The 104,158-nt window shown below is 46.7% G+C and overlaps 10 protein-coding genes, 3 long non-coding RNA genes and 1 pseudogene across 18 annotated transcripts; 5 read left to right on the plus strand and 9 right to left on the minus strand.

Moving 5' to 3' along the window:
• Window positions 1-5,002: 5,002 nt before the first annotated feature.
• Window positions 5,003-14,160, plus strand: LOC100829964. 2 transcript variants are annotated; one of them, XM_010241424.3, is made up of 9 exons: window positions 5,003-10,008; window positions 10,291-10,486; window positions 10,588-10,732; window positions 11,127-11,199; window positions 11,817-11,904; window positions 12,013-12,286; window positions 12,362-12,404; window positions 12,499-12,602; window positions 13,212-14,160. In XM_010241424.3, the coding sequence occupies exons 1-9, from the start codon at window positions 5,265-5,267 to the stop codon at window positions 13,620-13,622; spliced, it is 6,078 nt and encodes a 2,025-aa protein (XP_010239726.1). In that variant the 5' UTR covers window positions 5,003-5,264; the 3' UTR covers window positions 13,623-14,160. The 2 variants fall into 2 exon arrangements, with proteins under 2 accessions (XP_010239726.1, XP_003560335.2); XM_003560287.4 differs by having other exon boundaries at window positions 5,004-10,008; window positions 10,585-10,732.
• Window positions 14,161-14,465: 305 nt separating this feature from the next.
• On the minus strand, window positions 14,466-17,077 carry LOC100830265 (protein TIC 21, chloroplastic). The gene is made up of 4 exons (XM_003560288.4): window positions 16,757-17,077; window positions 15,638-15,895; window positions 15,164-15,367; window positions 14,466-14,809 (listed from the first exon to the last, which is right to left on the minus strand). Exons 1-4 carry the CDS (start codon window positions 17,009-17,011, stop codon window positions 14,702-14,704), a joined length of 825 nt encoding a protein of 274 aa, XP_003560336.1. The 5' UTR covers window positions 17,012-17,077; the 3' UTR covers window positions 14,466-14,701.
• Window positions 17,078-17,630: 553 nt separating this feature from the next.
• LOC100825696 (UPF0047 protein YjbQ) lies at window positions 17,631-22,431 on the plus strand. 4 transcript variants are annotated; one of them, XR_001405284.2, is made up of 9 exons: window positions 17,633-17,993; window positions 18,114-18,174; window positions 18,982-19,076; window positions 19,162-19,195; window positions 19,550-19,604; window positions 19,696-19,738; window positions 20,247-20,463; window positions 21,106-21,413; window positions 22,058-22,431. XR_001405284.2 is itself a non-coding variant. In XM_014897020.2 (7 exons), exons 1-7 carry the CDS (start codon window positions 17,751-17,753, stop codon window positions 20,316-20,318), a joined length of 603 nt encoding a protein of 200 aa, XP_014752506.1. In that variant the 5' UTR covers window positions 17,633-17,750; the 3' UTR covers window positions 20,319-20,628. The 4 variants fall into 4 exon arrangements, 2 of the variants coding, with proteins under 2 accessions (XP_024316010.1, XP_014752506.1); XR_002964115.1 differs by lacking the exon at window positions 22,058-22,431 and adding an exon at window positions 21,607-21,985; XM_014897020.2 differs by lacking the exons at window positions 21,106-21,413; window positions 22,058-22,431 and having other exon boundaries at window positions 20,247-20,628.
• A 23-nt stretch (window positions 22,432-22,454) lies between these two features.
• On the minus strand, window positions 22,455-26,207 carry LOC100830573 (probable LRR receptor-like serine/threonine-protein kinase At4g37250). The gene is made up of 2 exons (XM_010231407.3): window positions 23,825-26,207; window positions 22,455-23,335 (listed from the first exon to the last, which is right to left on the minus strand). The coding sequence occupies exons 1-2, from the start codon at window positions 25,767-25,769 to the stop codon at window positions 22,614-22,616; spliced, it is 2,667 nt and encodes an 888-aa protein (XP_010229709.2). The 5' UTR covers window positions 25,770-26,207; the 3' UTR covers window positions 22,455-22,613.
• A 592-nt stretch (window positions 26,208-26,799) lies between these two features.
• On the plus strand, window positions 26,800-27,547 carry LOC112271169. The gene is made up of 2 exons (XR_002964118.1): window positions 26,800-26,964; window positions 27,048-27,547. It is a non-coding gene; the product is annotated as an uncharacterized LOC112271169 (long non-coding RNA).
• Window positions 27,548-32,399: 4,852 nt separating this feature from the next.
• LOC112271170 lies at window positions 32,400-33,171 on the minus strand. Its single transcript, XR_002964119.1, has 2 exons — window positions 33,029-33,171; window positions 32,400-32,820 (listed from the first exon to the last, which is right to left on the minus strand). It is a non-coding gene; the product is annotated as an uncharacterized LOC112271170 (long non-coding RNA).
• A 2,691-nt stretch (window positions 33,172-35,862) lies between these two features.
• On the minus strand, window positions 35,863-39,547 carry LOC100827043 (bystin). Its single transcript, XM_003563239.4, has 10 exons — window positions 39,095-39,547; window positions 38,893-39,019; window positions 38,663-38,714; window positions 38,255-38,582; window positions 37,922-38,001; window positions 37,793-37,840; window positions 36,939-37,085; window positions 36,572-36,644; window positions 36,414-36,486; window positions 35,863-36,290 (listed from the first exon to the last, which is right to left on the minus strand). Exons 1-10 carry the CDS (start codon window positions 39,452-39,454, stop codon window positions 36,211-36,213), a joined length of 1,368 nt encoding a protein of 455 aa, XP_003563287.1. The 5' UTR covers window positions 39,455-39,547; the 3' UTR covers window positions 35,863-36,210.
• An 8,151-nt stretch (window positions 39,548-47,698) lies between these two features.
• LOC100827352 lies at window positions 47,699-53,083 on the minus strand (annotated as a pseudogene).
• Window positions 53,084-58,621: 5,538 nt separating this feature from the next.
• LOC100827651 (U1 small nuclear ribonucleoprotein C) lies at window positions 58,622-62,290 on the minus strand. Its single transcript, XM_003563241.4, has 7 exons — window positions 62,119-62,290; window positions 61,913-62,017; window positions 59,987-60,113; window positions 59,840-59,911; window positions 59,718-59,766; window positions 59,246-59,633; window positions 58,622-59,151 (listed from the first exon to the last, which is right to left on the minus strand). The coding sequence occupies exons 1-7, from the start codon at window positions 62,156-62,158 to the stop codon at window positions 59,111-59,113; spliced, it is 822 nt and encodes a 273-aa protein (XP_003563289.1). The 5' UTR covers window positions 62,159-62,290; the 3' UTR covers window positions 58,622-59,110.
• A 2,269-nt stretch (window positions 62,291-64,559) lies between these two features.
• LOC100831190 lies at window positions 64,560-70,394 on the minus strand. Its single transcript, XM_024457870.1, has 5 exons — window positions 70,124-70,394; window positions 68,392-68,442; window positions 67,397-67,478; window positions 65,442-67,309; window positions 64,560-64,895 (listed from the first exon to the last, which is right to left on the minus strand). Exons 1-4 carry the CDS (start codon window positions 70,126-70,128, stop codon window positions 65,783-65,785), a joined length of 1,665 nt encoding a protein of 554 aa, XP_024313638.1. The 5' UTR covers window positions 70,129-70,394; the 3' UTR covers window positions 64,560-64,895; window positions 65,442-65,782.
• A 3,962-nt stretch (window positions 70,395-74,356) lies between these two features.
• Window positions 74,357-75,525, plus strand: LOC112269713. The gene is made up of 2 exons (XR_002961620.1): window positions 74,357-74,483; window positions 74,751-75,525. It is a non-coding gene; the product is annotated as an uncharacterized LOC112269713 (long non-coding RNA).
• Window positions 75,526-75,928: 403 nt separating this feature from the next.
• Window positions 75,929-82,630, minus strand: LOC100827964 (probable E3 ubiquitin ligase SUD1). The gene is made up of 9 exons (XM_003563242.4): window positions 82,352-82,630; window positions 81,089-81,769; window positions 78,915-79,682; window positions 78,594-78,805; window positions 78,131-78,502; window positions 77,652-77,809; window positions 77,369-77,532; window positions 77,101-77,247; window positions 75,929-76,798 (listed from the first exon to the last, which is right to left on the minus strand). The coding sequence occupies exons 1-9, from the start codon at window positions 82,628-82,630 to the stop codon at window positions 76,283-76,285; spliced, it is 3,297 nt and encodes a 1,098-aa protein (XP_003563290.1). The 3' UTR covers window positions 75,929-76,282.
• A 498-nt stretch (window positions 82,631-83,128) lies between these two features.
• LOC100831490 (floral homeotic protein APETALA 2) lies at window positions 83,129-89,529 on the minus strand. Of its 2 annotated transcripts, XM_024457932.1 has the most exons (14): window positions 89,400-89,529; window positions 88,415-89,207; window positions 87,641-87,843; window positions 87,486-87,570; window positions 87,299-87,348; window positions 86,365-86,593; window positions 85,166-85,836; window positions 84,980-85,005; window positions 84,833-84,863; window positions 84,589-84,676; window positions 84,317-84,462; window positions 84,141-84,185; window positions 83,842-84,028; window positions 83,129-83,747 (listed from the first exon to the last, which is right to left on the minus strand). In XM_024457932.1, the coding sequence occupies exons 7-14, from the start codon at window positions 85,531-85,533 to the stop codon at window positions 83,502-83,504; spliced, it is 1,137 nt and encodes a 378-aa protein (XP_024313700.1). In that variant the 5' UTR covers window positions 85,534-85,836; window positions 86,365-86,593; window positions 87,299-87,348; window positions 87,486-87,570; window positions 87,641-87,843; window positions 88,415-89,207; window positions 89,400-89,529; the 3' UTR covers window positions 83,129-83,501. The 2 variants fall into 2 exon arrangements, with proteins under 2 accessions (XP_024313700.1, XP_003560338.1); XM_003560290.4 differs by lacking the exon at window positions 87,299-87,348.
• Window positions 89,530-89,648: 119 nt separating this feature from the next.
• Window positions 89,649-92,647, plus strand: LOC100831791 (methyltransferase-like protein 22). Its single transcript, XM_010241470.3, has 10 exons — window positions 89,649-89,845; window positions 90,012-90,092; window positions 90,207-90,278; window positions 90,358-90,437; window positions 90,533-90,635; window positions 90,787-90,837; window positions 91,373-91,526; window positions 91,850-91,994; window positions 92,077-92,182; window positions 92,281-92,647. The coding sequence occupies exons 1-10, from the start codon at window positions 89,710-89,712 to the stop codon at window positions 92,424-92,426; spliced, it is 1,074 nt and encodes a 357-aa protein (XP_010239772.1). The 5' UTR covers window positions 89,649-89,709; the 3' UTR covers window positions 92,427-92,647.
• Window positions 92,648-104,158: the final 11,511 nt, after the last annotated feature.

Below are 104,158 nucleotides of genomic sequence, written 5' to 3' on the forward strand. Positions count from 1 at the left end.
TCGGGGAATAAGTGCGGTGCGTTTATTCATGCAGAGCTGCCAAATGAGGAAGTACAACCAAGTTTACTAAAACAAACAATTGATAGTGAATTTCGGGGAATAAGTGTGTGAAGTTTTTCAGCTTCAGGCCGACTATTTTAAACTCGACCTGAATCTCGGGGAATAAGTGTTTGAAGTTTTTCAGCTTCAGGCCGACTATTCTACACTCGACCCGAATCTCGGGGAATAAGTGTTTTAAATTTTTTCAGCTTCAGGCCGACTATAAGTTCTATGGCTAAGCTTCAGGCCGACTAATTCTTACTTGCCCTAAACCTCGGGGACTAAGAGTATAGATACTATACTTGAGTTGGGAGTTACAGGTTTTTCTTAAGGAAATTTGCATACCTCGATGGCTCGGTCCGCTTCAAACAGAGTCATCCAGGCTTGGTACATCCGGGCCGCCACTGACTCTGGAGTCGCTGCCGGTGACTGCCCCACCAAAGGGTTTTGCCGTGCCGCCTGCACGGTGCTGGAGGTCACTTCGTAGTGATCTGCTTGGTTCCAGTCCATGACGGACTGGCCAAGCGACCCCCAGCTATTCCCGCTGCTCGTCCGGAGCGGGATTTCTTGTCGCCGGCCTGACCGACACGGGGCAGCCGGCCCTGGAACATTCGGCCCCGCTACGGCAGCAGGGCCTTTAGCCTTTACGGCACGGGCAGCAGTAGCCTGGGCGGTCTTCTCCGGCTGCTTGGGAGATGACGACGGAGTTGGAATCTAGGTAGGAGTTGGAGTCGGCTCTGGTTGCGTTGGAGATGGTGGCGGAGTTGGAATCCGGGTAGGAGTTGGAGTTGGTTCCGGGCCTTGGGGGTCCTGGGGACCCGTTGCCGGTTTTTGCGGCGTCCCGGAGGCCGGTGCCTCCGAGGTGGTTTCCGCTGCGACCGAGGAAAGTGTTGGCTCGGCAACAGCTTCACTTGTCGAGACCCTGGCCGTAGGAGTCTCGGATTGGCCGACGACGGGGGCGTCGGCACTTGGATCAACATCCCGGGCCGGGGATGTCGGATCCGCGACGGTCTCAGTCCCGCCCACAGCCAGGTCAGAGGCCTCGGTGCGGGAAGGTTGAGATGCTGGAATCTCGGACGCAATGAATGACCGAGACTGGGTTGCATCCAAAGCTTCCCTGCAGAAGAAAAAGTTTAGCTACTTACTTGACAACAAAAGAAGAAGGCTGACGTAAGCAGTCGAGGTGAGCTAGGCCTTACCTGACGACCAGGGGTTTAGGCTTGGGGCCACGAGCTGCTGCCCTCTTCCGCTTTACGTTCTGCAGAAGCTCCGTCTCGGCAGTGCGCTTCTTCCTAACGGCGTGTTTCTGCCGAATCGGCGCCTCCGCCGCAAGCTCGCCCGAGTCGGCTGCATCTGGGAAAGAATGAACAAAATCACCTCACTGATAGATGTTGAGAAATCACGGAAGAATGTCGGAGATTCTTACACTCGGTGCAGCGAGGAGCGGTATACGGGATTTGCATGAAGTCCTCCGAGTCGGGGTCCTCATCGTCAGCCGTCTTGCGCGGAGGCGCAAAGCGCTTGTCGGGGGAGTCCCCGTCCTCTTGACGTTGAAGGGTAAAACTCTACGCAAGGGAATCAGATTGAACCGGGACAAGAATGCGTTAGGCAGGTGCCGATATACATATATGACTGATACAAACATGAAGCAACAGAAAGATGAAACTTACCTTGGGAGCACGACGATTCCGGGCGTATGCCGGCATACCCCATGACCATTCTTCCGACATGCTGGTCTTGGCGATCGCCTTAACCCGGCGCCGAACCTCCGCATGGGAGAGCTCGATGGTCGAGATCCTGTCCGGATCAAACTGGCCGCCATAGTGGCACATCTTGTGAACCCGGCGCTGGAGCGGGCACAGGCACCGGTATATGAAGGTGGCCAGGAGGTCGTCGGTCGACATCCCATTCTTCTTGAGCTCGAGGATCCGGGCGTGGATCTCGTCAGCCTGCAGGAGGGAGTCTTTCAAGTCAACAAACCAATTCCTTTTCTCCTCCGGGGGGCCGATATCGAATCCTGGAAGATTAATAAAGTCGGTGGTGGCGTTCTTGACATAGAAATAGGTCTTGTGCCATTTTTTGCATGACTCAAGACCTTGGATTTTAGGGAACACGAAATTACGGCGAGGAACGATGGTGGCAGCCCCGCACTGCGTCATCATCTTTGGTGCGCCGAGATTCTCCTTGTCCGGGATAACCTGTGGCCGGAACATAAAGTATCGGGACCACAGGGCGATGGATGGCCAGAGGCCGAGATAGCCCTCGCAGCATGTGGCGAATGCCGAGAGAGTAAGAATAGCATTCGCCGGGAGATGGTGAGATTGGAGACCAAAGAAATCAAGACAGGAACGGAAGAAGTCGCTAGCCGGAAGAGCGAAACCGCGTTCAAAATGAGAGAGGAAGACGACGTGTTCACCTTCCTCAGGAGCGGGAACGACCTCGTCGCTGGGAAGCCGGGACTGAACCCCCTTCGGGATTCATCGGGAGTTGTGAAGCCACTTGAGATCCGCCGAGGTGACCTCGGAGCCAGCCCACACGGCTTGCTCGAAGCTGGTCTTCTCCTCCGCCTGAGTAGCAGAGCTAGCGGCCGGAGCGCGAGAAGAGGACGCCATTGTTGGGGAAACAGATCTAGGGTTCGGAGCTTCAGAAGAGGAAGCGCTTGCGCGAGGCCCGGGCTAGCAAGCGGAGGCGGTGGAGAACCGGAGGCTTGGGAACAGGCTAGCGGCGGCAAGCTCAGAGGCGAGTTACCGCAGTGGCGGAGTTGCTCGGAGCAGCGGCGGCGGAGTGCGTGTGGAGCAGAGGGGCTAAGTGCGCGAGGAGAACGAAGAGGCGGGGAGAGCGAGGAGTGCGAAGGGTTTTTTTGCCCACGCCCTCCTCCTCCCCTTATACCGAGGCGCAGTTATGGGATACACGTTTCCCGTGATATATGCTTAGTGGCTAACGGGAGGATCGCGCATGATTCGGGCAGTTATGTGCATCAAGGCGTGCGTTCGGTTGCTGTGCGGCGGGCAGCCGAGAATCCCGCAATATCCGACGGATAATTGTTCGTGCGGGAACCGAGGTTATCTTTAAAAGCTATATCGGCGTTACTGTCCGACGCGACGGCATGTTCGCCTCAAAAGGCGCAATGGCAGTAATTGAAGCCTTATCCTCCCTTTGGCAGCTGTTATATTGGCAAATGGGAGCTTTCGCTTATCAGTCATAAAGAGAGAAGGATCTCGGCTAAAAGCTGAGCAAATATCTCAACCTGGAGTCCCGGACTAAATTTGTCTCGGCTAGCTGAACCGGGAATTACCCCGCATCTTTCTCGGCTAAACCCAAATAGACTGTTGATGGTCTGTTGTGGGAAGCTGTCGCAACCCGACATCTTTTTAGGCCGGACCGCACCAGCTTCGGGGACTAGTGTCGGGGGGATGACCCCGGGTAGGGTCACGTCGACACAACTCTAGCCGAGTTAACAGAGACAGTTCTAACCGAGATAACGGAGGTTAGGCCGGCTTAGATAAACATGCCGGCATCTCCGAGTGTGACTAACGCTAAGTCGGCTAAACCGGCATGCCCAGTGTATGCCGGCACGACTGTTATATTTCGTAAAGCTTTCAGGATCAAGATGACTACGGGAACCCCGGTAGGAGCCGGGATCCCTCAACGGTCTTATCCTGACCAAGCGGTGCGGAGTAAAGCGAAGCCATCATCACCCCGGAAAAGCGGTCAGCGCCTGCACCACGGTGTCAGGTGACCACGCGCTGGAAGCACCGAAAGGAGATTCCCTGACGAGGCCGGCAGAGGATAGCTGTACCTGCTGCCGGCAGACAGTAAAAGTAAAGTTGTCTTGTCCCCCATAGTACTACCCAGGAGCAACGTCGCGTGCCTGGCGGGGCCCGTAGATAGCAACGTCGGACTCGACCCACATGGCAGTGTACCATGTGGCGCCTATAAATAGACCTCTACCCCCGCGATAAGAGGGGGCTTAGCAGTTCTAGGGTTTTCTTTCCCTTCTTCTTCTTTTTCCCCAAGAATACAGCTCAAGGAGCGCCATTCTAGAGCTGCTCTATCTCGGCTAATACAGCAAGGCAGGAGTAGGAGTCTTACCTCGGCAAGAGGGCTCCGAACCTGGGTAGATCTGGGTGTTCTTGCATGTTTTGTGCGTGTTCTTCTTCACGTCCTCCCTCCTCCGGATCCACCATCGTCCATCGGCCCCAAGTTAAGCCATCTTATGGCATCTGCCATGACACCACCACGACACCCCCCCCCCCCCCACAACACCCGCTTCACCCTCTCGTCCTTCTTGCCACGCTAGGTTCGCCAACTTGTTCGATGGCGGCTCCATGTTGCTCCTACGTCTTCAACTCCGGCCGGTCTTCACCGACGGCGCCCCTCCACCTACAAAGGCGGCTCGTCTTCAACCACGGGAAGGCAACAGTCGGCCCATCAACAAACACCGGAGTCGAGGCAAGTTGCCAAAATAGATGGCTGGATTCCTAATACGACACACGAAGGGCGAAACATGGATCTGGATCACGGATATGAGGTTCTACTGAGAGAGGAGGATTACGGATGCAGCCCGCCTCTCCACACACCACCATAACACCAGGTGGACTCCATCGCCATGCGGTCCACTACATCCCATGGGAAGTCATCGTTTCACGCCGTTTTTCTACACCCGGATGCCTACTGCTAACCGGTTCGCGCCCGTTCATCCCACATCCTCGCGGGCCATGATTCGACGCGGTTCCCGCCGCACACAAAGGTAAGTAAACATAGACCAATTAGACAAAAGAAAACAAAAGAAATATGGTTTCTCTAATCTCTACAGAGAGAGAGGGGGAAAGAATTGTGTTTTCTGTTTAATCTTTTTTCTTTGAGAGAGGAGTGTTTTCTGTTTACTCTTGTCCTGCCGTGCCGTGCCGGCCGAGCCTACTTTCACAGGGCCGCACCGAGAAGGGAAAAGAGAAAGAAGTCCTTCACCACGATCAGATCCAATCTCATCAAAGCAGATTGTGCGCCGCGCAGCGCACAAGCCCAACAGGGCCGGCCACGGCCATCATCAATTCATACAGCTGCCCTTTTGCCGGCCGTGGGCAAAGCAAAACAAGCAAGCAAAGCAATCCCCGATTCCAAATTTCCAGCCCCAATTCCAATTCCAATTCCCCCAATCCCCAACATCGCGCAAACCCTAGAACTCCACCCGCCGCCGCCGCAGTTCTGCAAATTCGCGTGGGTGCATGGATCCGCCCCCGCCCTACGACCACCACCACCATCGCCGCCACGGCGGTGGTGGCCACCACTACGTCGACCAGCAGCACCACCACTTCGCGGGGGGAAGCAGCATCAGCGGCGGCGCGACCGTGCGGTCCAGGCACGAGTACGGCTCCTACGAGCCCCTCCCGCCGGCGCCGTACGGCCATCTCCACCACCACCACCACCACCACCATAACCCTCCACGGCATCAGCAGCACCAGCAGCAGTTGCCCCCGCCTCCTCCGCTCCCGCCGCCGCCGTCGCAGCAGCCGCACCGCTACGACGGGCCCAGCTACGCGCCGCCGCTCCCCGCGCCTCCTCCCGAGCCCTACTCCACGCCTCCTCCCCCGCCGCCGCCGCCGCAGTACTCCACGCCTCCTCCTCCGCCGCCAACGTACCACAGCCCCGCTCCCCACCACCACTACCACCACGCCCACCAGCGGCACGGCGACGAGGAGATCCGCCGCGCTGCGGGTCACCACCACCACCACAACCCACAGCACCAGCATCACCACCATCACCAGCAGCAGCAGCTCCAGTGGGAGGAGGCTGAGGACGACAGGCGCAGATATGCCCCCACCCACCAGCTCCGGATGTCGCCGCCCGGCCCGCGGAAGAGGCAGCGGTGCGCCTTACATGATGGGGGCGGTGGTGACGTCGAGAGCACCTCAAGCTCTGGCCCGCCCCCTTCCCGGTATCTCAGGCAGCAGCCCCATCCCAACTATGCACCACAGGTTGACAGTTTTGTAGATAGGTCCCCCGCGCATCTGGGTTACAGCCACGAGAGCTACTCGACCCACAGCGACGGCAGGAAGGTACAGATGCCTTTGCAGACGACACTATCTGGCTCTCCACGTGCCACAATTGTGGCGCACCCGAGGCGCACCCCGCAGAAGGTCGCCCCTAGGAGACTTTCTGTGTGGCAGCGGATAGAGGAGAGCCCTGCTGCTTCTACGCGGCAGCTGCCAAAGGACACACATATTTCGCCACGCAAGTCAAACAATACTGGGTCTGCTTCGAAGGAATTGGCCAGCGTGATTTCTGTGGACTGTAAGGCGAAGAGTGCTGGTAGCAACGATGGTAATAGCAGTAAAGGAGTGAAGAAGGATGCTGGAAAGAAGATTGGGAAGGTGTTGGCCTCTGTTCTTGTGAAGCCTTCACCAGAGTCCAAGGAAAAAAGAGAGGCTGTTAAAAAGATCTCTGAGAAGCATGATAATGTTCAGAAGAGTGTGGCAGGTTCGACTAGCAAAGATTTGGGCCTGGCTGCTCAGCCTGTGACTGGCGTGAAGAAAGTGAAGAAGATAGTTATCAAAAAGATCGTTAGGAAGATTGGAGGCAAAGATCAACAAATTAGTAGCTCAATCGTCTCAGGAAATAGGAATAGTATTGATAATGCAAACACTTGCGAGAAAGAAGAGGGTGAGATCATAATGTCATCGGCTGAAAAGGATATTGTCTCTGTTCACAATTCGGTTAGCACCAGTGATACAGATGGAGCTGGCAATGGTGCGGCTGTCCAAACGGATGAAAATAATAATGTGACAAATCCACGTAAAAGGAAAATTGCTTCAACTATCGAGTCCGTTGCAGTTTCTAATCCAGCAGGTGTTAGTGTGAGTGAGCATCCTGGAAATGAAGACGACAGAAGGTCCATGGGACCAGCTGATTATAATGCTGCTTCGGCTGGTAATACACGTAGGACTGAACATCCTGGGAAAGATGATAGGAGCTCCATGGATTCGGCTGCTAGGAATTCAGCCTTTTTGTTTAAGAATGATAATTATCAGGAGGAGGAGGAGGAGGGTGAAATCTTGTCTCTTTCTGGTGAAATGAATGTTGCAGTTGCTAGTAATCCCGTGGGAACATCTGATCAGTGTAAAGATTCTAGCATGGGAGAGAGCAAAGTCTGTAAGGGTGTGAGTGAGAAAAACAATACATGCATGGATGGTGTTATAGTAAATCATGACACGCCAGAAGTTTGTGGAAGCAAGGATACCAGGAGGGAAGGCAACGGCATCTTGATTGGAACAAATAAAGAGGATGTTCTCCGTGTAAGCAATTTCATTGCAGGACCTAGTACAACAGAGGTTACTAACTGTGAGAGAGAGGGTGCTCAGAAAAATGAGGATATGATTCTGACTGGATCAGTTGGAAAGAGTGTTCCTTGTTTAGATGAGACTCTGGGAACTCCTGGGGCAATAGAAGTCGATGCGAGTCAGGATGCTCGTGAGGAAGAAGGTAACATGCTGACTCATCCATGTCAAAAGGGTTTTGTGTATGTTAACTCTAGGGGAACTCTTCATACTACTGAATTCAGCGCCAGTGAGAATATCCAGGATAAAGAAGGTAGAATGCCCATGGTATCAAGTGAAGGTAATGTTTCTGTGACACATCATGTGAAGGTTTCTTATACAAGGGAACTTAGTTTGAATAAGGATACAAGGAAGAAAGAGAGTCAATTCCCCATTGACTCGTGTCAAACTAGCACTTTAGAAATAATGCACCACTTGGAAGCTCCTAGTACAACAGAAGCTATTATGAGCAAGATTGTTGGGGAGGAAGTGGGTATGAGCCCCACAGGGTCAAATGATAGACATCCTGGCACTAGTAACTCTACGAGTACTCTAGAATTCAATTTAGCTGACAGAACCAAGGATAGCCACATGGAAGATCTCGATGACGAAACTGCTTTAAATGAAACAGATGCTCCCCGGCAAGTTGAGGGTAGAGATTTCTTTAATCTGCCATCTTCCAGAAATATTGGAAGCACAAATGTGCCATCATTGAATGACGATCCTATGGAGGATTCAACCAGTGATATTATTTTGAATAATGGTGTAGAAAGGGGCGCTACAACTCAGGTTGCAGAACTGATAAATCTTCATAGAGGCCATCTGTCTCCTGAGATTGATTTTGTCTTGGCACATTCCTGCGAATCTTCATCTGTCTCTGGTAACAGCGAGCAGTCCGTTCCTACAGCTTTGACACTTGGCAGTAATTTCTATTTCAGTACCACAGAAAGTGAGGGACAGCCTGAGGAAAACCATGAGCTGTTGAATGGTCAACAAGGATTAGATGTTGCCACAGTGACAGAATTTGACAGTCTTGTAACACGAAAAGTTGTAGCTGATGACGACTTAATGGGTGCAGGCGTTCAAAACTGGCTGACTTTACCACCGACAGTAAACAACATTGCAATAGCTGGGAAACTTCTGGCTAATGATGCTACTGTTACAAAGGATAGGATAGGTTTAGATCAGAGCGTGGATGACGCCACCCTCGTTAGTCAGGATCATGATATTACACAAGATATGTACCATTGTGGAAGTATGGATGCTTTCTCTAGTCAGGTTAACAGCATTAGGCTATCTGGCAGCGATATGCCTCAGTCAGACCCATTGACACCCAAAGTGATCAGTGAGGATGTTGATAATGATGATGGGATAGTACTCTCGGGTTTGCACTCTGTTAGTTCAATAAATGTTTTAGATCAATCTGGTCATACAATGGTGGATGTCCCTACTGTTAATCCTATTGACACTGCTCTCGGAGCTTTAGAATCTACTGATGTGATGGATGCAGAACTAGTTTCTCCTCAGGTATCTGTTGAGCCAGATCATACCTATGACAGTAATACTGAGGGTCCTGTCGTTGACTCAAGCACAAATCAGGATTCATTATCTTCTTGGATTGGATCCATTGTTTCAGAAGCTAAAAAGGACCATCAACCATGCAAATCTACTCTACCTTCTATTAGTTTTCCTGACAAGATACTTGCATCAGAGGAGGATAGCAGGAGAGCAGTATTGGACTCAGTTGCAAAATCTGTTGTAAAATCTCCTCAGACAAATGTTACAAGCTCTTTGCCTCCCAAGGTAGTACCTAAACAGGTGAATATACCCAGCTTATCCCGAGAGCCTCCTCGCTCAAGTCAAAATGCAAGGCACAAGACATGGCATCGTGGTGACATGGCATCTTCTGCGTCTTCGCATGGTTCACAGCCTTCAGGATTACCCCCTAAACAACCACCGAGGAGGAATGGAAAAATTCAAAACTCTTACATACGCAAGGGTAACGCCCTTATTAGGAATCCAGCAACGGGAAGTGTTCCTGCTTCCTCTTCTAATCCAGATACTCAGAATAAGTTGAATAAGCCTGTGATGAGGAGAAGCATGAACTTTGTCAGGAAAGTTGATTCAAATGATTCCATGGCACGTTCTAACTTTTCAGTTGAAAGACCAAAGACTCCTCCTTTACCACTTCACGCCAAATTCATCAATCCTACCATGAACCTTCCAGAGCAGTCACCTCAAACTTTGCACAAGCAGCACAGTCCTGAAACCGAAAAAGAAGAGTCTGTTGGTAAGTTATACTCAGGTGTTGATTTCCCAAGCATCAAAAGTGCACAAAAATCTGAACCCTCAGATACTAGTAAAGTGGTTTATGTTAGACCCAAATCAAATCAACTGGTTGCTGCTCAAAGGCAGGACGCTGATGACTCGATTAACAGTGCCATGGATAAGGTTCTATCACTGCAGCCACACACAAGCTCTGATTTCTATTTGAAGAATAGGAAAAATCAGATTATTTTGAGTTCCTCTTCCCTTGATGGTCAAAGCACAAAAGAAATAACAACTGCTAAGAACTCAAATTCAGGTGAGAACAAAGGTGTACATATTGCATCCTCCAACAATAGTATCACTGTGTTCAAGGACATACCACGTAAAGGTAATCTATTGTTTTTAATCTAAATATTTCCATTTCGTTACCAGCACAACATAGTATAATGTCCTCATATTTTGTTCTTTGAATTACAACAACCTGAACCTTGTCAACCAAAATCAAAGAGTGAGGCATGAGCAGTTGAGCACTATTCATAAGCTCCTTAACTGGCACCCTTACATTTTGCTTATTGATTTTATTTTATGTAGCCTGCATCTTACACTACAGCCTCATACTTCGTGATGCTAATTCCTTGAACTATCATTGCGCAAACTTTCCTAAATGCAGCTCTTCAGACAACAAATAATATGGGGAGTTTCTCTCATGTGTGGACACTCAACGGGCAACAACCGCAGAGGAAAGTGTCCGTGGCAACTGGTTATATGAAGGCATCCCGACGTATACTTCCATGGAAAAGAAAAATATACTACAAGAATTTTAGAAGCAGTCACCCTCAGAATGTGAGCTCCTTGCGGCTAGTCAGGTAATATTTAGTAGACTGGGCTGGTTGTTTTTTCTTTTCCTATTGAACCATTTCATTTGGTTTGTTTATACCAAGTTTTTGTCCTTATTGTTTAACAGAAGATTATTGCAAGCAAAGAAGAGAGATATGGTTTATACCGTCTCAACTGATGGATTCACTATACGGAAATCTCCCGTATTAAGTGTTGGTGGATCAAGTTTGAAATGGTCACGATCCCTTGAGAAGCGTTCTCAAAAGGTTAATGAGGTAGCTTCATCGATATTCTTCTTTCCTAATTTTTTATACTAAGTGATCAATGCAGCGTCAATTCGGTTGTATTCATTATAATGGTGATGGGAAGTCCACGAGAGGTATTTGAGAGATGCTTTCTTTTATGTTACTGGTGCAGCTCTTATTGTCTCTTAGAAGTTTCTGACTAAGTTTGTTGGCTATCCTCTAAAAAAATGCTGATTCTTGCCTATATTGTGCTGACTATACTTGACATGACTGCCATGACAGTCATGAGAGCAGCTATGCAACCAACTTCTGAAAAATGCGATTTCACTATCTAAATCTGAAGACCACATTATTGTGTCCTGTGCATGCATGGTGCATTTCATTTACATGACCAATCAAAACAATGTTGCCACCTGGATTGCAGGAAGCTACACGTGCAGTTTCTGACGTTCAAAGAATGAGGAGAGAAAAGTGGAAGCAGCTTACTGAAAGAAGTGGTAATTTGTTGACTTGTAAATATTTATACCCATATTTATATGGTTCAGTGCTTTTTTGCTGCTACCGGAGAATTTCTGTACTGCTAAAATATATTCCTCTGAGATACATAAGTTTGGCTGCTTCTTAATTGGTTTATAGTATAATAACTACCATGCTCCGCCATATTACAAGACTGCCCTCTCAGTTACTGTTTTAGTATAATAACTTTCACGCTCCGCCATATTACTCATAATCCCGTGTTCTCCACCCACTTTGTCTATTTTACCATCTACCATTTGTCTAGCGAACTTCTATCTGCTTTCGATAGCTTTTCTGTACAGGATTATAAAATAAGTTTGTTGCATCACAGTTAGAAACCACAAACTGAGCCTTGTCGAATGAACATTTTTGCTGCGCTTGTGCTTATTTAGTTAAAGTATGACTTGGTAGTGATTCCATTTCAAAGTGCAGTGCAAAGATTATAAGAACCTCGTTAATTATTACATTCATCAGTGCTTACAGTTGGTGTATTACATTTATCAGTGTGTCCAGTTGGTGTACCTTACGCTTAACATATTACCTTGAATTCACTTGGTTAGTATTTTTTTTTTCTCTTCATGCTTGTCAAAATTTGCAGATCAATATTCTGTATCTGTCGACGGCAATAAATTAATGAACAACAATCAAGCATCTTCAGATTTGAGGAGGTCTTCAACTTGCAACGAGTATGTATTGATTATGCTGTTGCTTTCATTGTGCCATCTTATCAGCAGTTATTTGCATTCTTGATCTTTGAACTTGACTCATTCTCTGCATGTCTTATTTTGGAACAGATATGTGCGTGTTAGCAAAGGTAACCAACTGGTTAGGAACCCAAAGAAAGTGATCCGCATGCTAGCAAATGAGAAAGTTCGATGGAGTTTGCACACTGTTAGATCACGACGCCTGCCAAAGAAACCACAGTACTGTCAATTCTTCACTCGGTTTGGCGAGTGTAAGAAACCTGAAGGCCAGTGTCGTTATATTCATGACCGTGCTAAAGTTACTATTTGCACCAAATTTCTTAAAGGTCTGTGTTCTGATACTAGCTGCAAACTGACTCACCAGGTAAGACATTCTCTCTTGATTCTTCTGCTTATCCTGCATTTGACATTTCTTTCATTGTAAGAGTCTGTTCTGCAGGTCCTTCCAGAACGAATGCAAGATTGTTCATATTTTCTGAGAGGTTATTCATTTCATTCTCAGTGCATCATGTCTTACTCTCTTGTTTGCTGCAAGCTTCTTCTCGATTACATATATGTTTGGCATCTCACTGGCAGGTCTCTGCACCAACACAGCTTGTCCCTATAGGCATGTGAAAGTGAATTCTAATGCTCCTGCTTGTGAAGACTTCTTAAAGGGATATTGTGCAGATGGTGATGAGGTACTTGATGATATTACTATAGCTCTATCGATCCTATCAAGTTTTGCCTTAAAAACACTTTAACCTTGACTTATAAAGTAAGTCAGATACATGCTTGTTCTGTTTTTTGTTATTACTATAGCTAGATGGAATTCTGTAACTTGGTCAGCATTAACATGTCAAAAAAGGTCAGAAGTGAAATTATACAAAATGTCCCTGTCATGCATATAAAACTATAATAAGTTAAGTAGGATGTTAACATGTTTTTTCTCTCGTCTATTGATCAACTACTTTTTAATGCAAAATTCATGGTAGATATAATTCACTGCATGGGACCAGTAGCATATTTGCTGGAATCTGTGACATGTATATTTGTATTTGTGTCAACGTGGACTGTCCAGTTTTTTCTTAAGTGATGAACTGTCTATATAGGTATGTCTTCTACTCTTCTTTTTGGTTGAAACTTGTTTCTGCCAGATAAGCTTGCTCTGCACTTAGTTAATAAGCATGTTTTCATATTGCAATGGTTTACAGCTTATGAACTTTTTGGGGCTTCCACAAACTTTTTTATGTTCTGAACCAAGATCACTAATCTTTTCATGGTCTTGAATTAATCTCTGTTACGAACAGTGTCGTAGAAAGCACACCTATGTATGCCCGGTCTTTGAGGCGACAGGAGAGTGCGCACAACAATCTAGTTGCAAACTTCATCATCCAAAGAAGCTAATCAAATCCAAGAGAAGCAGACCAGACACCCCCCAAAACAGTAGTTGGGGACGATATTTTGACACCAACATTGGACATGACCGTGAGACAAGGAAAGCTTCGTCAGACCAAGACCACGTGCAGAAACTGCAGCATGTTTTCTCTGGTGGGGACTTTGTTGACTTCATCAGACTTGACTCTGACGGTGTGGCAGAGGATGGTGCATCAGACGGTGTGCAGCTGATGGAACTGGACTCGGAGGATCTCAATGCGCAGGCTGATAGTATTGATGCGCTAATCAAGCCTCTTCGGATCATGAGAACAGCAAGAGTGTGACACCTGATGGAATTGGGCTGGGGGAATTTCGACCTGTCGGTTGTGCAGATTGATACCCTTGACACACAAACTAAGCCGCTTTTGATCATGAGGACTAGAGTTTGACAGCTGATGTGATTGGACTAGGGATATTCCAAGTTTTGGACGTGCAGATTAATATTCTTCACAAGCAAATCAAGCCCCTTCGGATCACAAGAGGAGTCTGGCAAGTTTTTTGATTACCTCAGATATTGCTGTTAATACAAGCTGAGAGCTCACTGCACCTCTGTTTCAAGTCTATACATTACGTCAGGAAGCTCATGAGCTGACATATAGACAGGGAAAACAACATGTCCAGTTCATCTTTTCTGTCTTTTGTTACAGCCCATCACATTTTCGTTCGTCTTGTACTTAGACAGGTTTTATGGTTTTGCGCAGAGAGTGAGAGCAACTTGCTGCATTACCCATGTAATGTAACTTCACCTAGAGTCGAATGTAAAAAACAATTATATTACCTGTCCAGGGAGAAATCAAAATTATCTTGAGCTACTCGTTTATCTGTTTCTTGTAGTGGCACCGTATATATTCTAAGGGGGCGTTTGGCATAGCTAAGCTCTACTTTCCAGTTTCAGATCCATCTTCTCAACTGGACACACTTCACTGAGAATGCGGAGCTAGATGTTGGTTCTGGATTCCGAGATTGTGAGGATTTTATATAAAATGTAAGCATTCAGAAGAAGACGTCAAGGTCTATGGTTTTAGCACTGGTGGAGTATATTGTTGGTCAATCAGATTGTTATTTTTCACAGGTTTTCCTCCTGCAGACCTGCTACTTCACATCGGTGGACTTACTCTCAACGAACAGAGGTTGAAGCATCTGAGATATGCAACGAATTTATTCTTCAAATATACAAGAGAGTCGCACATACGAAAATTAAGGCGACAGGACGGTTTGATGCTTATCAACAGCTGAAAATATCCATGCACAGAAAGGAAAAAAAATAGGAACTATTGCGCTTTCAGAGTACAGTGCAAACCAAAAACTAACGAATTCCAGCACTGACGAATACACTTCATTTGGACAAACTATAGCCTGTAGCTCACACCGGTCGAGGGGTAGCTTCCGCTTGAGGGACTGTTACAGACCGCAGTAGTTCCAGCGAGCTCGATAGCCCAAGGAAATGCGAGAGGATGGTGTTGGCTGAAGCCTGTCCATGACGAGAGACAATGTCAGTTGAACAATTAATCTGACTAAAACATACCATGCGTTGGTTCAAAAATATTTGAATACATTTCTAGGATGGGAAGCAGAGAGTGGCAAGTGGAAAATGTCATCCTATGATTGCACAATCTAAAGGGTGAATTTTCAATTATGCCGAAGTCCTGACCTAGGATGTTCTACTATTTGGTGAAGATTGAACATTTCGTTACGAACCCTGTAGAGTAATGTTCGCATTACGAAGTCAAACAAACCACTTTGTAAGTTGGGAGGAAAATGCACACCACTGGAAGCTAATTCTTACTGACAATGATCAAAATGAAGGAAAGAAACAATGCCATACCTGAACAAGAAAAACATCTAAAGCGAGGACAGGACTCTGGCCAGGGGATATTCCCTGGTAGTAGGGCACCGAGGAGGTTGTGAGAGCTTTTGCTACCAAGGCACCAACAGTTGCCTGCATCCCAAGAAGTGCAGCACCCATTCCAATAACATTAACCACAACACTGTTTCTCAGATTTTTCACCACATCGGCACGTGGAGGAGCCTGGAGAAGGAACACTCAATTTAGTTTTGGCTAAAATGCATATATAAACACAACCAAATATTACTATGTCAGTTTCAAACAAATCAAGTAGCAGGCTACCATGTGGCGCATATACCATAATAATGCGATACCGTCAAATCAGTGAGGTTCAAGATGACGAGTTGATTGTAGACAGGTAAGGAAGGTGATACCAGTGAGTGCATAGGAGCGACGATTCTTCAACAAAGAAAGCAATTGTGCAGTGGAAGATTTTTTCAGCAACAGGAGTACCTTTGCAGGTTCGGTCGATGTTCTCCTAAGTCTTTCAGAAAGACGGATATAGCTAAACGACCGAAATACGGAGACAAAGGCTGCAATGATACCAACTGCAGTTGCATAGAATGTAAATGGAGCTGTTGCATTCCCAGTAGCCACTGCAGAGAACGACAGAATTCCAGCCGAAACAGTTGTGCACACCAACTGAGACCAGAATCCCAGGGTACCCAAACTGCCAAAATAACGTCCTGTTTTCTCTAGTCTTTTGCTAACCTGCAAAACAAGGAAAACAAAACAGAGGAAAGCTAATGCGTGAGTCAAGTAAATAGCACGTACAGAAAGAAAGTGTGACATTATCGGAATCTTTCCTAAAGTTTTCAATCTAAAAATAAGCAAGTGTGACAATGGAGTGATGGACCATGAAAACCATGGGGCAAAACAGCACGAAAACACTGGATTTACGGTTTTAACCTTTAGCCACAGACTACACTAAGACTGGAATGTCAAAAAGAGCACATAACACAAGGATTGGAAAAGTTACAGCAAAAACTTCAGAAACATAAATAAATAAAGGACCAACCAGGCACTAGCACCGCCAGAGTCCCAGAAACCCAGTGACATTTTTCTAAACGAACAGGAAACCAGTAGGGATCATGTTAAAGTCACCGTCTCGCGGCAATAGTAAGTGAGATTTTGATAGAAACAATTATGAGTGTGCATCCAAGTGGAAAATGAAGTGTGGTTCTTCTTAGTTAGGTCTAAATATAATGGTGATTCAAACCGGAGAATAACTAGATGCAAAACACGTGTGAAGAAACAAATACATCCCCCAAAACACCCTGAATGACTACAGGTATGGCTCCATTCCTTCATACCAGCCTGCTCTGCCCTGCAGAATGGATTTGCTACAGCATAACAAGAATTGCGCAATTTAGTCTGCACATTCTCGATAGAGCACAGCTTCCCAATCATCCTTGCAGCAATCGGCAAAACGGACACGCACATAAGAGGTTCTTCCAAGGAGCTAAATTCCCCCAATCAGGCAACAGAAATCGTACTAGCACGACGGTATCACTAAATGCAGTGGGGCTCGACAGATCAGCGGAAGGGTTGAGTGAGGGAGGGAGAGGATACCTGAGCGAGCTTTGCGCGGTCGGCCTCCTCCTCGGCGGACGGCGGCGCGGGCTCGGCGGGACCGGGCGCCGCGGCCGCGGCGGCGAGGCGCGACGGCGTGCCTCGTCGGGCCGCGGCGGAGTAGGGGGCCGCGCGGCAGGGAGCGGAGACGCACGGCGCGAGAGCTACTACGGAGGAGGACAGAGACCGCCGCGTTAGCGTCGGGAGAGGCGGCCGCGGTGGCGCCGCCGCCGGCGAGAGCAGGAGCGCCTGCATTTTTTGCGCGTGGGTTTTGGAAAGGGTCACGGGTTTCTCGCCGCTTCTTCGCTTTGGGAACAAGGCATCCCCATTCGTCTCTTCTTCAGTTCAAGTTCAAAAGTAAACTTGTGTTGTGTTCGATGTAATCACATAGAATTCAGTACTCCTTCGTTTCATAATTTTTGTCCCAAATTTGCACAAAAATAGATGTATCTATTCATAAAAAGTATCTAGATACATTTTGACTTTTAATTTTGACAGGTTTTTAAACAGTTTTCTAAGAAAACACCACAGGTAAAAGAAACTTCCTCCGATCCATATTAAGTGTCTCAGACTAAGTACAAGTCTGTACTAATTTAGTACAAAATTTGAAACAATTATTGTCGATCGGAGAAAATATGTTTAGCTTGTATTTGCGGTGGTTTGGTTTTACTTCTTTGCTGCGGTAATTTTCAAATACACGAAAATTTAAGTGATATATGTCCCAAATTAAGCGGCTCTTATGTTTTTAATATGATAGTACTAAAGTTTATCTAAAACACCATTTGTTTACAGAAACCATTCTGACACAAAAAGCAGTAAAAAATCATAGAAATCAATTTGCAGATTGCAATTCTTTCCTTAAAAAGAACAGTAGAAGAAATTCAGACCCACACAAAAGGTGAGAACAAGGAAGCAACCGCCGCGGCACCACACGCTCTCCTCTCGCGCCACCGCCGCCGCTTCCCGAATCATCCACCGTCGCCCAAGTCCGATCATGCAAGCGGCAGCAACCTCGTCGGCGCTGGCGCTGTCGCCGGCGCCGCCCATCTCCCTCTCCCTCTCCCTCTCCGCCGCCGCCCCCACGCGGCCCCGCCGCACCGCCGCGCGCGCCGGCGCCGTCCGGTGCGACCTCGCCGCGCCCTCGGCTCCCGCCTCCTCCCCGGCCGCCGCCCGCTGGGCCCAGAGGACGGTCGTCATCCCGCCGCAGCGCCGGGGCTGCCATCTCATCACCCACAAGGTGCGCCTCGGCCTCCCCTCTCGTTCGTATTGGCATGCCCCTGGGCCCTGGCCCTGTGTGTGTTCAGCGTGGACGATGATGGCGCTATCGTCTTGTTGTTTATTACTTGGATACCTGCAGATTATGCACGAGATAAGAAGCGACCTCTCCGAGTTCAAGTGCGGGCTGGCGCATCTCTTCTGTACGTGATGCAGTTTGTGTTTCTGTACCTTGTTCTTCTGTCAGTCCTGCTGATCGAGTATCTAGGCACCTAGCAGTAGCAAGAGCATGCCGATTCGATTTGACAGATGATTAGTACTATTGATATTATGGAGTTACATGGTTGTTTAGTGGAGGATTTGGTGAGAATCAATTGCACACTTGCACTGTTAAATTTGTCGGCAAGACAGCGGAGGTCTGTGGCACTGCTCGATATTCAAAGTTGGTCGCTCAATGTTTTTCATTGGAAGTTATGTGCTGCAAGCATGTTGTCATGTAATTTAGTTTACTGAGCACATTTGAAAGGTTTTCTTAAGGATGAGAAATTATCTCGGTTCCATAATAAAGGTGTAGGAGGTTACTAGTGGCCCTCAGGACACATGTTATTGACACACCAATGATATTTCCAGTGCAACTGACTTTGCAATGGTATGAAGTGACTCGCCCCTTCTTGCCTGCTGCATATAAAAAATGTTGACTAGGTACTTAGGAGCTGTGGAAGATTTCAAGCGATTTATAAACTTTAGCATGTAAATAAATTGAGCGTGTGAAATAATGAGATGTTGAGTTTGTCAGCGACTTGTAATTACCCATTCAGTCAATCAGTTATCTAGGAGGCAAAAATATGTTGTGTTATTAGAGGAAGAGCAGAACTTAACATTCCAGATGGTGGAGTGTATCAATTAATGTCATTTGTTTAATTTACTTAAAGTATGGAGTATCTGATGTTTGTTGTTGTGGGACAGTTTTTCGTTTTTGTTATAAACAGTAAAATGGTTATGCTCTGCAGTGCATCACACAAGCGCTTCACTGACCATTAATGAGAACTATGACCCGGATGTCCAGACTGACACCGAAACATTCCTTAATCGAATTGTTCCAGAGGTAAATGGTGTGTTATTACGTTTTTGTTTCTGTTCAGGGATATCTTATTAGAATAGTCTTCTAATCTATGTTTCATTATAATCAGGGTACATCTGCTCCATGGAGACACACCATAGAAGGTTAGGATTTGAAGCCTCGAATGGCTGCTCTTTGGTGTTCCTTGAGTGTTCTTATTTAAATTATAGCATTATGTATAATGATGTACCTTTTATAGTGGTCCATTAGTTCTCTATGGACTCTAAAAAGTTTAGTTCTCTATGGACTAGGGTCTAATCTTCGCATTCTATTTTGTATTCTCATAATTGTCGTACAAACTTAGGAAACTAATTACATGACTACGTAAGCTGTTCTTGGCTTCCAGGTGGTTTATTCTATGAGATGTGGTTTTTCTTGTCTTCATTTCTGTTTTTGATAGGCAGAAACCATAATTTACGTGATTAGATCACACACTAAAACTCAGATTGTGATTGCAGGACCTGATGACATGCCAGCACATATTAAATCATCAATGTTTGGTTGTGCCTTGACGTATGCCCCCCACCCTCCCAATAATCCATAGCGTCTGCAATAAATGAGTGACTGTCTAAAAAGATGAGTGACACTTTACTTTTTGCTTTAGGATTCCTATCACTAACGGGCGTTTCAACATGGGAACTTGGCAGGTGCTGGAAAATATTTTATTACATGCTTGCTAATACTATAGTATAATATTCTTAGCTGCATCTGCTCTCGGTATTTAAAGTTCTATTTTCTTGATAGACTTGATTGAAAATCCAATATAATTTCTGGTTCAGATGAATAGATATGCTGTATTTTTTTTGTAGGAACTGGTATATTCAGTGTATAAAGAGATCTAGTATCCACCTGTATCAGATCTGAGTTTAAACTTGACTTTTAAGTGCAATGACATACTCTCAATATTAGCAGCGACTAAATGTGACTCAGGCATGCGTGTCCTAAGTTCTATTGCCGCATCTGACACCTGAACCCATTCATACTCCGGTATCCACGTCCATGTGCATGTCGGAGTGACATTTGCTATGATTTTATTTTGCCGAATCGGGTACCTGAATCCAATTCTGGTTCCAACACCTGCATCTCGTGTCATACTCTTGAGTGACACCACGTAATTCGATAACTAATCTTGGTCATCCTGTTTTCTGTTTCCAGGGTATATGGCTCTGTGAACATCGTGATTATCCTACACCTCGCACGATTGTGATTACGCTCAATGGGATGTGAATGGTCAATGCTAGGAGCTGCAAATGCATTGTGATGATTTTGATGTCCACTAAATTGAAGCTTTTGCTCCAATTATGATATGAACTTCCGTGGTGAATCTTATTTGTAATCTTCTATATGTAGCCCTGTACAAGGGAGATAGATCGTATCCTTTACTAGCTTATTCCTACATTTGGTTAGTGTGATTATCTTAAACATTTTAGCTGTGGCAGTTTGGTTCCCAGAAATATTTCATAATCGTTATGTTTACAAGTGAAAATGTCATGACATTGACTCTGCTGTTTTGACCAGTATGCACAAAATTTCTTGAGTTTAGTAGTTAAGTGAGTAAATAAGGAAAACATGGGAGCGAAAAAATCGTGTTTGGTTGCATAAAACCTGCAGTCGTAAATGTGCAAGATTGAGTAACCCTATTGTTGGATGCCCTTAAGATTTCCATTTCTTCATGCAATGGGTAGGGGCAGTGTTGCAGGTTCACAGGTGGTGGTTTCTAGAATGTAGCAGCCACAGTTGGCGGCTCCCCTGTCAATTTTATCATACCAAGTTTTGCATGTCCTGGTGGTTCTCAAGTTAATAGTGCCTGATTACATCCACTATGGTTGTGTGCCTGGTTAGTTCTTCCTCAGTACTTCTATTAGACCATTTTTTTTCTTCCTCATGCTATGGAATCGTATTTTATAGGATTCTTCTGGCCTTGTTTTCTGATCACTCAATTTCATCCTTGCAGTTATTTTCTCAGACTATTTATGATCTACACCTTTCAGTGAATATCCTTGACAGGAAAAAGTTTGCTGTTGTATTTAAAGGAGAGTACTTTGATCAATTACTAGAAACAAGCTCACGCCTGATGATTTCCAACAAAACTGAGTACTGGCCAACTGACAAGGAGACGTCACGTTTGACCACCAGCTGGTGTAACAAGAACTTTTGTTCTTTGCTATCAGGACCCCTGTGGCCGGCCTGTGCAGCTGAACTGTCAGTTAGCTTGTGATGACAACAGGAAGATATGTTTGCTGAGCTGTGGCGAATATCTGCATCATGGGAGTATGTCACTCGTTATTATTAGCCAGGGTTGCACTCCACTCCACTCTGACTGTAAGTTTTCTCAAATCTTGCTGCATAGCTCTGCTTTTACAGCCAGATTTCTTCACCTTGAGGGCCTAGCCTTACAACATAGTGTTGGGAATGGGATGTGTTAAAGCTGATAACATTGATAAACATAGCAGGTACCCTTAAAGCACTGCATTAACTCTTGTAGACTAATTCATGATTAAAATTGATTGTGCAGCAGAGATAATTGCTTTGGCAGAAGCCTGTCTTGTCCAGCCATCTTGATCTGTTCTAGTTGTCGAACCACTGTTGGATTGGACCTACCTGTGAAGTAGCTGTACAGCCAGCACGGGAATCTATTCCTTTGTTTCGACCCGTTCCGGCGTACCAAAATATGTTAGGAATTCTTGGGGAAAAAAAAGAAAATGTTGTGAGGCTGGACATGTTGCTTTGAACATTCCATTCGGCACACCAGGCACCAAGTAGTGTAGGCGAAGCACATATGCATGCACGTACTAGCATTAATTAACAAATTACTCCCTCCAGTTCTAGAGGAACATGACGTTTTCAAAACTTTGACTGTCCACCTATTAAATATTTGCGTTGGATACTTGAAATCTACGTATAGATTTGTATCGAAAAGTATTTTGTTGACGTTATAATTTTGTTGATCCTATGAATATATTCAGCCGAGATTACATTCCGAAGAATCAATTTCCAAGATGAGAGCTGAGAATGCTGGATCATTATATCTCATCTTCTTCTGGTCCTCTTGGCCACTTGGATTAATTAGGCTACTCTGCATCTGCATCGAGGTGAAGTACAGAAAAAACCCTGCGACCCAGAAAACACGGCTGCGTGTTTATATGCTCCAGACACCGAACTCTGCATCACCCAACAGAGTGAGTTTCCTACTTTAAAAAGTTTTTACTAAACCAAGGCACATAGTTTCTTCTTTCTGCCTGCTTCCTATTATGGTAAATTCCGGGAGGCATTGTACCATTGAACAGTTATTGTTCTTGTAGTAAAAGACTAGAACGGAAAATGGAATTGCGATTCGTAACAGTGGGGAATGACAATACAACCAGAGCAGTAAACAGCAAGTTTGCAAAAAAGGGTTAATCACAGGATCGTCAAAATTAGTGACACGAAATCTACAAACAGTAAGGTCGCCATCAGTAAGACTGAATCTTTTTTACTACCCTACCATCATCCATGGTTCCCTGTCAAGTTATTGCCAAGCCATCAGTAAGGAGTCTCGGCGGTGGAGGTGGAGGCTGCCGGCATCCTGTCGAGAAGCACGGCAGCGTCCCTCATGGAGGGCCTCTTGCCAGGCGCCATGGCACAGCAGGCGAAGGCGAGCCTGAAGCAGCCAAGCAGGGTGTCCTCGTTGCCGTCTGCCTCGCCACGGAGCGTGGGGTCAGCCATCCGCAGCACGCGACCGCGCTGCTCATCAGCAGTGGCGGAGGCGACAGAGCCGGCGTGCCATTGGCACAGCTCCACCTCCGAGTAGACCCTCCCGGAGAGCAGCTCCAGGAGCACCATGCCGAAGGAGTAGACGTCCCACTTGGCATTGGGCCGCAGGTTCTTGAGGCACTCTGGTGCCTGGTATGGCGGCGGGGCTGTCGACGAGGAGGAGGTGCACGGGCTCGCCCCGGCACCCCCAGGCATCTGGGACAGGTCCGGCAGGCTGCTCGTTGAATGCATGGACCGCTTGCTCCCGAACAGTCGCGCTGATGCTCCCACGCCGCTCCGATACATGCCCTCGCCGGACACTAGACGGTCCAGCCCCAGGTCCCCGATCCATGGCTCCATGTCAGCGCCAAGTAGGATGTTGCTTGGCTTGACATTCCCGTGCACGCCCTTCTTCTCGTGGATATATGCCAGCCCTCGCGCCACGCCCCGTGCGATCCGCAGCCGCGCCTCCAGGCTCAAGTGCATCGGTGATGACGATGCGCCGAACCGCCCTGAAAACCACCAATGTCGATAGAACACAGTGAGCAATCAACAACACCTGCAGCCTTTTCAATCTAAGAGAGAAAATCAAGAAGCTATTTATAAAGATTTCCATATTAATCAAGACAGAATGTACTCCTTGCTATGTACTAGCCTAGTACATTTCCTTCAGGTTTTGCTTGATTCGCAAGTGAGGAGTAGTCCTGGTACTAGTACTAGTACTGTACCAGAGTTGGTAAAAGAAATCAGTGCTAAAAGTTGCAAATGATTTGTGCCATTAGTGTCAAATGATAGGGAATTATGACCATGAGCAGTGCAAATATCACTGGCATTAGTACGGTACAGTACAGTACTAATTGCTGACCGACGCCATTGCAGCCTGAAATTTTAGCAGAATGGATCATGCTTGACCAAAGGTGCCATCTATGCAAGCAATCCAATGCAGTTATTGCAAGATAATGCAGGTAAGCAACAATGGATTCTAACAGGTGGGAGCTTACTGGTGAATGCGATGTTGGCGAGGCTGCCGTTGGCGGCGTAGTCATGTATGAGGAGCTTCTCGTCGGCGCCCCAGTAGAACCCCCGGAGCCGGAGGACGTTGGGGTGCCGGAACCGGGCGACGGCACGCACCTGCGCGTCGAAGTCCTTGAGCTTCTCGGCGCCACCGCTCTCGCCGATGCGCCTAACAGCCAGCGCCGTGCCGTCGGCGAGCACGGCCTTGTACACGATGCTCGACCCGGTGGCACCGAGGATGTAGGCCGACGCCTTGAGTAGCGTCTCCATCTCCAGCTCGCCGCCGCCCCCGTCCACAGTCACCAGCGTCGCCGGAGCCGGCGCCTGCGCCGCCTGCTGCTGCTGTTCGTTGTGCTTCTTGCTGTGGTGCTGCGGCGTGGTCCAGCCGATGAAGCTGCCGGGGTGTCTCCTCTTGATGTCCTCGTCGCCATCGGAGCCCGCGTCCGAAGACGACGCCGTGCAGTAGGAGCTTTCCGAGCCGTCGCTCTTCCTGCGGCCAATGCAGCACCCCGTGGACGTGGACGCCCTGTCTTCTCTAACTCCGGCGACGTCCATATCCACCGTCTTCACTGAGCCGTCTCCTCCTCGGGCGCTCTTTTGCTGCTGCGGCGGCGGCGCCATGCCACGCTCCCGCCGCCTCTTCCTGACATGGTAAACATACAAGAAGAGCGCGAAGAGAATCCCGACGCCGGCAAGGTCACCGGCAACAATGGCGACAATCGCCGCGGGCCGCAGCTTCCCCTGCCCACCACCACCCGGGCCCTGCCCCTCAGCGGCATCCCCCGGCGGCACACCTCGCCCCGAACTCTTGGGAATGGCCGCGAACGCCGGCGGCGAGTCGGTCCCATTAGGCGGCTTGGACAGCGAGGAGGGGATGGAGCAGGAGCGGTCCAGCGGCGGGCCACAGAGCCTGGGATTCCCCTCGTACGCCGCCGCCGGCTGCGCGCCGAACACCCCCGCCGCCGGGACCGCGCCCGTGAAGTTGTTCCCCGACAGATCCACCGTCGCGTTCGCGGGCAATACAGCCGCGAGCATCACCGGGAGATCTCCGGTAAGCCTGTTGGAGGAGACGTTCATCGTCCTCAGCTTGACCCCGCCGAAATCCGACGGTAGGGAGCCCTCGAAGTAGTTGTCGCTCAGATCGAGGACTTCTAGCGCGTCCCCGAGCCCGCCGCCCGGGAGCCCGCCGGCGAGGTAGTTGTTGGCGAGGGCCAGCGCGGCGAGGGATGGGAGGCGGAGGAGTTCTGCGGGAAGGGTGCCGGAGAGCGCGTTGTCGGAGACGTTGAGCTCCTGGAGGAGGCTGGTGTTGGGGTAGGAGGACGAAGGGACAGGGAGGGAGCCGGAGAGGTCGTTGCCGGCGAGCGAGAGGACCCGGAGCTCGGAGGCGTTGAGGAGGAGGGCTGACGGGAGGGTCCCGTTGAAGGCGTTGTTGGAGAGGTCGAGGTGGCGGAGGTGGGGGATGCGGGCGAGGTCGGCCGGGATGGTGCCCGAGAGCTGCGCGTTGGGGAGGACTAGGCCTATGACCCGGGACACCGTCGTGGCTGCCGCCAGAGACGCCGCGTCGATGGCGGCGGCGGTGGAGTTGGAGTTGGAAGTGGCGTTGACGGGCGGCGGTGGGGAGGTGGCGTTGGGGGAAGCGGGGAAGCCGTTGCACATGACGCCGTTCCAGGCGCAGGCGGAGGAGGAGTACTGGCCGGAGCCGGAGTCGGAGGGGGAGAGGGACCAGGCGGAGAGGACGCCGAGCGGGTCGGCGGTGACGGCGCGCTTGAAGGAGAGCAGCAGCGCGGCGTCTGAGTTTGCGCCGTCGTCGTCCAGCCCGCGCGCGCCGGGGACCGTCGCGAGCGCGAGGAGGAGCAACAACGCCGCCACCCCAGTGCCGCCGCCGACACCACCTTCTCCGCCGCCGCCGCCGCGCCTCCTCCTCCACTCCATCTGCGCTTGGCCGCCGCGGCGCGAATTTGAAACTAATCAATCCCACAGCGGCACCGACAAGGACGCCATGGATGGGATGTGAGCCGAGTCGGGATGTACAGCCCGGAAGCCGAAGCCTGGGAGGCAGCTGCCAGGACTGGCTGGTGGCGGGTTGACCGGAGCTGACCGGACCTTGTCCGGAGATCGGCGCTAGGCGCTAGCTAGTGGAGTACTAGCAGTAGAGAAATGGAAGGGGGTCGGGACGAGGAGGAAGAGGATGAGGAAGCAGCGGCAGGGTGGGCTGGCAATGGCAGGGCATGTGGGGGAAGGAAGGAGGAGTAAGGAAGGGCGTTCCACGCGGATTTTTATCAATTCATTGGGGTAAAAAAATTCGAAATTTTTGGGTGGGGAGATTCGAGAAGAAAGGAAGAGTGAGAGCAGTGCAGTGCAGCGGTCGTTTTCGGATACCTGTCTCTCGACTCTACTGTACGCGGTCGACCGGCTGGCTGGCCCCGCGGCTTGTTGTACGAAAAAGTATTACTACGAGCCACCGGCCGAGCGTTAAGTAAAGTGTGGACGATCGCGATTCACGGATTGATGGCCAGGGCCTCGTAAAGCGTGACGTTGAGCTCGCAGCTCACGAAGACAGAGACAGAGAGTACGAGTATGTCCGTTTTTCGTGTGTACGCAAATTTGAAACATCGGCATATATATCTTTACAATTCAATTGGTTGCTTTCCAAATGGTAGAAGAGGAATCTCAGAAAACGTGACGTGCCCGTTGGTATAGGCCACGGTCTTTTCGGCTTTTAAGAGCGGCTTCTTCTAAAAGCTTCGTGGAAAAACCGCATCACAAATTTAGTTAGACTTTTAAAATAGTTTAGACCAAACTAGTTTAATAGCCTAATCAAATTTAGGTGGCAGCTTCTCCAGGAAGTTAGGGGAGGGCAGTTTTGAAGCCAGCCCAAAAGGCCGAAAAGAACTTGTCACGTGCTACTGCTTAAATTTCGGCCTATTATAAACTAATTTTTTTTTTGTGCCGTCGGTTTTCATCCGTTGCAAAGCTGTTAGTGAAGCGTGAAATGACCATACTAACCCTAGCTAGCTCGTTCCACACAAAAAAAGGCCTTCTGGACAGTGTTCTCCTTGCAGCTTAACATCGATCGATCATCGGAAACTGCCGGCCTTGGTGGTTGGTCATAATTCCGAGGGATCTTGTGAGTAAATAGATATATATTCATCCATGCAATTATCAATGACATTTTTCATCGTCCCACAAGGATATATCAAATTCGTGCAGAGATTAATTCCCTGCCGGCCCACTCATCAGAACGACGATGCTACAGGAGGAACAACAACAACACGCTGTCAGTTGTCACATTGCTGTGCACAAGCTAGCTAGTAGTGCACGTACTCTCGCATGCACGACCGAATATATGTGAAAGGGGATCGATCAGCATGCAGCTAGCTATAGCTAGAGACACGTACTGCAGATAGAAAGAGCACGTACGGGAATCCTGATCGATTTTATTCGATGCAACTTTGGCCCTTGTTGGTGCATGTCCCATCCCATGAGCAGTGTACTATACGTGATCGATGTTGTGAACACGTATGTACGTACAGATGGATCGATGGTGTAAAGTGGCCCAGCTGCTAAAGGTAGCTATACGTAGGGATGCATGCAGTAGTAACATGGCGTGCACTCTTGTTGGGTGTACGAGTACATGCATATGTCGAGTCGGTGCATATATATTTTTCGTTTCAATACATGCTCTAGCTCATGCACGCAGGTTTCTGTAATGTTTGTTCCGGCTAAAGTTTATTACGGAGTAATTGCTTACTGGTATCATCCAACGTCATGGAACGGGACGGCGCAGCTAGCAGCTGCAGCGCACCTACGTGTACGTTATTATTAGGCCGATCGGACGATAACCCATTAATGCATGCATGATACGGATAATAGAGCACATCGACCATCCACGTACGGCAAGTGCAGAGGCCCCACTCATCAAAAGTGTCTAAGGAACACGTTGTCACATCACTGTGCAAAGTAGGGTAATTAATGTTCCCTCCGTTTTATAATTCTTATCGAAATATTACACGTATCTTTTAAGATACAAAAATTTGAGATAAGAATTATGAAACGGGGACAGTACCTACAGTGCGAAAGGCGTGACCGCATGATAGATAAGATCGAGAAGAGAAAGCAAGCGCGGCCAGAGATGAGATAGAAAGAGAATCGTCCATCCGTACGCACGAATCCTGATGCATGCATATGCAAAGATTTTTGCTGTCTTTGGTGAACTGAGTAGGGTGCATGTAACATGCATGCATGCATGCTCGGTGCGCGACATGTGTCATGTGTGTATACTACTGTATGTACACGACATGTATCATCAAGTTAATTTGTTCCAGCTATAGTAGGGAGGAATTTAAGTCTGTTTAGGGTTAAGAGAAAGAGGAATGCAAGAATAATGATCATCAATTTAATTAAGTTTATTGCGAATAATCATTTTTGGACCAGCCACTTGCCATGCATGATGGATTGATGATGAACTCGATCCATATGCATGCAGGAGTAATTAAGACATACACATATTTAAGTCGGGGCTTGATCGATCATGTTGCCATTGGGCTGTCTGCTATTGGACTGTCAACATCAACATCATAAGACAAAGATGCTATTTATCGATATTTAATTTAATTTTCCATGCATGGTACATGCAAGGAAAATATAGAAATTATATCAACGTCTAGTTTGGCTCCTTCAACTCTAATACTAGCGAGACACTTGGTCCCTCAAAACTGTAAATACCGTACAATAGTTTTCATCCCTACCCAAAGTTTTCCCTGGCTCTAGAGTCGAGGGACGAAAGACGGAAAGAGAAATTCAGAATAGTCGAGAGAAACGAAAAATACAGTCTCGATGCTGATGACATTAAGCTCTTGCGTATTTTTCTTATTCTTGGTGGGACTATATATGGTTAATGGAATTTTCTGAATGAAAACAGGCTTAATCCGCCAAAAAGCACATGGATGACAAAGAGGTGTTGGCATGTCGAGCTCGATATCCCTACCTTTATTAAAATCGGTTGGTTTTCCTCCATCGATCATGGCCGGTGGCTGCTGGCCGCTTTGTTTTCGGCAGTTAGTTGCATCTGATCTTTTCTAACAAATCTCACGTGTCATCACGCATGACGCGACAGTGATAGGGGTGACGCTGGCACTAGCTGGGGTTAAGCATCGTCTGACAGTTAAAAAAGTTAGTTTAAGATTGAAAATGGAGCATCGTCTGGGATTTCTATACAAGAGTATTACTGTATCGAGTCCTGTCCTTTCTTTGACTTTTGTGAGAGCAGTGTTCTGACGGAGTTAGATATAGGCTTACTGGGGAACATCTGGGCATCTGTCTAGGCTAATTAATTAAGTGGTTTATGTATACTGTGGCTAGCCAGTGGATGTTTGCTCCTGGCAATATTTTTAAATTGATGTGAAGAGTTTTATGCACCTGAAAGCTCAAAACTGATGGGAAAAAAAGCAGACCCAATTATACTTCAACAGAACAGATGGTAGCAGCCGTCTTGGCGACGAGATTGTGCGTAAGTACTTGCTACTCCCTCCAAAAACACATACCGTCTCTGTCCCGAAATAATTGACGTGGACTATTTTGGAACGGAGGGAGTATTACTTACTGGAGCACTTTTACACAACAATATCCTATACGTATCAAATCATGGGTATCTTCCCCTTTTTAACTGATTCTACTGCAGTTTCACTGGCTAGCTGGTGGTGGTCATTTAAGGACAATTAATTAGTTTTACTTATTTTCAAAGGGTTCAATTCGTTTCGACAAGGGGTAAGTACGTGTTTTTCACTCCACCCCAGCTAGCTTATAAATCATGCATGGATCTGACGCAGTACGTACGTAACATTAACTCACTTAAATTAGTAACTCTGAAACCTGCCCTAACAGGCAGCATACATGTAGGCACGTACACTGTGATGTGGACCCCAGCGGTCGACAATTGTTCAGAGATCTGAACAACACACCACACCATGCATTAAAGAAAAAAGAACCTGCCTTCACACCCAACAATATTAGACATATAGTCACTCTATTAATATAAAGTAATACTTCCTCCATCCCGAAATTACTAATGTGGATTTGTATAGTCATATAGATTTTTATGCGAATCCACGTCGTTTATTTTGGACGGAGTGAGTAGCAACGAAATAAATCCAAAAATTCTTGCTTATGTTTATCATTTTGATCCCGTTAGTCTAATTTTAGTCGAAGTTTTGATCAAACCTAAGAAACCTTGTACATATTCCATATGTAGCTGGTGGTCGGTGGATCGACAGATGTAGATCTCGAAGCAAGTTTTTAATTAACGTATGTATGACGAAACGATTACGTAAGTACGTACGACGGGTAACGTTCACATGAGCTAGCAAGCTGTTTTTCACAGTACTCTGACACCACTCACGAAACCTAATTAATTAAGCTGTGTGTGGCTGGCTGGCCATGTCGTTGTTTGATTAATTAATTTTACCTTTTTTGCCTCCGAGCCCATGTACGTATACGTGCGTGGACGTGGTCGGCCTCACATGCATGCATGCCCTTCTTCTGCACATCCGTACGGAAAACCACAATGCATGCATGCAAGACAAGGGAATCGACAAAAAAAGGGCGCCACGTAATTAGGCCGTTTGCGTTTTGCTTTGGCCATACCTTAAGGTATCCATTGAAAACCTTTGGGCGGAAACTTGCAAACTTTACTTCTGAACCGTTGGATCCTTAAGGATGTGGTCCAGATGAGAGGTGGAGTCTACCCCATCACTTAAACGCGAATTTGCAGAAACCCCCTCCCACGCCCAGCCTATTTCTCCACCAGGTAACGCTTCGCCCTCTTCTGTGTTCCCAAACGCAATCCCTAGCCCGATGGCGATTGAATCGGAGAAGGCGCTGGCGGCGGTGACAGCGGTCCCATGCGCTGGCGTCGGAGGTGCTAACCCCAGGCGCGGGAGGTGGGCGGAGCTGCGTCTCCATGCTGCTCGCTGGCCTTGCAGAGATGTTTGCTTTATCTGATTCAGGGAGGGCAAAGGAGAAATCCAGAGGTTCAGCAGGTCACAGCAAGGAAGGATGCTTCATAGTTTACCAACGCATGCACCTCCATTGCCACTTCACAGCTCATTGGCCTAAAGTTCTTCCGACAGAGGCTCCCCTCACAGTGAATTTTTCTCCAACATAGGTTGTAACAGTAGCAAGTTTCACTTTGATTCTCTTCTGGCTGAACCAAGTCTCAAACAAACTGCCAGAGACGGCCAAAATAACATGAGGAATGATTCTATTGTAAAAAATCACGCATTGGAGCAGCGGGGCCTGCTTCTGCTTCTCTTTCTCTTGATGAATCCAAATCTCATACGCTAGCGAGTGCCAGCCGCGCAGCACTGGACGGGGGAGCACGGAGGGGCAGAGCGCGCGGGGCGGCGGACGACCGGACGGGCGAGCGTCGGTAATCATGGCCGGCGGAGGAGCTCTATACGGGGCCACGGCAGGAGAAAAAGGCTGGGCATGGGAGGGGGTTTCTGCAAATTCGCGTTTAAGTGATGGGGTAGACTCCCACCTCTCATCTGGACCACACCTTTAAGATCCAACGGTTCAGAAGAAAGTTTGCAAGTTTTCACCTAACAATGGTTTTCACTGGATAAAAACTTTATCATGATCTAAGTGTGTATGTATAATAATAATACCTCTCTCAACAATCTGGGATACTAAGGTGAAAAAGATGGACAGAATTAATCTTGGATACTGCAAGGTACTAAAAAAGATAGAGAAAAACTAGTTATTATCGCTAATTAATAGAATGCCATGGCATTGGCAATCCTGTATTTCTTTTCTCTCTCTCGATTTCTATTCATGCATTTCTATAGTTGTACAACGAATCAGAAAAGACATTTTACCCGGCCGGCCCCGACAGACAATATTGCAGACTGGTCCAAGACGTTCGTACTATATGGTAAACACGGCTATTAACAAACTACCCGACGACGACGTTTACTAGCTACTCCTGGCAGTAAAATTAGAATCTTTGGTTAATTATTTGCCATTGGCGCCATTCGATGGGTCTCGTGAATCTCCTGGATCTAGCTACGCCTTTTTACTTGGACGCATAGACGCCACCAGCTGCTGACCATCTTAATTAAGCTTGGTCGGATCCGATGGAGATCGAGACCCAAATATAGAAATGCATGAAGAGCAAAGTAAGTCACATGCACGGCCACTATAGCAAGTTAGGGACATCCGTTAGTTGTACACCCGTGAGTCACAGGGCCGGCTCCTGCAGCATCGACTTCACCGGCCAGATGATTCCTGTAAATCAACAAAGAAGTCGGCCCCCGTACGTTCTGCTCCCGTGGTCCAGAGTCCAGACCTAGCTAAGTCCCCAAAATTGCTTGCCACAAATGTGAAAAGTTGACGAAAGCACGGCCGGAATCAAATGAAATGGAAAGGAATGTGAATTATACGATACTCTGGCCCTCCGATCGATCCATAATAAGTGTCGCTGACTTTGCATATCAGTAAGCGACACTTATTATGGATCGGAGCGAGTACCTAAGATAGATGATCGATAATTAATAGAACAATGACTTCAAAAAAAAATATGTTTTTCCCGTCCATACCAATTTATGTATGAGATATCGTGTACTCCCCATCCCGAATTAACTACGTGAATTCATATAAGTGAATTCATATAAATTCTTATAATAATCCACGTCAGTTATTTCTAAGCCGAGCGAGAGTATATGTTTGGCATCAAGGATTTGTCGGTGCGTACGTGGACTCACCTGCTGCCTGCCATGCATGCAATGCCATGGACCATTTGTGGTTTTGTATCAGAGGTAGTAGTTGCTCTAGTCTGTAGATGTGTAGTGGCCTCCAGCTTGCAGCTACCAAAACAACGGCACGTGTAAGTGTAACTGCACAGGCTGCAGCCATGGCGACCAACATTTACTTCCACGTACAAGTCCCTCCTTTGGATTCCAGCAGGATCACAGTCAAATTTTGTTCCCTGGCAATTGAAGCTACTCGTATTTAAAACCTCCAGATTAACTATCAGATGCTTAATCACCAAGTGTACTACTGAACTTCTTTGACTAGGGAGACGAGGCAAAGCTTTTTGACTCCGTTTATAAAGGAAGAGAACATAATTAAAGAAATGCTACTACAAACATAGTACTGTAGCACGTAGTGCTGAAGAACATAACATGGGCGCGTACCTTTTTCTTCCCCCACCGGCATCTGATCCGAGCCACCTTTTCTTAGGAAACAAATGCCCGGATCCAAATGGAATAGACAAAAATGCAGCAAAGCAGCGACGCCTTTTGCTCCTCCAACCTCCTGCTTCTAGCTTTAATTAGTTAGTACTCGTCAGCATCATGCATGTGTGTGTGCTGGGAAGCTGCATTGGTTAAGGTCAACTGACACTATCAAAATGAACACCCCCAACCAATTAACTAGTTCGGTGCCTTAATTTCTCTTGATAGAGACACAAGTGGATGTTAGACGGATAGATACTCTCCAACTTGCATCAAATCTGGACCAGCAGTAGTAGTACTGCAGTTGTCAAGCCAGTTTGGTTTACATTACTGTACACATGATGATGCTAAGAGTTTGTTAGGACTCAACTTTCTTTTTGAAACAAAACCTAGGAACTGTTGAGGGACTGCAATCCAGCACATGTGTTTAATTAATGAGTTAGCAGCTGTTATTCCTGTAACAGCAGTGCACTGTTCTGATGTTTCAAATTCATTCAGGGAATGTTTTGCTAGTAGCTGTCCATGGCACTGCAAATCAGCAAGAAAAAAATTGGATCAGTTAATTCACTAGCTTTCTAAGAAAAAAGCTGACTGATTAATTAACGGGAGTGATTTGCCAGGAAATTTCATCAGGGGTGCAAGCTGTGCGCAGTGCAGTGCAGAAAGACTTGAGTTGTGATCTTATGTTTTCTGTTTAAAGGGAGGCAGTGCGGCTCCAGTTTGGCATGGTACTTGCAGGTTGAAAGAGATGGAAGCAGCAAGGCAAGAGAAAAGAGGTAGCTAGTTCAAGTGTAACTCCAAAAAGGCTAGTGGGTAATCAGATCAGCATACTATTTCCATTTTGTTACATAGAACCATAGAAGGAAAAGGCACCTGCAGGTGCATGACCGGCCTGGCCATGTTCAGACATCCAGATTAGACAGATTTTGTCATATGTAAATAACCCAACTCTATCATAAATCTAGCTAGCCTGAACTGGTATTCCCTATAAGCCAGCAATTTTGCTAGTAATATAAAACATGGTTAGGAAAAATGAATATATAAACTAGACAGGCATAGTCTTCCTTTTCGCCTACGGCGAGGATACTGTAATAACTTTGTAATAATTGAGGCTGTGTGCATCTTCGACAGGTGGTCAAAGAGACCTCTCTTCCATTATCTTAAGACAAAATGGCATCAGCTCATCATTAATCAATCTACGTTGCAATAATTAAACACACAGCGCCAATGATGGCACTAAGATTACCTACCTGCTCCAAAGATTAGGCCTACTGACTACTGTCTTCTGCACCAGTTAAGTTCCCCTAGACAGAGGACATGCAGTGCTGTAAAGTGTTGATGCCAAAGCTAGTTTGACATTTTGGCACCACCATGGCTGGCTGCAGATGCAGAGTCTTCATACCATCCTGTCCTGCGAGACTGGCAGTGTGAGCAGAGCACGCGTGCAGCTGCAATCACAGATTCAGAAAAGCAGCACCTTAATAAGAAAACCTGCAGAAAAAAGGAGTTCTTTTTTTTGGAGCACCTTTGGAGAAGAAATTAAAGCTGTCATGTGTGTGATGATTGAAAGGCCAGTTAATTATTACTACCTCCGTCCCATATTAAATGTTTCAGATTTGTTCAAATATGGATCTATCTATACTTAAAAAACGTCTAGATGAATGTAATATTTTGACACTTAATATGGGACGGAAGGAGTACAAGTTTCACACTGATTTCAAGAAGTTCTGTTGAGGGATCCTTTTTTCCCCTTGCCTGCAGGTTTTTGCAAAAGTGTACGTACTATGGCATCCATGGACTACTAACTACTTTGTGTCTCTCACTATCTGTCCAACCAAGTGGTAATTTTTTTCCAGCAGGTCAACTTTATGAGTGGAGCTGAGCAAGTACCAAACACCGGCAAGAAATGGTGCCGAAATGCAGTGTAATAGTTTGATGAATGCACATGAACTGATATCCTATTACTACGCTTTGGATCACCGACACGCAAGCCTACAGTGTAATGTTCTTAAGAGGAGCAGAGCACTAGATGACTGACAGGAAAGTTAGCATCACAGAAAGTGAAGAGTAATAAAGACAACTACTACGCTGCTAACCCCGTAGTTCAGTCCAAGAATAATTCTAGAGATCCTACACTGCCCCAGTCCAAGGGAGGGGGAATGCAGGGGCAATCCCAATAAATGGATGGGTATACAACAATGGAAAGGGTGCAGGGGATTCAATTATATACACAGGGAGATACTACATACTACAAATTTACACAGCGCACGATGATATACGCTACAAGATCAGAAATGGCAGCTCTACAATTTTACTTGGCGAGGATGGTGGCGCCACAAGCGGCCCCTGCGTGCTTGCCCTCCGCGAACACGAGGCCCCCTCTCACGAAAGTCGACAGAACCTTGCCAGAGAGCTGCTTCCCTAGATACGCCGAGATGTTCTGCGGAAATATTCAAAATCAGTTTGGTTTCAGTTCAAATTTGTAAATTGCTGGAAGTGTGAAGATGGGTCTCTTAATTATTTTGAGTTAGGGAGCGAACCCGATGCTTGTGGTATACAGCATGGCTGTCGTCGAGTTCGAACTCCGCCTCAGGTTTCCACACCACAATGTCAGCATGGTATCCAGGCAGCACAGATAAAACAGTGCTATTTGATTCCATATGATTTTAATCCAACCATGTAATCAACGTTACTTTTGGATGCACATATGCTATCCAGTATCAAGTGAGAGGTGAGCAAACATGAATACTGAGTATTTCTTTGAAAAAATTAACACAGGAGAACTCCAGGCTCTCTGTGAAACATAATGGCGATCATAAGGTTTAAGACAGTAGTACAGCAACACTTTTTCCCAAGCACTACTTTTTGCACCCTTTTTCGGTAACTTGGTTCAGCTAATTCAGCATACACTACTGTCATCAAGACGATGCCACGTTCTAAATATATTTACAAAATTCACTTTTTGTACATTTGCACATTTCAATCTTATATTTTATGCTTTAATGAAACTTTAATTAAACTTCCATAGTGGTCGATCTTACAAACCAGTGTATTTATCTCTGCCTTTCTGAACCCAAAAAAGAGTACACGTTACATAGAAAAAAAACATCCTACTCTGTATTGGCCAAAACTCAATGCCGCCATTAATCCTCCTCCATGGGTACTTCAGGAACATCCCATCTGTCTTCTTCAATTGGCTTTGTGATCACAGAAACAGGCGAGCGTAAGAACAAAGTTAAGGACGCAACAGTGTTGTATCGCAGTAGAAAAATTTGATTGCATCAACATACGAAGCAAAATATGCTTGCAGAAAAAAAAGAATAAAAGGCATGCACTGTAAGGATATAAATCGACATGTCGGTCGCCTTTTCACCCCTGTTGGCACCGCTCCGAAGTTCCCTACGGATTTCTGGAGTAACCTGGAGACAGTGACAATCATATCTCAGTTGAATCAGCATCATTCCAAAATTCATGCAGGCATGGGGACGATGGGATGAGATGTACCAAATAGTGTTTCTGGTGATCCAACAAGCGTGCAAGTTTCTCCTTGTCTTTTTTCTCCAACTCATTCTTGTATCTGTCATAAAATATTTAGCAATACATGAATGAAGTGGTGAAAACCTTAGCAAGGATCAAATCTCAGAGCTATAAATCGCAAAGAAGCTGGTCAGTGGTAAAACTCTGTAACTTCAGAGTTTCCACAAGAACATTTTTCAGGTCGAATACTATGTCCCGGTAATAGAAAAGGTTTACCAAGAAGAAAATCAGGTAAAAAAAACCTGTTATACTAGATGTACAGTAGTTGTTTTACTGCATTAAGAGTGATGCCTTTTGGATTAAACAAAATATGCCTTCAAGCTTTATCACTAACCTTTCCACAAAGGCAAGCAAGGACTGATGCCATATAACAGGCATGTTCCTCTCGTCATCAAGAAACCGCATGAAATGGGCAAAAACTGCATCAAGCACACGGTACGGCAAAGCATACTTCTTATCTAGAAATAGTTTGATGAAGTAACTGCAAGAGAGATATTAGGTTACAACATGTTCAAGCTAATAAGAAGCTAATAAACGAACACACGCACAACCCACAACTATATACAAAAGGAATATACAGACTCGACCCTGATGTTCTATAAAACCCCAGAGCTGTAACATGCAATGCAGTCGGCAGCTAACGATCACGCAAACTACGGTCATAGGAAGGAAAAACAGTCTATGATGTTCCATGACAAAACTTGGCTACATAACTGAAATTTTTGAAATACCACAACAATGACCCTTTCGGTCATGAGATACTGAAGCCATAATGCTCATCATGATAGCTATGTTGATGATTCAACAGCATCACGAGCAAGGAATTCATAAACTATGGACAAAAAAAGACGGAAGTCCTATTGGCATGGCTTCTATTTGGAAAAATGTTAACACCAACAGATGCAAACCCATTGGCAAAAAATGTTGTATAAATTTGCAGACAGACAAGGCAAAAGGAGAGGTGAAGGAATAGTACTTATGTTTTTTGCATTGTGTAACATCTAAACCGCTATAGCTTACACTACAGCAACAATTCAATATATACCAAAAATGTTGACTAGCAAAAAAATTTCACTGTACAAAAAAACATAATGCTTAGACACAGAAGTACAATGTTCATTTGTAAAAAAGTGGGGAAGTTCTTATACTCTGTCCAAACAAAGAAGACTTTAAGGTGTCACACTTTACCTAGTGGTTCCACAGTACTCCATATCTGCTAGTTTCATTAACGCAGCGCTGCATCAAAATGTCAAATAGGGATAAGATACCAACTCCAAAATCATCTTAGAGATGAATCTTGCACTATATTCAGCTAACCTCGCATGGAGTGGTGGAATTGTGACTTTCTGGATAATACTACCAGTGATTACTGCTTCACGCAGAGTGCAATTCCCTTCCTGCAGTCAGAACATTAGAGCCTATAAAATGAATAGAAGGAAGCAATATGCACTTCGTGCAGATGCAAGCCCATAAATAGCACTAAAAATATGGCTTATGGTTGGATGATCAAGAGTATAGCTCCCTAAAAAGCATATTATTGGGAGCCAGATCTACTCTCCAGATGCAATCATGTACAGTGCAAAATAAAATGCAAGATACTGATGAATTTTCCATCCATTCTACGACCGTATCTACTCTAATGAGAGTTACCTGACAGAGTGGCAGCAAAATTCCCTTGAAAAAGGCAGCAGGCTTGTAGAGGGATTTTTTTATAGACTGATAAAGTGCAAAATGAAGCCTCTTGTTCTGCTTTATGTCATTGCGAATACGGGGGAGCAGGATAGCATCATAGAAGCGCACGGCATTTTTCGCATTCATGTTTGAAGAGAAGAGCCGTGTTGCTTGGTATACTGCGTTAGGAGACCAATGCTCTAGCTCAGTTAGCTGCAGCACCTCTGCCCAGCATACCAACGATGGGATGCGCTTGAATGATTGGGGAATTTTCCCACTAGTATATCGGCTCAAGAGCTTGCCAACCCTGCATAAGAAAAATTAGCATCGCACATAATTAATGCAGAGCGGGTTCTACGTGGATAGAGTATGGAGCCAAGCACATACTCTTTATAGATCTCAACAACACTCTCGTCCAACTTGACAGGAGGCCGCCCTTCTGCACAAACACAAACTCAGGTATTCCATCTCTTTTTTCATATTGACCAATGCAATTTAACTCACATCCAAAACGCGTTTAAACTGAATGCGGAATAGCTCGTCATTGCCGCAATGGTCAATTGACTCCTGTGCCAAGTATCAGAGAAGAACCAGCTGGTTTAGGAATGGATGCCCACCTGCTGAGACCGTGGCGTCCTTCTCTCGTATCTTCTGAAGAATGATATCACCAAGTGTTCGCTTGGACGAGGTGTCCTTGGACATGAATGCCGCGAGCGCCTTCTCGTCCTCCTCATCGATCTCCGCCTAGCAACACAACGGAATCAGAAAATTCGCATCAGCCGGACACCCAAAAAGAAAAGCCCCAAGGCACGCACGCACCACGCCGCCGTCGTACTCGCTCTGCGCGTCGAAGCCGCCGAACTCGTCGACGTCCTCATCATCATCATCATCGCCAGCTTCGACGGGGACGGCGAAGGAGGATGACGCGCCAGCCGGGGAGGTGGCGGCAGCGGGCTCGGCGAGGCCCTCCTCCTGCTGCTGCTTGAGCGCCTCGCGGAGGATCTTGGCGCTGATGGAGGAGGGCACGGAGGCCTCCTCCTCCGCCTGGTGCCACTTGGCGGCGCCCGAGCGGCGTCGCTTCCCGGCGTCTGCCACCGCGTCCGCGTCCGCGCCGAGCGGCAGGCGGCCGCTCTTCGGCTGCTTCTCGGAGGCGGCGGACTTGCGCTTCTTCCCGGCCATGGCTCGAGCCTTCTGCCTTCGGGGTGTAGGAGGCGAGGCGAGGCAAGGGGGAGGAGGGAGACGACGGGCGGCTACGAGAGTAAAACCCTAGCCCCCGTGGCGTTTATTTTTTATTTTTTTAAATAAGGGTTTTGTTTTGTTTCTTTTCTGGTCCGTCTGGCGTCTGCTGTTCACCAATCGACTCTGGTTCAGATCCTGTTTGTTTGGATTTCAGCTTTTAACTTTTGATGTTTTTCTAAAAAGCACTTTTTCCGTTTACACGTGAAGCTGACAAACACGTCGGGAGGTGCTTCCCTTCAGAAGCTGCAGGAAACACCTCCAGCTTCATGTGTAAACGGAAGAAGTGCTTTTTAAAAGACTAAAAGCAGCAGAATCTGAAACAGAAGCCCAAACAAATACGGCCTCGGTAGTTCCACCACTTCGCCGGCTCGTCTTTTGGGCTTGAGCTGCCATTGCTGGGCCATGCGATATTGTGAGCTGAACAGTCTTCTCCTGGCTTCCGACTTTCGAGGCCCATTTAATGAGATTTGGGCCAAATGGACGAAACTACACAGCGGCGTGGCCCACTTAAACACAACGAGCGGCGGCTTCCGTATGTCCGTGTGAACGCCCTGCGTGCGCCAGCTCCTGCTTGCTTCGCGTGCTCCCTCGCCTGCGACGTCCCTACCACAGCCAAAACAAGAAGCAACTAGGCTAGACACGGCCCAAACAGAGGCTTCTCTTCCAACCGACTGCTGAGCCCAAACAGCAACTTCTCTTTTCAATTTCTTCCAATGCGGCTGTTGGGGTCAAGCAATCATTTTTTTTCCTCTCAAAAAAAAATCCCGTTTCTTTTTTATGCGGTGCACTTGTGAATTCCTTCGATGAAAATGAGCATCATTGGTTAGTTTTTCTTCTTTTGCTGCAATTGCTTCTCAAAGACAACAATAGTATGTAAGCTTTCGTTTCTGGATCCCATCTTACCAATTTATTCTTACCTACTTGTCAGATTAACTGAGCCTACTTGTCAGGTTAACCGTGCATACGATTTATCAACACCAACTTGCCAAGTTATCCACACCCCCTTGTTGGATTAACTGTGCCTATTTGCCAGGTTATCTACACCTATTTACCGGCTTCTCTCCAATTACTTGCTACGTTATCCACACCTACTTACCCGGTTAATTGTGCCTACTTGACAGGTTAACCGTGCATAATTGCCGGTTATCCACACACATATTTGCCAAGTTACTTGTTTCTAGAGTACTTGCTAAGTTAATTGTGTCTAATTGTCCATTTATCATGCCCACTTGCCGGGTTATACGTACCTAATTGCCAGATTATCCACACCTACTTGCCGGATTAATTGTGACTACTTGCCACGTTAATTGTGCATATCGCCGGTTTATCCACACATACTTGCCAAGTTATTTGTTTCTACTTCCCAAGTTAATTGTGCCTAATTGCCAATTTATGGAGCCTACTTGTCAGGTTATACGGATCTATTTACCAGATTATCCACACGTACTTGCCGGGTTAACTGTGCCTACTTACCAGGTTAATTGTTCATAATTGCCGGTTTATCCACACATACTTGCCAAGTTACTTGTTTCTACTTGCCAAGTTAATTGTGCCTAGTTGCCAATTTATCGAGCCTACTTGCCAGGTTATACGCACCTACTTGCCAGATTATCCACACCTACTTGCCGAGTTAACTGTGCATACTTGCCAAGTTAATTTTGCTTAATTGTCAGTTTATCCACACCAACTTGTTAGGCAGGGGCGAAGCCAGAAAAAATACATCATTGGGGCCACTCTTTAAAATTTACCGGTGGCATTGCATATTATTATTATGAGCGTTTCTCTATTTTCAAGAAGGATTAGCAAGAAGTCATCGGTGTCATTTGACATCAGTGCTTACGTGCTAGCTTTGCCCCTGTTGTTAGATATCCACAACTAATTGTCAGGTTATCACACCAATTTTTAGGTTAACTGTGCCTATATACTTGCCAAATTAATTGTGCATAATTGCGATTTATGCACACATGCTTGCCAGGTTAGTACCATGTACTTGCCAAGTTAATTGTGCCCGATTGCCAATTTATCTATGCTTACTTACCAGTTTTTTCACACCTACTTGTCAGGTTAATTATGTATAATAGCTGGTTTATCCATTTATAATTGACAGGTTAACTATTGCATACTCGTCAGATTAAATTTCTATCAATCTTATGAATACACTCATTTCCATCTATTTTATTCAGTACAAAACAACTAGGTAGCCATCTCCCACCTCCCTCTCCTCCCTGAAGTTGCAATGGCAATGTCTCTCACTCTCGCTCACTCGTAGGTGGATACACGAAGAGGAAAACACAAGAGATTTGCGCAGCGTGCAACCGTCCGCTGCTTTTCCATTTCATTCCTTTTATTCTTCAGTACATGTCGTAACAGAAACACAACGACTAGCCCACTTCGTCCCACTATTGTCGCGCCATCCCACGATCGAAACTCAGTGAGCTCCAACTAACAAACGTAAAGGAGATAACTACGAGCCATAACGTTACATAGTATGGCTGAAATAGTCCACGGGCGGACAAGTTATTAGCTGAAGAAAACGCTATCTGCTAACAGAAAAACTGCAGTACCGGATAAATAGCTGAACGAGATTAACACTACATTTCACCCCCTTAAGCTCGTTACCCGGCATTGATGCTGACCTCCTGAACGCCCAGCTTCTAACACATCTCGATGAACTTGACTCACCCGAGAGCTTTGGTCAGAATATCAGCAACTTGGCCATCGGTGCCAACATGATCGATGTCCATTCTTCCATCCTCAATGCATTCTCTGATGTAGTGGAACTTAGTATCAATGTGCTTACTTCTTCCATGCTGCACCAGATTCTTGCAAAGAGCAATGGCAGATTTGTTGTCCACACAAAGTTTGAAGTTTGGCTGACTTTCACCAGTGATTTCTTCCATCAACCGAGCCAGCCAAACACCCTAACACGCCGCAGCCGCTGCTGCCACATACTCAGCCTCGTAGGAAGACAATGCTACAATCTTCTGCTTCTGCGATGACCAAGAAATGATGCTGCTCCCCAAGAAAAATGCAATGCCGGAGGTGCTCTTCCGGTCATCAACATCACCGGCAAGGTCGCTATCACTGTAACCTGACAAAATGTCAGTACCTCCCGGCTTGTAACAACACCCATATCTCAGCGTACCTTTGATATATCTGAGAATTTGTTTGGTCGCTGCCCAGTGTTGCACTGTTGGTGATTCCATGAAGCGACTGGCTATCCCCACAGCATAGGAGATGTCGGGTCTTGTGTTCACCAGGTATCTGAGGCTACCAATTACACTTCTGTACCTTGTAGCATCGAACGGCGCACTGTTGTCATTCTTGCTTAGATGCAGCCGATTCTCCATGGGAGTGTGGCTAGCATTGCAACTCCCCATACCTGTTGTCTCAAGAATTTTTGCTGCATATGAAGCTTGGGACAGAGTTATTTCTCCTCCCTTTTGCTGCACCTCAATGCCAAGATAGTAACTTAACAGCCCGAGATCAGTCATTCTGAACATCTGCTGCATCTGATCCTTGAACATAGCAATGTCCTGGCTGCTAACACCTGTGATGACCAAATCATCAACATATACTCCTATCAACAGAGCTGAATCCCCTTCTCCTCTCCTGTAAACAGCGTGCTCAAGCACACATCTGGTGAAGCCAAGAAAAGTGAGAGAGCTGTCGAGCTTTGAGTACCATGCTCGTGGTGCTTGCTGCAAGCCGTACAATGCCTTTCGGAGCTTCAGAAAGTTGTTGACAGATGCTTCATCACTGAACCCCGGTGGCTGTTGTACAAAGACGTCTTCAGTTAATTCCCCATTCAAGAAAGCTGACTTCACATCCATGTGATGGATTGACCAGCCTTTGTGCGCTGCAATGGCAAGTAGCAGGCGCACCGATTCCATCTTGGCAACAGGGGAAAAAACCTCTTCAAAATCAATGCCTTGGCGCTGAGCGTAGCCCTTGGCAACGAGACGTGCTTTGTGTTTTATGGTCTGCCCATTTGGATCCTTCTTCACTTTGAATACCCATTTGAGCCCAATGGCCTTGTAACCAGCATGAAGATCTGCAGCCACCCATGTGTTGTTCTCTTAAATCGAGCGCATCTCTTCTTCCATAGCCGCATGCCAGGAAGAATTGTGCAGAGCCTCGGTTACACTTTCGGGTTCTTCAGAAGCCAGCATGCAAACATCTTCACCATCTGCATCTGGATCTTTATCAAGCTGAGCAAACACATCATCGAGGCGCTTGTAGCGCAGCGGAGTGACATCGGTGTCCACTGCCTCTCTGTCAATTTCTGACGGCAGAGTTGCCCACTTGCCCGGCCGCTGAGTTGCTGCAGCAGGAGACGCTGGAACTGCAGAAGTGTCTTTTGTCGGATTTGCTACAGTGTCCGTCTGAGGGTCAGCTTCAGCACTTGAGACGGGCGCCGTTGCCGGATCAGCTACAGGCGTTGCAGCGACCGGCGTAGTCGACGTCGTGGGTGTCGTGGACGTAGTGGCGGTGGAGTATACCACTGTGAACGAGCTTGGCGGCGTTGGAGCGGCGCCGGACACCGTCCAGTCCCATGGCCGTGCCTCCTCAAAGATGACGTCGCGAGACACCATCAGCTTCTTGCCCACAGGGTCATATACCCTGTACGCTTTGGCACCAGCTTCGTAGCCCACGAACACCCCTGCAATGGAGCGATCTAACAGCTTGTTGATCCCGGGCCCTAGCTTCTTCACATGTGCACGGCAACCGAAAGTACGAAAATGACTAACATTCGGCTTCTTACCATGCCACATCTCATACGGAGTTGCACCAGCGAGGCTCCTGGACGGCGCACGGTTCAAGATGTATACAGCCGTCTTCACCTCCTCCGCCCAGAATGTGCCCGGCATCGACATTGACTTGAGCAGGCACCTGGCCATCTTGATGACGGTCTGGTTCCTTCCCTCCACGACTCTGTTCTGCTGTGGAGTGTATGGAGCGGTGGTGTTGTGCTTGATGCCGTGTTCCTTGCAGAAATCAACGAACTCGCCGGAGTTGAACTCCCCTCCATGGTCAGACCGGAACGCCAGCAGCTTGCAGCTGCGCTCCGCTTCTGCCATGGCTTTCACCTTCTTGAAGTAGCGAAGGGCCTCGTCTTTGGTGCGCAGCAGCTCCACCCACATGAACCGTGAGTGGTCATCCACTATGAGGAGGAAGTACTTGTTCCCAGCAGCAGTGGCCGGAGTGGCCCGCATAGATCGGTGTGCACCAGGTCGAGTACCTTCTGTGCACGAAATGCAGAAGCCTGTGGGAACGGAGATCGGTGCTGCTTGCCCAATGCACATCCGTCGCAGAACTGCCCAATATGATCGATCTCAGGGAGGCCGCGTGCCATCTGCTTCACTGAGAGCGCGTGCAACGCCCTGAAGTGCAGGTGGCCGTAGCGCCCGTGCCACAGCCATGCCGCGTCCGATCCTTGCGCCAATAGACAGACCGGCTCGGCTAGGGTTAGATCAAGCCAGTATAGCTGATTTTTTGCCCTCAGGACGTGCGCCAGCAGGACCTCCTCCGGATCCCAGATATTGAGCATCCCGCGGTGGATCAAGATCTTGCAGCCATTCTCGTCCGGCTGTCCACAGGAAACAATATTCGATCGTAACCTGGGAATATAGTATACCTCTGACAAGATCCTTTGGTCGCCGGACGAACACCTGAAGAGAACGGTGCCTTTGCCGCGAATGTCCACAAGTGAACCATCCCCGAACTTCACTTTCCCATGGACAGACTCGTCGAGCGTCGTGAAAACGCCCTTGTCACTGGTCATGTGGCTCGTGGCTCCTGTGTCCGCGTACCAGACACCGACACCGGCACTGGCGTACACAGGAACCACTTTCTCCTCGTTCAAGAACACTGCCGGCATGGAGTCGTCAACCGGCGCCTCCAGTTCACAGACGCGCGCCATCAGGGGCGCCGGCTCATGGTCCTCGGCGGCGGCGGTCAGGTTGACCTGCTCGCCCTTCAGCTTCTCATCGCGAGCCTTTTTCCGGCACTCGGCTGCCCAGTGGCCGGGCTTGCCGCAGTACCGGCAGCTCCCCTTCTTCTTCTCGCCGGATCCACCGGCGTTGCCACCACCAGATTTCTCTGTGGCGACGGGGGACTTGGCCTTCACAAGGGACTTGCCCTTCTTGTCGCCTGAGCCACCGGAGTTAGACCCGCGACTGTGTTGGTGCCACTCCTCCTCTGTGAGCAGCAATTTGCTGCCCACCTCAGGCTCTGGATCGAGCCTGTCCTCTGTGGCGGAGAGCCGGCCCGAGAGCTCCTCTATGGACATGTTGGAGAAGTCGAGGCATGATTCCATCGCCACGGCAACCGGCTTGATTCTTACCGGCACCGAACGCAGCAGCATCTTCACCGCCTTCTCCTCCGTGATGTCGTCACCAACCTGCTGCAGGTCAGTCACAATTCCAGTCAGCCGGAGCACGAAGTCTTCGATCGACTCGCCGCTCTTGAACGCTAGGTTCTCATACTCCTTGCGCAGCTTCTGGGCCTTTGCCTTGCGGACGCGCTCGACGCCGGCGCGCATCAGCTTGATGGCGTCCCAGGCTTCTTGCGCGTTGTCCTTGGCCGCGATCACGCGCATCATGTCGAGCGGCACCGAGCGCAGGATGACGGCGAACGCCTGCCGCTCCTGCCGCCTCGACGTCTCCAGGCCTTCGACCGCCTCCCAGAGCCCATCGCCCTGGAGTTGGACGCGCATAAGGATGGCCCAATCCGCGTAGTTGGTGCGCATCAACATGGGGAACGTCATGGCGCTGCCGCTGCTCACCTCGCGCACCACCTCCTGCTGCCGCACGACGACTTGTGTGTCGCGTCGTCTCCCGTGGCTCCGGCCATGGCTCAACGTGCGCGAGCGCGGCGGAGTCACAGACCGGGATGCGACATGACGAGCTATCACCAGAACCAGATCGAGCTTTGATCTGGTTCTTGTGCTCGCCGGTCGTTGCATGCTGGAGGAGAGCGAGTCGCATGCTGAAACAGTCCACATACGGACAAGTTATTAGCTGAAGAAAACGCTATCTGCTAACAGAAAAACTGCAGTACCGGATAAATAGCTGAACGAGATTAACACTACACTCCCAATATCCCTCGACACCAACCTGCCATCATCACTACATGCAAATTCCTCCAAAAAATGCATTTGTCTCAATTACAAATTTTTATCACCAAAACCATCACCTCCCAGTAACTACTTCGGCCAAAAAAAAAAAAGGTTCTAGCAGCCATCTGAGACAACCTGATCACTCCACAACAAAACAATACCCTGCAGCAAGTACTACGTCGTGTGTGTTTTGTTCATGGTAAGAAGCAACGCCTAGACATTGATAAGAAGGGGTTAATTAGTTGTGTGTTGGCCCAGCCCATGGCTTTCAGACATGCGAACTTGCAAAAAGTATTGATCAGGGCTTCAAGGAGCTTAGCAATTGGAAGTGCAAGGCGCCGAGGCGTCAGTGCATATCATCTGACGAAGTAGGCCATTGAGGTGAGAGGCCAAAACTAACCAAATCAAATTGCAGGCTAGGAACAGATCAAGCGCCGAAGCAAAGCGGAACACATCAGCGGGAGCAAGCAAGACAAAACATCCACGACTCCACAGCCCCGTCCAGCGCTGCCCGGCCGCTACCCCACCGCCGCCTGCCTCCGCGCCACCACGTGCCCGGCCATGGCCCCACCCAGCGCCGCCCCGTCGCTACCTCGCCGCCACCGTCCGTGGCCTCGGCTGTCCTTCAGGTGGGCGCTCTGGGATCTGCCGGACACTGCTGAGAGGAAAATGGGAAGGCTGAGGGAGAGAGATGGAATAAAAAAGGGACAGAGAGAAGGGGTCGCCGGGTCGGGTCGTCCGGAGATCGATTCGTCCAATCGGACGGTGCGGACGGCGCCGCTGCCTAAGACCAGACTGGGCACGTGCCCCACTTAGAAAATACGTATTTTAAAAATTAAGTTAACAGAGAAATATATTTATTTTTGCTTTTAATTTTTGCACGGAGCGAAAAAAATTATATGCCAACACATGAGTTAGATTAAGGAGAGAAAAGAAGACTGGACGCCAGTATTTATAATTCGGTTCAATTACCCAATAAGAAATAGTACACCTTTTATAACCATTTTTTTCTCTCATTCCATCTGTAATACTAAGCAGAGCACAAACCTGACACCAAGCCTAACAATTTACTAAAAAGATTACACTAGATTAAGACCCTCAACTTAAAATGATTTCGACGTTTCGCCACTCCGCATCTGTCTGCTGCAATTGAAACTTTGCCTGCGGAGGAGAAGGGTGTTGTAAAGAGAATCCGATGGATCATTTTTCCTTGGGATCAAGATGTGGCAGAAGAGCATCCGATGGGTCATTTTTCCTTGGGATCAAGATGTGGCAGAAGAGAATCCGAGGCTTTCTTTCATCTTTGCCTGCGAAGGAACTCCCGCATCTCTTGGTGGAACTCTACTCGTACTATCAATCTCATCTTCTTCGAGTCCTCCCATAGCAAAAAACCGTTATCCCTTGCAAGATCGCAGCATTGCTCAAACAAGTCCTGCACAAGGAAGCGGCGCCCAAGTATATGTTTATATTTCGCGCTAAAACAAGAACAGAGGGACATGGCAATTGAAGAAACTGCCCGACTTTGATGGTTAAAGGGTTCACCTTGCTCGGAAAATCTTCGTATACATGTGACAGGACCATGTCAACCCTGTTTCGATCGGTCTCCCACAACCTAATCTGTATCAGATAATTAGGGTACTCTATTTTATGTCACTGGAACTGATGATCCTGGTTGATGAGGGATAGATTGCTGCTTGCTTACCTGATCTGTAACATTCTCTGGCACCACAGGTATTTTGTCGGCTACGCGGGGTGGGCGTTTTGCTTAAGGAATGAAATTATCTGACAAAAACAAAAAAAGGCATAAGTATGTTTCTCTATGCAAGGAATCGTGTAGAAATGTATAATTAAGATAATACCTGTTCAGCAGTGATCCCATTATCAAAAGCACCATAAAGACTTTCTTTTGTAATAGCTCCCACGATGAGGTTTGGAAGTTGATACTCCACCCTAAGAAAACATATCTTGAAGCATTCAACAAAGATTGAAAATTGACAGCACGTGAAGTAAAATATAAAAAACGTATAGTAAACAACCACAAAATAGCATTAACCGCTAAGAAGGTACACATGTAAGACCTTCAACACCAGCATTCCCATTTCTATGTGTGAAACCTCAAATCAATGCTCAGTGTGGGTGCAAAGGAGATCCACCTTGCTAACTGCAGAGCTCTCCCTCCAGAACATGGCATAGTGTGAATACTGACAAAATAAAACTAGCAGTAGGCAACTGGCAAGTGGCAACAATCCTTTAAGATGTGGAGGGTTAAAATAACTAGATTTACAAGCAGGCTACAGCTCCATAATTCTGAAGAGTTCTGCATCTTGAACATCCACAGATAGTTAGGTTAATAAATTAATAGACAGTCATGTTCTTATCAACCTAATCATCACTGACACGCTATACTGTTGCTGTGTTTTGTACCCCCTGGATGAAGGATTGAACTCCACTAGGAAGGATGGCATTGCTTAGCCTATTCAGTCATGAGAAAGGTATCTAACAAAGATCAACAACGAGTTCCTGAGTGAATAAACAGGTGACCAGGGACCAGTAGTATCAGAATCATCCAAATAACTAAACGCGTGTAACAAAATGCGACTCAACATAGGCTGCGTTCTTTTCGGCTTCCAGGACCGGTTTCTCCGAGAAGCTGCCTTCCCCCAGCTTCCTGGAGAAGCAGCCCCCCCAAATTTGTTTAGACTTCCAAACTAGTTTAGCCTAAACTAATTTGGAAGCCTAACTAGAAAAAAATGGGCAAGTATAGAGCCTCTTAAGTGCACAACCAAAAAAAGCAGTCGCCTCTTTGCATACCAAACATTTACCATGTTGATAAACAAGAGCAAGGAGGAAGGTGCAATAGGAATTTCCAAGCAGTAGCAAAAATGTAAAAGATGACAGAGGGCTGAGCTAGGTGCACTCATCTGACACCTCACATACCTTGAAAAAAGGCGTAGAATTTCACAGTGCAATCTGGAAGCAGAGTATGCATATAACCTAAAGTTTGTCTCCACAACCACAATACCCTGCCAATATAATATCCTACAGTATCAACTATTAGGTGGAAAGGTTATCATCTTCATCAAATGTTGCTTAGGCGATAACAAGGTGGATGTTATGAAGAACATCTGAAGAGCTAAAACTGCATAGCAAAGGAGAAGATGTCATGAAACCTCTTTGCTGGCAGATGAATCTGACAAGCTCGATGAGAGGTTTGTGGCCAATTTTGTAGGTATGAACCAGCTATCTTTCCGACCCTGTTATTGAACTATTTGAAATTCATATTCACCAAGTTGATCAGGGAAAAAAACTAAATCAAAACTTATACCTGCTGCACTTTGACTAACCCCAGCTCCGCCAGATCTCTAATAGCAATTCTTTGGACATCAGTCAGAGTATTGAAGCTATAAGCCTGAAGAACGAACAAAAGAGACAGAAAAAACTGGTGGTTAAGTTTTAAACAACGTACCAGGCATTAAAATCTGAACACAAAAAACATATACAGAATCAATTTAATCTGATCACTGTAGTCCTATAGCCCCTTAACTTCTTCTAAGCTGTGGAATTATGTTACTTTCTTAAACATTTTAACCAGGCAAAAAAAGGCCAGTGTTCTGGCCCTGTCTTGTTAGAGGAGTAGACCAGAACAAATACAACAATACTTTGAAGAAGATGTTGATGTAAAAATTAGGATTTTAATTATCAAACGAGACAAAGATTGAATAACTTTTGACTTCTGAATGGTTCTTAACATGATCTAGTAGAAGAATGTTTTACTTTACCGCTCCCAATGTATGAAAACTAAGTTCCAAGAGAAATGATATCAACTCCGTAGGGTCTACTCCACGTTCCTGTTCAATAGTAATATAAATAGTCAGCACAAAAAAAAATGATGTCCAATCAGAATTGCACGACACAAATACCTCTGCTGATGAAATGTATTCTCGCATTATGTACCAAAGTTGTACATTTGTCTCCATCAGCTGGTTAAATAGAAAAGAGTGAGAACCGAAGATGGAAATCTATCAGATAACTGGATAAACCGACACAGCCAAGAACACACCAGAAACTGGAAGCCATTCTCACTTAACTTTGGAGCGTCACCATCCCTGTAAAACGTTTTAAATTAGGAACTCTTTAGGTTGGAATTATTGCTTACAGATTCAGTGGAGTAAATATATAAAATATAGCTAGAGAATGTTTGCTAGTTTAGAACCTCTAGAACTACAGAAATCATCAAATCATAACCTCTAGAACAACAGATTCAGTGGAGTAATAAATATATAAAATATAGCTAGAGGGGAGAGGATATACAGCAGAAAACAGAACTACAGAAATGAACTCTTGAAGTTCACCATGGGAACTAAGACATCAAACATGATTTACAAATATCTAAATTATAAAATCTCAAACTGCTAAACTGAATGAATTGTTAGTGCCACCAGTTAATCCCTTTTTAGAACCAGACAAAATAAACCAGACAACCAAAGTACCAAACGACAGCAAGAACAATTTGTTGTAGCCCACAGCATCTTGAATTTACAACTAGTTTGGTTACGATATTACTATACAGACACTGCTACCAGATATAATATCTAATTGTACAAGCAATTGAAAGAGCTAAACTTTACATGCTATTGTATTGAAATGAAAATTGGCTCTACTTTTTATACACAACTCACTGTTAAAGCAAGGGGGTAATTAGGTTAAACCTTGAACTCAGAAGACCTCGCTGAAATGTTTTCATCATAGACGAGCTGAAACTTGTCCCTCTCTCAACTTGAGATGAGTTTATCAATTGCAGCAAAAAGCACTGTTTTGGAATAAAACAGAACAATGGCTATAAGCCTTTGCTAGGGGCAGTAAGCATGAAGTCATCCAACTGTTCGAACAGTGTGGTCCCATGAGCAGAAATATAACAACAATGATGTAACAGAAAATATACATCGGAAACATAAGTGAGTTAAGCTGTCGTTCTAACCTCCCATTGCTCAAGGGCATAGTTTTCTAGTTCTGTTAGTGTGGGCAATCTGCCAGTGACACTTGATGGTATCGGTTCCCTTGGTAAACTTCCACTGTGCCAAATAAAATAAATATAACTGGGATTTGACCAAATTATATAATAAGTTCATATGCACAACTGAGGAACTAGAACAAAAGACAGAGCAGTAAATCTTGAGCAGTACCACTAGCTGATCAGGCTAGAATTTTTATGAATAAAAGAAACAACCATGTCAATGTAGAAAAAGACAATTATATTTTCATCCCAAAAGCATCAGGTTTTAATTTTGTATTTCTTGTGTATAATTCACTGGAAGTTTGAGAACTATTTTCCAAAAGACAACATCACACGAATCCTTTCAGCTTTTTCACTGGGATGTCTGCAGTGCACGTGGCAACATTCTAAGATACTTTAAAATAAATAAAGCACATGATGACACCATCAGAACAGTTTGAAAAAGCTGCAATTAGCTCAAATAGAACAAATGATTTTCCTTGTTGTTGTCAACAAAAGTAGTTCGGAAAAACTTACCCGTCAACCAAGTACTTCTGCATGTTTCCCTGGAACTTATCATTCATCTTGTAGCTCACCTCTTTTCTTCTGTATATACAGTGAAACCAAGTGAACTTGAAATTAGATACTCTCTCCGTCCAACAAAGGATGTCTCAACTTTGTCCAAATTTGAATGCATCTATACACTAAGTCATGTCTAGACACGTCCAAATTTTGACAAACTTAAGACATCTTTTGTTGGACGGAGGAAGTACTTCATTCTGCCTATACATGTGCATATTGACAGGAGACCTATAATGTCAAGGCAAAAGGTATGTCCACTGAAAAACTATGGGGTACGAGTGCAAGATAGTGTTTACTGCTCCCTCCGATCCATAAAAAGTGTCGCCCATTTGTACTAAGTACAAATTTTGTACTAAGTGGGCGACACTTTTTATGGATAGGAGGGAGTAACTCTAACTCTTAATGATTTTTTTAAAAGAACTCTTAATGAATTTTTGTTCTGGTTGACGAGGCAAATGAATAATTGATATTCTAAAAAGTTTCAGAAAATTTGGTGTCCATATTAGATCAAATCACCCCTGTGTGCCAAAAACATAACACATGCTATTGAACCGCCACCATCACCATTCTGGCTAAGATTCAAGGTCTGCTCAAAATTTTCAGCTGTGTACCCAGCGCCGTATGGAGGTGGATGAGGTCTTACCAATCACGTACTTCGACAAAGACCCTAAGTTGGAGCAGCCTATCGATGGCAACCTTGTGTTTGGAGGCATACTCATCCAGCCAGCACCCACTCCTCCATAGCTGCAGCGGGCATCGGTGCTGACACATACAACATCTGAAGCGTGTACTTCTTGTGAGAGTAATCCCTGCTTAGGAATTAAGGCAGCAACCTGTAGCAGCTTGTAGGTTCTTCTAGAACCTGTGCTTGCATGTCTAGCTTAGGTAGTAACCTGTAGTAGCTTGTAGACCCTTCTAGAACTAGTGGTCAGCCACCTTGTACCCCTATATATATAGCAGTATGCAATACAAAGACTGAAACTTATGCAGCACAAATAAACCACCTAGCAACCTAGCCTGTGCACGTGAGGTGAAAGATCTTCTAACAGCGAAGAACTTCTAACAGTTGGTTTCAGAGCCCTGTTAAGAGGATCCTGAGAGAGATGTCTGCTCCAGCTCAAGACGTAGCCGACAGTCCGCTTCGCCAGCCACGGCACCGTTCCCCTTCACCGCCGCTAAGACGACCACGCCACCGCGAGGGTGGAGAAGGCAGCGAGGAGCAGGCAGCCCCTAAGGACGGCCCCCGCAATAACAAATGCCTCAATTGCGGGCGCAGCGGCCATTGGGCCAGGGACTGCAGGCAGCCCTGGAGAAACAAGGCTTTCTTGGCCCAAGCTGAGGAAGATGATGAGGAGCCAGCTCTCCTCATGGCGCAGGTCTGCACCACTCCAGCCCCAGCCAAAGTTGAGCAGAAGAGCATTACTCCAGCCCCAGCTACAAAGGTGCAGGACAGCACAGCTGCAACTCCAGCCCTGGTGCAGGACACCACTGTTGCAGCTCCAGCTCCAGCTCCAGTGCAGAACAATAGTGCTGCAGTTCCAGAGCACGCGCCTCTTCACATCGACGAGCCGAAGGCAAAAGTCTTCCTTGGGACGAGCAGTTATGAGGAGCGAATCAAGGGCTGGTACCTTGACACCGGCGCCACAAATCACATGACGGGCCATAGCGACGCCTTTGCTGAACTTGACCAAACGGTCACCGGCACCGTCAAATTTGGCGATGGCTCGGTCGTCGAAATCAAGGGCATTGGCACTGTCATCTTCGCTGGCAGGAACGGCGAACACAAGGCCCTCAACGGTGTCTACTACATCCCTCGCTTGAGGAACTCGATCATCAGCATCGGTCAGCTCGACGAGAGCGACGCGTGCGTGCTGATCAGGAGAGGTGTGCTGCGCATATGGGATCAGCAAGGTCGACTCCTTGCTTGCGTAAGGCGCGGCCGGAATCGCCTCTACAAACTCCATCTTGAGATTGCTCAGCCAATCTGTCTCTCTGCCCGCCACGGCGACGCTGCTTGGCGCTGGCATGAGCGTTTTGGGCATCTCAACTTCGATGCCTTGGAGAAGATGGGACGCCTCGCCATGGCACGTGGGCTGCCACAGCTGGAGCATGTGGAGCAGCTATGTGACACGTGTGTCATCACCAAGCATCGCCGGAGCCCATTCCCTCAGCAAGCAAAATACCGGGCACAGGAGCCACTTGAGCTCGTCCACGACGACCTCTGTGGTCCTGTTACGCCGGCAACACCAGGAGGCCGGAAATACTTCTTGCTCTTGGTGGACGACGCCACTCGTTACATGTGGGTGATGCTCCTAGCAGCCAAGAACAATGCTCCTGATGCCATCAAAAGAATTCAGGCAGCGGCTGAAGTTCAGAGTGGACGCAAACTGCATGTGTTCCGCACGGACAATGGCGGTGAGTTCACTTCAACGGAATTTGCTGCCTATTGTGCTGATGAAGGAATCCAGCACCACTTCTCCGCACCGTACTCCCCGCAGCAAAATGGAGTTGTCGAGCGGCGGAACCAAACGGTGGTAGCAATGGCACGCGCTTTGCTGAAACAGAGAGGCATGCCAACTGAATTTTGGGGGGAGGCGGTGAGCACTGCTGTCTTCTTGCTCAACCGAGCTCCCACCAAAGCCCTTACCAGGAAGACGCCTTACGAGGCGTGGCATGGTCGCAAGCCAGCGATCCACTACCTTCGCACCTTTGGGTGCTTGGCATATGTCAAGGAACAGGGGAACCTGCGCAAGCTCGATGACCGCAGCTCTCCTGCTGTTTTCATTGGCTACGAGGAAGGAGTAAAGGTGTACTGGCTGCTGGACCCTCTGACGAGGCGCGTCCGCATAGCGCGCGACGTCATCTTCGATGAAGAACGTGGCTGGGATTGGGCAGCGAACGGTAGCAACTCTGGCAGCAGCTTCGACATACAATATATATGTCGTGGCACCGTGAGGGCGCCTAGCCAGGTGTCCTGTCCAGGAGAGGACAGAACTGCATCATTGAGCCATGGGACTCCAAGTGCCTCAGCCACCATAACACCGTCGTCTCCATCTGTTCCAGCAGCAACTACAACCAGTGCACCAGCTTCAGCAACTCCAGAATTTGTCACGCCACCAGCAAATGATGATGATCGACTCGATGCTGCTCATAGCGACACACCAGTTCGCTATCATACGGTCGAGAATTTGATTGGAGAAGAAGAACCACTGCTAGGGCTCACGTCACGCAATCTTGGCAATGAGCTGCACTTGGCCAGCACGGGGGAGCCGTGCTCATTCGCTGAAGCTGAGCGAGACAAGGCATGGCAGGCAGCTATGCGTGAGGAAATTGACGCGGTGGAGCAGAACAAGACATGGGAGCTTGTCGATTTGCCACATGGGCATCGACCAATAGGCCTCAAATGGGTCTACAAACTGAAGAAAAATGAAGCCGGCGAAGTGATCAAACACAAAGCACGGCTGGTCGCGCGTGGCTTTGTCCAGCAAGCCGGCATAGACTTTGAAGAAGTCTTTGCTCCCGTCGCTCGCATGGAATCAATCAGGCTGTTGCTTGCTTTGGCTGCCCAGGAGGGGTGGCCCGTCCACCACATGGACGTAAAATCTGCCTTTCTCAATGGAGAATTGAAGGAGGAAGTCTATGTGAAGCAGCCACCCGGTTTCGTCGTCACCGGAAAATAAGGAAAGGTTTTGCGGCTGCACAAGGCCCTCTATGGCCTAAGACAGGCACCACGAGCATGGAACGCGAAGCTTGACTGCACGCTCAAGGAAATTGGATTCAAGCAGAGCAAGCACGAGCACGCGATCTACAGGCGCAACAATGGCGATGCAACTCTGCTCCTTGGAGTCTATGTAGATGATCTGATCATCACTGGTTCGTCGAAGGAAGCAATAGAGAGCTTCAAGGAAGAGATGAAGACAAAATTCCAAATGAGCAACTTGGGATTGTTGTCTTTCTATCTCGGAATTGAAGTCCAGCAGAACGAAAACGACATCAGCCTATGTCAGGCACATTATGCCTCACATATCCTTCGGCTGGGAGGAATGGAAGGATGCATCCTGCTCACACTCCAATGGAGGAGCGGCTCAGGCTGAGCCGTGAAAGCACAGCAGAAGAGGTGGACGCTACGGAGTACCGACGGATCGTCGGCAGCCTCTGCTACCTTGTCCACACACAGCCAGACCTAGCCTTTGCTGTTGGCTATGTGAGTCGTTTCATCGAACGACCCACAGAGGAGCACATGATGGCAGTGAAGAGAATTCTTCGCTACGTCGCCGGCACGACTCACTATGGTCTGCACTACAAGCGGACGACAAAGGAGACACGGCTGGTTGGATACAGTGACAGTGACCTCGCCGGTGACATTGACACCAGGAAGAGCACAAGTGGCACACTATTCTTCCTTGGCAACTGCTTGGTGAGTTGGCAATCTCTCAAGTAGAGGGTGGTTGCTCTGTCTTCCTGCGAGGCAGAGTATGTAGCAGCCACGACTGCCGCAACACAAGGAATTTGGCTGGCTCGACTGCTTGGTGAACTCCATGGAAGAGAAGCCGGGGCAGTTGAACTAATGGTGGACAGCAAGTCTGCCCTGGCATTAGCCAAAAATCCAGTCTTCCACGAGCGCAGCAAACATATCGATCTTCGATATCACTTCATCAGAGACTGCTTGGAAGATGGAAGCATCAGCACCAGCTACATTAGTACTTCAGATCAGCTCGCTGACATTTTGACAAAATCTCTCGGGCGAGTAAAGTTTCAGGAGCTGCGTACTAAAATCGGGATGGTCCAAATCAAGTCAAGCATGAAGAGCAAGGATTAGGGGGAGAATTGTGAGAGTAATCCTTGCTTAGGAATTAAGGCAGCAACCTGTAGCAGCTTGTAGGTTTTTCTAGAACCTGTGCTTGCATGTCTAGCTTAGGTAGTAACCTGTAGTAGCTTGTAGACCCTTCTAGAACTAGTGGTCAGCCACCTTGTACCCCTATATATATAGCAGTATGCAATACAAAGACTGAAACTTATGCAGCACAAATAAACCACCTAGCAACCTAGCCTGTGCACGTGAGGTGAAAGATCTTCTAGCAGCGAAGGACTTCTAGCACTTCTTTGGTAGCGGTGGGAACGACCTGCCAGAGTGAAAGGTGTGACCACGATGACAGCAACAGTACTTTAAAAACGCATTGCATAACTGATGGATTGGATACCTGAGTACAGCCTCGCAGATGAAGGCGGAATCATAGAGCATGTCGAGCTTGGTAGCAGGCAGTGCGGCCACCATGTCCATGAAGTTCCGCGCCACCACCATCACCTGCGGCATCTTTGCAGCACCTGTAGGGAGCATGCCAGTTATACAGAAAAAATCTGGGTCATTTTCTACCTGGATCGAAAAATCATGGAAGCATTCAACAGATACCATAACATTTAATTTACTTTCCTCAAATTAGAGATTTCGATAAAAAAAAACTACATGCATCACAGATGAGCTCACGGGCGGAGGGCGGTCGCCCTACCTTGATTTTTGCCTCCGTTACGAATTGGAGGTGATTAAGGAGATGAAACAGGGGGCTAAAGGGCGTAATTCATTCGTGAGGTGAGGGGAGGAGAAACGGCCGGGAACGAGAGAATCCGGGAGATCAACCAGGTGGCGGGCGCTTGCGCGAGGAGGAAGACGAGCGACGGAGCGACGGGGTTGGGGCGCTCGGCAGCGAGATAGTCCGCATTCAAGCGAGATGTAATTTTTTATTTTTCTGCAAACTATAATAACACAATTGACGAGGTTTGTCATGACTAACTATTTGATATACACATAGTACATATTCACGACACATCTAATTTCTTCGAATTTAACTTCAACATCTTTTTAATCTTTTTAATCGCGAACACAGACACAGCTACAGAAGGTTGCTTCAAAAATTTCGGTTTATCCATAATTCTTTGTTATCGTTCAAGTTTCTCTTAATCAATTGCACTTAGTTCGTTGTTTCGTTGAATAAATAAAACCATATCGATGTTCTAGAAAAAACTTTGGATGTCAGATCAAGTGAGTCTGCTCATAGTGGAAGTAACTTAGTTAGTAACATAAGATGCCAACTAGGCATTTTGGTGACATGACATGGTATTAAATGAAGAAAGATAGGAAGGTGGTAACTAGATATGTTATCATAACATCACACAAATCAAAACAAAATGAGTCTACAACCTAATAAATGAAACAATACATGACACCACATATATGTTACTACCCACTATGGAGGTGGTAACTTAGACTAGTAATATATACATGTTACTACTCTATGTTACTTTCCACTATGACCAGTCTGAATAGGCGAAGTTAGCATCACAGAAAGCAAAGATGTCAAGACCATCTCTGAACATTTGCTTGACAATCTTCCCGATTCACCACACCTCAAGAGTATATCAAACAAAGCAAATTTATTGAGCACCAGAAAACACCTCCAGGTTTCAACTCAGGGCGCAATACACTGTATTACTGTAACCTTGTGATACATGTATTCACACGCATTCGAGCAGTCAGCACTACATTGCAGTCTTGCAGGTATATAGAACAGTCAATAATGATGACTTCAAAACAGAAGCAAGGTGGATTCTCCCTTTGGCAAACCCACACAAACATATAGCACTGACTTCCATCACTGATGCTATATATGCAAGCTACTTATATAGAGCATACAAGAGAGAGTAAATAAATGTTGCTGATGGTTGTCAGGCTGTTCGCGCGATTCACCCAGAGGAAACATTTCTCATCTTGACTCGGTACACTTATGGTCCATATGAAACAGCTCTGCGGCGGTCGGCACGGTTTTGTTGCACATCATGTATCACCAGAACAGATCATTGTTGTTTGGTTCCGCCACACCAGGTCACTGAAGCTGCTGGTATATGATCAATATGGTGGTGGCGGTGGATAAACTCCGGGGTAAGGCGCTGCGTAAGATCCAATGTTGTAAAGAGCTCTAATTAGTTCATCTGACTGAGTTATGAAAACACATGAATTTGTCAGAGATCATCAAGATGTTACCAGGTGGATATGGAGATTGTGCTGCTGATGGTGGTGGGTAGGGTTGGCCGTATGGCTGTGGCGGGTACGGCTGCCCATATGGCTGTGGCGGGTATGGTTGCGCATATGGCTGCGGCGGGTATGGTTGCCCATATGGCTGCGGAGGCTGACTTGTAGGAGGATATGCATGGTGTGGGCATGGTTGCTGGGGAGGTGGAGATGCGTATGCGGAAGGAGTGGGATATGGTGCATGGCCAGGAGTTGGATAAGCTTGGTGCGGGGGTGCAGCAGGATATGCTGTCGGCGCTGGGTATGACAGTGAGGAGGCAGCATATGGCAAGGGTGCTGGCACTGGAGGAACAGAATGGGCAGAGGATGCGGCAGCACTTTTACCAGCCATCTTGTTCTTCTGGTAGACATAAGAAAACAGATGAGGCAAGGAGATACCAACAGGAACAGAGAAACAAAGATCAGTGATAGATCAGTCTCTCACCATTGCTGAGACATCGAAGTGCATAATGAGCCTCACTTCCCCCGCAGACCTGCAGGTACACATTATTATCAGGAAATTTGCAAAGAGACAGTGAGCATAAGGTATGTATGGAACAGGACTACTTCATATGGCGTGTCTGGAGGGGCCATGACGAGTCATCGTAGCCGCTTGTGAGTGCCTTGTGCAGCTGCACCCTACAAAAATGTTCAGTCATCATCAGCCACTTGATAACAATAATAACTAAATGAATGACATTATGATGTACAAACCTGCAGCTGCCGATGAAATCATCATTGCTGAGTGTGTTGCTGTTCCACACGATGATATTTAGCTCACGAAGCCCCTCAATGAGTGGTATGTGAAACTTATCATCAAAAGTCGGGTTCCTTCCCCCATCTGATTGCATATTAAAAAACAGTAAATTTATGGTGGTAAGATAGCTGCAGGATAAGTGTTATTTTAATTGTGGAACGTCCTTGAACTTTATCCAGCAAAAGCCACTGGTTAATAATTTGTTACAGATTACAAGCGAAGAACCTCTTGGAAATATTGAGGGCCTGGCTAAGACTGTTATATGAGAGTGTTGTTCAGGTTAGCTCAAGGATGAATGAGGGTGTATCTCGAATTGTGGTGTGGTAGTTGTAAGATAGCTGGAAAAACACTTTCTTCAGGTATCCTTTCAGTTCATTCATAGAGCACAACACGACAACTGGGAGCCGATTACACATTCAACTATAACTCACACAAGTTGTTAAACTATCCATGCCAGTTTGCTCTATCTTAGTCCTTGTAGAGATTAGGGAGGCCAAGTTGCAACTTTTAAAGAAGAGAGAAGATATTTTAAGATGGTAGAGTAATGCATTGCTTCAAAAAAGTTGAATTGACCAACTTCAAAACACGAGAGCAGGGGTGGAGACAAGCCCCAGGCAAGGGGGGCCACGGCCTGGGGCTTGAAATTTTTTCTTTGTTAAATTATGACAATTTGAAGTTTGGGCCGGGTCTTCCCCTCCTTAATTATCTTTTCCTAGTCATATACTCCCTCCATTCCTAAATACTTGTCGCCACACTAAAACAACGACAAGTATTTTCTTTGTTAAATTATGACAATTTGAAGTTTGGGCCGGGTCTTCCCCTCCTTAATTATCTTTTCCTAGTCATATACTCCCTCCATTCCTAAATACTTGTCGCCACACTAAAACAACGACAAGTATTTAGGAACGGAGGGAGTACACTCTAATGGCCCTGGTCTAAGCTATTTCCTGGCTCCGCCACTGCACGAGAGCCCTACTCGAAACATATAGTTAGATGCCAAAATTGTAAAGAAGGGGACAAGATTCCTGCGCCAATATCTGATCATTAGCCAAAATTGTAAAGAAGGGAATAAAATTGTAAAGTACCGGTGGTTGAATTTCTTATTTGTGCCGCATACTATAACACATTTCTAGGTCTCAAAAAAGGATTTGGACAAGTAGTAGATACCACTAGCGTGTACAACTGCAATATTATTCAGAGGGAGCGCATCAAAGTATCAAAAAAGGTGAACATATTCTTAAATTGACCTGAGTTATCTTATCCTTATGCCAATCTAGGGCGGCATGATTGGACAAGGAGACGTGAAAGAAATGAAATGGGCATCATATTCTCAGAGAACTAAACTAGCAGGGAGGCCGCTACCTAACAGATGGACTGCATATATAATCTAATCAGGCGATAAATCAAGTAGCTAGGCAGAAGTCTGATGGAACTGGACCCCAGCTAATACGACAATGCGTGCACCGAAACAGTGACCGGACCACAACAGAACAAGTAATGACAGCACTACGCGTACGAGCGCCCCCTCCTCGAGAACAACGAAGGCCTTGTGACCCCAATTCCCCACACCCACCTCGTGAACAACGTCTGTCGGCGCAACCACTGAAAGAAAGCAATTGCGCTGAGTATACGCACTAGATCCTCAAATGAAGAACCAAAACACTGCCATCAGATTGCTGCGCACCCACTGCGTGCGTGCGTACCTACACAGCCCCAAGTGAATCCAGAGACTGACCACACGGTTCAAGCACTTGTACCAGCCTGATCTGGGCCCATTTACACGGCCGAGAAACCGAAGCCGGAGCAAAATTGGAAGGGGGGAAGCAGAAGAAGAAGAGAAGAGCAGGGGTTGGGGGAAGGAATTGAGACAGGACGGATTATACCGGTGCAGGTGCGGGTGCGGAGCTTGGTGTTGGCGTACTCGACGACGACGTAGGGGTCCTGGCGCGAGAAGAACTCCGTGTCCCGCAGCTTCCTGCACCCCGTCACTGCCACACACACGAGAAAGACAAAATCAGAATCCAGACATGCTCGCTGGCACGGCGCGGCGGCGGATCCGCGGGAGGCGGCGGCGTTGGGGCGGGCGTACCTCTGAGCTCGAGGACCTGGCCCTGGATCGACGACGACATGGAGAACGGGAATCAAGGGTTGGGGGAGCGGGGGGGTGATTGAATTGAACCAGCGACGACGAGAGACGACAGCGACCTGCCAGGCCACCAGCTGCTATTAAAAGGGGGCGCGTCTGCTGGCACAGGCAGAAGAGGAGAAGACCATCTAATAAAAAATTAGAAATAAAAAGAAGAGGAGAAGACCTCTGGCCTCTGGGTCTGTGGGCCGGGTCAGCCCACACGTTCGCGCATGCCGTGGGTAATTTACACGCGGACTCTCATCTGGGTTCTGGAGATCCATTGGGCTCCATCCAATCCAGTACGGTGACTTGACTTGAACCCAACGGCTCATTAGCTCTCTACGGCCTTTGCGTGCACGTGATCCAGCCTTGATTCCCTCGTGACCCACGATGGTCCCCAAAACGCGTGGCTTGTGCTTAAAAAAGAAGAAGAAAGAACGCGTGGCTTGTGATTAAAAAAAAAAGAAGGAAAAGGAAGAACATAATAACTCATGGATTAGCGCATTAATCATGCAAGCAAAGCGCCAACTTCGCAAACTAAATAGACGCTCGAGTTTTCGATGGCACACTACTTAGGATAACCCCCCAAAAAAATATTTACGGGCCGAGTCGTCTTGCGGATTTTATTCCGTGCATTTTTCCGTTCTAACCCATAAAAGTTTTACGGGCCTGGTAATATAACGGGCCTGCTAGAGATGCTCTTGCAAGGATACTTTTAAAGAAAGCACCATACATATCATCGTGTTAGTGGTGACCAGCTGGTCAAATGCCAATCTTCATAGCCAAGTTGATCTATTATTAATAGACCGGTGATCTTTTTCGCAAAAAAAGAAGTTAATCTACTCCGTCCGATCCATAAAACATGTCACCCATATGGAAGAGCGACGACAGTGAGACGGCTGGGGGTGGCCATGCCCTTGTCAACTGGAAGATTGTGTACCGTCCGTTGTCCCTCGGCGGTCTGGGTATCGCCGACATGGAACGCTTTGGGAGGGCCCTTCGGCTTCCGTGGCCGTGGCTCAGGTGGACGGAGCCGGACAGACCTTGGGTGGGCTCCGTCCTGCCATGCGATAGCTCTGATATGGACCTGTTCAGAGCTTCCACTCGGATCACGATTGGCGACGGCAACTTGGCCCTGTTCTGGCTCGACAATTGGTCCGGTGAAGGGGCCTTCTGCTCTCGCGCCCCTGAGTTGTTCAAGATTGCCACGCGGAAAAACAGATCGGTGCACAAAGAATTGAGCAACGGGAACTGGATCAGAGCTATTAGCCGGCTTTCCTCCGTGGTGTAGTTCAGCGAATTCCTTGACCTGGCCCGGATTGTCAACTCCACTGTCCTTGACCCTGAAAGACCGGACTCCATCACCTGGATATGGGCCTCGGACGGAGTTTACTCTTGCCGCTCTGCCTACCGGGCGCAGTTCATTGGCTCTCACCCACGCTTTGCGGCCTTCAAGATTTGGGAGGCACATGCTGAGCCAAAGTGCAAGGTCTTCTCGTGGCTGCTCCTGCAGAATCGCATCCTCACCGCGGATAGGCTTGCCATTCGCGGCTGGCCACACGACCAAGTCTGTCAACTTTGCCTGGGGCCCCCTGAATCCGTGACCCATTTATGCTAGGACTGCCCGTTCACCAAGAGCGTCTGGCAGAAAGTTGTCCCATTGGACGGGCGTGGCTGCTGCCTCGACGTCATCCCTTGCCTCCATTGACGAGTGGTGGGATGCCTCCCTTCCCCACACTGATAAAAGTGCTAAGAGAAGAATGAGTGGCCACCTCATCTATGTTTGGTGGAACACCTGGAAGGAGCGCAACCGTCGTATTTTCAACCTGGTGCGTCTCACTTATGTCCAAGTTGCTCACCTCGCTTTGGAAGATATCAATCAGCGCAGCCTTGCCTTCGGCCTCCCCGCTGTTGGCTTCGCTCTAGAGCCTGACTAGGTGTGCTTAGTGTGTGGTACCAGGGTTTTGTGCGTTCCCCGGGTATAGGAAAAACGTCACCTCTTGTAAATAACTATTGCTTTCTTCTTAATGAAAAGGCAGAGCTCCTGCCGGTTCCTCAAAAAAAAAATGTCACCCATTTTGTATTAAATTAGTACAAAATTTATATTGAGTTAGTACAAATTTTGTACTAAGAGACAACACTTTTTACGAATCCGTGGGAGTATTAAAATACAGAGTCTCTATTCAGTGGGAGCCAAGTCATGACTTAAGTTGCTTCGAAATGTCAAGCTGTCCTACAATGTTGCAACATGTGAACCAAACATATCAATTCCATGTTCAGGTGGACCTACCAACGGCATGTGAGACAATCAACCAGCAGTTTCCCTCAACCTCAAGGCATGTCAACCAAGCAACAGGCGTTCAAAGAAAGGAAATAATTTCTTTTAGACCTAGGTTCAGACAGATTATAATAAACCATAGTATTGCACTTCAGCAATGGCAAACCAATCTTACAACACGATACACCTGCAATCAGCAGTTATCCAAGCACTTATTTGCAACAATAGAATAAAAGTTTTACATAGCAAAAGTCAAACATAACACGTAGCGATATAGAATACATTTTTGCTTAAAACGTCTGACAAGATCCACAACAAGCACACTAATTAATTATACTTCATCTTCGTCAGCATAATCGGTCGCAATATAGCCAGCTTCTTCAAAAGGGTTGAACTTGTGGTCCTCCAAGCTATTTGAGTTAGAACATTACGAAATCGGAATAATCGGCATCGTCCTTAGCTGTTGTACAACATTAGCAGACAATAAGAATCCGAAAACTAAGTATTTTGAGATGAAAGCATAACGAGAAATATACATGTAAAATGCACATAGATACATGCATGGTTCAATTTATGCGCAGTAGTATAAAAAGACGAACTAACAGGGGACTCTTAAATTAAAAGCCCTTTGCAATGAAGGAAAGTCAATCGTATTGATTGGAACCATTCCTTAAAGTTGTGCTATAATTCGATGTACACTAACTAATCTCCAACTATCCAATCATATTGTGAAGTCTGAAAGCGTTAAAATCGAATACAGAGAACAAAATCAAATCATCTTGGCCTAAAGATCATTGTCTGATTTAGAACTATAACAACTTTCCAAAAGCCTACGGGCCTGCTTGGAATTGGAATGGCTAACCATCCCTCGCACTAAAAAAAAGTAAAAAAAAAATTACAACTTTCCAAGCAGAGGACCTACAAGTTTTTGCAAGAGGTCGTATGGAAAGGAAATCTATTGAATTTGAATCAGTGAGGCCCTTAATAACAAGTTTCCTGAATTTACCTGTAGTTAGCCACGCCTCCCGGAGGAAAGGAATGCCCAGAATAATGGATAAGATCCTGACGTGCGTGATGAACTCACCGCCGGTGCTGAGGCTCTTGATGTGGAATACAGCCTCGCAGTTCTGTGAAAGGTAGCAGAGCATCTCAGCCCACACGGTGGCTATGATCTCCCATCGGTCAGACGGATCCGTGATCTTGCGCAGCTCCTTGGCGGCAGCGCTGGCACGGGAAGTGAAGAACCCACGGCCCTCGTACCCGTACATGACTACCTTGCTCTGCTCCAGGCGGCCCCTGGAGAAATGGCTCCTGTCAGAGATGGCTTTCCTGACGTCGCGCCGGAGCTTACCAAGCTCGAAATGCCCATTGCTTCCGCTCTTGACGCCGCATTTCCCGACAAGGTACATGATGTAGTCGGACATGTGCAAGCTCATGTTCCTGTATGGCACGGTGGTGCTGTCCTTGTCCATGGCGCTGGAAGTGGTGTAGAAGCACATCTCCGTGATGATGTGCCACATGAGGACGACACCAGCGATGGTTCCGCCTTCCTTCCAGGTTGAGCACCGACTGATCCACCGACTTCCCTTCCTGCGTTTTCTCCAGCGCCCACCGTGCCCACTGGCCGGTGAACGCGCTGGAGTCCCATTTCCAGTACTCATTCACGTGCCGAGTGGCCCCTGTGTCCAGCAGCTTCCTGAAGACGAACTCCTTGAGCTCAGGAGAGACTTGCACTGTCTTGACGTCAGACATGAGGCCGACCTTGAGCAGGACCTTGACCAACAGATTAGCTTCCTTCTCGTGGATGCACTCGCCAATCAGGTTGTATTGAGACATCTGCCCTGACCAAAAACTCTTGCGCATTGGATACACAAGCCTGGTCGTCAGACTGAACATTAAACGCTTACCCGGGAACCCTGCATCTTTGCCAAAGGGGTTTCTACCAGGCAGGTAAGGCCAGTATGATGAGAGCACCAGGAAGATGGAGGACAGGTCCAGCGCGACGGCACCGCCTAGCAGTATGTAAGACACCACGACGTCGGCTCTGACGTCGTTGGAGAAGTGCCCTTCAAGGTCAGCCTTGAGGAACAGCCCCAGCGCTACGGTGGTCGTGCCAAACGTGACAAACCGCTGGATGCCACTGGTGACCATGTTGAGGTGGTACTGAAGAACTCCATACTTGGTGTACATGAAGTCATAGATGAGTGAGAGCTGGATCTCAGCCAGCTTGTAAGCGATCTTGTGCCGGTGCTCCTGCTTCTTCAGGTCTTGGAACTTCTTGATGCTTCGGTCGATGATGTTGCCTTTGTGCCACATCAAGAAAGGGGTCATGTCTGTCAGGAAATCCAAGCATATCCGGACCCCCTTGCCGGCCACCTCCACGAGGCCCTGGTAATCTATCCTGCCCTTGTGGTCAGTGGCTGATAGATAATCATGGAGCCTCTGGAAATAGGACTGTGCATCGTCAAGGACACTGCCCTCCACGTTGAGCACATAGTCTGACAAGGTGGAGCTGCTCCCGGGCGTCATGGCGCTGCCGGCGGCCATCAGCGCCCATGTTCTCTCCGCGTATTTGATTGTCCCAGAGATGAACATGAGCACCATGGGCGCCATGAGATGCTTGTTGCTGACGACGTGCCATGACTTGGTGACGATGTAGATGGCCAGCAGGACCTGCGAGACGAGGCTCAGGAGGTGCCGCTTCCACAGCAGGCTGTCCTCCGTCGACAAGGCCGCGATCGTCTCCTGGCCACCGAGGTGGAGCAGCAGGAATGGCGTCCAGAAGAGCAAGAGCTGGTGCCGCGGCTCATCCAGGTGGAGCGTCAGGCGGCCCAGGGTGAAGGTTGCGACGTAGTCGGCCAACAGGTAGGCAATCTACAGCAGCAAGCTGAGGACGCTTGAGTGCCGCCGCTTTCGGATGGCTGGGAAGAAGAGGAGGAAGACTTGCAGCGAGAAGCTCACCAGCACCAGGCTTTGTATCTCCCACTGGTTCCATAGCTGTTCGGCAACTGGCAATGAGATGGCCGGCTGAGAGAAACCAGTGCTGAAAAAGAATATAACTAATTCAATCAACACAGATGAAGTTGAATGATGTGAATTCCAGTCACTGTATATATTCATATGAGCAAAATACAACTTTTGACAGAGAAATAACTATTTCTAAGACCATGCTAACAACCGTCTGATCCAATCATTAAGATTTGTGTAAATCCATACGAGTACAAATGATGAAAAAAAATCTTAACCAGATGGCTATAATCGTCGCCTGAGAAATAACTACTATTTCTAAATCGTCTGAGAAATAGACGCTCCCCATATATACAAGGTGTTACACTTAAGGAAATAAAACAGAATGTGTGTCATGTCTACAAGCTATACAATTAATGTAACGTCATACTTAGCTGGATGGCGTGCAAAACTACTCTCCAAAGGTGGGAGGCTAACTCTGGTCTCGGCCGTTCTTGATAGCTTGCCAACTTACTGCGATTTCAACTGAAAGGCTTGATAAAAAACTCCGTGCTTTTTTCTAGACACAGGACGACACATGTAACGGTTCACAACGTTTGGTGGCTTGGGAGTCACTTTCAAAACCAAAAATTTGGGTGGTCTTGGCGTCAAAAACTTGCAAATTCAAAATTCTTATTTGCTTTTAAAATTTGCATACAAAAAATTTGGGTGGTCTTGGTGTCAAAAACTTGCAAATTCAAAATTCTTATTTGCTTTAAAACTTGTAAATTTAAAATTTTATTGAAAACCCCTAGACTTCTTATCACGAGTCCCACCTCACGGGGGTTTCATAAAATATGTTTTAAGTGATTAGAGGTTTTACCTTTCAAGTTTTCAATAAATAGAGTTTTTCACTTGATACGTCCCCTGTATGCAAAATATTAGGTGAAAACCACTGTTGCAGTGCAAACTCCATAGAAACATGTTTAGAAGTTCAAAAAAATTCTTACAAAAATATCAAATGTCGGAGATGTGATATCATGTATTGGAGATGTGATATCCTGCAAACATGCAAAATTTCAAGTCAAATTCAATTGCATTAGGAAAGACTTAAAAACAAAAAATGATACAAATGAATAATGCCAGACAATAAAGAACCATTATTGATGCTCCCAACTGCTAAGCACAACTGAGTGTGGACATGAAATTTCATGCATATGAAACATCAGTTCACTAATATGTAATTTTTGTAGAAAATTTTAAACTGTCTCTACAATGGTTTCCACAAACGTCATAAAGGTGATTTTCACAAGATACGCTACCGGTTTCAAATTAATGTATTGTACTTGATCAAGGTAATCTTTTGTTGCTCAGACAGACTTTACTACTCTCATAATGTCCCCGCCTCCCCGGCCCGCGATCTACATATCCTGACCATTCATATATTAGATGATAAATACATATTAACCCATGGACTTAATTAGAAATGGACATTTTGGTCCATGAACTCGAAAAAACGCACGTTCAACATAATAATCTCATCTTGTTGGTTCAAAACAGTTGGAGGGATCAAATTTGCCACGTGGCGTCCACGCCACACCAGTCATGACATAGGTCAAGAGGGGAGATTTTCTAGGCGACGAGGGGGTTCTCACTCCTCAGTATGGCCGGCGCCGGTGTCGCAATGCTCGTGGCGGCCGGAGTGGGCTACCTTCTTCTACCCAGGAGCGGACCCACGTTATGGGCCATGGGGGCATCTGCCCCCACTAAATTTTTCGACCCAGTAGCATATGGCCCATGTTACAAGGAAAATGCACACACTAATCCCATGCATATGCCCCCACTCAGCCCATTTACACACTTTTGCCCCCTCAAAAAATATTCTCTGGGTCCGCCCGCCACGTTCAAAAACTAAAAGAAGACGTTGGGGAGCAGGAAGAAGAAGAGACTCAAGAGGTCTCTGCTGTGACGTGGAATTGGGCTGATTATTTTGCAAAGACACATCCAAAAAGATCACCTACTCTTGGTTGTGGTCCTAGCTGGTGTGACGTTGAGAGTGGATCTAATTCCTCCCAAATTATTTTTGGGCTAAAGCGTATCACTGAGACGAGATCATCGAGTTAAACGTCTCGCGCACTAAAATGTGCATTCTGTCCGAATTTGTAGAGTAATGATGTATTACACTTTAATCAGATTGGCTTTGTCGGATCGCTCTAGTTGGAAAAATTTACCATTGAATATTTTGCACTCCCTTCGTCCCATTATTCTTGTAGTTGTTTTCCTCTGGTACACGGAGAAGGAGGTTAGGATAATCTATGTATGTACGGTAGGGTACTATACTACTAATCTAAGTTTATCTGCAGAAGGGGAGAGGAATGAACCATACATGCATTGCATACTTTGCAAATATGCGATGTGCGTGTGCTTTCTGCTCCGATGTGAAGTCTGGGTTAGTTGTATATATATATAATTGTGTGACAGAGCTGAGCTTTTCTTGCTACAGTATATTTACACCCCCCCATTTTCTCACCAAACATAACCCAAGGCATAACACCTACTCATCTGCTATCTCATCCCTCAAATGACCAACATGGTTTGTGACCGAATATATAACGATTAGCATAACGATTTAAAACCGCCAACGTGCTTAGGAGGCGGCGCCAAACAACAAGAAACCCAGGCTCAAGGCTTGATGCTCTGCGGTATGCATGATAACTGCAAATCAAGCAATCTCTTAGTTACCTCATGTCGGCGGCTCTGCGCGCGATTGAACGCTAGCTAGCGTCGATGACTTGCAGGCTCGTTGTTACTCTGTCTCTCTCACTCTCCCCCGACCTCACTTGCTCGAGGTAGCCGCCGCTCACGACAGCAGGGAGGCTAGCTCGCACTTAAGGATCGATGGGATATGATAAGTTGAAAAGGTAAGAACACCGCTAGGGTTGGAGGCAAAGAATCCTATCCTTTTTTCTGTTCTTTTTTTTCCGAGTGGAAAGAATCCTGTCCTTCGCATTTGAAGGAAGGAAGGAATAAATAAAGAACGGTAGGGCTGCTCTTATCTGCGGCGAACCCGGCCACTCCCTGGTTTTTCCTTTTTTACGAAACCGCGCCCGGGTGTTTTACCTACCTGGGTTGCAGAAGGGCTTCGCCAATAATTGGCAATGTGAGGGTTGCAAAATGCAATCAATTTTTTGGCAACAAACCAACAAGAGCAAAAAAAGAAAAAGAAAAAAAAAATCCTTGGTTGCCAACTCTTTGGCATGGTTACTGTTGCCCTTCCAGCCAAACACACCCTAAATACTGTCTAAGGGAAGAAATTTCATAAGAAATTAGATGATTATATTCTTAAGGAACTTTTCCTTTATAGCGCAGTTTGATTTGCAGGATTGGAAACCATAGATATCTATGGACTAGTTTGCATGCTATTTCGAAAGAAAATTTTCATGAGCCCGACCTCATGGATTTTTTTTGTCTTTATGACAATTATGAGTAGCACATAATCCTTTAAGCAAACTCTGCATTTTTCATGTGGTGCAATCAAACAGCTTATACCGCACATTTTTGTATGTAAATTCTTGTATGATCAACATGACATGACATTCTGATTCTACGTTGTTCCTATTACTATGTTTTTAAAATCCTGCGAATCAAAGATGCCCTGCGAGGTTTTGGTTAAATGCACCGTGTCTTCTTTCCTCTACCTTTTTCATTTTTCGCAGGGTCATTTCCCTCAGGAATATTCGGTTAGAAAAGCAGGAAATTCACTTTAAGAGATGTGTTCCGAAACAATGTACCTACGTGTACACACAAGTCTAGCCAAGATTTGTTCTGCTCCTTGTCTGCAATTACAGCGTTGTTCATATGTGAAAGGGACTATGATCAAAAAATAAAAATGTGAAGGACTGAGACTGACAGACGTGACATAAAGGAGATAGGGAGGGCTCAGAGGTTTAGAAACTTCCTGGAAACTTTCTTACGGCGACCGGCTCACAACGGAGTATACTTCGTGTAAGCCTTGTTTCGTATTCGTATCCATTTCAAATTGAAAAACACTAGAAACTTCAATTGGTTGTTTGGTAGGAACTGTTTAGAGAAGATTATCCCTAGATTTTCTCCACAAAGCATTCCATTTTTTAACCAAATTAAAACAATTATCATACTAATGTTTTGGATTTTTGAGAGTTTTGAATGAACATCCAAACACCTGAAATACCGAAACAATAGTGACTAAAAAAAATACATTAGCACCAAAGAAGACCTAAAATGTTTGTCCGTCCACGACTTCATTTTGAGGCCGGTCTTCATCCTCTCACCCCTAGTCAATAATGCTCATTTCTTCATAAAGAAAAGCAATGCTCATTTTTTGGGTCAATCATTCCAGTGCTCGTCAGGTTAATTTCTGGGCCCCGTCAGGAGCGGAGGCAGAAAAAGAGTACAGGGAGGGCCAGCTAAAAGGGGCAGTTTATTAGGAGGGGTCAAAGCATACAAAACGAAACTTATAGGATGCAGAGGTAAAGCAGGGACTTTACTAGAAATTTCAAATCTCAAGGGGGCCAAGGCCCATGCTGGCCTGGGTGCTGCCTCCGCCCCTGGGCCCCATGGGTTATCCATGAGAACGTCATTTTACTAGAAAAACAATAGCAAATGCCGAGAGACAAAAAGATGGCCAGTGGCCAGTAGCAGCAATGTAGAGAGAATGGTCTGAGGTCCGGTTTTTGGATTTGGATTTAAGCTGTTGATTTTATTTTGTTAGACGATGATATAAGAAAAAAACCAAACAGAGGTGTTTCTGTGGCTTATGTAAGCAAAAAATCGAAGCCGCATTTAAACCTAACCAAACAGGAGTTTGGAATACTGAAACAAATTTGTAAGTTGGAAATCCAAGTTTTGCTACACGAACAAATCCATGACGATGATTGAACGTGACATATGCTTGTCTCGATAAAAAAATCGATAGGGGCACGGGTTTCAGGCCCATTGCCATTTGATTCCTGCACTTATTCCGCGTGGAGGACCATACCAGCAACTAGCAGCCTTGTGCAGTTGTACGTTTGGAACCCAGGGTAGCGTGATTGGCAGGGAAGAAATATACATGCTAGGCTTGCTGTTGCTGGTCTAGCCTAGGTTTGGTGTTTGATAGGGACGATGGCTTTTGAGTTTTGATGTTTTCGTTAGCCTGTTGCTCGTATGGTTGTGAACCAGTTATATGCCGTAGGGGAGCTAGGAATTTCTAAATACCTGAGCTACAACCAAGGTAAACTGTACTGGACTTTGAAGTATGGGCTATGTCTTGGTAATCTAGAAAAAATGACAAGTTAATACTATGAGTAGTTTGCACTAAAACAGCGACAAGTATTTAGAAACGGAGTGAATAATATAATTGGGCTACACCTCGGGCTACTGCAGCCCCATTTGTGCCCACTTGCATGGACAGATACACATCTAACGGCAGCGGTCCTAGACGATGGTCATGCGGCGGACGTGGTCTATCGTCTACGTGTGGTTTCACTGATGCAGCTTGGGGTGCGGGTGTCCGGTTCGTGCGGAGTTGCAGTTGCAGTTCGAGCATGAGCGGTGCATGTATGCTGGGGTGGCGCTTTCGAAAGGTGGTGTTGGTGGTCTGCTAGGTGTGGCGGCCGATGAAGATTTTCAATGTTTAGTGTGTCTGTCATTCTGCCGTGCAGGATACTGGTCGTCAGCGTTGTGTTGGCGCAGATCTCTTGGAGGGCTGGTTTCTTCATCCACACCGGAGTGTCACATGTCTGTTGTCTTCATGTTCCTCCCATGACAATCACGGCCTTTTCTCTCTAGTATTTGTGGGAGGTTGTCTGCTCTCGGCAGATTGGTGTTTGAACTTGGTCTATTTGTGGTGGTGTTTGTGTGGGATTGTTCCTGATTGTATCGGTTCATCTGATTTTACGTTAAAAAAATCGAAACAGAGGGCATCCTCTGGCCTCTGCATCGATCGATATGCGCAACCACCATATCAATAAAGCTTCAACAATGTATCAACCTCAAACTTACAAGGAAGATAAAAATATGCAACATATCATTCATCCTAAAGCCCAAGCCTGGAGCGCCGTCCAAACCAGTTGAAGAACTTCCGAGGCACCGTCTTCTCATGGTTGCACCCAAATTACAAACTCCTTGGCCGTCAACGGAAGCAGTAGGGACCAAGTACGTAGCCAGTGCGCAGTCCGAACAAAACAATTGGAAAAATAAAATTCTCGTTAAAAACCTAGCCACTTCTGCAATTCCGTAAAGACCAACAAATCGCACAAGTCCGTGCAAGGATAAGTGATTGAAGCAATTTCTCCAAACTCTTGAGCCAACGCCCAAACATATTTGTAATACAAGTAGAACGCGATAAATTAGATGTCACAAAAACAACTCTCCACACGTACAAGACTTGCATAGGACACTAAAAAAAATACATATTCGGGTCATTTTCTTTAATCTACTTTAGCTGAGTCCCTCCTTTTCGAAAAAAAAAGGCCGAGTCCAAGAGACGGTGTAAGCTTTTTCAAAGAAAGTGCCACCCATATATTATGATATTATGGGAGCCAACACACTATTAATGGAAATTGATAATCAAAATACCAATTTGCAGAGCCATGTCGATCTAAAGCTCCATAGGCCGCATTCTGCAACACGGTCCCGATGGGCCCGCCGGCCGAACCTATAAATGGAACTACATAGCCCATTAACCCAAAGTTGGAATCCGGCGGTGATCGATGCTTCTGAGTATCCAGACCGTATAAAGACAATAATGGTGCGCAGACTTGGGCAAGCACTTGGGCACGCACCATTGTCAAACTTGAGCTCTACTTCTTGATCTACAAAACTGTTGTCGCCGTTAGATTCTTGCCTAATCATGCATCCACGTCAGCAATTGTTGTTTTATTTCTTCTAAAGTAACCGAACCTTTTTCCCAAGATAATGAAAGCTATATTGATCCCATTATCGTATCGGGAGACACAGCCACAAAAGTTCATCCCTAACCTCTACATATCCAAATAGCCAAAAGTACAGATATGATTATCAACAAAACTAAAGAAAAGAAAAGAAAGATGGCGTCTATCTGAAGACTAGATCATCGGTCCTGGTGGGTAAAGAGCTATATATTCATACCGTGGCATAACTATTTACCATCATGAAATATGTTTTCACAGTGGGTTTGATTTAGTACATATTACTACTAATATATTTTGCCACAAGTTTAGCCAAAGTTTGATAATCAACAAAACTTATACCCCCTTCCATTGATAATAGGTGTCTTGGATTTAGTACAACTTTAATAACTTCAATGGGCATTCTCATGGGTACAATCACCAGTTTAACTGTAGCATCTATCCCTCTTTCAACATTATAGATCCCCACGCCCGACGGCGGCCTCCTCCCCGATTCCTTCTAATGCCGCGTGCCACCACGCGCTGCCGCCCACCACCATGCGCCACCGCGTCTAGAGAGAGGAGGGGGGGAAAGGCCGAGGGCCACCATGGCCGGAGACGGAGGAGGCGGGCTGATGGGGATCGCATCCATCCAATCCTTCATGACGTTGCTGTGCATGGGGTCGGCGTTGGCGGCCAACCATGCCTCGGTGGCGTCGAGATCGTACGCCGGCGTCGGCGTGGGGCGTGGAGAACCCCAAGGGGCCGCAGGCCCATGGAGAAGCCATGCCATCGACGGCGAGGTGAGCAGCGAAGCTGGTGGTTCCGGTATCGGCGCAATTCCTTGGCGGATGCGAGACTCCATGGCGGCTCTCTGGTGTCCGTGGCGAGCACGGGTGGAGCGAAGCCGGTGGTTCCGATATCGGCGCAATTCCTTGGCGGATGCGAGACTCCATGGCGGCTTTCTGGTGTCCGTGGCGAGCATGGGCTCCACCCGTGCGGGTCCGGCGGTGACTAGGAGTCGAGCGGCGTCGACCACGGTAAGTTCGCCAACGGCGAGATGCTCCATGGTGTAGGGACTCAAAAGAGCCAGAGAAGATTTTGGGTAGATCGTAGATCTCCATGTTTCTCACCTTTCTTGTTCTTCTCTGTTCTTGCTTTGATCTTGCTATCGCTCTCTAATGGAAGAGTCTAGCGTGGTTGATAACATGTTGTGAAATGAATGAATGAAAATGAATCTGTGTGTTTTCCATTGAATGATGATCATGTGTTTTCCATTGAATGATGATCATATATATAAAGGGGAAGGGACACCAATACATGCATTGGTGTCCCAAGTTTTGGGAAAATTGGACGAACAGTTATAATTAATAATTAATTCTAATTGATCGTAACTAATAATTCTCAACACGAGGGAGTAGAAAAAAGAGGGGAGTTTAACCCTAGCATCTATCCTTCGTTCAACATTACACAAATTGGCACACATATTTCCCCAGAACGTAACATGCGTGGCCGTGGCCCTTTTAGAGCTAACGAGTGTTCGTAGAATCTGTGAATCATCTCCGACAAAACACCCAGCTTGAATTCAGATCAAAATATTCGCACAAAAGCCGCCCAACAGTGAAGTATAACTGATTCATCATCCATTGCACCAGAATCATGTCAAATTTTGTTGGCTACCACTAGACATCGCGTGATATATTCAGAATTACATTGAATTGTATGTATGGGCTACCCATTAGCCGTTGATCAGCAAAAAAACATCAAATTTTATGTCGGCTTGGGAGTGTTCTTCAGTCAATATATATACATTCAGCAACGACTACCAGTACACAGGAAAGGGAGTTTACCATCAGAGCTATCGGCTTGAATCTTTCTAGCTTATTCCCAATACTTTGTTGTACAACAATACTTGCCTACCCTAACACTAGAAGAACAACTAATCACTCTACAATGCCGGTTGCACAAACCACAAGAGACTAACTGTAGGCCAAGATGATGATGATGCCTTCTGCTACTCAAGAACCATCCTCGGATGTTCATGCGCATTCCGGTTGATACGCCTGAACCTCAGCCCCACATCATCGTCATCTACAGGAATCAGAGCCTGGTCCTCACCTCCTGGCCCTGGAGTTTCATCAGATTCGTTCAATCGGAGCGAGTCCTCACCAAAGTTGTGCAGCCTGCGGCCAATCAGATAGCGGTCGTCCCTGATGGAATTGTGGAGGTTGGTGAACCAAACATGGAACCGCTTGCCACAGAAGAACAGTGTGCTGAATATCAGGCAGCCAAGCCAGGCGAAACGGTAGACTGCCGAGTTCACAATCAATGGGTAGCCCAGCACCGGGAAAACACCCCTTGCAAGGACATATGGAACACACAGTGCAGTGAGGAGCTTGGTGACGATCGGCGTTATGATTTCATGCAGGACCCATAGACCTTTCAAACGGGAGAAGCCATCCTCTCTTACTCTCTCAAACTTCATTCTCCAGCTTTCATCTACTAAAGGTGCCATTTGATCCAGCATAACCTGCAAACAGTACCCAAAAGAAACAGTCAACAAAAATAATAATTCATACTCCCTCCATCCCATAATTCTTGTCGAAATTCCTCGCAAAAAAAATTAATTCTTGTCGAAATACTACATGTATCTAAGCGCTTTTTAGGAATAGATACATTCATATTTGGGCAAATTTGAGACGAGAATTATGGGACGGAGGGAGTACATTCGAATAGTTGACTACCCATGTCTAAATGGTTTAAATAACAAGTAAACTGCACAGGCACTGATGGTTTTAAAGGGACACACGAATCAGAGATTTGCAGTCTTACCAGTCTAGTCCATATTTTCAAGAATATTAATCCGAGAGCCCAATCCTGATACAATAGAAACACTGGGCTCTCGTCAATAGGCACTCTCATGGGTACAATCACCAGTAGCTCAAAAAGGAGTCCAATCAACACAGGAATAACAAAGATCTGAAAAGAACATCTCTCATGGTTAGAAGCAGAGTACAGGCCTAGTCAATTATAGATCAGCAATGATAAAAGCAAAATGAGATGGTTGGACCAAAGTAGTAGTTCAGTCCAGAAGAATTACCCATATTGATAGGAGAGCAGAACTCTTCAAAACAATAGAGCACCACTTGCAAATTTGTTGTACCAGGAAGGCCAGACGTCGCGATCTAATGTAGTCAATTGCATATCTGGTTCCCGCTGCTGCACTCCAGATGATATAACAACCGATGCTAAAAGAGAACAGATCTGGTAGAGAAACAAACAAGTTCACCACATGTTTAATAAAGTTATATTGGATTAACCTCGTAACATGAAAATGCACATAGCAAACAATAAGGTATGCAGTGCAAACATCAGTAAATTACCATTACACTTAATGCCATGTGTGATTGGCAGGCGGGGAACAGCCTCAAAAACCAGACGGCCAAGTGAGATAGGAATAACAATCATTCCAGCATTGAATATTAATAGTGTCATCCATGCCAGTACAAGCAAGAGTACAATCCGGAGAGCGAAGCCGTACCTTCAAAAAGGTAAAACTCGAAAGATTGAGCCACAGTTTAAGTTGATATAATCCAGGTATTTTTCCAATGCAACACTGCTAATTCCTTGAGCATAAATCAGATTTCTCAGCATAAAGGAGGGGAAACTTCAAGGTAATACTTCATGTCCATCAAAATATACATTTTACTGTTCAGAATTAGTTGCAGCAAAAAGAAACTCAATTATGTTTGAATCTGTTTAGCTCTTCTGATATAGGAGTATGAAGATCTTTTTTTTTGTGCAGTTTCAAAAATGAATGAAAACAATTATTCTTTTACAGATATCTAGATATTATACTCACTCTGAATCTCCTTGATCATCTGCTTCAGATTCTTCAGCAACATCATTAGCTTCGTTTGCATTACCCCTGCCATCATTATCTAATGCAGCATGCTGTATCATACGCTGCTCAAGCTGTAGTGCTACTGCTTCCCTCCCACCATGTAACCTATCTCTTCTTTCTGCCCTGACATTCCAGTTCTCTTGCCCACCATTTTCTTCTGGTTTTGGCAGCAAGAAATCAGTTAAGCCTAGTGCCCAGCCAATCACAGCAAACCAATGATGCAACAGAGCTTTAATTGTTGCACGAGGCTTGAAATGTTCAATCGCAAACGGGATGCATATTTGGAACAGAAGCACGTCGACTGGAATCTCAGTAAATGGGTCAAAAATGCTGCAATACCATGGAAACAAAAATATAGGTGTAAAATAATCAGGTGAGTCAAAACAATCTTAAGGGGAAAAGCCTGGATAATCTAACTCACGTGATGTCCAGAGGGAAAGTTGAAGGAGCAACTCGCATGGCCAGTTTGACAGGTAAGAAGACCAGCATCACAATCAGGCTTCCATACACAGCAACAGATAAAAGAACTCGTCGAGCATGTTTGTGTACAGGATCATCAATCAAGTCTCTAAACGGATTGTAATTTGGATCAGCAGGGTCCCGTAAGAAATAAAGGACTCCGTTCCGCAGCACCTACCATGGAAAGGAAAAACAAACATGAGAAACAAGCAAATATATGACATCAAAACGAGAAGTTAGTGGATTAATGGAGCTATCAGAATGATTGAAATTTGAGCAATACCCCTCGAAGAAGACTGACAAATATGCTTATTTGGAGCATATACACAATCCCAACAAGCCAATGGATAGAGGAGCTCGCAAAGGGTGACATTGTAAAGAATTCAACTCTTTGAGCAATTGTTGTGCCCAACATCTTCAGAGTGCAGACATCAAGCCACCAACCACACATAAGGGGGAATACACCAAGTTCAATCACCAGAAGGAATGCAACTTTGACCATAGTCATGAGATGCTTCATTCCAGAAAAGAACTGCCTGCATAGAGATGGAATGGCCTCTAGTATTGCAGCAATACCATAGAGTCTTCCAATGGTAAAACGTTCTCCGCGGGCGTATCGAAGTAAAGCCAATGATCCGATGTACAAAAACACAAGGCAGAAGATGAACATGTATCCAACAGCAAGAGTTGTCAGATCAGAAAGGTAAGATGAGCCCATAGCAGTTCCTTTCATCACACTGTTCTTCGCAGCCCCCTGCATTACAGCAAGACCAGTGGCATTTATCTTCAAGGATTGAGTAACCACCTCAATCACATGTCCAATGACACCTTCATTATGACTGTCGGAAGAGAAATTCTTCATGGCATTAAATGCATTATTTAATGTATCATTAGCCAAGGAAATAGCAGATTCTGTGAAGGGCATCATTTTAGCGAGCATGGGGCTAGATGCTGAAGAGAAGAACCATGATAAATAGTACAGGACAATCCTTCCCAACGAGAATGGTACAAAGATCACGACAATGAGGAATATAGCATTGCTGGCCAAAACCTGAAGAAAAACATGTATGTGAAAGTTAGAGAAAAGGGAGAAACAGAGAAACTCAGCACAACTGCAACAGAGCTTGAAAATTATCAGGTCATACATGATGGCATTTTTAAAGAAGAAAATACATAGGTCACGAAAATAACAGTGTCGAACATCATGTTAAAAGAAAAGGCGAAGATAAGCTATCCAAGTGGCTAAATATCTGGAACATAGACTCGAGGTTCGCTCGTTCACGATTTGCCACCTCTGAATCAAAATCGATGGAAGGTGTACATCTCTGGTTCGTGAAATCGGTCAACAGAGTCGTGAATCCAATGATTCTGATTCACCATCGGAGTTCTAATGAATAGTTTATGCTATTCTTTTACTATGTGTCAATCTACTTTAATGAATGCTTGTTTTAGTAATTATCCTTCCATTATTTCTGTTATCACACCATGCAGGGAAGATGAACATTTTGTTTGCAGGAATAGAAAAACTGAATAGTTGAATCAGTACATGCAACCCATGCAACATTGTCTTCTCCAGGATTAATTATTAGAATTATTTGGGGCCCACCTTCAGGAGAGCACATAATATCATTCCAATCACAGACCATCATCTTCTTCGGTAGACATCTACTGTCTCATCTATCTTCTCCAAATCCACCACGACCTCCTCTCCGAGCATGCATTCCACAACATGCTAGGTTCTACTCCCTCCGTCCCACATTAAGTGACTCAAATTTGCTCAAATATGGATGTATCTATGCCTAAAAGAGTCTAGATACATGTAATAAAATGTCACTTAATATGGGATGGAGGGAGTATGAGAAAAAAAACCATGAAAGAGAGGGAGCTCTCCTACAAGCGTGCAGCCACGGCAAGCTGTCTGCAATATCTTCGCCGTCGTTGCGTGGTTGGCCTCGGACGCCCAGGGCATGCTGCTGCAATGTGCCTTCGTGATGCTATAGCACAAGTTTGGCTAGACACCACCTTTATTTTGGATTTGAGTTTGTCACTGGTTGTGATTCCTTTTTGGGTTCGCTCGATTTCGACGAATCGGAGTGCAAATTCTGACTGATTGAAGTGATTTCAATCCCCAATCCAGATCGGGGTTCGAAGCCCCTTTCACTAAGTCCGTAACTACGCTCTGGAGGGGGCACAATCAATATTATCAATACAAAGAAGTCCATTCATTCAAGCTTTATGAGAAAACACTTTAGCGGATCCCTGTTAGTGAGAGTTTATATTCATACGCAGATCTAAACTTAATCTTATCACTTCCCAACTGGAATTTGTTAGAAAGCAAGAAGAGTTCCTAGTAGTTTGAATAGCCATAACATGAACATATAAATCGACATATTTGTGCAGGCACATGTTAATATATATAAAGAAACGCATTTGTTTACAGGAAAAAGAGATCCTTACTGTTATCGCGTTCTCAACCAAGTGGAATACTGGACCTTGCATGCCTACGAGTTCATCAAAAGGAACATCCTCTGCACCATCGGCATCATCCAAACCATCTAGCATCTGCTCAACTTGAGCTTCAAGTCGTTCCAATCGAGCAGCAACGTTTTCTGCATTTCTCCTCAGAAGTTCACCAGCACCAAGTCCTTGGGCCTCTGCCAATTCGTCCATGTTTCCATCTGCAGCAGGAACCCTATTATTAGGACCAGCTAGCCTTCTGACAGCTCGAGCACCATGCCTTTCACGGCCTGCGTCATCCCTATCAGCTTCATGTCCTCCAAGTTCCCTCAAGTGCCTTATATAGTCCCTTAAAGAGGTAGCTCCAAGAAATATAAGGACAATAATAGCCGAGAGAAGAAAACCATGTAGGCAATCACTAAGGATCAACTGAGCGCTGATGTGACTCAAGAACAGCCTTTGTGCTTCACCAAAACTTCTCACAAATGTTAACCTCCAGATCCAATAGGTAATGAAGGGGATAATCATGAGCCAAACTGAAAGAACAAAGGCAAGGCGGAGGACAAACTGAAACACATGGCATGCTTTCATTCCAACGCCAAACACAAGCTCTTGGAAAGGAAGTCTCGTTGGAGCATTCTGAGCATATACAGGCGAGAAAGAGAACGCATGTTTACAGACCTGCAAAGCATATAAGCTAGTTGATTAAAACTGGATTCAGAAAACAAATAGGTGCAGTACAACACTGTCCTCCTCCTCCTCTTGGTTCGAACCGAGCCATGATCATCATCGTGTGTTCAAGTGGTGAGTGAAGCCCCAGCACCTATAAACCTAAAACTAACTTGGCCCTCAAGATTATGATGCAAAGCAGTAACTAAAAGGATAGCGTGGTGATGCAAAATGTAAATCTCTTGTACAAACCAAAGTAGAGCGGAAGCTAAATGAGTTCTACTGTTCAGCGGATAAAATTCAAGAGCTATTCCATCGACATGGTTCTCAAACCCTAATCACGAATTCTAGCAACCTAGAGCAGTAAAAGCCTTCCTTCGACGCATAAAATTAAACATTATCAACAGTTGCCCTAACCAGGTATATGATACCGACTGACCAATTTACCCTCGAAATCTACAACCCACAGTGGAAGCTCCCCAACGAATCAGAGCCAGCTCAGCAGCCCCTCAACCGGTTCCACCGCCCAATCGAATAATCCCTAAAATACGAACGGGACCGAGCTGAAATCGACGGGGAAGGAGGGCTAATTACCTCGCACTGGCGCGAGTTGCTGTGGTCGAGCCACTGGAGGAGGCAGTCCTGGTGCACGAACTTGATGCTGCCGCTGCAGGCGCACGGGTAGCGGAGCGGGTGCTCGTCGTCGCCGCGGTTGCGGCAGATCCGGCACACGTCCCCTTCCTCCTCGTCGTCGTCGTCCTCCTCTCCCCCGGCGGGGGCGGGCGGCAGACGCGGCTCCTCCTCCTCCTCCGCAACCACCGGCCCGCCCGCGGCGGCGGCGGCGGCGACGGCCGGGTCCACGATCTCCGCCATGGCTGGGGTGCGGTGAGGGCGATCGATCGCGCGGGGGAGGCGGAGGCAGAAAGGGGGGCGAAGAGGCGGAGATTTTTCGCTCGCCTCCTCGCTAATAACGCGTCCGTCCGTCACGAGGCGGTCGGCTTAACGGGTTTCGGGTCTCGATTTGGTGACGGGTCGGGTGCAGCCGGATAAGGGATGGGTTTTACATGGGCTGTTTCATCTGACAGACTCCTATATGGGCTATAGGCCCATATGTCCTAGCCCGACTTGGAATGTGGGCTCTTGCCGACGTGCGAGTGGGTTATTCGGAATTTTAAATTTTTCATAGACCAAGTTTTTGAATTTTTCAAAACGAAGAGAGTACATATTCTCGAGAGCCGTTTGTCCGCATTCATATCATCATACTCCACTAAACTTGGTTAAAGTTTCAGTTGTCCATGCTCTGTTCTGGTCAATACTGGTAAGAAGAAGAAAAAAAACTACCACCGGCTACCAGGAAACAAACAAAATATCTGACACCATCAAGCAAGAGCCAAAGTTTTGCTCATGATCAAAAGATTGGCATAATTGGTCATCCACACGCGTAGCAAAGTTTGGAGTCAATCCGCGTGACAGAAGTCCAAGCTTGCATTACATCAAATCTCTTCACTAACAACGAGTTCTTTGAAGCCACGTACGGCCTTCTTCTCGCTTATCTCTGCGGAATTACTGATAGCTCGGCAGTCGGCACAGGAATTGGCCGTGCTCTGCCTCTGCATTGGTTGGCTTGGGCCGCCCCTGCTTACCAAAATTGGGCGCCCGATCGAAGCTAAGTGTTCTCTCAAAAGATCTCAGGCCATGGCACGCAGCAGCAGCTCGACTGCTGGTCAGTCACTGGCAGACTGGCTCACTGCCACGGCTGCCTGCCGCCCTGCCGATGGTGGTGGTTCAGCTGCTGGACGCCTGCTGCCGCGCCCAGCTCCGGCGGGAATCCTGATGATGCTGCTACTGCTGCTCTGGCGGCGGCGGGGTACGGCTGCCGATGATCGCCGGGTGCGGAGTTCGGCGTCGACGAAGGCCTGGTCCAGATGCTCATGTTGTTGCCATGGTAGTAGCACGCCCTCCCCTTCTCCTCCTCCTCCGGCGTCTCCAGCTGGCAGCGTTGGGTGGTTTTCAGTGTCAGCGACAGAGAGAGAGAGAGAGGCAACAACGGTGATGAGCAGGGTTCGGCGCTGCGCTCGGCGTACCGTCAGGCTCGTCCTCCTCCGGTGGCCCTGCGGCGGCGCGGCGGCAGCGTGTGCGGTGGTGCCGACTCCGCCTGAGTAGCCCAGGCTGAGCTCCAGATCCGGCTCGCCGCCGTCGCACGCCGCCTCGGGCTCGAAGTTGGTCACCGCATCCTCCCCGCCGCAGCTGAGCGCCGCCTTGTCGTAAGCCCTGGTTGATGATCCACAGAGCAGAGATCGTCAAGAACAACAGATGAATTTAAGCATGGAACAAAGGGAATCGATATGCAGGAATTCAGAAAGAGAACATCGTTGTTGCATACTTGGCAGCATCCATCTCTGTGTCATACAGGCCAAGGTACACGAACCTGCAACGGCCATGAGACGAATGAACAAGCTAAATTACATTTTCCAAGCTCAGATTAGCACATTTGGAAGACTGATCATGGACTGGATGGATGAGTAAAAAGTATAGCAGAAGAGGCAGATCGTTAATTACTTCTTGCCCATGAGCTGGCCGATCCTGGCCTCCCACTTGCCGCACTTGTGTAGGGTGACCCCGCGGAACCTGGAGCTGCCCCTCACGAAGCCGGCGCCCTGCCGCCGGAGCACGTGCACGAACTCCTCCTTGCTGAAGCTGCTCATCTGCCATTCGCCATATCCATTGCCATGGCGTCAGAAAACACAGAATATGCAGAACTTTCTTTCAGTCAGATAACGCAATTTCAGAACACCATCTTCTGACGGTTGCTCTCGTGATAGATCGATCACCTTCTTGATTTCCTCCTCGTAGTCGTCCAGGACGAAGTTGATGTCCGCGTCCACGCCCCGGAACTTGATCGCAGCTTGGTCATATGCCCTGGAATGAATCAGAGAAGAAGATAAGCTTTTTCTCGCAAAAAAAAAAGAGAGAAGAAGATAAGTTTTTTTCTTCTCCTTCTTCAGATTTTGTTGATGAAAATGTGGAGACTTTGGTGCAGTATTTTCATCACGCATTGTTAGGTAACTAACTAACCTTGCAGCAGCCTGTGCTGTGTCAAATCCGCCTGCAAAAATGGGAAGGGGCAAAAGAAAGAATATGAAATGTGGAGTCAGGAACAGAGGAATTAGTAGATCACACACCATAGAATTTTCACACAGGAAGAACATAAGAAGAACTCACCCAAGTACACTTGCTTCCCACAATCCCTGCAAAAAACACACAAACAAATATAAGTAGTAGCAAAATCGACTGGAAGCTGCATATATTTGCGTGATAATTTTCGAAGCTTCATCGTTTGCATGATGATTATGGTCAGTAATCAGGAGAGTTTAATTGAGGGAGGGAGGGAGGTAATATGAGGCTGACCAGATGTGGGACTCCCAGCGGCCGGTGCGGCGGTAGAAGGTGACGCCGCGGTACTGCGAGCTCCTCGACCGCGGTCCTCGCCGGCTCTTCCTCGACGCCGGCCGCGCCCACTGCCCACCCGCCCCACCCGCCGCCGCGCCAGCCATGACGCACTGCTCCACCGCCAGCTGCTGCTGCTGCGTCTGCCTCGCCCCCGCGGCCATGGCCGCCGCCGTCGTCATCGGGAAGAGCTGCTGGGTGACCACGGCCGGCCGCACAGGAGCGAAGCGCCGGCGTCCGTCCTCCTCCGCCATCTCCTCATCCCCGCCCGCGGCGAGCGCGATGCCGCCGGCGCCGTAGAAGAAGGCGCTCCTCCTGGTGGCCGCCATATGTGGCCCGCGCTCTCCCCTTCGATCGGGTGCCCCTCTCTCCCTCTTGCAGTATATACTACCAGCAGCTTAGCTAAGCTCTCGCTCTCTGTATCTCACTCTCGATCGATGTGCAAGTGCTTGTCCAGTCGCTTGCGCTGTGATAAAGAACCGATCTCTGCATCTGCAGAGTGCAGGGTTTGGGACTTTGGTTTTGCTGCTGCTGCTGCTGCTGCTGCTGATGGCTGAGGTGGCCTGCCTGCTTCTGCTAGCTTGCCTGGCTGCCTGCCTCTGAAAGGAAACGGAAGGAAGGAAAAGATCTCCCTGCAGGGATGTATATACATCACTTCACCAGTTAACCATCGATCACCCCTCCCTTCAATTTATGCCATCATTGGACAGATGCTCATGTCTATTGGTGGTGCTGCATGCTCCCTTTGTTCATGCTAGCTTTCGTTAATACTACTGGTATAAGACTTTGGTTAATAATAAGGTGATTTATATGGCATGAAATTGGTGTTGTTAAAAGTACTTGCTGATAATTGTGGTTCCATATGACAACGTATCTGGACGCCATACTCAGACCACCGTTTTTTACAAAACTATTTATTTAAATAAAAGCAATTCATGATGTTTTTAGAAAGAAAGACAAATAAAGGGAGTATAATTCCTACATTTCATATGGCCTCTGAATTAACCATTATTAATGGCAATAGTTTTACTACAGTTGTAAGCTGCATTTATACTCATGGTGTAATTTGATTAATTGCTCCCCCAAGATGGGAAATGTACAATCAAGAGGGGATGCCATGTGTAGTTAAGATATTCCTTTCTGGCTTTAATTGTTCTTACCAGTAGTGATTGAGACGTGGCCGCAGCTAATTCAGACACACATGTGTGTTGAACTGTTGATTGGAGAATGTTTCATGAGATGAGCTCATGCATGCATGTCTTTGGCTAGTGTTGTTCAGCTCCTTGTTACAACAAAGCGTTCCTTGATCTATTTTGTTGTCTTCTCATCTGGGCATTGCTTAGCAACTCCTTGTCAGAGGACTCCATTTACTTTGCAGGTAAAAGTTACCTGGAGTACATTATGCAGGGACAGGTCAGATATTGATGTCTCATCTCACAATCTCAAACCCATTTATTGGTGTCAAAGAATCACTAAATCATAAAGGCATGCCATAAAACTGAGATGTGCCTGAGCTAACATAACAAATTACTGCATGATGCTCTTCATGGAAGTGCCCAAACATGATTGCCCAAAAGAGCTTGTTTTCAGGCAGAAAACTGAAGCAAACAAGTAAGATTGCTTGCAGATGAATTTTCCAACTAATATACACACCAAAACCACTCAGGTTGTTGAACCTTCCATATATAAAAAGGAAGATTGGCACCATTTGGTGTCATGTTGTTTCATAGGCCTCAGTTAAAAGATTGTCAATTAGCATGTAAAGAACCATAAGTTGGCCCAGTTGCTCTGTCAACTTGTAGACAGGACACCACCTGACATACCAAATTGTCTAATCAACCACCATTTCCTACGCACAAAACCAAATTGTATTGCTGTTCTGGAACTAATTAAAGGCAGCCATGAAGGCACACCCCAGATGTTAGCTTGTGAATTCAAAACTGTAGTAGACTGGTAGATATCTCCAATTATGTTCCTTGTAAAAAGCTAAAGTCCTAACAAGGAGTAAGAAGAATATGAATAAAAAGCAAGACCAGAAAAGGAGATGCAGCTAGAAGGCATTTATGGAAGAGACAGTGTGATGAATCCTCCTACACTTTCTCTGCACACTGCAGGATAAATCCTCCTCAGAATAACCAAGCAGGCTGCATGCAAGAAAGATGCAATATACATAAACTGCAAGCTGTACAAGACAATGGTGTGATGAGAAAGGAGCAAGCAAATAAATAGCCTCCTCCTCCTACTCTACACAGGAGTAAAAGAGTCCTAGTACCACTAGTACCTTGTATTTACGTTTTGATGATGATGATGATAACAATGGCTTTTATTGTGCTGGATCTCCAAGCAGTGCTGTCCATCATAAACAGCTGGGGAAAAGGAAAGGGAATCAAATGCAAGCAAGCAAAATGTTTCCATAAGAGGCCAATCCAAGAGTACCTTTGTAGGTCCATGCCACCCCTGTGCTCTCTCTCTCCTCTATCTGTCTGTCCTCCCTTGAGGCGACCTGCAAGGGTTGCTGCTGCAGAGTCCTTCTTTACTGCTCATCAATCACACCCCCCTTTCTTGCTCCCTCCAAACCATCACTTCAAATCCCATTTCAGCTCACTTCCTTCCCCTTGCCCATGCAAGCATGCTAGCACCTAATAAAAACTTATACCAGCATTACATAGCAGGAAAAATGGCTCCAGATCATGAACACTATGGGTTTAAGTATGCATGTGAGGTTCCAAGAAGAAAAGCTTTCTTCCGTTCGTTGCTTCTGCCAGGCCTAAGCAAGCATGCGGCCCCATTGATTTCAGGTACTCATTTAAGCAGGATTTTTTATAAGATCTGCAGCTTCTACCCCAAACCTAAGCAAATAATGCTACATGCAACTTGAGCATTGGCAAGGCAGGACCCCGGCCGGCAGGGAGGTGCAACAGCTAGCTGTCGGGGCACTTAAAAACGGAGAGCAGAGAAGTAGTAGTGCATTGATGCTGCTGCTGCCATGAAGTGTGTGCAAGGAGGGGAATCAGTGGAGGAGCTGAGCTCCACACAAGAAGTAGCCAATGCAACAGTGCTACTAATGCCCCCTTTATTCGTCCACCAAACCAAATGTACCATCCATCCACAGGGCTGCATCTAGAGCTTAGTTATTAGGGCTCTGATCCCTGTGTTCGGTTTGCTCTGATTTTTCTTAGAGATAGATGGATTTGCTGTTTGTGATTGTACCTGAATCGAGAGGAGTGAGCAAAGCTCCAAAGTCTTGAGTTACATGCAGACAATGTACAACTCCAACAGCACTTCTGTCATCTGCAAAGAGAAACATATGAACACATTATAGACATGATGTTGGACATTGAGACTGTTGGTTCCAGTGGACATTAAGGGGAAAAAAATTAGCCATGATGTTCTCCAGTTTCTTGACTGACAGGACTATTTAAACTGCAGAGGTTAATTAATAGGCAGGCCCTTTAGAAGCTGGTAGCAAAAGGACAATGATTCAGCATTATGTATGTACGGAATGAAACGTGTTTGAGGTTTCACAACACTTATGGGCAGGATCATCTACTCATGTGTACAGATGTCATCTCTAGGACTTGGAATTGCTTGCAAGTTGCAACCTGCAATGAATGAATATGCAGCTCAGATGTGTTTGATACTCAGAAATATACGCCAACGCAAAAAAAAATTGAGAAAGAAGCGAAATGCATTAACTCTAAAAGCACCTAAAATATATGACACCAGTGTTTCCTGTAATGTAGGTTAATAGCAGTTAACAAACAGTTAACACCAGATGACAAAATTCAGAAAAAAAATGACCCATTCTGGCGACTGCAGCTCAGCTGTGAAAGGAGGACCTCCCTTTTTGGTGAAAGGAGAGTAGGAGACACAAAGCCTGATTAGCAATCTTCCAAGAACCTGCACTGGATCTTGGAACCTGCATCCCCCCTCTTTTCAGGCACATGATGTGTTTTGGCCAAACAACTTTCAGCAAACTCAGGGAACCAGCATCATGAATCAACTGCACAGAGTTCACGAGAATGCGAATTTAAATTAATTCAAATGTTTTTTTGAACCACAAATTAAGTTAAGCTAAGCGTTGCCATGGATTTCGACAGAGAAGGAATCCTCCTGCGGAAGGAAGGGGTTAATGGCCAGAAATCTGCATTATGCATTAATTGAGTGTTGTTCAGGAGTGATGGGGAGACGGGACCTGCTGGAGCTGGAGGAGAGCTCTACGCGGAAGCGGACGCCCTTCCTTCCTGGGTCACCCCTGCCAACGGCCCGTACCGCCGTACGCCGCCGGGATCCGAGCTGAGCTCCGCCGGCGAATCCCGCCGGAGACCGAGGGGAATGGACTGTTCGAATACGGCTCGCAGAAAAGCCCACCACTGGAGGGCCCATACATATCCAGGCCCAATAAGCCCACCAGCGTTCCACTCCATCTCCCGGCCCAATACATCTTCTTTGTCGGTTTGTCTCCAAGGAAACTGTGAAAGGCAAGGCGGAAGACATCTTCTGCGATGGAGGAAGCCCGGGGAGGAGGAGAGGCGGAGGAGCAGGTGATGAGCGAGGTGCACCTGGGCTGCCCGCCGCGCTTCTCCGGGCTCTACCGCTCCCGCTTCACCTTCTCCTCCCGCCCGCTGCTACTACTACCAGGTAGGTGACCACAACAACCAGCCGGAGGGAACTCACCGCTGGTCTTCCTCGCGCGCATTTCGTCAAACAGCTTCACTGCGCGGCTTATTTTCCTCGATCGGGCCGAATGGGTGAGATCAGATGGCAGGTTTCGCTTGGTACTGAGGTGCGGTTCGATGTTTTCCAGAATCATCCGACGGTGGCGGCGGCACCGGCGGCGAGTGTAGTACCGGTGGGTGTGAACTGGTCGTGGCGTCAAGCAGCTCTTGTGAGTGAATGAGTGTGTGTGTGTTTTGCATTGGTCATAGTGTGTGGATGGATAGAAGGGTGGATAGTGCATTGCTCGTTGTGGTGAGTTGATTCTTGGTTTTGTTTCGAGAAGGTGATTCTCCTGATGCTGTCGCCGTGGATGGCGACGGGGATCTCGTTCTCGACAGGAGAAGGAAGAAAGATAGTAAGGCATTTGTTATGGCATGATGTCTTGTCTTAGTTGGCGATCGAGTCAGTCAATTTGATCCTCCTTGGGTATGCAGGGTCAGGGAGAAGAAGTGAGGATCATGTGCTCACCGTGCAGCACGGTATCACCTCTTCGCTCAGGAGCGTCGGGCTTCAGGTTAGAGAACTTCAATGCTGGATTTTCTAGCAGCATCTTTTGATCTTTATCTTGTCTGTGATTCATCTTTGTTGAATGTTGATGTTGGTTTACAGGTTTGGAAGGCGGCGATGCTGCTAACCGACTTCGTGCTGCACAAAAGCTTCACGTCGTCCGAGTTTGATGGTGTTACTGCCGTGGAGATTGGTGCTGGGACAGGTAATGATGTGAAATTCAGTTGAGGGAACCGGGAATCATACTCCCTTGCTTTATCTGCCTCTTACATTAGCATTATGTAAACTGTTACCATACTACTTGTTCCTAAATTCAACTATGTTCCTGTAATCGTAGAAGTATAAAACGTTTGCAGGGCTGGTAGGGTTGGTGCAAGCTCGAGTTGCTAGAAGAATTTTCATTACAGGTACTTAGGACTCCTTTTAAGTACACAATTTATACGTGTTCCACAATCAATCCAACATATATGGTTTTATCATTCTGTTCCACAAACAGGGTTCTCAAATTTTGGTTGAGATCAGAATAGACCATGTGGCATAACCGTGCCACTTGTACCAGAAATTTGCAAAGTACATATGTAACAAAGTTCACAGCATTATCCCAATTCCAGTCTGTGCTACGCAAATTGGCTGGCATTGCTCTTTACTCTCTGAATATTTCAATTTCATGGCTATGTCTTCGAAGATATGACTCATCTGTATTATGAAAATCTGTAAAATTCTCCATCAAACTTGTTATTCTATTGCTTTCATACTCATAACTCCTACTCCCTCCGTTCCATAAAAATTTGTACGGCTTTAGGGAGTAATAACTTAGCCAGGTCAGATAATATCTGGAAGTCTGAATGTTGGATATTGACATGCTACTTACGCACAACCCAAAAAATTACTACATGGAATCGTCAAGATTTATTTATTTGATTTACCAATTGGGATGGACAGATAGAGGCACTGATATCCTCGATAATTGCTTGGCTAATGTCCGTCTCAACTCTAGCGTGTTAAAATTTGATGAAGCTAAAGTCCATGTGCGAGAACTGGACTGGAAATTTTCGTGGCCTCCGCCTGTGGGTACACGTGACGCATCTGATCCAAGGTTTATTTTCCTCTGCACCAACTGTTCTTAGTATTGTTTACTATAGGCATCCACTATACACTGATTTATACGCAGCATATTCAAGCGTGTAAGATTAATATGTAGATCATGCTTTGCTTTACCACTTCCTGTTCATAAGCAAAAAAAAAAAATACACATGGTTGTGGAGAAGCATCATATTTCATATTCATGTATATAGTTTGTTTGTACATACAAGACGATGGAGTTTCACAGCTTTTATATATAGTCTTGCTTCTGGATGTTTTCAGTTTTGGTAATTTTTCCATCATCACTGAGCTCAAGTATACATGTTTCCGATGCAGTTCAAGATACTTATGGTCTACAATTGAAATCAAGGAGGCTGAGAAAGCAACCCTGCTATTCGCTGCAGATGTTATTTATAGCGATACTCTCACCGATTTGTTCTTTGGCACAGTGAGGAAATTGATGTCACACGGTGCTAACAAGGTACTATCATCGCTCGTATTCATTGCCAGCCATCAACCATTTCTAAAGAACTCCGGCTAATTAATATATACGCATTTGGTAGGTGTTGTACTTGACCCTGGAGAAGAGATACAACTTCAGCATGGACGAACTGGACGTCGTGGCCAATGGTTACAAGCACTTCCGAAGCTTCTTCGCGGTTCAAGATGGTAAAAAAAATCCTTGGAAAACAGTCTGACCAGCTGACCAAACAATTGCTCCATCAGGCTATCTCGACTAACCTCTGTTCAATCCCCACCATCTACAGGATGTGGAGACCTGGATAATGCTACATCTAAACCAGGCGGTCTTGTGGGGGAGCAGATAGACCTTGCAAGGGTTCCTCAGTACATCAGAGAATATGACAGGGGCGAGGATTTGGAGATGTGGAAGCTCATGTATTGTCCAGATTAAAAACAGCAGTTACTTTAGGATTTATATACTCCATCCTGAATTAACTGACGTGGATTTGTATAAGAATCTATACAAATCCACGTCAGTTAATTCGGGACGGAGGGAGTATGTTGGGTCAAACTCAATTGTAACTTACCATGTGATTGTCCTCCATGTATCATATGACCACTAGTACCATTTATGCTCTTCTTGGACAAATATATACTTGCATATTTCTTTCAGTTTTTTTCAACTCCACGGTAAGACATGGAAATTAATGTGACCCAGGCAGGAACTCAATCAAATAATTCCAACCCTTTGAGGCCAAAGTGGCATGTGAGAGTAAAAATATATAAGTGTTTGCGTAGTTGCGCTTCATGCCCTCTTCACACTACTACAAAACGGTCTATATCTCACGGCCCATCACTAACGGTCGAGTAACGGGTCCGGCACGACCGTTACTGATGAATAACATCAGTGTCAGTCGCGGCCCCGACCGTTACTGATGAACAGATGGGGGTCTGCCCGTCCTTGCCCAGCCATACATCAATGACGGTCGCGCGAGGCGACCGCCACTGATGTACCATCATTCCTCGCGAGAGACATCAGTGGCGGTCACTTAATAGCCGACCGTTACTGATGAGTGATACATCAGTAACGGTCGCCTTAACGTGCCCGCCACTGATGCACTGAGCATATCAGTGTCGTAGCCCGGGGCTTAGACACCGAGGATGCGAGGCACCCTCTTTTTGGTTCGGCAGTGGGCGTTGGGGATCGCTCCGGCGATCGCCGGCGAGTCCAATGACGAGCGTACAATGCACAAGCTCGTTTACCAAGGTTCGGGCCACCCGGAGGGTGTAAAACCCTACGTCCTGCTTCTGAGTTTATATTAGCCAATGAACAAGTGTTTACAGGTTGCCGGGGGAGCCCCCGGGTGCTCTCTTCCCTTTTCCGCTAAGTGGCTACTTGCTACTTCTGGGCTAAAGACTCTCCCTCAAACTCCCCTGGAGTGTAACCTAGAAAAGAACCCCCCCGACCGATGGCGCTGGTCCTCCTGTTATACTCAAGGGGATACCACAGGTGCCTCGGTGCATGGGGACAAGTGTAGAGCAAAGACTCTAGGCAGCTTACCCTCGATGTGCTGGCATGCATGCATGGTGCAAAGTGCTGTAGCTGGGGCGGTACGTGCCTTAGATTCACTGCGAGCCACTCACTGTGGGCTGACTAGACATGGAACCACCCTTCTGTCGGAGCATTTAATGCTTGCTTGTGCCATACTCCACGCCCTGACCAGCCCTGCACAAGAGGAGCCTGCCGGGCGGCCACGTGGCGCCAATACTCTCCTTGCATTGGGCGTCGGTCCTGCTGTAAGCGCCTGCGCCAGGGAACACCCTCCCCAGCAAGTGACCTTCCCGGGGGGCACCCTGACGGGAACCTCCACGCTGCCACCCGGAGCAACACCCGTAGCCCGGCTAATCCTGCCGGGCTGGTGGCTTCCCAGGCAGCTTGCACCGCGCTGTCCGGGGTGCCGTCCTTGCGGGGAGCAACTGAGGTGACCCACGCGTTGGCCAACGGTGGTACCCCGGGTGCCACTGGTGCGACAATCAGTAACGGTCGTCTGCGGCCCGACTGTTACTGATGTGTTGTACATCTCTAACGGGCGGATATTAAGCGACCGTCACTGATGTAGCCCCTATTATCAGTAACGGTCACCCAAGTCACGACCGACACTGATGAGAGCCGCGGTTTAAATACGCTAGACAGAGCCGCAGTTGGTCGTGATGCTCGTCGTCACGGACCACCTGCGGCCCCTTCTCCTCCGGCGACGGCGGAGCGCGGCCGGATTCCGCCATGGCCGCTGGCGAGCCCAGCTGCAGGTAGCCCCTTCCTCCTCTTTCCCTGGCCGGCCCCGATCTCCATATCCGGCTGGCGGCCTCCGGCGAGCTCTATTTTTGGAGCTCCGGCCGTTGGCGACCGGCGGCCGGTGAGCTCCATTTTTCGAGCCTCAAGCTTCCCTCTCACTTGCGAGCTCTCTCTCCCTCCCGATTTTTCTCGCCGGCCTCCAATTTCTCTTTGAAGTTCCCCAATTTCAAATTTTTGAGCTCGGGCCGCTAGCCAAAATGCGGCCTCCTCGTCGTCGCCCCGAGCTTCCCTCTCCCTTGCGAGCTCTCTCTCACTTCTGATCTTTCTCTCCGGCCTCCAATTTCTCTCCGAATGTGGCTAATTTCGAACTCCCTAACTTCAAATTTCAAATTTTTAGTAAACCCCTTAATCCCCTTGTTAATTATTAGGCTAACTATTTTGCTTTGTGTTTTCTTGTGTATTGTGTTGTAGATCGAAGGACCGTTCTTCGATGTACGCCACGGAAAGAATCAATGCTCGATGGATAACCGAATGGATGGTCTTTTTTCGAGTCGCGATAGGTGATATAAAACGAAATGGAATTGTGATGATGTGTTGTCCATGTCGCAAATGTGGAAACACATGCATGATGAAGCCTGAAGATGTTCAGATGCACGTGCTGGCATCGGGTTTTGTGGAAGGTTATTCACGCTGGACTTGTCACGGGGAGGATGCGGTTGATGTCGGTAGTGGTAGCGAAAATGATCATGTCCTGCGGTATGATCTGGCGAATGATTCCGAGAAAGAAACAAGGGTCGATGAGGAGGCTAATGTGGAAGGTGAAGGAGCTCCACGTGGCAAGGTTTCCGAAATGCAAGATGACCCGTACCGACGGGACCAGCTGGAGGACCCCGAAGATGAGGCAGAGTCTGCTCAGTGCAAAAAATTATTGGAGGACGTAAACACACCCTTGTATGATACAGCTGGCGAAGAAAACAACATGCTCGAAGTAACACTCGAACTTTTGAGGCTGAAGGCAGCATCATGCTGGTCAGACAAGGGCTTCACGGACTTGTTGAGTTACTTTGCTTCGGTTTTTCCACAGCCAAACAAGTTGCCCAAGAGCACATACGAGGCGAAGAAGATTACATGCCCGCTTGGATTAGATTGCGTGAAACATCATTTATGTCCAAACGACTACATGGTATACATTGGAGAGTACGAGAACCATGAGAGCTACCACATATGCGGTGAATCGAGATACAAGAAGAAAAATGCTAGAACTGGCGAAGACGATGGGAAAGAAGTAATGAAGGGGAGGCTGGCAAAGACTGTATGGTATCTTACGGCAGGTGGCCGAGTTGAGCGTTGGATGCAGAACATTAAGGACGCGAGGTATCTCGTCCATCACGATCCGGCGTAGGCAGCATTCGATATTGACGGGCACTACCATGTGGAGGAACCTGGGGTCCTAAGACACCCTGCCGATGGGACTCAGTGGAGAAACTTCGAATGGCATTTCCAGATTTCGGGGCAGAGCCCAGAAACCTGAGGCTCGGTCTCAGCACTGACGGGATAAATCCTTTTGGAAACATGAACAACAAGCACATCACATAGCTAGTGATCTTGTTTGTCTACAACCTTCCTCCATGGTTAATCATGAAGAAAAAGTACATCCACATGTGCATGCTCATACAGGGTCCAAAGCAGCCGGGAGCTGACCTAAATGTGTATCTGCAGCTAGTGAAGGATGAGCTGAAGCAGCGTTGGAACCCTGACAGAGTGGTTTGGGACGCAAACAAGAGGAAGTACTTCATGATGAGAGCAGCGCTTCTGACCTGCGTGCATGACAACCCTGCGAATGGAAATACTTCATGCCAGGTGACACATGGCTACAAGGCCTGTACAAAGTGCGGGGAAAACACGACATCAGAGAAGTTGCCCGCTTCATCCAAAATTGTTTACATGGGTCACCGAAAGTGGTTGGATGCTAAAGACCCTTGGAGGGATGACAAGGAAAGGTTCAATGTGAAAACAGAGCACGGGACAGCGCCGAAGGAGAAGTCTAGTATGCAAATCCTCGAAATTGTGAACGATCTTGAAGTTGTCTCCGAAAAAATTGCTGTGAAGAAATATAAGGAATCTACAGGCGTCGTGTGGAAAAGAAGGTCTGTATTCTGCGACCTGGAGTACTGGGCACATTTAGAATACTGCCACAACATAGATGTCATGCACGTGGAGAAAAATGTATGCGACAGCGTGCTGGGGTTGCTGATGAACATTCCAGAGAAGACGAAACATGGACCCAATGCACGGAAGGACCTGGAACTCATGTCTATCAGAAAAGAGTTGTGGGCAAAGATCAAGTGTCGGCAGCCAACAAGAATGGTTTCGTGACGGTGACCACACGGTGTCGTCTTGCATATTACAACCTGTACAAAGACGAGTTGCATAGAATGTGCCAGTGCCTGCAGGGCATTAAAGTTTCATCGAACTACTCATCGAGCATCAAGCATCTAGTTGACATGAAGAGTCACAAGCTATCTGGCATGAAATCACACGACAACCATGTCATACTCACTCAGTTACTTCCAGTCACAATCAGAGGTATTATGGAGCCGCACGTAAGGGAGACAATCATGAAGCTTGCTGACTTCTTTGACAGCATCTCGCAGAAGTCAATCACCGTTAGACGATACCAGATACTACAGGATAGTATGATACAGATTCTGTGCGAACTCGAGATGTTCTTCCCTCCATCATTCTTCGATATCATGGTCCATCTAATGATCCACATATGCGATGAGATCCTGTCCCTAGGGCCCTCGTTCCTGCATAACATGTATGGCCCTGAATGATACAACGGGTTCTAAAGCGCTACGTTGATAACATATCGCGTCCGGAAGGTAGCATCGTGGAAGGCTTTAGGGCAGAAGAGTGCATCGAGTTCTGCACGGATTGATTGGCCGATCAGAAATCAATAGGTGTTTCTGAATCACGGCACAAGGGCAAGCTCGAAGGCGAAGGTGGCCTTGGACATACATTCCTTAATGTCCATGGAAGAGAAAGGAAAGCTGACTTTGAAAGAGCACATTTGGTTGTGTTGCAAACTGTTGATTGCTACCGATCTTATCAGGAAATGCACATGGAACAACTGTGAAATGAAAACCCTAAAAGAGGAGAAGTCTGGATCCACTGGGAGCACAATAAAACATTCGCAGCGTGGCTGAAGAATTATTGGTACGACAGGGAGACGACCAATGTATCAGAAGAGACGGTTGCATGTTTGTCACGGGAACCTGCTTACCACGTCTCTACTTGGCAATCATATGTGATCAACGGCTATAACTTCTACACTACGTCTCAGGACCGTAAAAGCACGTATCAAAATAGTGGTGTAGTCATGACTTCTGAGACCGCGACCGACGACAACAGCAAAACCAAAGCGTTCTTCGGCGTTATCGAGGAGATCTGGGAATTGGAGTACTCGATCACAAAGATCCCAATGTTGCGTGTAAGATGGACCAAAGGTGACAAAGAACAAAGTCACAGGTTCACGACGATGGTGCTATCTCCTGAGATCCCTCGTGAACAAGTTGACGTGAGAAAAATCCCGGCAAGAGAGGAACCATGAGTCTTTGCTAAACAATGCAAACAGGTATTCTACATAGACGACCCGGCAAATAAAGGCCGCGTCGTAGTAAGAAGAGGAAAAAGAAGCATTGTTGGAGTGGACGGAGTTAATTCACAAGAAGACTACGAAGGTTTCCATGATCCGACGACCGCCGCAGATGACGAAAAAGCAGAACGCACGATATTAATGAGGAAAAGGAGAGGGAAAAGAAGAAGTGATGGGAGCGAGAGCGAGAAAATACCACAAAAACCCTACCTCAGAAGCACTACTACGAGGAGTCAAGTTTTGACTTACCGAAGGAAGAAGAAGGTCTAGTAGTCACATTGTAATGTACTTGTACTGAATTTGAATGCAAACTTTGTACTAAGTGAAATTATGTGTAATCGATGTACTTTTGTGTATGCATGTGATGAATTTTTTGAATATAATTTAGCACAAATACTAGACAAATGCATGCATTTATTCATCAAACTTGAAATATATGAATTCCATGATGTGGTGTACAAATACTAGACAAGACATGATGTGGCATACAAATACTAGACAAATGCAAACTAAGTCCATGTCCTAAACATTAACAAGTATAATCATTAGTAACGGTCATGCTGTTGTGCGACCGTTACTGATGAGTGGTTGGGCATTGCTCATAGGAGCACATCAGTGGCGGTCGCGTTCTAGTGCGCCCGTTACTGATGATTGAAGGAACATCAGTAACGGTCGGGTCCGTTACCCGCCCGTTATTGATGAGTATAGGGTATATAAGAGAACACTTAGCGAAATTTAGGGTTATTCTGCCCGCGCGTCCTCAACATACAGAGCGACCAGCAGTTGGGCTAAACCCTAGCGCGGGTGAAGCCCTGCCGAAATTTCGTGCCGCCGCCGTCCCCGAGCCCGCGCTGCCCCGAGCCCGTGCCGTCGTCTCCCTCCTCCCGCCGCCGTCCTCGCGCCCACGCCATCAAAATTAGTTGCTGTCAAAATTAGTTACTGTCAAATTAGTTGCTATCAAATTAGTTGCTGTCAAAATTAGCTGGAATTTGAAATACATGATGTTTATATTTGTTTAATTGGGGTTAAGATTTAATTAGGTTTTGATTTTAGGTGTTTTATATGCTATATATACATTCTATTCATAGATGGGTTGTTTGAAAGCTATTCCATGTATATGGGTTATTGTAATTAAATCTTTTATGACATTACTATATCGATGTTGTTTGAAAGCTAGGTGTGATGATTTTTTGCTTTGGAAAGTGCTTCATTTATGTGAATTGTGGGCCCAACCATCGTGTCGGGTCATTGGAGAAGGGGCCGGCCATCGTGCCGAGGGGGTACATATGCGGGTGGGTTTTTATGCAGGTTTCGAGCTCCTAGTAGATAAAATTTGCTAGTTTTATAGCATAGATCATGTCGAAATTTTCGGCCGATATATATTTGATGGTTTTGATGGGTAGGTACGAAATGGGCAAGAGTAGCTAGAAATCAGTTCTTGAGGACGTAGCTCCTGAGGAGGTGTATCGTGTTGATGAAGAGTCTTCATCGGGAGAGCAAATTGCTAGCTCTGGCGGTGATCCTAGCTCTAGCGATCATAGCTCTCGTTCAGAAGAGCAAGACAACTAGCGACGGGTGGAAGAGAGTAACCCGCAGCCAACTGCTTCTATGGCTAAGAAGCCAAGGAAGAAGACGCCGAGGGGGAGTCACAACTTGAAGGAGTTTTGCTACGTGGTCACCCGACACTCTGACAGAGGCCGCCCGGAGTCACCTGAGAGGGCACAAAAGGCCTCCGCAACCACTTGTGGAGCCGTTGCACGTAAATATTGCAAGATCACCGACAAGTGGAATGACATCTCCGAAGTCGTTAGAAACATGTGCATGGCGGACGTTGAAAGGAGGTTCCAAGTCAGTGACGAGTGGCGCGAGCGATTCCGAGCGTCCATCAACATAGCAGTGCGGAATGGTCTTGCTACTTGAAAAACCACCGCTAGAAAGTGGATGGACAAACCCTATGACATCATTAAGAAGAAATGGCTGTCGATAACTGATGATGCCGAATGGGAAAAATTCAAGAAGGAATCGTCTGACCCTGCCTTCATTGCGAAGAGTGAACGTATGAGGGCATTGTGCGCGAAGAAGCCGTTGAACCACAGGCTAGCGAGTGCAGGGAAAGAGGGGAAGAGGAAGGTCTGGCGCAAGCAGGACCGAATTCTCGAGGCGGCAGGCAGGGTGCCTCCAGTGCATAACATTCTGGAGGATAAATGTGCTAGAGAATATGCACATCAGCACATGACACCAAAGGAGTGGGCGGGCATTGAGCCAATGCAGTCGTCTGTTAAAAATTTTACGGTAAGGGTTCACGTGCATTAATTTCATTTCGGTGTTAATTATGACACTCATGATCCATATATATTCACGTTGGTCCTGTCTTATATGATAACAGGAAAATGGCCACAAATGGGAGGAGAGCAAGAGGTCAGAAACATCCGCCAACTCCGTGCAGAGCAAGAGCTATGAGTCGGCTGTGATCGCCGGCTTGCAAAAGGCTTAGCACACGGGCCGTGTACTAAGGGAAGGCAAAGGGGCTTGCTGGGATGATTATTTCCTGCCTGCTCCGAAGCGAAGCAGGGTCCAAAAAAAGCTCCCCGCTTCTGCTGAAATAATAGAACAAGCTAAGGCGGAGGCGCGAGAGCAGGCATCTATGGTGTGTCAAGAGGTGTCAAGAGAATATGCAGTGCAAGTCGTCCATCATTTGGTGTCGGCATTGACCAAAGACCACCCCGCCCTTGACTCCATACTTGGGGGAGGAGTGGACGATTTGTGAAACCTCCTTCCTTCTCTTCCCCCGCGAAAGAGCACCCCGCTAAAGACCAGCGCCACCTCCGACACACGTATGGAAGAAAATGACACCTACACCCTAGGTTACAGCCTGGCTCCTAGCATGGACAACCCCCCCGCTAGCCAACCGGACCCAAGCGAGGGCATCCGGGATAACGATCCGGGTCCGAGCGACAACATGTTTGTAAGCATACTTTTCAAACTCTTTTTCACTCCTTACCTTAATGAGAATAAAGATCTTACACACATATGCCTTCTTTTTGTTACGCGCAGGCACCGGTGAAGTGCCTTCTTTTTCACTCCTTACCTTAATGAGAATAAAGATCTTACACACATATGCCTTCTTTTTCACTCCTTACCTTAATGAGATGCAAGAGCTTCATCAGTTCTACATGCAAGCATCAGCTGGTTCTCAACAGCATGCCCAACAAATCAATGTTCGAATCCCACGAGACTATGGCTTCTTTGAGCAAGAAACCGGGGGCATTCAGGAACGTCCTATAACCTTTGGTATGGAGTTCAACGAACTGTTCCACCTCTTCAACCGCCAAAAGCTTGATATCAACCTCTTAAGGCTGTGGTCTGCCTACCAAATAAGGGAAATGCGGCGAATGGAGGTAAAAAAAGTAGCAATTCTAGACCCTGCGATGTTCAACTACGGTGACATCAGTCTAGAGCCAAAAAAGGATCACTCAAGAACCTTAGCGTCTAAATACTTGGTGGCCATGCATGTCTGGAGAAATACGCTGACCACGATTTTATCCTCTTCTTCCTTAATTTGGAGTAAGTTGAATTTTATATATGGAACCGTTTGTTTTTTCTAAATCAGTCTTTCTTATACACCCTTAGTTACTAAAGTTTGTTTCTTTTGAAAACAGAGACCATTGGGTGACACTACTCATTTGTTTGCCTTGATCCGTGGTGTACTATTTTGATTCACTACTTCCGAAGAAGGGTGTTCGAGGTCGCTACTGGAAACCCATTAAATCACTCATTAACACTGCCTGGAAAGTTGCGAGCAAGGAAAACTAGCCGGTAAAGGCTATAAAGACAAGCCTCAGCACAACCACAGGTTCCCTTGCCAGCAACAGCCGCCTAGCACTGTGTACTGTGAGTACTATTGCTGTCACATCCTTATGGAAAATGCCAGCATTGTTCAAACTTGAGTGGAAGGGGTCAATCGCGGCTGTGGAAGAGTACTGGCGGCCCCGAATGACAATGGCACACTGACCTAAATGGATCGTGTATAACATTCAAAGGGAGTTCGGCAATCTCATCAACAATGAGGTCATCAAGCCTAGTGGGAACTTCTACGAACGCGTGGAACAAGTGGTTACTAGGGTTCACCCACAACAATAGCTTCAAACTTGATTTTGCTATGAAATTTTGACACTTTGTAATCAATGTCGTGAAGTGAGATACATTTGTATGCTTTAAATGATGCGGCTTTATATACATTTGTATGCTTTAAATTATGTGGCTGTGGTTTTAATTCGAAATATATGTGATGTGCTGCGTATTTTCTGTGTATTCGAATGCTATGTATTTTTCTGTGTATAAATACCGTGTATTTTCTGTGGTTTTAATTATTTTTTTAATTACTAAAAATGTATCAGTGTCGGTCACTCACACGACACTGATGGGACAAAGCGGCCGTTACTGATGATACCATCGTCAGTGACGGGCGCGAAAATGTGACCGTCACTGATGATTGGTACATCAGTAACGGTCGCAACGACCGTTACTGATGGGAGCAACCGTTACTGATGATACCCATCATTACTGGCAGAAAGTTAGTAACGGCGGCCCCGCCCGTTACTGATGCTATTTTTCGACCATAACCGTTTCTGTAGTAGTGTCAGTTCTTCCTGTATGCTAGAGTTTCTGCATTCATCAGTCATCTCCAACAGGCATTAATGGTTAATGAAACTGACGGCAGCTATTATCTTTTTACGAAACCTCCCACCGAAAGAACATAAGTAAATGCGATGTAAGTCTAGAACTCTGAAACTGGGGGTTAGCTAGCTTATAGGGGTCATTTGGAGGTGATAGATGGAGCTACAACAGTCCACAGCTTGGAAAGATCGAACATGGCCGCACATATAATGAAATCACCGGACACACTCAGTAACACAATAATCAATCAAAAACTTCCGCGCAAGATCTATCAATTAATCAATCCTCACATATTGCACCAGGACCACCACGACCAGACACTGCATATATGACGATCAACATATATATATAAATAAGATATATCCTAAAATAAGATCGATTGTGTCTTGCTAAATTGAGATCCATGAAATTAACAGATCGATTGTGTCTTGTTAAATTGAGATCCATGAAATTAACAGATCGATTGTGTCTTGTTAAATTGAGATGGAGTTCATCGGATTTAATAATTAAGACGTACAGGACGTACCAAGCAGGCTGCGCAGGCTGCGATGCCGTTCTCGGGTTCGTACTTCTCGCAATGCCTGTGCTCCAGGAGCGGCGCCTCACAGTCCGTCGCCGTCGCACAGGCCGTCGTCTCCTCCGTCGTCGCTGGAGCAGCTGGGACCATGTATGGGACCGGGACCGGGAACCCCGGCAATGGCGGCGGCGGCTGCTGCTGGTGGTGGTGGCCGCCGTGATGATGGTGATGGTGGCCGCCGCCGCCGCCGTGGTGGTGGCCGTGAGTCATGGCGCCGCGCGGCGGAGATCTGCTGCCGAGATCGACCGGTTTCTGCCGGCGGCCTATCAGGGATCCGTGTGTAGCCCTAGATCGGTCGCCTTGGTTTGAATCTATTTATGTTTGGTGTCGCCCGGCTGGCCTGTGTGTACAGAGAGATTTGTAGTATCGGCCGGTGATATTTGAGTGGACTCGACTCGATCTAGTTCATAAAGAAAACGTAGAGAGAGAGACACGTACGTGTATTTTCCGTTCTTAATTCTTCGTGAAAAATGCAAACTTTCTCCTTGTTGAACTCATTTTTTTAATTTTGTGTGAATTTCGTTCGGTAACTATCAACGCCGGGTAGGGTTTTTTTTTAACGCAAGATACCTCTTTATTGGCTAGAAATAAAGGTTACATTCTCAATAAGGAGAGGTACAATGCTTGTAGGGGGGAATTAAATCAGGATCTAATATGTTGATGCTTCGACATCTCGGCAAGCTCGTGAGCAACTTCGTTCGTCTCGCGATAGCAATGGGAGATGTCAAATTGGGTCAGGTCTTCCAGCATGCTGAAGCAATCTTCGTAGATGGCAGCAGCTGCACCTAGAGGACGAGTGGCAGGGGCCTGAACCATCTCAGACGAGTATGAATTAACAAGAACTCGAGAACAGCTAGATAGCACTGCAAATTCCAGGCCAATTCTGACCGCATGAGCTTCTGCAGCTTCCACATCTGCGACAAAGTCTAACTTCCAATTAATGGCGCTCACAAAGGTACCAGAATGATCTCGGATCAC

This window comes from Brachypodium distachyon, chromosome 1 (assembly GCF_000005505.3).
Source record: "Brachypodium distachyon strain Bd21 chromosome 1, Brachypodium_distachyon_v3.0, whole genome shotgun sequence".
Taxonomy (NCBI): Eukaryota; Viridiplantae; Streptophyta; class Magnoliopsida; order Poales; family Poaceae; genus Brachypodium; species Brachypodium distachyon.

Excerpts from the sequence above, each read along its gene's own strand:
- LOC100827964 (XM_003563242.4), bottom strand. The coding sequence starts at position 82,630 with ATGGCGGAGATCGTGGACCCGGCCGTCGCCGCCGCCGCCGCCGCGGGC. Across the intron at positions 78,806-78,914 it reads TTGTCAGTCTTCTTCGAGGG|GTGCTGCGGAACGGAGTCCT; the intron begins GTATTGCTCAAA and ends TTTCCATGGTAG. Across the intron at positions 77,248-77,368 it reads CTGCTCTCCTATCAATATGG|ATCTTTGTTATTCCTGTGTT; the intron begins GTAATTCTTCTG and ends TGTTCTTTTCAG.
- LOC100831190 (XM_024457870.1), bottom strand. Across the intron at positions 67,479-68,391 it reads CTCCGACATTTGATATTTTT|CACTGGTTTCTCTCAGCCGG; the intron begins GTAAGAATTTTT and ends ATTCTTTTTCAG. Across the intron at positions 67,310-67,396 it reads AGATACAAAGCCTGGTGCTG|ATTGCCTACCTGTTGGCCGA; the intron begins GTGAGCTTCTCG and ends TTGCTGCTGTAG.
- LOC100829964 (XM_003560287.4), top strand. The coding sequence starts at position 5,265 with ATGGATCCGCCCCCGCCCTACGACCACCACCACCATCGCCGCCACGGC. Across the intron at positions 10,733-11,126 it reads GTTCTCAAAAGGTTAATGAG|GAAGCTACACGTGCAGTTTC; the intron begins GTAGCTTCATCG and ends CCTGGATTGCAG. Across the intron at positions 12,603-13,211 it reads ATTGTGCAGATGGTGATGAG|TGTCGTAGAAAGCACACCTA; the intron begins GTACTTGATGAT and ends TGTTACGAACAG.
- LOC100831791 (XM_010241470.3), top strand. The coding sequence starts at position 89,710 with ATGGAGGAAGCCCGGGGAGGAGGAGAGGCGGAGGAGCAGGTGATGAGC. Across the intron at positions 90,438-90,532 it reads TCAGGAGCGTCGGGCTTCAG|GTTTGGAAGGCGGCGATGCT; the intron begins GTTAGAGAACTT and ends GTTGGTTTACAG. Across the intron at positions 90,636-90,786 it reads GGAGATTGGTGCTGGGACAG|GGCTGGTAGGGTTGGTGCAA; the intron begins GTAATGATGTGA and ends AAACGTTTGCAG.
- LOC100831490 (XM_003560290.4), bottom strand. The coding sequence starts at position 85,533 with ATGGCGGCCACCAGGAGGAGCGCCTTCTTCTACGGCGCCGGCGGCATC. Across the intron at positions 84,463-84,588 it reads ACGAGGAGGAAATCAAGAAG|ATGAGCAGCTTCAGCAAGGA; the intron begins GTGATCGATCTA and ends GGCGAATGGCAG. Across the intron at positions 84,186-84,316 it reads GGCCAGCTCATGGGCAAGAA|GTTCGTGTACCTTGGCCTGT; the intron begins GTAATTAACGAT and ends TGGCCGTTGCAG.
- LOC100830265 (XM_003560288.4), bottom strand. The coding sequence starts at position 17,011 with ATGCAGGCGCTCCTGCTCTCGCCGGCGGCGGCGCCACCGCGGCCGCCT. Across the intron at positions 15,896-16,756 it reads ACCGCGCAAAGCTCGCTCAG|GTTAGCAAAAGACTAGAGAA; the intron begins GTATCCTCTCCC and ends CTTGTTTTGCAG. Across the intron at positions 15,368-15,637 it reads CATCGACCGAACCTGCAAAG|GCTCCTCCACGTGCCGATGT; the intron begins GTACTCCTGTTG and ends TTCCTTCTCCAG.
- LOC100825696 (XM_014897020.2), top strand. The coding sequence starts at position 17,751 with ATGCAAGCGGCAGCAACCTCGTCGGCGCTGGCGCTGTCGCCGGCGCCG. Across the intron at positions 17,994-18,113 it reads GCCATCTCATCACCCACAAG|ATTATGCACGAGATAAGAAG; the intron begins GTGCGCCTCGGC and ends GGATACCTGCAG. Across the intron at positions 19,605-19,695 it reads ATGTTTGGTTGTGCCTTGAC|GATTCCTATCACTAACGGGC; the intron begins GTATGCCCCCCA and ends TTTTTGCTTTAG.
- LOC100827043 (XM_003563239.4), bottom strand. The coding sequence starts at position 39,454 with ATGGCCGGGAAGAAGCGCAAGTCCGCCGCCTCCGAGAAGCAGCCGAAG. Across the intron at positions 38,715-38,892 it reads GGACGCCACGGTCTCAGCAG|AAGGGCGGCCTCCTGTCAAG; the intron begins GTGGGCATCCAT and ends GTGTTTGTGCAG. Across the intron at positions 37,086-37,792 it reads GAGTACTGTGGAACCACTAG|TTACTTCATCAAACTATTTC; the intron begins GTAAAGTGTGAC and ends TCTCTCTTGCAG.
- LOC100827651 (XM_003563241.4), bottom strand. The coding sequence starts at position 62,158 with ATGTCGTCGTCGATCCAGGGCCAGGTCCTCGAGCTCAGAG. Across the intron at positions 62,018-62,118 it reads CCAGGTCCTCGAGCTCAGAG|TGACGGGGTGCAGGAAGCTG; the intron begins GTACGCCCGCCC and ends TGTGTGTGGCAG. Across the intron at positions 59,767-59,839 it reads CTCCAGACACGCCATATGAA|GTCTGCGGGGGAAGTGAGGC; the intron begins GTAGTCCTGTTC and ends GTGTACCTGCAG.
- LOC100830573 (XM_010231407.3), bottom strand. The coding sequence starts at position 25,769 with ATGGAGTGGAGGAGGAGGCGCGGCGGCGGCGGCGGAGAAGGTGGTGTC. Across the intron at positions 23,336-23,824 it reads CGCCAACATCGCATTCACCA|GGCGGTTCGGCGCATCGTCA; the intron begins GTAAGCTCCCAC and ends GGTGGTTTTCAG.